The sequence below is a fragment of the Rana temporaria genome, chromosome 11 (genome assembly GCF_905171775.1).
Source record: "Rana temporaria chromosome 11, aRanTem1.1, whole genome shotgun sequence".
Classification (NCBI taxonomy): domain Eukaryota; kingdom Metazoa; phylum Chordata; class Amphibia; order Anura; family Ranidae; genus Rana; species Rana temporaria.
The window spans coordinates 44960121-45094989 of NC_053499.1; the positions used below are offsets into that span (position 1 = coordinate 44960121).

Sequence of the window (134869 nt, forward strand, 5' to 3'; positions counted from 1 at the left end):
ACTAACACGAGCAAAGCCGTAACTAGCAAAAGCGGAACAGAGGGCGTCGCCATTGACTTTGGCCTTTCCCTTTATAGTGACGTCCAGGGCTGCTGTTAGAAATCATGGGGCCCCGTACAGACTACCTGACGGGGCCCCCTTTAATCCCGCCCTCAACCCCACCCCAGGCCCCTCCTCCCCACCTCTGCAGATTTCTCACCATTTACATATGCACACACAATCATTATGGCTTATCAGTACAGGGGGACAGAGACGGTTTAATTTTTTTTTTTTTTTTCAATTTTATTTTATTAACAAAAAATGTTTTCACTGTGTCTTTCATTTTTTTTATATCTCTTTTATTGCTATCAGAAGTAATGAACAACATCCCTAGTTATAGCATGGGGCAGTGACAGGTCCCCTTTATGGAGAGATCTGGCGTCTATTAGACCCCATATCTATCCTCTGGCCTCCAAAGCATCTGATCAAACCCAGATCGGTTTGATCAGTTGCTTGTTCAAGCCGGTAATTGCTCCTGGTTTCTGACAGCACACAGTGGGAGGAACTACATCAGTTCTACTCACTGTGTCCCAGGAACTTGATGCTGCTGCTCACAGGACCCGATTGCATTGGAGAGCCCAGCAAAGGTGGTGGCGTGATGGTGGTGGAACCCCCTTCCACTGACTGTAAAAGTAATCCAAGGGCTTTTTAACCAGTAAGATTACTTTTTACTGTGTGCAGAATCGCTGGAGCTAAAAAATTATATCTTGATCATCGCTGTAGCGATGATCAAGATATCACCCTTACAATCCAGCAATGTACCAGTACATCGCTGGACAGGAAGTGGTTAAATGCATGTGTAAAGCAACATCTCACTGCATCTTCACCAGCATTATGAAAATCACACAGGCAGCACACAGCATGTGTTCTGTCATGGATCTGTCAGTGTCAAATGGCTTTTGGGTTCTGACTTTGGCTGTACTGTGGGTTACAAACTTCAACCCAGTACAGCCATAACAAAGTAAGCACCCAACAGCAATATGACACTGTGACAGATCATCACAGAGCACATGCTGCCTCTGTAAGTATCATAATTCTAAATACACATAATGTAACATGCCATGCTGTGTGTAAGCCATACACAGTGAGGAGTCTATCCTCTGTGCTCCACTCACTGTGTGCTCTGCAGCCATGGTGCTCAGGTTCTTTCTCCCTTGTCAGCCTCATCTAAGTCTCGGCAGTCTGCACTCTGCACATGAGGAGTTGAGGACAGGAGGCGGAGTGCAGCATCGTATCACTCCACCAGGGAAGGTAGTGAGCAGCAGTGGCCGGGACTAATTAAAAAGCAGAGTAATGTGCTGTACAGTGTTATGTACATCCGCCCGAAATACAAGAAATAGTCCCACCACTGCACTCACATCCTGGGCCCCTCTGATGACCTGATGGGGCCCAGGAATGTGTAATTACAGCCCCTTCCCTTAGCAAGTAGTAGCGGGGGAAGGACTTGAAGTTTAGAAAGCTGTATTCTTTTTAATAGACAGAAATTAACTGTAAAGTTGTCCGGGCCCCCCTGTGGAGCTGCTGGGGTCCGGGCCCGGTACAACAGGGCTGCCTGTACTGCCCTATCAGCGGCCCTGGTGACGTCAAACGTGGATTACGTGCACGCGTTCTGGTCCGCCGGGAAATATGGTCCGCTGGTGTGTACAAGCCAGCGGGCCAAATGACAAAACAGCCTTGTACGCCGGAAACAGCCCGTCGGACATTTTCCAGGGAACATGTTTGGTCGTGAGTACCCGGCCTTAGGCTGCATTCACACCTAAGGCCCCATTCACACCTAGGCGTTTTTACGCCTGAAGCGCACTGCTCACAAACGCCAGAGGGGAGAATTAACATTATTCCCTATGGTGACTGTTCACACCTGAACGCCTGAACGCCCAAACGCCTGTCGCGCGAAGCTCAAACAAGTCCCGGACCTTTTTTTGTCGCGCGAATCGCGCGACAGCGGCGTTTGAGCGTTTTTTTTCCCCATAGAAAGTAATGGGAAACGCGCGTATTGAGCGTATCGCGCGACAACGGGCGTTTGCTATGGGCGTTTCGTCGCTTTAATCAATAGAACTTGTCGCCCATGCAGAAGATTAAAAAAAATCTACCAACATAGCAACAAGTGATGAAAAGATGATAATTTTTCCTATTGGCTAAAATAAGAAACGCCGAAGTACAAAAACGTCGCACGACGCTGTATGCAAACGCGCAAATAAGCATGAATACGCGCGAAAAAAAACGCCCGAAAAAACGACCGAACGCCCTACGCTCAGGTGTGAATGCAGCCTAAGCGTAGCTTGTTTGGTCGTTTTTTTGGGCGTTTTTTTCCGGTGTTTTGTCGCGCATTCATGCTTAATTGTGCGTTTGCATACAGCGGCGTCTGACGTTTTTGTACTTCGACGTTTTTTATTTTAGCCAATAGGATAAATTATCATCTTCTCATCACTTGTTGCTATGTTGGTAGATTTTATTTATCTTCTGCCTGGGTGAAATGTTCTATTGATTAAAGCGACAAAACGCGCGTAGCAAATGCTCGTTGTCGCGCTAGTCGCTTGAATCAAGCGTTTCCATTACTTTCTATGGGAAATACAAACGCTCAAAAAAGCCCAAAACGCTCGGTTCGCGCGAAAAGGTCCGGAACTTGTTTGAGCTTCAGGTGTTCGGCGTCAGGCGTTTTGGAGTGGAGATGTAAACCATCTCCATTGAGAATAATGTATTTTTTCCCCTCTAGCGTTTTGGAGCGTCGCGCTTCAGGCGACAAAACGCTCAGGTGTGAATGCAGCCTAAAACCCTGGTGCAGGGCAGATATACAGGCGGTGAGCCATTGTATTGTTTACATTATGTGTTTGCACTGTTTACATTTGCGGAAAAAAAAACTGCTTTTGTGTGCCTGAACTTTCTAAACTCCTCGACATCTTTGTAACGTGGTATTACTTTTCCCTATATAGTTTAATAAAAAACATATTTTTACATAAAGTTTTTTGCAAACACATAATGGCATTGTGAATGTTGGATATACAGTGCAGAAATTAATTTTCACCTGTAGTCCTGTGTTCTCACAGAATAAATCTTCCAGGTGTTATGCTAACACTAAGAAAGTATTCTTCTATAGACATTTGTTAACCTTTTTAATAAAACATTTGAAGAAACTCATAATTTCCTTGTTCATTGGCAAAAGAATATGGCACATAATATACTGTCCTGGTGATTGCATTGAGCTTCACTGTAAGTGATATTACCTCCCCAAAAGCAGTAACCACCCTACTCTTATGCCGCGTACACGCGATCGGACATTCCATAAAAAAATTTCCGACGGAATTGTGGTTCAAGCTTGTGTTGCATGCACACGGTCACACAAATGTTGTCGGAAATTCCGAACGCCAAGAACGCGGTCACGTACAACACTACGATGAGCCGAGAAAAGTTCAATGATTCCGAGAATGCGTCGAATTGATTCCGCGCATACGTAGGATTTTTGTGCGTCTAAATTGCATACAGATGGAAAAATTGAGAACCAGCTCTCAAACATTTGTTGTCTGAAATTCCGACAGCAAATGTCCGATGGAACATACACACGGTCAGATTTTCCGAAAACAAGCTCACATAGAACAATTGTTGTCAGAAATTCTGACCGTGTGTACACAGCATTAAAAGCTGAATTATAAAAAAATACACCAATGAATGCAGCCTAGTTTTCATTAATACAAATTTTTTTTTGTTCAATTCAAGCAGGGTAAGTATCTGAATTTGGCTTGGTATCAACCTTCCAATCCCTTTATAGCAGAGCTTAGACTAGGGGAAAGAGAAGTTGCAAAGGCGACAGTCAGATATTCTGTGATGCAAGGAGCATACTGAGAGGATGATACAGCAGAGTGCTAGAGGCAACCTCATCCACATACTGCTTCTCTTTTCAATGTCCAGTTCCAGAGTAGGGGCAAGGGGAGGTGTTAAGTAAAAATGTAAAGCCGCGTACACACGATCCAGTTTTCTGACAAGAATTGTGTGATGGCAGGATGTCATCGGATAATCCGAACAATTTGTATGCTCCATCGGAAAATTGTTGTCAGATTTTCCAACTACAAATGTTGGATAGCATGCTTTCAAAGTTTCTGATAACAGATGTGTGATGTCGGATTATACGATCGTGTGTGTGTACACAAGTCTGTTGGAAAACAATCCAAAGTACACGCATGCTTAGAAGCAATACTAACCATAACACAACATTAGCAGAAGTTGCCCAAAGGGTGGCGCTATGGAGCAGAAAAAACATGTAGTTTCGTGTTTGTTGGCCAATAATTCTTTGCCGTTTGTATGTGGTACAAGTTCACGTCCAACACCCTTTGGACAAAAATCAGAGGCTTTGTCCAATGGAAATCCGATCATGTGTACAAGGCTTAAAGGGGTTTTAAAGGTTCGTGTTTTTTCCATGCATCCTATGCATTAAGGTGAAAAAACACCTCGCTGTCATGGGCCCCCCAGCCCCCCCGTTTTACTTACCTGAGCCCATTCACCTGCTGTGCGTGTCCCCCGGCGTCCTCTTCTCCACAAAGTCTGGCTGTTGTTAGGATAGATTGATAGCAGTGCAGCCATTGGCTCCCGCTGCTGTCAATCACATCCAATGACACGGCCCCTGGGTCATACACTTGGCATCTATGGACGCCAAGTGTATGACACGGGAGCACGCGCCTGCAAGCTAACCCTCCTCGGGAAAGAGCTTCCCAGAGGGGGTTAGCTTTAGCGGGGAGGAGCCGAGAACAGGAGGATCGGGCCCACTCTGTGCAAAACGAACTGCACAGTGGAGGTAAGTATGACATGTTTGTTATTTTTAGGCCCCGTACACACGACCGGATCTGTCCGCTGGGATTTATCTGCGGATCAGTTCCAGCAGATAGATCCGGTCGTGTGTAGGGCCTAGCGGACATTTCCCAGCGGATAAAAATCCAGCCGACGGATTCCCAGCGGATAAAAATTTCTTAGCATGCTAAGAAATCTATCCGCTGGAATCCAGTCCCTCGGACTAATCCGGTCGTCTGTGCAGACTCACCGGATAAGTCCGCCCGATCCCCATCCCTCGCATGCGTCGAAGTGATTCGACGCATGCGTGGAAGTACTTACCTTCCAGGGTCGCGCATGTTTTCCGCAGGGATTTTGATCTGATGGTGTGTACAAGCCATCAGATCAAAATCCGGAGGAGGAATGTCCGCTGGAAACGGTCCGACGGACCGTTTCCAGCGGATATCCTCTCGTCTGTACGAGGCCTTAAAAATCGAACCTATACAACCCCTTTAACCAGTTGAGACCCGCGCTATGGTCGAAAGACGTCCACAGCGCGGCTCTCAACTGCCGGGTGGACGTCCCTGGACGTCCTGCTGTTGTTGTTCCCCGTGCGCGCCGCTGGGGGCGCGCAGCGGGGAAACAACGTGCCCGGCGCATCGCTCGGGAGCCGATGCGAGTGCCTGGCGGCCGCGATGTCCGCCAGACACTCGCGATCGTCGGTAAACACAGCCGGTAACACAGCAGGACGTGGAGCTCTGTGTGTAAACACAGAGCTCCACGTGCTGTGAGGGAGAGAGGAGACCGATGCTGTGTCTCTTTACATAGGGACACAGCATCGGTCACCTCCCCCAGTCACCCCCCTCCCCCCACACAGTAAGAACACAATGAGGGAATACATTTAACCCCTTCCTCACCCCCTAGTGTTAACCCCTTCACTGCCAGTCACATTTATACAGTAATTAGTGCATTTTTATAGCACTGATCGCTGTATAAATGTTAATGGTCCCAAAATTGTGTCAAAAGTGTCCGATACGTCCGTCGCAATATCGCAGCCCTGACAAAAAAATCGCAAATCGCCGTCATTACAAAAAAAAAAAAACATAAATCTATCCCACATTTCGTAGGCACTATAACTTTTGCGCAAACCAGTCGCTTATTGCGATTATTTTTTTTTTTTTACAAAAATACGTCGAAAAATACGTATCGGCCTTAACTGAGAAAAAAAAAAGTTTTTTTTTAAAAAATTGGGATATTTATTATAGCAACAAGTAAAAAAAAATATATATTTTTTTAAATTGTCGCTATTTTTTTGTTTATAGCGCAAAAAATAAAAACCGCAGAGGTGATCAAATACCACCAAAATAAAGCTCTATTTGTGGGGAAAAAAGGACGCCAATTTTGTTCGGGAGCCACGTCGCACGACCGCGCAATTGTCAGTTAAAGCGACGCAGTGCCGGAAGCTGAAATTTCGCCTGGGCACGAAGGGGGTTTATGTGCCCAGTAAGCAAGTGGTTAAGTCTCCAGCTCTACCAGGCAGAGTTGTGCTGTGTCACAAAATCTTAGAACTGGTTGGGTAGAAATACAAATACTTTGACAGGTATGTTTAACTGTTTTCTCAGAGTTCAGCATTAGAAGTTGTCTGCCTGTGCATTTTTAGCACTCATGGCCATATACGTCTTTGTAAGGTCTATGAAGGAGTAAAACATGGAGAACGTCAGGATGTGGCTCTTCATTTCACATGCACAAGCAAAATCTGTAAGGTCTATGACCCATCCAGGATCACCATCCTTTTTCTGACCTCATTGAGGCTCTTCACATGCACAAGCAATATCTGTAGGGTCTATGAAGGAGTAATGCCCCGTACACACGATCGGAGTTTCCGATGAAAAAAGCCAGACGGAATTTTTTCATCGGATATTCCGACCGTGTGTGGGCCCCATCTGACTTTTTTCGTTGGAGTTTCGAAATAGAACATGTTTTATTTTATTTTTCGAAATTCCGATCGTCTGTGTGGAACTCCGACAGGGAAAAAAACATGCATGCTCAGAATCAATCAACGCATGCTCGGAAGCATTGAACTTCATTTTTCTTGGCTCGTCGTAGTGTTTTACGTCACCGCGTTTTGGACGGTCAGAATTTGGTCTGACAGTGTGTATGCAAGACAGCTTGAACGGAATTCCAACAGAAGATTCCATCGGATTTTACCCCATCGGAAATACTGATCATGTGTACAGGGCATAAGACAGAGAATGCCAGGATTCCCTCATCCCCATCTAGGATCACCATTCTTTTTCCAACATCACTTCAGGTCACTTTAAATGCACTTTAAGTGTACCTTTCCTTATGATATAATGCTTCCCACTGAGACCTAGGCATTCCCAAGATGTTCATCAGAGGCCACAATCTTCGACAATTTTTCTGCCCACATTGCAGCTCTCCTTTGCTTACAGTCATTTCCTTCCTGCTCTTAGTGTGTTTTTCCTAAAAGCTATGAATGATTTTCTAGTAAACGTGTCATTGTATAAGACCTTTCAAAATCACGGAAGATTAGAGTTCTGATTCTCCATTCCCCTACCCACCCCAACTGTCTCTGTTACCGCAGTGCTCCTGCCTACCCTTCAGATGTCAGGGGACTTTCTGTCTGTTGACTGTTATACAAGTCTGTTTCTGAGCTAGGATCTAGGTTTAATAGAATAATGTAAGGATTCTGGTCTCAATTCCCACATGCATCAACCAGAAACAGACAATCTAATCAATACCATATTATGCACTGATCTCATCAAACTATGGTGCATATTTATTAAGCAGTTAAAGCTGAATTAAACTCATTAACTCGGAACTAAACGATGGTGTCAGTGATCCTGCTAGTCATGGGTGCTTCCATCTTTTCCCAATCCTCCTTCCAGGTTCGATCTGTTCTTGAATGGCCAGGCAACGATGATGTTACTTATGTAGCGCTACCCCCGGAGGAGCCGCTGGTTAGATTTGGGATCGGCGTGATTATGTTACCTCTATGATGTGTCTAGGCATGAGGATGATGAGAGTAGTGATGGAATGTCCAGACAACAGGGTGACGTTTTCAATTTAACACGACCAACAATGAACTTGAGGTAGAGAGGATAGGTTGGTGAAAGGAGAGAATTTGGCATCACAGCAGCCTCCGCCGTGCATCTCCTCCCTCCTACTCCTAGGCCAATAGGATCGCTTCTTTTGGCCAATTGGGTGACGGTTTATCAGGACTCATTGACCGAGAGGAGAATCAGGAAGACAATAGCAAATATTCATTCGTTATTGCCACACAACTGGGTGGGCTCACTGCTCCCCGGCCGAGCCCACCTTTTTTTGAAGCCTATTACAGCTAGAGCCTAGAGCCTCCAGCTCTAATCACTTCCTTAAAAAAAAAAACATTGGAATCCATGCGTCCGGTCTCCTGCATGTAGATTAGGGGGTCGAACGCATGCATTATGGGTTGCCAATGCAGCTTACCAATGTCACCAGACATTTCTACGGCCGCCTCTCTGGTGACATTTCTGCTGTATTTATTCAGGTCATTGAAAAGATGTTAGTACAGTGATCTCCCCACTGAACTATTGGGTTCTGATAAGTGGACTGCCACCCCCCCTTCCCCGCCAGAACACACCAGTTAGCACTCACAGCCATTGGCTGCCAGCACTGATCGGATGCAGACCGGCTGCTCGTCTTCCAGCATGCTCGTTTGACAGAAGCTAGTCGTAAAATCTGTGTCTGTCAAACAAGGACCTGTACACACAACCGAATGTCGGCCAGTTTCTATGATACCGGTGGATTTCGAACGATATTCGGCCTGTGTGCACTGGGCTTTAGGCTAGTGCCAATTGGACCTTTTTTTGTTCAGCCAAAAAAAAAAAATGAACGGAAGCGAGGTGGATGGCAGAATCCTCCCTGCTCACAGCAGAGACTCCTTTGCTGTCAGAATACACTAATCAGTGCTGCAGTTGCTGATCAATTGAACATTTTCCAGCATTCCCATTCGATGGAAGTTAATTGCTAAATCGAATTCTATTGAGCGGGAATGGACATAGATGGATTGAAATTCGGACAGTTCCTACTGGATCGTGTGAATTTTGATCCATCTATGGCAGTGGTTCTCAACTCCTGTCCTCAGGACCCACTAAAATAAGGTGACCAGATTTTTTAAACGTAACCGCGCTTTGCTAGAGCTTTTGGAAGTTTTTTTTCATCACAAAAAACGACCATCTGTACGCGGCATAAGATTTAAATGATCTTAAATGACCTTTAGCTCGTATTTTTAATAACCCTGATTTTCCTCCCGGAATGCGATCTGAGGAGTTTCAATGGTGGTTGGATAAGGGGCTGTATCGGATAGGACAATATTTTACCCCTAGTGGTCCTATTTCCCTTTCTTTCTGTGTTCACACCCTGAAACTACCTGAATCGGAGAAGGCCCACTTTCAGCAGATTTCACAATTCCTGCATGCCATTTGGAAATCAAAACCTCTACCCCCTAATTTTACATCATATGAAATCTGGTGCGGCCAAGCCATGGAGCGGAGAGGTGGTATTTCGGCAATCTATGCGGCCCTCACTCATCCATCAACCAAAACACCCTATATGGAGGCCTGGGAGGCTGACTTCCGTATGGATATTAGCCAAGAATCCTGGCATAAAGCATTCTTTAGATCATTCCGGGGTATACAGGGAACGTCCTTGATGGAGGCTAGTGTTAAAGTCATTACTAGATGGTATCTCACACCCTCCAGATTAGCGGTCATGTACCTAGGTGGAAACCCGAATTGCTTTAGGGGTTGTCAGCTGAGAGGCACTATGGCTCATATATGGTGGGAGTGCCCTAGGATTCGCTCCTTCTGGAGAATCATCTTCAACATGATATTCACAGTGACAGGGACCCGGATTCCTAGGTCTCCAGAGGTAGCTCTCCTGAATGCCCATATCCCTCTACTGGCCAAACCTACTCAAAAATTAATGCACTTTATTCTGCTTGGTGCCAAAATAGCCATTGCAAAATCCTGGAAGCAACCCAAGCCGATGGTATCGGTTGCTAAGCAAAAAATTTCATGGGTCATGACCCAAGAAAAGTTATCCAGCATTCTGGATGATTCTTTTGAGATGTTTCTTGAGACCTGGGGACCTTGGGCTGACTATATCGGTGTTCCTCTGGCACCCGTTTAAGTCACAGCTTGACTGCCGCCTAGCCCTATGTTAGACATGCTATATCCCCTCCCTTCCCTGACCTCTTTCCCTCTTCTTCTATCTATTTCCTAATCTATTACCTTTATGTGACTTTCCCTTTGGTACTAGATCCTCTTGTTTTCTTTTTTTTTTAACCAAGCGATCTTTATAGGATTACGGTCGATGATACTGACACTTTAATGTCTTGTTAGACTTCTCTATTTATAGCAAATGTTGTAGGGGGAATTTCATAGTGGGTTTTTCGCATCCCGCTGCACTCCACTCGCCCGCACTAGTGAGAGTGGTGCGGGGGGGGATGGCGAGGAACGGGGGTCGGGGACCTTTCCCTTAGCACAGCAGGATCCCATACGGGGTGCTGAGGGTCTGGTCTCCGCGTTGCCCTCGAATCCGAGCCACAGTTTACTTAGAATGACCTTCTTGGGTCATGAGGATAGTTAATTTTACTTCTTTATTTAGCCTACCAGACAGTCACTACTTATTCTGTTTTTTCCTCAAAGAATTATTTTATTTAATTGTATTAAACATTACAAGATTTATTAGCATTCGGCTATGTGATGATTCTAGGTGCCATATCTATTTTTGAAAAGTATATATGATGACTGTATTCCTATATGAAATATTTAATAAAAACTTATTGAAAGTAAAAAAGATTTAAATGATCATCTTTATGATATTGTAAGTGGCATCTTACCAGTGGCGGCTGGTGGTATATTTTTTTTGGGGGGGGGCAGCAGCGATTCTCTTCCCCTGCATCACCTCGGCCTTGGCATTACAGCAGCCTCCGCCGTGCATCTTCTCCCTCCTACTCCTAGGCCAATAGGATCAGATTTTTTAAATGAAATCCGGGGACATATTTTTTTTCTTACTAGTAATGGCGACAATCAGCGACTCTCTGCTCGTCGACTCACAGCCTGCCAAGTCTTACTCTCTGGGCCCCGGCTACTACTGGGTGGGGAGCAGAGGAAGATCACTCCGCCAAGGAAGGCAAGGAGATAAGCAGGCAGGCGGCTGGCCGGGACTTGAGCCAAGGCAGAAGAACATACGAGCGGAGCTGAATGGGCATGCACCCGAACAAGCACATGATTAACAGAAAGGGGCACAGATAATGGAAAAAAATACACCCCCCTAAGCTAGTAGAAGTGGCGGAGTGGGGTGTAATTTAGAATATTTTTTTTTAACTCTGCACTGACTGTCTTTGAAATTGCCCCAGCCCTTGTTCAAATCCAATCTGGGGACAAAACTGGGGACAGACTTGGTCCGGGGACAGTGTCCTCAATCTGGGGACTGTCCCTGGAAACCGGGGATGTCCGGTCACCCTACACTAACAGGCCAGGTTTGCAAGATAACTGAAATACATCACAGGTGATATAATTTGCTGCTCAGTATTCTAGTCTGCATCTCCCCAAGGTAATACTTAAAATGTGGCCTGTTTGTGGGTCCTGAGGACAGGAGTTGAGAACCACTGATCTATGGCCATCTTAAACCACAATGGCTGTGCCTCCAAGCACAATATATGTACTGTATATATAAAACAGTATATATAACAGTTCCATATCCTCTTCAGGAAGACCACCCCCTACTGTGCCCTGGACTAATCAAATATTTCTGCTGGAATTACTACCGTTTCCTTGATATTTCCTGTCTCTCTTCTATTTATACACAGTCTCAGGTCATGGTTATGACATCTGCATAAAATACTTTCCTCTGTTTCTCTTGAACATCTCCCAGTCCAGTTCCTCCCTGCTGAGCAGGAACCAAGATTCAGCTCGTACCACACATAGGGAGCAATTCTTCAATTCTTCTTCGCTTATACAGTATATACTTAGCACTCTTTTTAAATGTGCATTTGAGCCGCAGATCTCCTGGGAGGGTGCATTGTAAGACAAGCATACTTCTTGTATAATAAATAATGTTGCTGGCCAGTTGTTGTTCTCAGCAGCACTGTGCTGGACATGATGTGAACAGACTGCTGAAAGGGCTGCCATGTATACAGCACAGGATCCACTATTTTAGAAATAACTTACCAAGACATTTGGAGGCTGAGCTGCTGTTCCTTTGCATACCAGACACATTAGATGACATTAGGATGCAGAAACGCATCTGGCATCTGTGAAATAAAAAAAAATACAGGTTGGCCGTGCCGCTAAATTCTCTCCTAGGCGGAGGAGATCTCCATGAGACAGCAGAAATAATGGTACGGCATTGTCAGACACAAACATGCTGCAACTCACAAGTGATAGGGTTAGAACTAGGGTTGTCCCGATACCACTTTTTTAGGACTGAGTACCGATACTTTTTTTTCAAGTACTCGCCGATACCGAATACCAATACTTTTTTTTAAATGTGTCCCCAAATGCAGCCATGTCCCCCCACAAATGCAGCCATGTCCCCCCACAAATGCAGCCATGTCCCCCCACAAATGCAGCCATGTCCCCCCACATATGCAGCCATGTCCCCCCACATATGCAGCCATGTCCCCCCCATATCCAGCCATGTCCCCCCCCATATGCAGCCATGTCCCCCCATATCCAGCTATGTCCCCCCATATCCAGCTATGTCCCCCCCATATGCAGCCATGTCCCCCCCATATGCAGCCATGTCCCCCCATATGCAGCCATGTCCCCCCATTATCCAGCCATGTCTCCTCCATATCCAGCTATGTCTCCCCCCATATCCAGCCATGTCCCCCCCCCATGCAGCCATGTCCCCCCATATCCAGCCATGTCTCCCCCCATATCCAGCCATGTCTCCCCCCATGCAGCCATGTCTCCCCCCATGCAGCCATGTCTCCCCCCATGCAGCCATGTCTCCCCCCCATATCCAGCCATGTCCTCCTTTCCTGCATCCCGCCGCATCCCCGCTGCCGCCGACTGGTTAATACGCGCAGGGAACATTACACAGCTTTCATTTGAATAGCTGTAATGATTCGCGCCGGGCTGCGTATAGACACTCCCCCTCGCTCGGGATTGGACAGTTCACCTGAGCAAGGGGGAGTGTCTATACGCGGCGTGGCGCGAATCATTAAAGCTATTCAAATGAAAGCTGTAATGTTCCCCGCCCGTATTACCCAGTCGGCGGTAGCGGGGATGCGGCGGGATGCGGCGTAACGGTGGCGGGATGCGGCGTAACGGCGGCGGGGGGGATGGGTGCAAGTATTCTATTTCGGTATCGGGGGTATTTGCGGGAGTACAAGTACTCCCGCAAATACTCGGAATCGGTCCCGATACCGATACTAGTATTGGTATCGGGACAACCCTAGTTAGAACCTCTGCCAATTTTTTACTGCCCTAAACAAATTAGGTCCATATACATTTGGGCCCAATTTTCATGCTTTTGGCTCTGTATGCCACCAGAATAAAATTTAATTGAAACAAGTCAAATGAATTTGAAGTGCAGACTTTTCACAAATGAATATAATCATAAACAAAATGTTCATTTTTAATATTTTGTTGAGAATCCTTTACTGGAAATGACTGCCTGAAGTCTGGAACTTATTGACGTTACCAAAGACTGGTTTTCCTCCTTTCTGATGCTTTGCCAGGCTCAAACTGCAGCTGTCTTCAGTTGTTCTTTCTTTAGAGCCCTTTCAAACTGGGGCGGTGGGGGCGGTAGCGGTAAAGCGCTGCTAGTTTTAGCGGCACTTTAACACTGTGTAACGGTCACCACCGTTTACGACCTTCCATCCCATCCACGACAGCTCATCTGACACACAGACAAATCAGCAGGCATCCCATTTTCCTGGAATCAAGACGAGACACAGCTCTGTACTTGTTCCAAATGTAATGACTATTTTTAATGGTTTCTTCTCAGTCTTATATACAGTACAACCATGTGACAGTATTCAAAGGGACAATGAGATCTCCACCCCCCCCTAATCTCACACTAAGGCTTATTACTAAACATTCTAGAGGTGTCGGCGCCGGCCTATAATTATCATCATCTCATCACTGCACATTCCTTCATTAACAGCATAACAAACAAAACACCATCACACACTGAGTTCCCTAGGCAGACGTTCTGTCTCCGACAAGTACATTCCACACATAAACAGTATTTAGCATACATAATTAGAGGTCTGGGAGCAGACCTGGATTAACATCTTTACACAAGGACAATGAAATGTCTTCCAGGCCCTGACTCAATTAGCATGTCACTAGTCAGGGCTAATCCTAGAATGAGTCACCACATTGAATAGCCAACAACTTGTGATATCTCAAGAAATCCTGCAAACATGATTTATTATTAATGTCCCATCTCATGTAATACATGAATTATGATTAGCCACCCTATGCCCAAAAGGGGCACAGGGTGAACTTAGACCCAAGAGATCTTAGGGCCGCTGGCACAGGAGTATCCCCCATCCTCACAAAGTCTCTGGGGATCACGGGTCATCCTGTTACACACTGTTATAGCGGCGCTTTGGCACTGCTATTCAGGTGGGAGCAGGGTGCTTTTAACCCCCTAAAAGGGGTTTAAAAGGATTGAAAGCACCCATGTAGGGCTGCTGCCGAAGCACTTTGCAAGCTCTTCAGCAGCACTACCCATGCATTCCAATGGGCAGGGGCAGTGGAGGAGCGGTGTATGCTTGCAAACCGCCCCAAAGATGCTGCTTGCAGGACTTTTTCTAACTTCCTGCAAGCGCACCGCCCCAGTGTGAAAGCACGTTGTTTTTTTCCACTGGGACTGCAGACGAGGCATTTTTCAGGCGCTTTACAGGTGCTATTTTTAGCGCTAAAGCACCTGAAAAATGTCCCAGTGTGAAAGGGGTCTAAGTTTTGACTTCAGCATGAGAAATGCATGCTCAATTGGGTTGAGATCAGGTGATTGACTTGGCCATTGCAGAATATTCCACTTCTTTTCCTTCAAAAGCTCCTGGGTTGCTTTTGCAGTGTGTTTTGGATCATTGTCCATCTGAACTGTGAAGCGCCGTCCAATCAACAATCAATGACAGTATCTAAAAACACTGCAGAATTAATCCGACTGCTTCTGTGTTCTGTCACATCATAAATAAACACCAATGACCCAGTGCCACTGGAAGCCATGCATGTCCATGTCATCACACTGCCTCCACCATGTTTTACAGATAATGTTGTGTGCTTTGGATCATTCATGAGCTGTTCCAAGCCTTCTATGCAGTTTTTTTTTCCTGTCATTCTTGTACAGATTAATCTTACATACAAATCATAGGGGGGGACGTGAGGGGGGAGCAAAGATTCTCTTTAAAGCTGTCCATCAGTGGAGGTGCGTCCATAGAGGGCGCCGGAGCGCCGCCATCCTCTCGCACCGCCACTGTATACACTACATAGATTCATGCATTGCATGAATCTATGTATTGCCGCTGCCGCCGACTATTTAGATGGCCGGCCCCCTGGCGAGCCCCGGCCATCTGAATAACGACAGCTGGTTGGCTGTGAAAGTGCCTATCAGAGCCAGCGGCTTACAGATACTCATCCCATCTCAGCCAATCAGGTTCACCGGTTCTTGTTACCGGTAACCTGATTGGCTGAAGCGTCATCAAGGGCGGGAGAAGACATCGAGGGACGGTAGAAGCAGGATGGCTGACCCCAGAAAGGTAAGTGCCAGGCGGGGGGGGGGGGAATTTAACAGGGCACAGTGGCAGCATTTTACAGGGAACAGTAGCAAAAATTGATGGGCACAGTGGCGACAATTGATGGGCACAGTGGCTACAATTGATGGGCATGGTGGCAAAAATTGATGGGCACAGTGGCGACAATTGCTGGGCACAGTGGCGACAATTGATGGCACAGTGGTGACAATTGATGGGCACAGTGATGAAAATTGCTGGGCACAGTGGCGACAATTGATGGCACAGTGGTGACAATTGCTGGGCACAGTGGCTACAATTGATGGGCACAGTAGCGACACAATTGATGGGCATAGTGGCTACAATTGCTGGGCACAGTGGCGACAATTGATGGGCACAGTGGCTACAATTGCTGGGCACAGTGACGACAATTGCTGGGCACAGTGGCGACAATTGATGGGCACAGTGGCTACAATTGATGGGCACAGTGGCGACAATTGCTGGGCACAGTGGTGACAATTGATGGGCACAGTGGCAACAATTGATGGGCACAGTGGTGACAATTGCTGGGCACAGTGGTGACAATTGATGGCACAGTGGCTGCGTTTGATGGCATGGCATAGTGGTGACAATTGCTGGGCACAGTGGTGACAATTGATGGCACAGTGGTAACAATTGATGACACAGTGGTAACAATTGATGGCACAGTGGCTCCGTTTGATAGCATGGCACAGTGGCTCCGTTTTATGGCACAGTGGCTGCGTTTGGCATGGCACAGTGGTGACAATTGATGGGCACAGTGGTGACAATTGATGGCACAGTGGCGACAATTGATGGCACAGTGGTGACAATGGGCACAGTGGCGACAATTGATGGCACAGGGGCTGCGTTTGATGGCATGGCACAGTGGTGACAATTGATGGGCACAGTGGCGATAAATGATGGCACAGTGGCTGCGTTTGATGGCATGGCACAGTGGTTGCATTTGATGGCATGGCACAGTGGCGACAATTGATGGCACTGTGGTGAGAATTGATGGCACAGTGGCTGCATTTGATGGGCACAGTGGCTGCCTTTGATGGGCACAGTGGTTACAATTGATGGGCACAGTAGCTGCGTTTGATGGGCACAGTGAGGCTGCAATTGTTTTTTTTCTTTTCGCTTGTTTGCGCCCCCTCCAAAAAATTTGGAGCACCAGCCGCCACTGCTGTCCATGATCTAAATTCTGGTGGTCCAGCACAAAACTGTCAAATTTCGATGAGTGTATGAGCTCCTCCACACGACAGAAGATGATTGTTTACTGGACTGTCAAATGGACATGGAACATTTTCCCAGATCAGCCACTACAACCAATCAGCTGCAGACACTGATCAGTGCATTCTGACAATGGCGGGTGCTACTGTCAGAATACAATGTCTCCGCGGGAGGGATTCCTCCATCCACCTCCTTTGTGACACCTTTAAGTAGGAAATGTGATGGTGTCACCCCCATCCACGACAGCGCAAGGATCCGCACACCGACACTGACTACATCATTTACAGGGCCCACTGCCAGCCTAAAACTAGCCTGCCCAGGACACTGTGACAGGCTAGACAGGAGAGAGCACAAAGAGGGGGGGGGTCATCACCTGGTGTTTTCACCACACCCTAGGTGACACCAACGCTAGTGACGAATCTGTTTATGTTTTTTTAATTCAGCTTAACGAAAAAAGACTGATGCCGCGTACACACGACCGTTTTTCATGATGTGAAAATTTTTTTTTTTTTTTATAATGTCATTAAAAACGGTCGTGTGTGGGCTCCAGACCATTTTTCATGACGTGAAAAATGGGCATTAAAAATTTAGAACCTGCTCTATTTTTTCGCGTCATTTTTCACGTTGTCGTTTTTCACGTCGTAAAAAATGGTCGTGTATAGGCTTTAACGACGTGAAAAAAACACGCATGCTCAGAAGCAAGTAATGAGACGGGAGCGCTTGTTCTGGTAAAACTAGCGTTCGTAGTGGAGATAGCACATTCGTTACGCTGTAACAGACTGAAAAGCACGAAGACTGAAAAGCGCGAATCGTCTCTCACCAAATTTTTACTAACACAAAATCAGCAAAAGCAGCCCCAAGGGTGGCGCCATCCGAATGGAACTTCCCCTTTATAGTGCCGTCAATCGTGTTGTACGTCACCGTGCTTTGCTCAAGCATTTTTTTTCACGATCGTGTGTAGGCAAGCAAGGCTTAACAAGAATCGGGTTGAAAAAAACTTTGTTTTTTCTAGACCATTAAAAATGGTCGTGTGTATGCGGCATAAGGCTGGTCACAGAGGGATCTTTTTGTTTTCTTCATTCAGCCCAAAAAAAAGGAACAAATTCCTTCATCCACACAATTGAGTCCTCCATCCACACATTGAAACATTTAGCTGGATTCATGTAGGGCGGCGCATCTTTCAGGCGGCGTAGCGTATCATATTTACGCTACGCCGCCTTAAGTCAGAGAGGCAAGTGCTGTATTCACAAAACACTTGCCTCCTAAGTTACGGCAGCGTAGCGTAAATGGGGCTGGCGTAAGCGCGCCTAATTCAAAAAAGGATGGGGGGGCGTGTTTTATGTAAATGATTGGTGACCCGACGTGATTGACGTTTTTTACGAACGGCACATGCGCCGTCCGTGTACATATTCCAGTGTGCATTGCTCCAAAGTACGCCGCAAGGACGTATTGGTTTCGACGTGAACGTAAATTACGTCCAGCCCCATTCACGGACGACTTACGCAAACAACGTAAAATTTTCAAATTTCGACGCGGGAACGATGGCCATACTTAACACTGACTAGTTCAGCTATTTGTTCGACTAACTTTACGCCGGAAAAAGCCGTGCGTAAACGTTGTAAAAAAAATGCGCCGGGCGCACGTACGTTTCTGAATCGGCGTATCTAGTCATTTGCATATTCTACGCCGAACTAAACGGAAGCGCCACCTAGCGGCCAGCGTAAATATTGCACCCTAAGATACGACGGCGTAGGAGACTTACGCCGCTCGTATCTTAGCCTAATTTAAGCGTATCTGGTTTCCAGAATACGCTTAAATTTGCGACAGGCGTAGATTTAGAGTTACGACGGCGTACCTACTGATATGCCGGCGTAACTTTCTGTGAATCTACCTAATTGTATTCAAACAGTGGTACTCTACACTGCCAGAATACATGATCACTGGCTGCAGCTGCTGTTCGAGAACATTTATCAAAAAGCCCGTCCAACAAGTCGATCGTTAGATTGACTTCTGTCAAGCAGGAGCGGCCACACATGGATTGAAGTTTGATTGACTCCTGCTGACCTAGACAGATTTTGATGCATCTATGGGTAGCTTAACCACTTCAGCTCCGGAAGGTTTTACCCCCTTCCTGACCAGGCCATTTTTTGTGATACGCCACTGCGTTGCTTTAACTGACAATTGTGCGGTCAAGCAAAGCTGTACCCAAATAAAATTGATGTTCTTTTTTCACACGAATGGAGCTTTTTTTGATGATATCTGATCACCTCTGTGGTTATTATTTTTTGCGTTATAAACAAAAAATAGTGACAATTTTTAAAACATTTTTTTTTTTACTTTCTGCTATAAAATAGATCCAATAAAAAAATCGAATTTCTTCATCAATTTCGGCCAATAAGCGTCCTAATAAGTCCCCAAACCCCAATAAGCGTATATTGATTGGTTTGCACAAAATTTATAGCGTCTACAAACAATGGGATATTTTTATAGAATTTTTATTTATTTATTTATTTTTACTAGCCATGGCGACAATCAGTAATTTTTAGCAGGACAGCGATATTGCAGCGAACAAATCGGACACTCACTGACACTTTTTGGGGACCAGTGACATTATTACAGTGATCAGTGCTTAAGAAAAAAAGCACTATCACTCTACTAATGTCAGGGAATAGGTTAACATCAGGGGCGATCAAAAGGTTGACTGCGTCCCTTGGGGGTGCTTTCTAACTGTGCGGGGTGTGCTTTGACTGGGGGAAAATGGAGATCCGAGTTTCTGCTTAGCAGAAACACAAGTAGACGGATTCATAGAGACTTACGCCGTCGAAAGTCCGAATGAGCCCCGTTGTATCTTTAAGCGTATTCTCAAACTGAGATACGCTTCACTGTTGCTTAGATACGACCGACGTAAGTCTCCTACGCCGTCGTATCTTATTTGCATATTTACGCTGGCCGCTAGGGGCGTGTACGTGGATTTACGCGTCGAATATGTAAATGAGCAAGATACGCCGATTCACGAACGTACGTACGCACGCCTGTCGCAGTAAGATACGCCGTTTACGTAAGACATACGCCGGCGTAAAGATAAACCACCAAAAAGATGGCGCAGCCCATGCAAGGTATGGACGACGGAACAGCCGTCGTATTATACGTAGTTTGCGTAAGCATACGTGAATGGGGCTGGGCGTAGGTGACGTTCACATCGAAAGCAATGAGTATTTGCGACGTGATTCTGAGCATGCGCCGTCTCAACGGCCCTCATTTACATGGGGTCATGGGTACTTTACATGGAGCACGCCCACTACCTGCCTATTTTGAATTAGGCGGGGTTAGGCCGGGCCATTTGCGCTACGCCGACGTAACTTAGGGAGCAAGTGCTTTGTGAATACTGGCCTTGCCTCTCTATTTTACGTCGGCGTAGCTCAAATGAGCTGCGCTACGCCTGCTTAAACATACGCCGATGTATGTGAATCTGGCTAAAGATCTCCATTTTCCCCTCTGGCGGAACAGCGATCTGCCTTGTTTAAATAGGCGGACCACAGTTCTGAATGATTAGCGGATCCCGCCGCACCCACTGATTGGCTCCTGCTGTGTATAATCACAGCGGGAGCAGGGTTCCAGCGGTGCGTGCGCCACAAAGCTGTAGAAAAAAGTCAAGTACAGGTACGTGATTTTGAGCTTATAGGCCACCCTGCCGCAGTATATGTACATGGGGCGGTCCTTAAATAGTTAAAAATGTATGGCCAGTACAGAAACTGAACGGAAGCTCCATGTTAAGCTGGTCATGCACTAGTAGATGTGCAGTAGACTAGTAGATTTGGAACGAATGTTTGTTTATAGCGCAAAAAATAAAAAAATGTTGCTTGGAAGTACTTCAAAAAGTATTTGCTCTTGAGCCCTGCTTCACACTGATGCGATGCTGGAAACGCATAAGATTTGCTGTGTTTCCACGCATTGCATCGCACCGCAGAACAATCGCTTTATGTTTATGCGATCTGCTGAAGGTGTCAAAAAAAGTTAAACTCAGGTCGCAGAATGCAGTGCATTTGCCTGAATCGGATTGGATGGGTGTGAACACCCACGTGATCCGATTCCAGTGTGGCAAAAAAAAGGGTCCTGCACCTTTTTGTCCTTATGCTGTGCAATACAAAATGAATGGCTCAAATCGCACCGCACAGACTTTGCATGTAATTTGCACAGGAACACAGTGCGATAACTGTGCTTGTCCTATGCGATGTGCTGAATTACACAAGCGTGAACCCAGGCTTAAGCATATGTTTACCTTTTGGAACATGTAACAACTCCCCCCCCCCTCCGAGACAGTGAGCGGGGGGATATTTTCCCTGCGCCTGTTGTCACTATTCGAAAATGACACGCCTGTGAGCGGTTCCACCCACACGCGGGTGTCCTTCATTCACAGTTTCCTATAAATCAACAAACTAAAACTATACCTCCCAACTTTTTGAGATGGGATTGAGGGACAGCTATCAGCAAAAGTATGTAGGCATAGGACACACCCCCTGCCACACCCCCTCAAAGGAGAATTATACAAAAATATTAGTTAAATCCACAAGCGCTTTTTTTTAACCACTTCCCGCCCAGTCAATGGACAATTGAGGTCCGGGAAGTGGTTATGAAATCTATTGACGTCCTGCAGAATTTCATGCCGGCGAGTGCCCGTTGGGTGATCCTGCATCTCCGATCTGGGTAAAGAGCCTCCGGCAGAGGCTCTTTACCACGTGATCAGCTGTGTCCAATCACGGCTGATCACGATGTAAACAGAAAGAGCCGTTGATGAGTTGTAGAGGAGAGCCGATCGGTGGCTCTCCTGACAGGGGGGGTTCGCACTGATTGTTTATCAGCGCAGCCCCCCCTCGGATGCCCACACTGGACCACCAGGGAAGCCCACACTGGACCACCAGGGAAGGGCAGTAAAAAAAAAGAGAATAGATGCCAATCAGTGCCCACAAATGGGCACTGACTGGCAACATGGGCACAAGTGATGCCCAGCAATGCCATCAGTGCCACATCTCAGTGTCCATCAGACCACCTCTCAGTGCCCATCCATGCCCAGTGCCCACCTATCAGTGCCCATCTGTGCCACTCTCCTATTCTCTATAGAGGGGACTTAGTGTGGAGACATGACACTGTGTACTGGTCCCTCTGCCCCCCTCCTCTTCTCTATAGAGGGGACTTAGTGTGGAGACATGACACTGTGTACTGATCCCTCTGCTCTCCTCTTCTCTATAGAGGGGACTTAGTGTGGAGACATGACACTGTGTACTGGTCCCTCTGCCCCCCTCCTCTATAGAGGGTCTTAGTGTGGAGACATGACACTGTGTACCGGTCCCTCTGCCCCCCTCCTCTTATCTATAGAGGGACTTAGTGTGGAGACATGACACTGTGTACTGGTCCCTCTGCCCCCCTCCTCTTCTCTATAGAGGGGACTTAGTGTGTAGACATGACACTGTGTACCGGTCCCTCTGCCCCCCTCCTCTTCTCTATAGAGGGACTTAGTGTGGAGACATGACACTGTGTACTGGTCCCTCTGCCCCCCTCCTCTTCTCTATAGAGGGGACTTAGTGTGGAGACATGACACTGTGTACTGATCCCTCTGCTCTCCTCTTCTCTATAGAGGGGACTTAGTGTGGAGACATGACACTGTGTACTGGTCCCTCTGCCCCCCTCCTCTATAGAGGGTCTTAGTGTGGAGACATGACACTGTGTACCGGTCCCTCTGCCCCCCTCCTCTTATCTATAGAGGGACTTAGTGTGGAGACATGACACTGTGTACTGGTCCCTCTGCCCCCCTCCTCTTCTCTATAGAGGGGACTTAGTGTGTAGACATGACACTGTGTACCGGTCCCTCTGCCCCCCTCCTCTTCTCTATAGAGGGACTTAGTGTGGAGACATGACACTGTGTACCGGTCCCTCTGCCCCCCTCCTCTTCTCTATAGAGAGACTTAGTGTGGAGACATGACACTGTGTACCGGTCCCTCTGCCCCCCTCCTCTATAGAGGGGACTTAGTGTGGAGACATGACACTGTGTTCTGGTCCCTCTGCCCCCCTCCTCTTCTCTATAGAGGGGACTTAGTGTGGAGACATGACACTGTGTACTGGTCCCTCTGCCCCCCTCCTCTATAGAGGGGACTTAGTGTGGAGACATGACACTGTGTACTGGTCCCTCTGCCCCCCTCCCCTCCTCTATAGAGGGGACTTAGTGTGCAGACATGACACTGTGTACCGGTCCCTCTGCCCCCCTCCTCTTCTCTATAGAGGGGACTTAGTGTGGAGACATGACACTGTGTACCGGTCCCTCTGCCCCCCTCCTCTATAGAGGGGACTTAGTGTGGAGACATGACACTATGTACCAGTCCCTCTGCTCCCCTCTTCTCTATAGAGGGGACTTGGTGTGGAGACATGACACTGTGTACCGGTCCCTCTGCCCCCCTCCTCTTCTCTATAGAGGGGACTTAGTGTGGAGACATGACACTGTGTACTGGTCCCTCTGCCCCCCTCCTCTTCTCTATAGAGGGACTTAGTGTGGAGACATGACACTATGTACCAGTCCCTCTGCTCCCCTCTTCTCTATAGAGGGGACTTAGTGTGGAGACATGACACTGTGTACCGGTCCCTCTGCCCCCTCCTCTTCTCTATAGAGGGACTTAGTGTGGAGACATGACACTATGTACCAGTCCCTCTGCTCCCCTCTTCTCTATAGAGGGGACTTAGTGTGGAGACATGACACTGTGTACCGGTCCCTCTGCCCCCACTCATCTATAGAGGGACTTAGTGTGGAGACATGACACTGTGTACTGGTCCCTCTGCCCCCCTCCTCTTCTCTATAGAGGGACTTAGTGTGGAGACATGACACTGTGTACCGGTCCCTCTTCCCTCCTCCTCTTCTCTATAGAGGGGACTTAGTGTGGAGACATGACACTGTGTACCGGTCCCTCTTCCCTCCTCCTCTTCTCTATAGAGGGACTTAGTGTGGAGACATGACACTGTGTACTGGTCCCTCTGCCCCCCTCCTCTATAGAGGGGACTTAGTGTGGAGACATGACACTGTGTACCGGTCCCTCTGCCCCCTCCTCTTCTCTATAGAGGGACTTAGTGTGGAGACATGACACTGTGTACCGGTCCCTCTGCCCCCTCCTCTTCTCTATAGAGGGATTTAGTGTGGAGACATGACACTGTGTACCGGTCCCTCTGCCCCCTCCTCTTCTCTATAGAGGGACTTAGTGTGGAGACATGACACTGTGTACCGGTCCCTCTGCCCCCTCCTCTTATCTATAGAGGGGACTTAGTGTGGAGACATGACACTGTGTACCGGTCCCTCTGCCCCCCTCCTCTTCTCTATAGAGGGGACTTAGTGTGGAGACCAGTGATGTATTATGGCCTAGGCCGACAAGGCCCAGGCCTAGGGCGGGACTTTGCAGGGGGCGGCAAAATCCCATCCCACCCTGCCCCCCTGTGCTCATCCCACCCTGCCCCCCCGTCCTTATCCCACCCTGCCCCCCTGTCCTTATCCCACCCTGCCCCCCTGTCCTCATCCCACCCTGCCCCCCTGTCCTCATCCCACCCTGCCCCCCTGTCCTCATCCCACCCTGTCCTCATCCCTTGAAAATGACAGGGCGGGTCTTAAAAAGGAAGGGGTGCGTCATATATAAAGTAGGTGGTGCGCGAGTTTCACCAGGCCTAGGGTGGCACAAAACCTAAATACACCCCTGGTGGAGACATGACACTGTGTACCGGTCCCTCTGCCCCCTCCTCTTCTCTATAGAGGGACTTAGTGTGGAGACATGACACTGTGTACCGGTCCCTCTGCCCCCCTCCTCTCCTCTATAGAGGGACTTAGTGTGGAGACATGACACTGTGTTCTGGTCCCTCTGCCCCCCTCCGATTCTCTATAGAGGGGACTTAGTGTGGAGACATGACACTGTGTACAGGTCCCTCTGCCCCCCTCCTCTATAGAGGGGACTTAGTGTGTAGACATGACACTGTGTACTGGTCCCTCTTCTCCCCTCCTCTTCTCTATAGAGGGGACTTAGTGTGGAGACATGACACTGTGTACTGGTCCCTCTGCCCCCCTCCTCTTCTCTATAGAGGGGACTTAGTGTGGAGACATGACACTGTGTACTGGTCCCTCTGCTCCCCTCTTCTCTATAGAGGGGACTTAGTGTGGAGACATGACACTGTGTACCGGTCCCTTTGCTCCCCTCCTCTTCTCTATAGAGGGGACTTAGTGTGGAGACATGACACTGTGTACTGGTCCCTCTGCTCCCCTCTTCTCTATAGAGGGGACTTAGTGTGGAGACATGACACTGTGTACCGGTCCCTCTGCCCCTCCTCTTCTCTATAAAGGGGACTTAGTGTGGAGACATGACACTGTGTACCGGTCCCTTTGCTCCCCTCCTCTTCTCTATAGAGGGACTTAGTGTGGAGACATGACACTGTGTACTGGTCCCTCTGCCCCCCTCCTCTTCTCTATAGAGGGGACTTAGTGTGGAGACATGACACTGTGTATCGGTCCCTTTGCCCCCCTCCTCTTCTCTATAGAGGGGACTTAGTGTGGAGACATGACACTGTGTACTGGTCCCTCTGCCCCCCTCCTCTATAGAGGGGACTTAGTGTGGAGACATGACACTGTGTACTGGTCCCTCTGCCCCCCTCCTCTTCTCTATAGAAGGACTTAGTGTGAAGACATGACACTGTGTACCGGTCCCTCTGCCCCCCTCCTCTTCTTTATAGAGGGGACTTAGTGTGGAGACATGACACTGTGTACCGGTCCCTTTGCTCCCCTCCTCTTCTCTATAGAGGGGACTTAGTGTGGAGACATGACACTGTGTACCGGTCCCTCTGCCCCCCTCCTCTCCTCTATAGAGGGACTTAGTGTGGAGACATGACACTGTGTACCGGTCCCTCTGCCCCCCTCCTCTCCTCTATAGAGGGGACTTAGTGTGGAGACATGACACTGTGTACTGGTCCCTCTGCCCCCCTCCTCTTCTCTATAGAGGGGACTTAGTGTGGAGACATGACACTGTGTACTGGTCCCTCTGCCCCCCTCCTCTATAGAGGGGACTTAGTGTGGAGACATGACACTGTGTACAGGTCCCTCTGCCCCCCTCCTCTTCTCTATAGAGGGGACTTAGTTTGGAGACATGACACTGTGTACTGGTCCCTCTGCCCCCCCCCCTCCTCTATAGAGGGACTTAGTGTGGAGACATGACACTGTGTACCGGTCCCTCTGCCCCCCTCCTCTTCTCTATAGAGGGACTTAGTGTGGAGACATGACACTGTGTACCGGTCCCTCTGCTCCCCTCCTCTTCTCTATAGAGGGGACTTAGTGTGAAGACATGACACTGTGTACCGGTTACTCTGCCCCCCTCCTCTTCTCTATAGAAGGACTTAGTGTGGAGACATGACACTGTGTACTGGTCCCTCTGCCCCCCTCCTCTATAGAGGGGACTTAGTGTGGAGACATGACACTGTGTACCGGTCCCTCTGTCCCCCTCCTCTTCTCTATAGAGGGGACTTAGTGTGGAGACATGACACTGTGTACCGGTCCCTTTGCTCCCCTCCTCTTCTCTATAGAGGGACTTAGTGTGGAGACATGACACTGTGTACTGGTCCCTATTCTCCCCTCCTCTTCTCTATAGAGGGACTTAGTGTGGAGACAAGACACTGTGTACTGGTCCCTCTGCCCCCCTCCTCTCCTCTATAGAGGGGACTTAGTGTGGAGACATGACACTGTGTACTGGTCCCTCTGCCCCCCTCCTCTTCTCTATAGAGGGGACTTAGTGTGGAGACATGACACTGTGTACCGGTCCCTCTGCCCCCCTCCTCTTCTCTATAGAGGGGACTTAGTGTGGAGACATGACACTGTGTACTGGTCCCTCTGCCCCCCTCCTCTTCTCTATAGAGGGACTTAGTGTGGAGACATGACACTGTGTACTGGTCCCTCTGCCCCCCTCCTCTATAGAGGGGACTTAGTGTGGAGACATGACACTGTGTACTGGTCCCTCTGCCCCCCTCCTCTTCTCTATAGAGGGACTTAGTGTGGAGACATGACACTGTGTACTGGTCCCTCTTCTCCCCTCCTCTATAGAGGGACTTAGTGTGGAGACATGACACTGTGTACTGGTCCCTCTTCTCCCCTCCTCTATAGAGGGACTTAGTGTGGAGACATGACACTGTGTACCGGTCCCTCTGCCCCCTCCTCTTATCTATAGAGGGACTTAGTGTGGAGACATGACACTGTGTAGCGGTCCCTCTGCCCCCCTCCTCTTCTCTATAGAGGGACTTAGTGTGGAGACATGACACTGTGTACTGGTCCCTCTGCCCCCTCCTCTTATCTATAGAGGGGACTTAGTGTGGAGACATGACACTGTGTACTGGTCCCTCTGCCCCCCTCCTCTTCTCTATAGAAGGACTTGGTGTGGAGACATGACACTGTGTACTGGTCCCTCTGCCCCCCTCCTCTTCTCTATAGAGAGACTTAGTGTGGAGACATGACACTGTGTACTGGTCCCTCTGCCCCCCTCCTCTTCTCTATAGAGGGGACTTAGTGTGGAGACATGACACTGTGTACTGGTCCCTCTGCTCCCCTCCTCTTCTCTATAGAGGGGTCTTAGTGTGGAGACATGACACTGTGAACCGGTCCCTCTGCCCCCCTCCTCTTCTCTATAGAAGGACTTGGTGTGTAGACATGACACTGTGTACTGGTCCCTCTGCTCCCCTCCTCTTCTCTATAGAGGGACTTAGTGTGGAGACATGACACTGTGTACTGGTCCCTCTGCTCCCCTCCTCTTCTCTATAGAGGGGTCTTAGTGTGGAGACATGACACTGTGTACTGGTCCCTCTGCTCCCCTCCTCTTCTCTATAGAAGGACTTGGTGTGTAGACATGACACTGTGTACTGGTCCCTCTGCTCCCCTCCTCTTCTCTATAGAGGGGACTTAGTGTGTAGACATGACACTGTGTACTGGTCCCTCTGCTCCCCTCCTCTTCTCTATAGAGGGACTTAGTGTGGAGACATGACACTGTGTACCGGTCCCTCTGCCCCCCTCCTCTTCTCTATAGAGGGTCTTAGTGTGGAGACATGACACTGTGTACCGGTCCCTCCTCTTCTCTATAGAGCAGTGGTTCTCAACCTGGGGGTCGGGACCCCCTCGGGGGTCGAATGATGATTTGCCAGGGGTCGCCAAATCCTGGGCTGTTCCTGAAGCCCGCACCGCTCTCTCCCAGACTTTTTCTGCCGCACAGCTGGGCTGTTCCTGGAGCCTGCGGCCGCCCAATCAGCCTCTTCACAGCCACCCATTGAGTTCATGGCAAGGCTGGGGGGCAGACACTAGAGGTCAGCTGACTGGTGGGGAATGTGAAGTGGGAGGGGCTGAAGGAGACCCCATCTCCTGATTTTAGCATAGGTGTCACGGCTACGAGACAGAGCAAAGCCGGAGACACAGTGAGTAACATTACCTGTGATTATAGTTGTCATTAAAAATCCCCACTACCGTTCTCAGATCAGTAGATGATCTTCATCAGGAGCACCTAAGTTTGCTGACCAGAACTCCCCCCAGCACTGCCACTCAACCCCCCCAATAAGAAGTAAGAGAAGGAATAGAGAATACATGGAAGGGAGAGGAAAAAGGGGGAGGCACAAAGAAAAAAGGAGAGAAAGAATAAGAGAAAGAACAAGAAAACAACCCACGCTACGAAACAAATTTTACTGTTAGGGGTCCCCACAACTTGGGAAATGTTATCCAGGGGTCACGGCACTAGAAGGTTGAGAACCACTGCTATAGAGGGTCTTAGTGTGGAGACATGACACTGTGTACTGGTCCCTCTGCCCCCCTCCTCTTCTCTATAGAGGGGACTTAGTGTGGAGACATGACACTGTGTACTGGTCCCTCTGCCCCCCTCCTCTTCTCTATAGAGGGACTTAGTGTGGAGACATGACACTGTGTACCGGTCCCTCTGCCCCCCTCCTCTATAGAGGGACTTAGTGTGGAGACATGACACTGTGTACTGGTCCCTCTGCCCCCCCCCTCTATAGAGGGACTTAGTGTGGAGACATGACACTGTGTACTGGTCCCTCTGCCCCCCCCCCCTCTATAGAGGGACTTAGTGTGGAGACATGACACTGTGTACTGGTCCCTCTGCCCCCCCCCCCTCTATAGAGGGACTTAGTGTGGAGACATGACACTGTGTACTGGTCCCTCTGCCCCCCCCCCTCTATAGAGGGACTTAGTGTGGAGACATGACACTGTGTACTGGTCCCTCTGCCCCCCCCCCCTCTATAGAGGGACTTAGTGTGGAGACATGACACTGTGTACTGGTCCCTCTGCCCCCCTCCTCTATAGAGGGGACTTAGTGTGGAGACATGACACTGTGGACTGGTCCCTCTGCCCCCTCCTCTTCTCTATAGAGGGACTTAGTGTGGAGACATGACACTGTGTACCGGTCCCTCTGCCCCCCTCCTCTTCTCTATAGAGAGACTTAGTGTGGAGACATGACACTGTGTACCGGTCCCTCTGCCCCCCTCCTCTTCTCTATAGAGGGGTCTTAGTGTGGAGACATGACACTGTGTACTGGTCCCTCTGCCCCCCTCCTCTTCTCTATAGAGGGGACTTAGTGTGGAGACATGACACTGTGTACTGGTCCCTCTGCTCCCCTCCTCTTCTCTATAGAAGGACTTGGTGTGTAGACATGACACTGTGTACTGGTCCCTCTGCTCCCCTCCTCTTCTCTATAGAGGGGACTTAGTGTGTAGACATGACACTGTGTACTGGTCCCTCTGCTCCCCTCCTCTTCTCTATAGAGGGACTTAGTGTGGAGACATGACACTGTGTACCGGTCCCTCTGCCCCCCTCCTCTTCTCTATAGAGGGTCTTAGTGTGGAGACATGACACTGTGTACCGGTCCCTCCTCTTCTCTATAGAGCAGTGGTTCTCAACCTGGGGGTCGGGACCCCCTCGGGGGTCGAATGATGATTTGCCAGGGGTCGCCAAATCCTGGGCTGTTCCTGAAGCCCGCACCGCTCTCTCCCAGACTTTTTCTGCCGCACAGCTGGGCTGTTCCTGGAGCCTGCGGCCGCCCAATCAGCCTCTTCACAGCCACCCATTGAGTTCATGGCAAGGCTGGGGGGCAGACACTAGAGGTCAGCTGACTGGTGGGGAATGTGAAGTGGGAGGGGCTGAAGGAGACCCCATCTCCTGATTTTAGCATAGGTGTCACGGCTACGAGACAGAGCAAAGCCGGAGACACAGTGAGTAACATTACCTGTGATTATAGTTGTCATTAAAAATCCCCACTACCGTTCTCAGATCAGTAGATGATCTTCATCAGGAGCACCTAAGTTTGCTGACCAGAACTCCCCCCAGCACTGCCACTCAACCCCCCCAATAAGAAGTAAGAGAAGGAATAGAGAATACATGGAAGGGAGAGGAAAAAGGGGGAGGCACAAAGAAAAAAGGAGAGAAAGAATAAGAGAAAGAACAAGAAAACAACCCACGCTACGAAACAAATTTTACTGTTAGGGGTCCCCACAACTTGGGAAATGTTATCCAGGGGTCACGGCACTAGAAGGTTGAGAACCACTGCTATAGAGGGTCTTAGTGTGGAGACATGACACTGTGTACTGGTCCCTCTGCCCCCCTCCTCTTCTCTATAGAGGGGACTTAGTGTGGAGACATGACACTGTGTACCGGTCCCTCTGCCCCCCTCCTCTATAGAGGGACTTAGTGTGGAGACATGACACTGTGTACTGGTCCCTCTGCCCCCCTCCTCTTCTCTATAGAGGGTCTTAGTGTGGAGACATGACACTGTGTACCGGTCCCTCTGCCCCCCTCCTCTTCTCTATAGAGGGGACTTAGTGTGGAGACATGACACTGTGTACTGGTCCCTCTGCCCCCCTCCTCTTCTCTATAGAGGGGTCTTAGTGTGGAGACATGACACTGTGTACCGGTCCCTCTGCCCCCCTCCTCTTCTCTATAGAGGGGACTTAGTGTGGAGACATGACACTGTGTACCGGTCCCTCTGCTCCCCTCCTCTTCTCTATAGAGGGACTTAGTGTGGAGACATGACACTGTGTACCGGTCCCTCTGCCCCCCTCCTCTTCTCTATAGAGGGTCTTAGTGTGGAGACATGACACTGTGTACCGGTCCCTCTGCCCCCCTCCTCTTCTCTATAGAGGGGACTTAGTGTGGAGACATGACACTGTGTACCGGTCCCTCTGCCCCCCTCCTCTTCTCTATAGAGGGGACTTAGTGTGGAGACATGACACTGTGTACCGGTTACTCTGCCCCCCTCCTCTTCTCTATAGAGGGGACTTAGTGTGGAGACATGACACTGTGTACTGGTCCCTCTGCCCCCCCCCCCCCCCATGCACCTCTCTGGGAAGTTTTGGACCCCCCTCCTCCCCTCCCCCAGTGTTGCAGACCTCCTCACATGCAAGAAACCTCTCCCCCTCACACCCAGGTCACATGACACACTCTGCCCCCTCTTATCATTGCAGGGACCCCCGTCCTCATACAGCCCAGCAGGCGAGGAGTAGAGGGCGGGGCAGTGGGCGGTGCCCGGCCTGTGTTCTTCCCCTCCTCCTCCTCCTCTCTTCTCACTCATCTCTCCTCCGATCTGCAGAATAACGGAGCTCAGCCGCCGCCATGGGGGTGGAAGGATGCACCAAATGTATCAAATACATGCTCTTCATCTTCAACTTCATCTTCTGGGTGAGTCCGGACCGATCACATTGGGGGGGGGGGGGGGGGGGTGGGGGCCCCTCTGTATGGGGGATACAGGATGGGGGTCCCTCCATGGTGTAATCAGTGTTCTATGATGTACAGGGAGGGGGAGGGGGAGGATGCGGCGCCCGATCATCATATATCAGTCCGATCATCACACAGATCACACAATGTCTACAGAGGAGAACAACAACAACATCATGCGGGGGCCGCACGTGGGGGAGACCGGGGATGTGTGGTCAGATCGGGGCTGTGTATGGTCAGATCGGGCTGTGTATGGTCAGATCGGGCTGTGTATGGTCAGATATGGACTGTTTTTCCAAATTGGGGCTGTGTATGATAAGATCTGAGCTGTTCTGTGGTGTCTAATGGGGTGTGTGTGGGCAGATTGAGGCTGTGATGTTAGATCGATTCTGTGTGTGGACAGATCTGGCAGTGTGGGGGGAGATCGGGCTGTGTATGGACAAATCAGGGCTGTGTGTTGTTAGATCGGTGCTGTGTTGTCAGATCGGTGCTGTGTGTGGACAGATCAGGGCTGTGTGTGGTCAGATCTGTGCTGTGTTGTCAGATTGGGGCTGTATGTGGACAGATTGGGGCTGTGTGTAGATAGATTGGGGCTGTGCTGTAAGATTGGCGCTGTGTGTGTGGTCAGATTGGCACTGTGTGTGGTCAGATCTGTGCTGTGTTGTCAGATTGGCACTGTGTGTGGTCAGATCTGTGATGTGTTGTCAGATTGGCACTGTGTGTGGTCAGATCTGTGCTGTGTGGACTAATGCCCCGTACACACGACCGGTTTTCCCATTGGAAAAACTGCGATGAGAGCTTTTCGTTGGGAATCCCGACCGTGTGTATGCTCCATTGCAGTTTTTCCGACAGGAAAACTGCCGGGAAAAAGAAAGAGAGCAGGATCTCTTTTTTCCCGTCAGGAAAAAATCCTAGCGGGAAAACCGTTCATCTGTATGCTTTTCTGGCGGGAATAAAACTTTAACAATTTGACGCATGCTCGGAAGCATAGAACTGAAATTTGACGGCTCGTTGTAGTCTTTTGCCCCACCGCGTTCTTGGCAGTCAAAAGTTCACCGGACTTTTGTGGGACCGTGTGTATGCAAGGCAGGCTTGAGAGGAATTCCATCGGGAAAACCATCGTTTTTTTTTCCCAATGGGAAAACCGCTTGTGTGTACGGGGCATAAGCCCCAGTCCTGCACATTGGTGCTGGTCTTCTGGGGATAGATGTTGGCATCACTCTGGCTAGACTGTATGGGGCTCATTCCCCTCTGCATTGTTCTGTATATAGACGATGGTTCTCTATAATCCCACCACCAGCCGCTATACATGGACGGCATGGGTCATTTTGTCAAAATCGCGGGCATAATTATCTGGGAGATGGAACACAATGATCACATGTGCCTCACCAGCAACAATTTTCTCCAACACAGAAGAGCTCTGCACCAGCTATAAAGGGAATTAGAGAGTAAAGTCAGGTCGCCATCCTGGCTGTGTAAATTTCAGTTCTAGATGGTCGAAAAACACAAATCCTTTCACAGGTAAAACATATCCCTTAAATGTATATAGAGCTCAGCAGCTCAGCCGGACATTTTTTGTTACAGTTTTGGGTAGAGTGGGGAAGCGTTAGAGCCTCTGGGGTAGATCCACAAAGAAATTACGCTGGCGTAATTTCAAAATTCCCGCGTCGTATATTTGTTTTGAATCCTCAAAACAAGATACGACGGCATCTCGGCTAGATCCGACAGGCGTACGTCTTCGTACGCCGTCGGATCTAAGATGCAATTTTTCCGCGGCCGCTAGGTGGCGTTCCCGTCGCAATCCGTGTCGAGTATGCAAATGAGCTATTTACGGCGATCCACGAACGTACGTCGGCCCGCCGCTTTTTTTTCCGTCGTTTGCGTTCGGCTTTTTCCGGCGTATAGTTAAAGCTGCTATACTGAGGCGTACTCAATGTTAAGTATGGCCGTCCTTCCCGCGTACAATTTTGATTTTTTTTACGTCGTTTGCGTAAGTCATTCTCGAATAGGAATTTGCGTAGAATGACGTCACCGTCATAAGCATTGGCGGGTTCCGGTTTAATTTCGAGCATGCGCACTGGGATACCCCCAGGGACGGCGCATGCGCAGTTCCAAAAAAAACGTCGTTTACTTTGGGTCACGATGTATTAACATAAAACACGCCCCCATTAGATCCATTTGAATTCCGCGCCATTACGCCGCAAGAGATACACTACGCCGCCGTAACTTATGGCGCGGATTCGTTGAGGATTCAAACTAAAAAATATTAGCTACGGCGGTGTAGCGTATCTTAAATACGCTGCGCCCGGCGCAGATGTCTGTGGATCTGCCCCACTGTCTATCATTTATTTAAATCAGCATTACGCTGCCCTTAATCACATTAGTTGCATCATTCAACTAATAATGCTTAACAAAATAAACATAAAAATAATAAAAGTGCCACAAGTCAAAAAAAATTGATAAATGTAAAAAGTCCCAATAGTCCAATCAAGTGAGTATAAATGACTGTGACTTCCTAATGGTGCTTCAACTCCACCAAGATAATCCAAAACAATTGTGATCCACCACCAGCCAAGTGACCGCTCACCTCAAATAAAGACCCTAAACAATTATAGGTTCCACCAATACTTCTGGTTTCGATTCCATCAGAATTGATGTCAACCAGCTCCGCCCGATGTGTTACGCCACTAGACACGTGACTTCCTCAATTATAGGTCATAAGTGCTCAAATCATCCTCCATGCATACTCACGTCCATGCATCTGAAGGCGATGTCCCACTGTGACGTGTGTATCTCTTTAAAAGGCCTGAAGATAGCCACTTGGCCGCCTCCATATAAATCTCAAGCAAAAGAAAGGGCCCCAAATAGTGTAGTATCTTTAATTTAATTCCGTGAAAAAAAGATATGCACTAACATTAGGTAAAGAGTTAAATAGACTCATACATTCTATAAACAAAGCAGTGTTCTGCCGAAACTTCCGGTTTTGATTCCACCAAAAGAGACGTCACCCAGCTCCGCCCAAAATGTTGCGTCAGTAAACATGATTTCCTGACCTAATTAGAATCTTTTTGGATGTTTCTCACATTGTTTTAATTTTTGGCACTTTGATTATTAACCCCCCTGGCGGTATTCCCGGGTCTGGCTCGGGGTAGGATTTCAGAACCAAAAGCGGTAACCCCGAACCAGACTCGGGATCGCCTCACAGTGTCCACATGCAGGGAATTACTTACCTTGTCCCTGGATCCTGCGATGCCTCCCCGCTGTGTGATCGAGCGGTGTCCTCCTCGCTCTATTCACAGTGCCGAGTGCTGCCGAGCTCCGTTCCCTGCGACGTTACGACGCACAGGGCGGAGATCGGTGCCAAATTAAAAAAAGTAAATAAACACAATACATACAGTATACTGTAATCTTATAGATTACAGTACTGTATGAAAAAAATACACCCCCCTTGTCCCTAGTGGTCTGCCCTGTGTCCTGCATGCAGTTTTATATAATAAAAACTGTTCTTTCTGCCTGCAAACTGGAGATAGCAACCAAAAGTGTCCCTTTACATCAAAAGTGGGTTTAAACCAGCTAGAAAAACAGCGATAATAAATAAGAATCACTTGCAGAATTGAGCGATAGCGATTTGTGGGGAAATTTGTCATCAAAAAATTAAAAGTAATAATTTTTATAATTTTATATTTTGTTATAATTATTTTTATTTATTTATTATATTATAATTTATGATTTTGTGTTTCAAATTTTATTACACACGGAATGTCTACTAGACTCTTGGTTGGACAGATTTAAGTGAGTTATTCCTAAGAATTACAGGCCTACAGTACAAAACGCCAAATTTCCTTGCATAATAATGGTACCGCTTTCAGCACCTAAAATCTGAACTAATCATACCGCCAGGGAGGTTAATATGTATATTTTGTTAAACATTAACCAGTTGAATGATGCAATTAATGTGATCAAGAGCAGCGAAGCTGATTTAAACACACTTATAAACCAATTTTAAATATGTTTGTGATTTTTATGGTGCTAGACAATACGGATCCTTCAAAAGGTTTTCCACATTTTTATTAACTATTCATTTAAATTTACATTAAAAAGTACAATTTTACATCACAAATACTGTAGGAATTCTAATGTCTCTTTCCATCATAAAGGCTACACTATTGTTTTCCTCAACATGTTTTGCCGACAATGGCTTCATCAGGAGAGTTATTGCCAAATTAGTATAATTTCAAAAACATCACATTTTCCATCTCATCAATGTGAAGGGTCTGTGTCCTCACAATCCTGTGGTGGTGGTTGAATGGCCATGGGAGAGGCAATAAGACCTCAGTATCTGCTGTATTAACAATCAGAGGGTTCCAGGTTCAGCTCTGCACATAGATCCCAGCATACAGCTTGCATGGTTTAGAGTAGCACATATTCATATGCAGGCTGGTATGCTGGTTACTCCATTGGATCAGGCAACCGATACTTTGGGTTTCGATTTCACCAAAAGTGACGTTGATTGGCTCCGTCCAACATGTTGCGTCACTAGATAACTGACTTCCTGATTTCATTAGACTATTGGGACTCTTTTTTGACATGTATTACATTTTATTGATTTGTGGCACTTTGATTATTAATATGTGTGTTAAACATAACTAGTTAAATGATGCAATTAATGGGATCAAGGGCAGCGTAACACTGATTTAAACACATATTGCTGTTTTTATGTGGGAACACATTGGCCCGGATTCACATACATTGGCGCATATTTATGCCGGCGTAGCGTATCAAATATACGCTACACCGACGTAGCGCAGAGAGGCAAGCACCGAATTCACAAAGCACTTGCCTCCCAAACTGCGCTGGGTTCCCCCGGCGTAGGTGGAAGTGGGCGTGAGCCATGCTAATGAGGCGTGACCCCATGCAAATGATGGGCCGAGTGCCATACAAGTACTTAAAACGAACGGCGCATGCGCCGTCCCGTGGACATATCCCAGTGCACATGCTCAGAATCACGTCGGAACTACTCCCTAAGATACGACGGATCACTGCCTATGACGTGAACGTAACCTACGCCCAGCCCTATTCACGTACTACGTAAACGACGTAAAATACGACGGCTGTGTTCCCTGGTCCATACCTTAGCATGAGTTGCGCCTCATATATGGGGAATAACTTTACGCCAGACGTACACCTTACGCAAACCGCGTATATAATGCGCCGGGCGCAAGTACGTTCGTGAATCGACGTATCTCCCTCATTTCCATATTTGAATAGGAAATCAATGGGAGCGCCACTTGCGGCCAGCGTAACTATGCGCCCACGATACGCCGGCGTAGGAAAGTTACGTCGGTCGGATGAAGCCTATTTTCAGGCGTATCTCAGTTTATGGGCACGGCGCATAGATACGACGGCGCATATTTACACTTACGCGGCGTATCCCGAGATACGTCGGCGTAAATGCTTTGTGAATCCGGGCCATTAAGTCTATTATTGATTTGTTCATTTATATGGCCTATTCTCATCATTAGTTGTTTGCTTTGTTTACTTTAATTGTTTAATTCACTTCAGTTGTTGTATTGGGGCAAAGGCAGTGTATGAGTGGTTTTTGTTTTACCTTTGTCCATTGTTGATTACTGTGTCCTAGCTGAGGAACTTCGCCCTCCTGTTGGTTTTGTGACCATTGTCATCGAGACAGAAAGAGGAAATTCAGATACTTTGGACTAGTTTACACTACTGTTGCTCTATGAAGAGCGGTCCATTTTCAGATTGCTCCTCAGAGAGCGTTTGGCAGGCGACGAGGAGGCATTGTATCGCCTCCTCGCCGCTTGTTTTAACCTTGAAAATGCCACACAACCTCCCTGCAACTGCGTTCCTTGTGCACAGGTGCTGGCCGATTAAAGGTCAGCCTCGTTCACTTGAATAGGTCACGATTTGTGGACAGAGATGCCAAACGCGTCAGAAGACTTAATTTCTGCCTCCGCCACAAAACTCTGTGACATGTGTACCACTGCCTTTCCAGCTAAGGAAAGGGAGCAGTTAAGTGGCGGTAAAAACATGACAGAACCACATGGCTTTACCACACTGTATATTGTCATCAAAGCAAGCAATATTTCCCAATTTCTCTCACAACTTTCAAAGATGGGAATTCTATTCTTTGTTGTGTCTCCAGGACATGAAATAAAAGGAAACTTCTTCCCATGGGAACAAATGGCAAACAATTCCTTGATGGGGGTTTAACCTTTCCCTAATGTATCTAAAAGTTAGAATTAGAAGCTTGTGATCCAGTAAACAAACAGGCCTTGCCCTAATAGGGTGACAATGCTAAGTGCCCATCACTGAAATCACTGCAGCCCTGTCACCCTGCTCATTACTGTAGTCGCAAAGGACTGTTGCATTATCATGCACCTTGAGAAGGAGGGTTGCCTGTGTTGTCACAGGGTTTAGTAGTGGCCCATGGGCCAGCGAGAGGAACCACAGTGCACAGCGGGGGGGAAACAAGCAACCCGAAACACCCAGAAGTGTGTCAGATGCAGTGGCGGGCCGCGCACGGGCACCACCACCCCATCCATGCATCAGTCTCCCTGATCTACATGCAGGGCGCCGGACCATGGATTCCATTCGGGGGATGTTTTAGAGCTAGAGGCTTTAATAAGCTTCAAAAAAGGATGGGCTCAGAGCCCACCACCAAGTTGTGCGACAATAGTGAATGAATATTCACTATTGCCCCACTGACCCTTCTCCTGGCTAATCATTAGGCGGGTCCTGAGACCCGTCACCTGATCGGCTGAAAGGACAGGTGATCCTATTGGACACCGAGGAGGAGGGGAAAAACTCACGGCGGAAGCCGCCGTGATGCTGAGGAGAGGAGACTTGATAGAAGCCGCTGTGGGGAATCCCGCTGACAGTTGATGACTCATCCATTGTTAAGGACCTGGCGGCCAGCTCCCTGACCCACTCCTTAACCAGGTAATCGCTGTATGTTAAGGGCGCCTGCGGCCTCCACTTCCAAAAAAAACACCTGCTAAACGCTGGACACCGGAGTTTAGTGGAGTTTAGGAACTGTCAACCCGTGGTTGCAGGAGAAAAAAAATCACATCATCTATGGCTAGCTAGTGACATTGAGCAGTGGTGGCCTCATTGGTTATTAGGCTGCATTCACACCTCGGCGTATATACGCCTGAAGCGCGACGCTCGTGCCGCTGGAGGGGCGAATTTCCATTGCTCTCTATGAGATGGTTCACGCCGAAACGCCGTACGCCTGCCGCCTGAAAACAAGTGCCAGACCCTTTTTTTCAGATTATTTGTGAAAAAAAAAAAAAGTTAAACAAATCGCGGCAAAATACGCCGCGTACGCGGCGTTACAGTGTGAATGCAGCCTTAGGATGCAGGCGGTCGAATGTGTATCAGACGGTGTCAGTATGACGTTGACTGATTTGGGGGGTACAATGCCTGGAGATGGGCTGCCAAGGGGTGCACAAATGAAGAAAGGTTGAGAAATGTTCTTCCAGACGAACTGCTGGTAACGTTTTGGTAGACGAGACTATTCGGGCGTGTCTTTCACCTCATATAATACAGACGGCTGTTCTTAACAAGTGAGAGCGGTGGTATGACATCATGGAATGGCATCGCTGTGGAATGTATAGCGTTTGGAGGGATACACAGAACACTGACACCTGTTTTCATCTGGAAGAGGCGAGGCCAGGACATGAAGTACTGCTGATTTGTACTCATTCATTCATTTCTTGGCAGACAGAAAGGCATGCTGGATTTTGTAGTTTTATAGTTATAAATGAACCAGTTGATGAATTGGGAATCTAGGGAATCCTGTAAAATGAATTTCTTCTGAATAAATGTGCTCTGCAGAGTTGTCCACTGTGCTTGCAGTTCCTGAATCCAGACGATGAAAGATTTATAACGAGTGATTCAGTGTAGATTGGATACCGTAAAGAGTCACGGTCTGCCAGTAAAAATACACTTGGCCAGGTTCATCCAGATTGTGAATTGATTTACTAACCTGTGTTTAATAAATTTGATCCCTTTCACACGGGCTTTCCGGTCAGGTCAGTTTTTCAGGCGGACCTGATTGGACGCTCCATTCAGCCCTATGGAGTGGCGGATGTCAGCGGTGACATGTCCGCTGACATCCGCCGATATCTGATCCTGTGCATGAAATCCAGACAGATGTAGCTGCTGACTTTTAATAAACATAAAACAGGGGTGGAACCCTGCTTTAAAAAAAGAAACACAGGCCCGGATTCACGTAGTTTGGCGCATTATTACGGCGGCGTAGCGTATCGTATTTACGATACGCCGCCATGTACATATCCCAGTGTGCATTGCTCCAAAGTACGCCGTAAGGACGTATTGGTTTCGACGTGAACGTAAATTACGTCCAGCCCCATTCACGGACGACTTACGCAAACGACGTAAAATTTTCAAATTTCGACACGGGAACGACGGCCATACTTAACATTGGCTACGCCACCTAGGGGGCAGGTTTATCTTTACGCGGCGTATCTCTTACGGAAACGGCGTATCTTTACTGCGACGGGCAAGCGTACGTTCGTGAATCGGCGTATCTAGTAATTTACATATTCTATGCCGAAATCAACGGAAGCGCCACCTAGCGGCCAGCGGAAAAATTGCACCCTAAGATACGACGGCGCAGGCCGTCGTATCTTAGCTAGGTTTAAGTGTATCTCAGTTTGAGCATACACTTAAACAGGCTTAGATTCCGAGTTACGTTGGCGTATCTACTGATACGCCGGCGTAACTCTTTGTGAATCTGGCCCACAATGTTTAAAAAATTTGAAAAATGAATTAAAAATGATTTAAACATTTTTTTTAACATTCTGTCACCAGTCAGTGTCCCTGATCACCACCACATATGATGACACCGTACTGAAATGGTGACAGTATGTAAAAAGAAATGTGAAAAAATTATACATTTTCAAATACATACACCATAGTTTGTAGACACTACAAATTTCACACAAACCAATTAATATGCACTTACTGTATTTTTTTTTTAATATATAGCAGAATACATTTTCACCTACATTTATGAAGAAATGTGATTTTATTTGATATGTTTTATAACAGAAATTAGAAAAGATTGGGTTTTTTAAAAACATTTTCTGTCTTTTTATCGTTTATCTATAAAAAAAAAATAGTGGTGGTCAAATACCACAAAAAGAAATGTCTACTTGTGGGAAAAAAAATGATATAAATTTAATTTGTGTATTGTTGCATGACCATACAATTGCCAGTTAAAGTAGCGCAGTTCAGAATAGCAAAAAAAATGATCTGGTCATAAAGAGGGTAAAACCTTCCGAAGGTTGTGGTTAAAATGACATTTAAATATAATAGAATTACTGTCAGGATCACTAGGTGATACAACTATACTACAGGGAGGACTGCTGTGCTAATAATAGTGACAGACCACATCATAAATGTAATTTTGTATTTTGCGTATAGTTTCACTTTAATGTTACATGGCCGCACTGTGAAAGGGAACCAGGAGATGTTGTTTTTTGTGAAGGATGTGTAACTCTATAAAAAGGTAGCTATTTGCTTATTGTAATGGTGGGAATTTACTTAAGTGATAAACAGAGTTTCCTGCTTTGCTGGGAGGAGGAAATTACTGTAGTAAAGGAATATACATCACATCTGCAAGGTCTAGATGGGCTGTTCTACCACAAATGTCTGTTTTTCTTGATCCTTACATTCACATAGACAAAAGTCACACTACTTCTCATTTTTTTTGTTATCCCAATAGCAATAGACAAGTGCTATTCAACTATTTCCTTTCATGTGGGACTCCAGACAAATATTTTTTTGTTGCTGAACTGTCGGGATTTTAGTGCTGTGTCTCCATTGGAGAAATTTCCCTTTACTCCCTGTTCCTGAGTTTGCAGTATAAAGATGGTGTAGGTTCTCGCCTTTACCGACTCCACCCAATGCTTTAAAAATGGGTTGGGATGGAAATTTATTGTAACTATGGAAATATGTATGAACCCTTAGGCCCCGTACACACGAGAGGATTTATCCGCGGATACGGTCCACCGGACCGTTTCCGCGGATAAATCCTCTGGAGGATTTGCGAGGATTTTGATCCGATGGAGTGTACTCACCATCGGATCAAAATCCGCGCCGAAATCCCATCGCGATGACGTGTCGCACCGTCGCCGCGATGATGACGCGGCGACGTGCGCGACGCTGTCATATAAGGAATTCCACGCATGCTTCGAATCATTACGACGCATTCGGGGGATTCATTCGTACGGATTGATCCGGTGAGTCTGTACAGACCAGCGGATCAATCCATTGGGATGGATTCAAGCGGATAGATTTGAAAGCATGTCTTCAAATTTTTATCCGCTGGAAATCCATCCCAGGGGATAAAAATACGCGGAAACAGATCCGCTGGATTGTACACACCAGGGGATCTATCCGCTGGAGCCGGTCCGCGGATCAATTCCAGCGGATGGATCCTCTCGTGTGTACGGGGCCTTATGCTAACTCATCTGTGAATGTGGGTGAGTCTAGATGTTTTAATATATACCGTATATATAAAAATGGAGGTCTGTTTTGCTCTTTTGCCTACAACTCTCGGGGCCAGATTCACAAAGTGATACGCCGTCGTATCTCTGAGATCCGACGGTCGGATCTATGCGACTGATTCATAAGAATCAGTTACGCATAGATCTCCCTTAGATCCGACTGGTGTAAGTGACTTACACCGTTGGATCTTAGGCTGCAATATCCCGCCGGCCGCTAGGTGTCGCTTCGTTTTTTTACGCGAGGAATATGCAAATTCTGATTTCCGCCGATTCAGAAACGAACGCCCGCCCGTCGCTTTTTTTTTTACATCGTTTGCGTTCGGCTTTTTCCGGCGGATAGTTACCCCTGCTATATGAGGGGTAGCTAATGTTAAGTATGGCCGTCGTTCCCGCGCCGAGTTTCAAATTTTTACGTTGTTTGCGGAAGTCGGTCGGGAATACGGATGGCCGGAATTTACGTTGCCGCCGAAAACAATGACGTCCTAGCGACGTCATTTGGAGCATGCGCACTGGGAAATATCGCCGGCGGCGCATGCGCAGTTAAATCGGTGCGGGAACGCGCCTGATTTAAATTGTACACTCCCCCTAGCCGCGGAATTGGAATTCCGCCATGGGAGTTACGATCCGCCGGCACAAGTTTGGAGGTAAGTGCTTTGTGAATACTGCACTAGCCTCGCAAAAGTGCGCCGGCGGATCATAAATCACATAGATTACGCGGATCTAAAGATCCGCTAATCTATGTGAATCTGGCCCTCTGTATTTAACCTGGAGCTAACCTAGGTGGATGACATCATGCCCCCACCCATGTGACAGTGTTTGGGTCTAGGGCAGCCTTTCTTAACCTTTATACCCTTGAGGAAACCTCAAATGAATTTTCAGGTTGCAGAAAACCCTTACTAAAACCAATTTAGTGGGGAAAATGTCCTTACGTTGGTGGCCAAATGGAAGAATGTACTTTACATTGGTGACCAGATGGAAGAATGCCCCTTACATTGGTGACCAGATGGAAGAATGCCCCTTACATTGGTGACCAGATGGAAGAATGCCCCTTGAATTGGTGACCAGATGGAAGAATGCCCCTTACATTGGTGGCGAGATGGAAGAATGCCCCTTACATTGGTGGCCAGATGAAAGAATGCCCCTTACATTGGTGGCCAGATGGAAGAATGCCCCTTACATTAGTGGCCAGATGGAAGAATGCCCCTTACATTAGTGGCCAGATGGAAGAATGCCCCTTACATTGGTAGCCAGGTGAAAGAATGCCCCCTACATTGGTGACCAGATGAAAGAATGCCCCCTACATTGGTGACCAGATGAAAGAATGCCCCCTACATTGGTGACCAGATGAAAGAATGCCCCTTTCTATTGGTGACCAGATGGAAGAATGCCCCCTACATTGGTGACCAGATGAAAGAATGCCCCCTACATTGGTGACCAGATGGAAGAATGCCCCTTTCCATTGGTGACCAGATGGAAGAATGCCCCTTACATTGGTGGCCAGACGAAAGAATGCCCCTTACATTGGTGGCCAGACGAAAGAATGCCCCTTACATTGGTGACCAGATGGAAGAATGCCCCTTACATTGGTGACCAGATGGAAGAATGCCCCCTACATTGGTGACCAGATGGAAGAATGCCCCCTACATTGGTGACCAGATGGAAGAATGCCCCTTTCCCTTGGTGACCAGATGGAAGAATGCCCCTTCCATTGGTGACCAGATGGAAGAATGCCCCTTCCATTGGTGACCAGATGGAAGAATGCCCATTACATTGGTTACCAGATGAAAGAATTATTTTTATATTGGTGGCTAGATGAAAGAATGCCCCCTTACATTTGTGGTCAGACTGCCACCCTTATAGACAGCTAAAAAGATGATGCTGTCATGTCACTGGCTACGCCAAGTGGTGTTGGCTCTGGACCTATGCAGGAACCATCAAATGAGAGGTCAATCAACAACAGCTCAAGGAACCCTACCAACTTCTGGAGAAACCCTAGGGTTCCACGGAACCCTGGTTGAGAATTGCTGGTCTAGGAATGGGCCATTCAGACCCAAGTGCTGTTACATATTCCCCCATAACAGGCTGCTGCCATTGCTGACCTCTCCCTCTGAAAACTTCAGTTCTCTGGTTGTCATGCAAGAGCTTTTGTATTTTCGGTGACCATGGAAATGTGTTCACATTAGGAGCCCTGACCTCACTCTGACTTTCCTTATCTCATACATGTTCTTGGTCGCTGTCTCAGGAAGTACTGAAGGCAAAGACAGCAATTGGCACGTTCACAAGGAGGTCAGCTATGGGCTATGGCAGCTCCCATATTTTTACCAGTACAAGGAGGGTATCATGGATTCTGTTTTAATCTGCCCGCTGTATAAAAGGAAAACACTGCTAAATGCTATTTACATCTTATAACACCCCTTGTTTTCAGAAAAACTGCTTTCTACGAATATAGGAAACATTAACACTGGCTTTTTAGGGTTCATTGAAACAGTGTATTTCACTGTGTAAGGGGCTGGCAGCAGCAAGATCCTGCATTTTCTAGTTGTTTGTACTCCTGTATTGTTTACAAGTGTCCATGTGCCCTGTTGGCAACCACCACATGTAATTATCAACAATATGCAGTCAAGGGCACAGTAGATAGGCCCCTGCTTCCTGGCATCCTTGGTTACTAGGACACAGGTGGCTCCTGCCAATTAGTATCCTCGGTTGCTAGGATGCAGGGAATTTAAGTGTCCTTAATTGCTAGGCTGCATGTACAGCCCAGTGTCCTTAGTTGCCATGACACAGATGACTTCTGTTGCCTAGCATCCTTGGTTACTAGGACTCAGGTGGTCATTCATGGCCAACATGTAAACATCAATAGTGTGCAATTAGTGGCTGCAGCACTGCTGACTACACATTATTGATATTTGTATGTTAGCCAGCAGCAACCAATACAACCAATAGGCTAAAAGAGAAGTATGGGCCTTTAAAAAAAAAATAATAATTTGGAATCATACCTTCTTACCTGCCCTCCCTAGGCTTTAAGGCTGAGAACCGATCGGTGAAAGACTGCCGGTCGCTTGGTTCTCTGTGCTCCATGAGCAGGCCCGGATTTACTCCCTTTGTAGCCCCAAGGCCGGGTCCTTCAATGCCGCCCCCGCCTGCGCAGTACAGGGGGGACATTATCCGCCGGGGGACTTTTTCGGCAGGACACTGAGAAGCGGGAGGGGGTGCTGCTGCCGAATATGACATTGAGAGGCGGGGGGTGCTGCTGCTGAAAATTACATTGAGAGTCGGGGGGGTGCTGCTGCCGAATATGACATTGAGAACCATCTCACCTCCTCTTCCCTCTGTTTTCTCTCCTCTCACCATCCGTGACATGACCTGGGGGGACTCCCGAAATAAAATTGTCCTCTCCTCTCAGCTGCAATGCCGCCCCTGCACCCACTGCCACCCCGAGGCCTGGCCTTGTTGGCCTTGTCTGGAATCCGGCCCTGTCCATGAGAAGAGAGCTGTTAACTGTCATTCACTGACTCTTTTCTCTCCCCCCCCCCCTCACTCCCCTCACTAGAGCCCTGGGCTGTGGAGGGGGCATGGGATGCTGGCTTAGGCTCTCTTTGGCTCACAGAGAGGCTGAGCCGGGTGACGGTCAAGGCACGTGGGCGGATCCCGACCATATGGTCAAGATCTTTCCCAAAGCCTAGATCCGCTCTGTGACTTCAGCCGACAGGCCACAGGATGCAGCATTTTTAATAAGCTGTTAAGGCCATTGTTTCTATTCGGCCTATCCTGCTTAGTATGTCATGGATCTCAGTGGTAGGGGGTGACCACAAGGTAGCCCTCCTGACACTTTTGTTATACCACAGTTGGCACAAAAACCCCAGATTATTCTGCTTGCCTGGTTTAAAAGATTGGCTTTTTTTCCACATTTAGGCCCCGTAAACACGACCGGATCTGTCCGCTGGGATTTATCCGCGGATCAGTTCCAGCAGACAAATCCGGTCGTGTGTACGGCCTAGCGGACATTTTTCGGCGGGCATTTGTCCAGCCGACTGTTTTCAAGCGGATAAAAATTTCTTAGCATGCTAAGAAATCTATCCTCTGGAAACCTGTCCGTCGGACTTATCCGGTCGTCTGTACAGACTCACCGGATAAGTTCGACCGATCCCCATCCCTCGCATGCGTCGAAGTGATTCGACGCATGCGTCAAAGTATTTACCTTCCAGGGTCGCCGCGTCATCGTCGCGGCAACGGCGCGGCCACGTCACCGCGTATGTTTTCCGCGGGGATTTTGATCTGATGGTGTGTACAGCCATCAGATCAATATCCGGGGCAGAAATGTCCGAGTGAAACGGTCCGGTGGACCGTTTTCATCGGATATCCGCTCGTGTGTACAGGGCCTAACAGCCTCCCAGCTCTAGAAACGTGGATACAATTGTTAATAAGCTAGATTTTTAGCTATATAAACAGTTCTGCAATTAATATCACACAATGTTAATTATATGAAGTTTTAATTCGTCACTGTCTAGTAATGATTATTTTTCGCAGAGCCTTCCAACTTTTGCCCCAGCTAAGTGGCCACACTGAAAAAAACAAGCAGTAGAGTTCAAACTTAGTATGCAGCAAGAATTTATAAGGAAGCAGTAGTCTATTAGGCAAGAACATATTTCAATATGATTTAAAGTGTAAGTAAAGCTTGATATAAAAAAATAATAAAAATTCACCCTGCAAGGCAATGTCATAATGTGCTAGTATTCATATTACTATAGCTGGGTTTTGCTCTATTATGGTTTTGTTATTGCAATAAAGATAGAGAATTGTAGGTAAAACACTAGAAGGAGATCTCAGTCGTTCAGTGTAGTCAATGGGGTAGTAATACAGCCACATAGGGAGTGCATTGTTTTCAAGGAGTCCGCTGACTTATTGTGTTGCATTGTGTTGCAAAGCAGAAACACAAGCAGGAAACAGAACCTAGGTTTGTAATAAGAAAATATGGCTGTCATTATGTACAGTACATGTAAAATTCCAAACTATAGATGGAAACAGGTTTTTATACCTACTGGATATCTAAAACAAACCTGGGCCAAATACACTTTATTTCACTCTATATGCAGACATCAGGAAGGGCTTTGTAGACATTTGGAATGCTTGCTAGCAGTGATGTAACTATAGCCATTGCAGCCCATGGCACTGTCATGAGGCCTGATGTTGGGAAGGGCGTGCGCTCCACGCCTTGGTCTCTGTGCGGTTCAGCGGCAAGGGATTTGCGCCCAACCTGAGTTTACTCAGAAGCCTCTACGCGACCTAATGAAGTGCCCATATTAGGTCAATGATGTCACAAGCGTCGCTGCCCCTTCGTGTACATCAGCTATATGAATATCTTCCATCTGGCCACCAATGTAAGGGGCATTCTTCCATCTGCTCACCAATGGAAGGGGCATTCTTCCATCTGGTCACCAATGGAAGGGGCATTCTTCCATCTGGTCACCAATGGAAGGGGCATTCTTCCATCTGGTCACCAATGTAGGGGGTATTCTTTCATCTGGTCACCAACCTGAGTTTACTCAGAAGCCTCTACGCGACCTAATGAAGTGCCCATATTAGGTCAATGATGTCACAAGCGTCCCTGCCCCTTCGTGTACATCAGCTATATGAAAAGGAAGCAGCTCATTGGCAGCAATGTTGCAGCTCATTGGCAGCCTTGATAGCTAACCCAAGATTAAAGCGGAGTTCCGCCCAAAACAAAATAATTAAAAGTCAGCAGCTACAAATACTGCAGCTGCTGACTTTTAAAAAAGGAAACTTACCTGTCCAGGACACCCACAATGTGGGCACCCTCGGCTCTCGGGTGTTGCCGCCGCCATCTTCGGTAAGGGAATCAGGAAGTGAAGACTTGCGGCTTCACTTCCTGGTTCCCTACTGCACATGCACGAGTTGCGCTGCGCGATCCCACTGGTCTCTGCTGTCTTCTGGGACCTGTGTGTCTCCACAAAGACAGCGGGGGGGGGGGGAGAGTAGGCGCCGGACGTGGCGTAGGTCACCACAGATACACAGGTATCTCTGACACCCCCCTCCGAACAGTGGAAAATGTGACAGCGGAGGGGGAGGAGGATTCCAAAAAGTGGAAATTCCATTTTTGGGTGGAACTCCGCTTTAAACCCAAGCTCGTCACTGCTAGGGAGGTTGACTGATGTCTCCATTCAGGAAGACCTGACAGCAGATGTACAGGATCGTGCAAGTAGCTCATGCACCTTTTTGAGCTTTGAGGCTGGGTTCACACATATGCAAATTGGATGCAGGTTTCTCGTGAAAGGAGAGTGTCCGCTATCAATGGAGCCGGTTCGCACAACGCATGGGTAGCCGCGATCCACACCTAAAAAGGTCCCTGTGTGTCTTTGGTTCTGATTCAAGTGCGAATTCTGGGAAAAATTCAACCTGATTCAGTAAACAGGGATGCATCTGACCCCATGCTGTGAGCCATGGCCGCAGCATGTGAACATATGCTGTGCTAACTGCGCTTTTTCCGAACATGTGTATTTGTGCAAAGAAAAAAAAAACCACGTCTGCTTGCCATTAACAATGAATGGCATTGCAAACAAACATGACACACATTTTTTGCACATTCCGTAAAAGCCTGCAAAATTAGGCAAATTTACATGCATTTACGAATCGCTATAAAGTGAAAGTGAATGCAGCCTTAGAGCTTCTGGTCATCCCGGGCAGCACTGATATTAACCCTGTATGTCTCACATCATTTTCTTGAAGCTGAAAAATCCCAGAGTATCTTCTCAACTAAAAACAATGATATTTGAGGTTTGTAATTCTGAAAAACTACAGCTTAGCTCTGCATTAGGTTAGATATTGTGCACATGAGCACTTATAATTATGTATTCATTAAATTAAACTAATATAACTAATAAACCAAAATGTTTATCACTTAGGGCCAGATTCTCGTAGAATCCGCGGCGGCGTAGCGTAAGCCATTTACACTACGCCGCCACAAATTACTGGAGCAAGTGCCGTATTCTCCAAGCACTTGCTCCGTAATTTGCGGAGGCGTAGTGTAAATGGCCCGGCGTAAGGCCGCGTAATTCAAAGGGGGCGGCTTGTATTTAAATTAAGCGCGCCCCCGCGCCGATCGCACTGCACATGCGCCGGGCATAAAAATAGCCCAGTGCGCATGCTCCAGCTCACAACGGAAAACGTCAATGACGCCGACGTGAGCGTCATTGACGTAAAGTCCTATTCGCGAACGAGTTAGGAAAACGACAGAAAAAGACGACGCTGACCCAACGCCATACTTAACATGGCATACGACGGACCTTCGTAAACTTGCCCCTCATATAGCAGGGGCAAGTTTACGCTTACGGAAACGTCGTAAATTTACTGCGTCAACCGCACGTACGTTCGGGAATTCGCGTAAATAGCTAATTTGCATAGACGACGGGGAAAACGACGTCGGCGACACCTAGCGGCGGGAAAAAAAATTGCATCTAAGATCTGACAGCGTAAGAGCCTTACGCCTGTCAGATCTAATGGATATCTATGCGTAACTGATTCTAAGAATCAGTCGCATAGATACGACGGCCCAGATTAGGACTTACGACGGCGCAAATGGCGTTGCGCCATCGTAAGCCCTTTGAGAATCTGGGCCTTACTGTCTAGGGCAGGGGTGTCAAACCCATATTCATAGTGGGCTGCATCAGCATTATGATTGCCCTCAAAAGGGGCAGTTGGATCTGTAAGATTGGATGTCCAGCACATCAACTCCCCTTACATTAGATGTCAAGAGCCACCCCAACATCAGAAGTTGAGCCCCCCACTCTCCCTTACATCACAGTGCACCCCCCTTGCCTTTTGCTGCTGCTGGGAAAAAAGCTGGATGCATTGCTTTCAAGCAATGCATCCATCAATGCATTGCTTGAAAGCAGAAAGTAAGATTCTGGAGGAGGTCTGGAGGTGCGAGGGCAACATGAAATGGCCTGGAGGGCCTGATTCGGCCCGCGGGCCTTGTGATTGACACCTATGGTCTAGGGTGATAAAAGGTTGGGAGGGCTGCCTATCCTTAATTTAGACATACTTTGTGGTTACACTATGGTCCCACAAACCACCTGAACCCCCACGCCCCCCCCCCCGCGGGTGGTACTCACGCGGTCAGGCTCTGTGTTGGCGCTGATGCATAGCACTGAGAGATCGGTCCGATGATGGCGCCCATTTCCCGGATCTCCCCATACATCCTCCCCAGCCAATACGGTCGCTAATGTTAATTTGCTATTGTCACACAGCTGGGAGGGCTCAGGGTGCAGTACTCTGCGCCACAAGCCCACCCTTTCTTTAAGCCAATTAGAGCCTCAGGCTCTAATCACATGCTTCAAAAAATAAAAATAAACATTGGAATCCATGGGTCCGGCACCCTGCATGTAGATTGGGGGCAGAGCGCATGGATTAGGGGGGCGGCACCCCTAATGGAAAGGTCGCCACTGGTTGAAGGGGGGGCTTCAGGATTTTGGTGTTCATTATTAGATATCACATGGAGGGGGTGCATGTTTCAGGAGAGGCCGCTCGGTGGCAAAGTCAGATCCCACTCCATTGTCTCTGGCTGGTAATAGAAATCAGAACTGTTGGGTAAATCTGTATATATATTGCCATAAATTGCCAGTGTGTGACCTACTTTTTTTTTTTACTTTTGTATGATTTATATCACCTGCTATAATGTCCTTTGGATTACCTATTTCCCGGTTTCCATATGTGGGCATGTGGTTAATACTGTAATACTTCATACTGTAAAACACTGTTCATCTTCTGAACAATAAGCAAACTCTTTCCAATACCGGAGAATGGTACGGCTTGCCGTCTTTCATTCTGGTCCAGATCATGCAGCTGTATCAAGCATGAGACATAGAAAAGCGTATTTCCATTAATGACTCTCTCTTCTTCAATTTCATTAACATTCTAAATGTCCCACTGACCATTTCCCCAGTAACCCTGACACTCGTTTCTGCTTGAATTCTGTAATATTTAAAGGAGAACTTGAACAAGCATTTCACTTTCTATCTAAAGTGGTCACATAATACAGCCCTCAAAATTTCCACTCGCCTACTAGCATTTGGCGAGTGGATTTAAGCTGGGGGCGAGTGATGACAGGGCTGCATGACCAATCTCCCTCCAATCTGTGCCTACACTTAGAGTCCCGATGAGATTGGCGGCCGAAGAGGAAAGGTGCATGCTCGGGAAAAGTAGTCTGTTGAGCCGCGCACAGCAGAGCAGTACACAGGTGCTCTCCTTACAATTCTCATTAAGCCATGGGACCTAACAGTATGACCTCTCTGAGCCTGCCCCCTCCCCCGTGCCCTGACCAATGTAGCTGGCGAGCAGAAAGTAATGAGTGAGGTGGAGGATTGCCAAAATTACCACTCTGGTGCAGCGCTCACTGAAAGTTGCCCTGACATGAGAGCGGCAGCCTTCCAGTTTGTGCAGTTTTCTTCTCCTTGTGCTCTATGTAAGTGTCCAACAGTTTAGCCTGAGCACTGTGAGCAGACTGGTCTCAATGTGTGCTGTGCGCTGTCAGTGTGCGCTGTGCTATGGTGTCAATGGCTGTGCAGTTGTGTGGATCTCAGCGCTGGATTGTACTCCCTCCCGCTGTGCTGCAGATCCTCTCCTCTCTGCCAGCCTGATTAAAAGGGGGAAGTGGGGACATGCAAGCATGGAGCCGCACACACAGGCTCCTGATGATGAGATGAATGGGAGAAAGAGAGAGAGGATGGATGGGAGTTGCAGAGGAGACAGCAAGAGAATGGGGAAGAGACCCAGTTCTAGTGCCCTGTCCCTCTGGTCTGCCCCCAGTGCCCTGTCCCTCTGGTCTGCCCCCAGTTCCCTGTCCCTCTGGTCTGCCCCCAGTGCCCTGTCCCTCTGGTCTGCCCCCAGTGCCCTGTCCCATTTTGTTAAAGTTGTTCTTGGTAATATTGAATTTTGTAACTTGATTCTGCATAAAACATTGTCATTCCATGAGATAATCTACGAGGGCGTGTTTACGGGTGCAATTAGGCGCAGGGCAGTGTATGAATTAGGTGGGGCAACTGGTGGCGAGTAACTCTTGCGGCCTGGCTAGTAGCTCAGGACTTGACATTTTGTCATAATATATGCCAAAACAAGTACAGTAAAACCTTGGATTGCGAGCAGAATTTGTTCCAGAAACATGCTTGTAATCCAAAGCACTTGTATATCAAAGCAAATTTCTCCATAAGAAATAATGGAAACTCAAATGATTTGTTCCACAACCATCATCATCATCCTATTCACTCAGGATTGGCTTTGGCTGTGTCATGGGTTAAATCAGCCTTTCTAACTAGTCTTAAAAATGATCGCCTGTGTCAGCCAGCGGCAGCTGCAGGGGAGAGAAAATAAGCGCTTGATAACCATTGGGAATGCCTAGGAGCGGTGTTGTCACCCATAGGCTCCCATGACCCATCCATTGCTGGCAGTCCCTTCTGTACCCAGCAAGTGCTGCTGGCTGACACAAGGGAGCTGGATCACGTGACCGGACCAGAACAGACAGAAAATGGGTAAGGCCCAGATTCACAAAGCACTTACGCCAACGTATCTCGAGATACGCCGCGTAAATGTAACTATGCGCCGTCGTATCTGTGCGCCGTGCCCACAATCTGAGATACGCCTAAAAATAGCCTTCCTACGACCGACGTAACTTGCCTACGCCGTCGTATCGTGGGCGCATATTTACGCTGGGCGCATTTGCCTCTCCCATTGATTTTCTATGCACATATGCAAATGAGGGAGATACGCCGATTCACAAACGTAGTTGTGCCAGGCGCATAATATACGCATTTTGCATAAGTCTGAAGGCCGGCGTAAAGTTATTTCCCATATATGAGGCGCAACTCATGCTAAGGTATGGACCAGGGAACACAGCCGTCGTATTTTACGTAGTACGTGAATAGGGCTAGGCGTAGGTTACGTTCACGTCGTAGGCAGCGATTCGACGTATTTTAGGCAGATGTTTTGACGTGATTCTGAGCATACGCACTGGGATGCGGCCACAGGACGGCGCATGCGCCGTTCGTTTTAAGTACTTCTATGACGCTTGGTCCATCATTTGCATGGGGTCACGCCTCATTAGCATGGCTCACGCCCACTTCCACCTACGCTGGCTTACACCGAGGAAACCCAGCGTAGATTTGAGAGCGATTGGAAGCAAGTGCTTTGTGAATACTGTGCTTGCCTCTCTGCGCTGCGTCGGCGTAGCGTATATTCGATACGCTACGGCGGCATAAATATGCGCCGATGTATGTGAATCTGGGCCTAAGTATACATCTTTCTGACACGGGCTAGTCATATGTTAGGAGTGGGGAGGGGGCATTTTTAGGACTAGTTAAGTTTAGCCTGGAATTCTACTTTAAAATGTTTTCCCCAAAGACACTCCAAAAAAAAAATTTAAGAGCTAGTAAACCGTAAGTGGTAAAATAAAAAAATTCCCGCAAGGCAATGTAATTATGCGCTAGTATGCATCGCATACTAGCACATTATGAGAGACTTACCTTAGAATGAGCCTTCCAGCACAGCAATGTCACTGCTGAGAGGGCTGACATCTTGCCCCAGTCTTCTGCATACACTACCTCTGGCTACATGAGTGGCCGGGGGGGGGGGGGTGATGTCTCTCCCACGCATGCTCATGGGAGCTGCTATTTACAGCATGGGCTCTGAAGGTCTGGAACTGTAAGATGGACTGTCAGAACGCATGCTCTGGTGGTTGCATTGGCTACATGCACACTAAATATCTCCTAAACTCTGCAAGTTTAGGAGATATTCACTGTACCTACAGGTAAGCCTCATTATAAGCTTAGAATATAAACAAAAAAGTCAGTGCTGCTACCCTTACATCACATAGAAAGCAAGGTTCCCGAGTGCTCGATCCACAGTCATTGGCTGAGTAGAGTAATGAAGAAAAGATGATCCGCACTCCGGTCGTTGCTCTTAAAAAATTGTAGTGTTTATTAACCACTTAACCCCCGGACCATTTTGCAGCTAAATGCCCAGGCCAGGTTTTGCGATTCGACACTGCGTCGCTTTAACAGACAATTGCGCGGTCGTGCGACGTGGCTCCCAAACAAAATTGGCATCCTTTTTTCCCCACAAATAGAGCTTTCTTTTGGTGGTATTTGATCACCTCTGCGGTTTTAATTTTTTGCGCTATAAACAAAAATAGAGCGACAATTTTGAAAAAAATTCAATATTTTTTACTTTTTGCTATAATAAATATCCCCCAAAAACATATATAAAAAAAAATGTTTTCCTCAGTTTAGGCCGATATGTATTTTTCTACCTATTTTTGGTAAAAAAAAATCGCAATAAGCGTTTATCGATTGGTTTGCGCAAAATGTATAGCGTTTACAAAATAGGGGATAGTTTTATTGCATTTTTATAAAAAAAAATTTTTACTACTATTGGCGACGATCAGCGATTTTTTTTGTGACTGCGACATTATGGCGGACACTTCGGACAATTTTGACACATTTTTGGGACCATTGTCATTTTCACAGCAAAAAATGCATTTAAATTGCATTCTTTATTGTGAAAATGACAGTTGCAGTTTGGGAGTTAAACACAGGGGGCGCTGTAGGAGTTAGTGTTCACTTTGTGTGTGTTTACAACTGTAGGGGGGTGTGGCTGTAGGTCTGACGTCATCGATCGAGTCTCCCTATATAAGGGATCACTCGATCGATACGCCGCCACAGTGAAGCACAGGGAAGCCGTGTTTACATACGCCTCTCACCGTGCTTCAGCTCCGGGGAGCGATCGCGACGGAGCGGCTATAAACGAATAGCCGCGCCGTCGTCCCGGATCGCTCCCCGAGGGGATCCGACCGCCGCACGCAGCGGAGGGGGTCCCGATCGGACCCCCCACCCGCTAGAAGGCAAGGATGTATATATACGCCCTTCTGCCTGTCCGTGCCATTGTGCGGACGTAAATAGTCGTGCGGCGGGCGTTAAGGGGTTAACAAGCCACAGTGGACAAACGCAAATAGGAATGGTTGACGCGTTTCAGCCTATAAGGCCTTAATCATAACCACCTTATTATAAGCTTAACTGTTGGTACAAGTGGTGTAACAGAGTTTACTACCACTTTTAGATCTCATGGAGACCTTACTAAATCCAATTTGTTGGGTTTCAAAGGTAAAAATGCCCCTTACATTGGTGGATAGTAGTAGAAGAATGAAAGTCTTGTTGTGGTCAGACTGCCACCCTTACAGACAGCTAAAAAGATAAATGATGCCAGTTGGCTTTCCCAAGTGTCGTTGGTCTTGGATCCATGCAAGTACCAATAAAGGGGAAGTCAATCCGCCGTGGCTCAAGGAAAGGAACTTCTAGAAAATTCTGGAGGAACTCTAATGCCGCGTACAGACGATTGGAAATTCCGACAAGAAAACCGTGGATTTTTTTTCATACAGAATTATGGCTGAAACTCGTGTTGCATACACACGGTCACACAAATGTTGTCGGAAATTCTGACCGTCAAGAACGCGATGACGTACAACACTACGACGAGCCGAATAAAATGAAGTTCAATGATTCTGAGCATGTGTAGTATTGATTCTGAGCATGCGTAGGATTTTTGCGCATCGGAATTACATACAGACAATCGGAATTTCCGACAAGAACTTTTCCCGTCTGAAAATTTGAGAACCAGCTCTCAAATTCCGACAGATGGGACCTACACACGGTCGGAATTTTCGACCAAAAGCTCACATCAAACTTTTCTTGTGGGAAATTCCGATCGTGTGTAAGGTTCCACAAAACCCTGATTAAAATGGCTGCTTTCACCTATTTGTTTTCTTATCTTTGATGTAGAGCGCCTTGTAACATGTTGGAGCTTTATAAATACAGAGAAATAATTATTCCAATTAATTTTGGTAGCATAAAGGGAGAGTCCTATTCTTTGCTGAATGCAGCAAAAAACGAAGCTCCTTTCATACATATTTATGCGCGGGATCTTAAATGCTTTTCTCATTATAGGTAGTTGAAAGGCAGCTGCCTTGCATTGTGTAGACGTTTAGTGTCATGAATACAGAGCATCTTGGTCTGCCAGTTCCCTTTCTTTTTTTTTTCTAGTGGATTCCTAATGTCTACTCAGCATTCCTGTCTACACATTTTTTGTGTTTGTTGGGGGCCGCACCCTTCCGTTTCCAGCTGCTAGGGTCTCTATCGAATGCATTCCTCCAATCACAGCTTGGTCTTTTTATAGGCACTGTCAAGACGCTGAGATTAAAACTTTTTCTGCCACCAGTTTGGTTCTGTAAGCTTTGCCCTTGGCAGGAAAGTTATGCAGAACGGCTGCCAGGAGGACCTGCTTTACAATGTTGGCTTAGGCGTTTAAATGGAGATGCAGCAGATTAATATTCTGCAGCAAAAAGTGCTTCCTAATGTTTTTACTGATATATTAGAGCCAATTTAGTCATAAACCAAGACCTCAGGTTATGTTATGTCATCCATATTTATCCACATTATATACCGTATCAGGGTTTGACAAATTTGCTTGGAATCTAGGAAGCCAGCTAAAAAAGTTAGGAGCCAGAAAACGTGCCTCGTCCCGACGAGCTTGCGCGCAGAAGCGAACACATACGCGAGCAGCGCCCGCATATGTAAACGGTGTTCAAACCACACATGTGAGGTATCGCCGCGATTGGTAGAGCGAGAGCAATAATTCTAGCCCTAGACCTCCTCTGTAACTCAAAACAAGCAACCTGTAGATTTTTTTAAACGTCGCCTATGAAGATTTTAAAGGGTAAAAGTTTGTCGGCATTCCACGAGCGGACGCAATTTTGAAACGTGACATGTTGGGTATCAATTTACTCGGCGTAACATTATCTTTCATAATATTAAAAAAAAATGGGGATAACTTTACTGTTGTCTTATTTTTTAATTAAAAAAAGTGTAATTTTTTCCCAAAAAAGTGTGCTTGTAAGACCGCTGCGCAAATACGGCATGACAGAAAGTATTGCAACGATCGCCATTTTATTCTCTAGGGTGTTAGGATAAAAAATATATATAATGTTTGGGGGTTCTAATTAGAGGTCGACCGATATGGGTTTTTCTCTGGCCGATGCCGATGCCGATATTTAGAAATCGGGGCAGCCGATGGCCGATATATGAGGCCGATTTTTGCGGCCGATATTTTGGGCCGATTTTTGGATTGGGATGCATTGTGGAGGAGGATGGATGGTGCTGGGCGTGGGTGGGAGATGCGTTGTGGAGGGGGAAAGATGGTGCTGGCTGTGCCTGGGGGATGCATTGTGGAGGGGGGTGGATGAATGGTGCTGGGCGTGGGTGGGGGATGCGTTGTGGAGGGGGATGGATGGTGCTGGGCGTGGGTGGGAGATGCGTTGTGGAGGGGGAAAGATGGTGCTGGCTGTGCGTGGGGGATGCATTGTGGAGGGGGATGGATGAATGGTGCTGGGTGTGGGTGGGGGATGTGTTGTGGAGGGGGATAGATGGATGGTGCTGGCGGTGGATGTGTTGTGAAGGGGGATGGATGGATGCAGCTGGCCGTGGGTGGGGGATGCATTGTGAAGGGGGATGGATGGATGCAGCTGGCCGTGGGTGGGGGATGTATTGTGAAGGGGGATGGATGGATGCAGCTGGCCGTGGGTGGGGGATGCATTGTGAAGGGGGATGGATGGATGGATGGAGCTGGCCGTGGGTGGGGGATGTATTGTGAAGGGGGATGGATGGATGCAGCTGGCCGTGGGTGGGGGATGTATTGTGAAGGGGGATGGATGGATGAAGCTGGCCGTGGGTGGGGGATGCATTGTGAAGGGGGATGGATGGATGCAGCTGGCCGTGGGTGGGGGATGCATTGTGAAGGGGGATGGATGGATGCAGCTGGCCGTGGGATGCATTGTGAAGGGGGATGGATGGATGCAGCTGGCCGTGGGTGGGGGATGTATTGTGAAGGGGGATGGATGGATGCAGTTGGCCGTGGGTGGGGGAGGCATTGTGAAGGGGGATGGATGGATGGATGGAGCTGGCCGTGGGTGGGGGATGTATTGTGAAGGGGGATGGATGGATGAAGCTGGCCGTGGGTGGGGGATGCATTGTGAAGGGGGATGGATGCAGCTGGCCGTGGGTGGGGGATGCATTGTGAAGGGGGATGGATGGATGGAGCTGGCCGTGGGTGGGGGATGCATTGTGAAGGGGGATGGATGGATGGAGCTGGCCGTGGGTGGGGGATGCATTGTGAAGGGGGATGGATGGATGGATGGAGCTGGCCGTGGGTGGGGGATGCATTGTGAAGGGGGATGGATGGATGCAGCTGGCCGTGGGATGCATTGTGAAGGGGGATGGATGGATGGAGCTGGCCGTGGGTGGGGGATGTATTGTGAAGGGGGATGGATGGATGAAGCTGGCCGTGGGTGGTGGATGCATTGTGAAGGGGGATGGATGGATGCAGCTGGCCGTGGGTGGGGGATGTATTGTGAAGGGGGATGGATGGATGGATGGAGCTGGCCGTGGGTGGGGGATGCATTGTGGAGGGGGGTGGATGGATGGAGCTGGCCGTGGGTGGGGGATGCATTGTGGAGGGGGGTGGATGGATGGAGCTGGCCGTGGGTGGGGGATGCATTGTGAAGGGGGATGGATGGATGGAGCTGGCCGTGGGTGGGGGATGCATTGTGAAGGGGGATGGATGGATGGAGCTGGCCGTGGGTGGGAGATGCTTTGTAGAGGGGGGTGGATGGATGCAGCTGGCCGTGGGTGGGGATGGATATATATAAAATTAGTGTGTATACAGGAGAGGGGTGTGCTCTAACATGTACACACTGTTCTCTCCAGCACTGTCCATTGGATGACACCTGTGAGCTCCCACGTGAGTTGGAGTACTATGTACAATCACTAGAGAGCCGAGGCACCTATCAGAGATGATAGGAATACTGTACATTACCCCAGTCTCCAGCAGCACGAGAAATGAATCCTTCAGCCACGCTGCTGGTAGCCTGCGCGCCGGCCCCTCCCCCCCTTACCTCGGCGGGCTGTAGCAGAAAGCAAACTTGTCACAAGCCTGAGCAGCTTGCAGTAGTTGTCTGCGCGAAGAGATCACAAAAGCTTCCTGCATGCTGGGACGGTGGCGGGATTACTGAACATGGGCTCTAGGCTACGGCTCCAGCCGTAGCCTAGAGCCCATGTTCAGTAATCCCGCCAACGTCCCAGCATGCAGGAAGCTTTTGTGATCTCTTTGCGCAGACAACTTGTACTGCAGCTGCTCGGGCTTGTGACAAGTTTGCTTTCTGCTACAGCCCGCCGAGGTAAGGGGGGGCGGGGCCGGCGCGCAGGCTACCAGCAGCGTGGCTGAAGGATTCATTTCTCGTGCTGCTGTAGGTGGAGCGAGGTTTTAGCGCGTCAGCCGAAAATCGGCCGATTTTTTTACAATAATCGGCCGATGCCGATTTCTTAAAAACGGCCAAATATCGGCCGATATATCGGCCGACCGATATATCGGTCGACCTCTAGTTCTAATTAGAGGGAAGAAGATGGCAGTGAAAATAGTGAAAAATTACATTAGAATTGCTGTTTAACTTGTAATGCTTAACTTGTAATACCAAGGGCCACCACCAGATGGTGCCAGCTTACACATCTGGTGGTAATAACTTGTAATACCAACGGCTCACTAACAGATGGCGCCAGCTTTTTTTTTTTGCCCCCCTTCCAAGCCAAGTCGCCAGGACCCTATTTCTAGTCGCCATGGCGACCTGGCGCCCGGGATTTGACGAGCCCTGCCAAGTTTCGGGTCCAGGGGACCTACGGCGGGCCGGTACCGGGTCCCCAAAGTTACCCGAGAAATTACCGTTTAACATGGGAGTCTATGGAAGGGGTACCCGACTTTGAAAAATCGGTGCTCCCCGGCCGTAGGTCCCCTAGACAATAAACTTTGTAGAGGAAGAGTGGGACTACTGTATTTGTGTGCCAAGTTTGGGGTCCAGGGGACCTACAGCTGGCCGGTACCGAGTCCCCAAAGCCCGGGAGATCAGGCGCAAAAAGGTGACTCGAGTATAAGCCGAGGGGGGCATTTTCATCACCAAAAAATGTGCTGAAAATCTCGGCTTATACTCGAGTATATATGGTATCTATTCTATTTTCTTCCTCTGTTGTCCCAGCACACACTTACTAATATATATATATATATATATATATATATATATATATATATATATATATATTAGGGGTGCAACGGATCAAAAAACTCACGGATCGGATCGATCCTCGGATCAGGAGTCACGGATCGGATCATTTTCGGATCAGCAAAAAAAAAAAAACACAAATCTTGTTACACCCACCAGAGTTTTAGATTTCACAGTTATTCTCAACACAAAACGGAGCTTATGTGCTTAAATACAGTGTTTGGAAATCCGACGGACTGTTTATTGCTAATGTGACATTAGCAGGATCTAGTTAAGGAGTTCTGTCCTCCTCTCTGCTGCCGACTGGGGGCAGGGACAAAAGAGGCTTTGCAGCTTCAGGACAGGTGCAAGAGCCACATAAGATGGTCTGGCAGGCCGCATTCAGCCAACTGGCCTTGTGTTTGGCACATGTGGTCTATGGGCAGGCTGGTTGTACTCAAGTCGATCCATCAATCGACTTGAGTACAACCAGCCTGTCTTTTTTCTCTTCCGTTCTTGGACGGACACAGCCTTCTTTGACATTAGGGTTATGCTTCTTCCTACCAGGAGATGCATAACTCTAATGTCAAAGAAGGCTGTGTCCGTCTATGAACTCAGAGAAATGGATTTTACGGTGAGTACAAAAATCCTATTTTGTCCTTGCAATCAATGGCAGTGATCATTGTATTCTGATGGCAAGGAAACCTCTCGCTGTCAGAATACAAAAGCTCAGAGAAAGGGCTTCCCCCATCAACACTGGCTTTGTTGATGGGGGAATTGAACAATTAAAAAAAAATGCATAAGGTATGGCTTGCCTCCTATTTCTTTTCAGGTCATTCTACAGTCACTTCTTGTAGCTGAGCCAGCTTTCTATGCAAATGTGTTTTTAAACTTCTGGAGTAACCATTTTCTGTTGGATTATACGCTGCTAAACATAATGCAAACTCATTTGCTAAGAGTATTAGTCCTCTGGGCCCCCCTAATGATAATACTTACCAGGTATGCAGATCACAAATTAGGAATGTGAACGATTCTTCTAGCTAATAAAGAGATAATAGTGATCCCTCCAGTGGTGCAAAGACTGTGGAGAGAGGTTTTATTGAATCGGGGTCAGATGTAGTTGCTATTAATATGGTCTGGTAGGAGAAATTACAGAAAGTTAAAAGTTTGGCCATTACTCTGAACCAAAATCTAAGGCCCTGTACACACGAGCGGATATCCGATGAAAACGGTCCGCCGGACCGTTTCCATCGGACATTTCTGCTCCGGATTTTGATCTGATGGCTGTACACACCATCGGATCAAAATCCCCGCGGAAAACATACGTGGCCGCGCCACGACGATGACGCGGCGACGTGCGCGACCCTGGAAGGTAAATACTTCCACGCATGCGTCGAATCACTCCGACGCATGCAAGGGATGGGGATCGGTTGAACTTATCCGGTGAGTCTGTACAGACGACCGGATAAGTCCGACGGACAGGTTTCCAGCGGATAGATTTCTCAGCATGCTAAGAAATTTTTATCCGCTGGAAACCGGTCGGCTGGACAAATGTCCGCCGAAAAATGTCCGCTAGGCCGTACACACGACCGGATTTGTCTGCTGGAACTGATCCACGGATAAATCCCAGCGTACAGATCCGGTCGTGTGTACGGGGCCTGATAGGTTGGAAACAACTTCACTTCTCATCCTGACCCAAACGTTTTCCAACCTGCTCACCAGTGTTATTTTTGGCAGAAAATTTCGATTTAGTTTTAGTCTTATGCCGCGTACACAGGATCGTTTTTCGGCTTGTAAAAAACAAAGTTTTTTTAAAAATGTAATTTAACATGATGGTATGTGGGCTTCACAGCATTTTTCTGGTTCTGAAAAACGGCAAAAAATTTTTTTTTAACGTACTCTATTTTTTAACAACGTTTTAAACAATGTCGTTTTTCGAGTTGTAAAAAACGGTCGTGTGTGGGCTTTAACGACGTGAAAAACCAGCGCATGCTCAGAAGCAAGTTATGAGACGGGAGCGCTCGTTCTGGTAAAACTACCATTCATAATGGAGTAAGCACATTCATCACGCTGTAACAGACAGAAAAGTGCGAATCGTCTTTTACAAACACACAATCAGCAAAAGCAGCCCCAAGGGTGGCGCCATCCGAATGGAACTTCCCCTTTATAGTGCCGTCGTGTTGTACATCACCGCGCTTTGCTAGAGCATTTTTTTTTCACGATCGTGTGTAGGCAACATTGTTTTAATGATGAAGTTGAAAAAAACTTTGGGCCAGATTCACAAAAGAGATACGACGGCGTATCTCCTGATACGCCGTCGTATCTCTGTGATCCGCCCGTCCTAACTATGCAGCTGATTCATAGAATCAGTTACGCATAGTTAGCCCTAAGATCTGACAGGTGTAATTGACTTACACCGTTGGATCTTAGGATGCAATTCTAGGCCGGCCGCTGGGTGGCGAGGCCATTGCGGTCGGCGTAGAATATGCAAATGACTAGTTACGCCGATTCACGAACGTCCGCGCTGCCCGTCGATCTAAATTTACGTTGTTTCCGTTGAGATACGTGTCGTAAAGTTAGGGCTGCCTCCTAGTTGTTCTAAGCAATGTTAAGTATCCCGCGTCGAAATTTAAAAAATCACGTCGTTTGCGTAAGTCGTCCATGAATGGCGCTGGACGCCATTTACGTTAACGTCTAAACAAATGATGTCCGTGCGACGTCATTTAGCGCAATGCACGTCGGGTAATTTTCCCAACGGAGCATGCACAGTACGTTCGGGGCGGGAACGCGCCTAATTTAAAGGGTGCCCGCCCCATTTGAATTAGGCGGGCTTGCGCCGAGCGCATTTACGTTACACCGCCGCAAGTTTACAGGTAAGAGCTTTGTGAATCAGGCACTTACGCTGTAAAACTGCGGCGGTGTAACGTAAATGGGATACGTTACGCCACCGCTGCGCAACGTAATTCTTTCTGAATCTGGCCCTTTGTTTTTTCTAGAGGCTGAAAAACTTCGTTTTTTACAAGCCGAAAAATGATCGTGTGTATGCGGCATTAGTCTTAGGACTAAAATGTAATTTTAGTTTTAGTCCCATTTTAGTCTTCTGCATTTGTTTTAGTTTTAGTTGTATTTAGTCGACTTAATCTCCAGCACATTTAAAATAATTTTAGTCGATTAAAACAAATTTTATTCATCTCAAATCTAAATGTTGTAGTTAAATTGTAATGCATTATTTAAGCATTTCTCTACAATTTCCAAACTCATTATATACTGCTGGAAAAAAATATAATATTTTATTATTTATGGTATTGATGTATGAACATGCACTACAGATCAGTGTTCATTTTGACATCAAATTTCAATTTGGTTTTAGTCTCATCACTTTATGTGATGGAAAAAAACGGCATTTTCTGTGAAGTAAAAAACAACGTTTTTGAAACTTCGATTTTCAAAAACGACGTTGCCTACACACCATCGTTTTTTCACAATGCTCTAGCAAAGCGCGGTTACGTTCACCACTTTTTTCCATTGAAGCTCGCTTCATAACTAGCTTCTGAGCATGCGTGGGTTTAAAAATGTTGTTTTAAACGTTGTTTTTTGCTACACACGGTCAATTTTTGTGAAACAAAAAACGACGTTTTGAAAAACAACACAAAAAATTGAAGCATGCTTCAATTTTTTTGTCGTTTTTCACAAGACATAAAACAACGTTTTCCCCCACACACGGTCATTTTAATTGACGTTTTTCAAAACGTCGTTTTTTTTCATCACATAAAGTGATGGTGTGTATGCGGCATTAGACTTTTGACTAAAATGGCATTTTAGTTTTAGTCATATTTGAGTCATCTCGATAGTTTTAGTCGTATTTTAGTTGACTAAAATGGTATTAAAGGAACACTAAAGTCAAAATTTCTATTTTTTTAAAATAACAAACATGTTATATCTACCTCCACTGTGCAGCTCGTTTTGCACAGGGTGTCCCCGATCCGTGTCTTCTGGGGTCCCTCGGCGGCTGTCTCAGCTCCTCCTCGCAAAAGCTTTCTACCTTCATGCGAGCGAGCTCGCATGGTGGAAAGCTTTTGCGAATGCGTTCCTGTGATACAGCGGCTCCGACCCCCAGCGCGCCACATCATCCGATGTGATTGACAGCAGCGCCAGCCAATGGCTGCGCTGCTATCAATCCGCCTAGCCTAGCCAATCAACGGCCAGGCTGGGAAACAAAGAACATCATATGAACGTGCCCGGGAATTTCAAACGGTCAGGTAAGTAAAACGGGGGTTCGGGGGGGCCGGTACCATCGGATGTTTTTTCACCTTAATGCATAGGATGCATTAAGGTGAAAAAACATTTACCTTTACAACCCCTTTAAAGTGGAGGTTCACTCTAAAAACAATTTTTTTACATTAAAAGTACAATAGTAAAGACATTTCATTTTGGCCTTTTTTTTTTTTTTTTGCTCTGTACTTACCTTTATATCCGGATTTTGTCCAGGGCTTCCGCGTTCTGATGACTCCGGGACTGGGCGTTCCTATCCCAGCCTCAGGGTTCCGATGACTGCGGGACTGGGCGTTCCTATCCTCCCATTCGATGATTGACGTCTTGTGAAACAGGTGACCTGTCGCACAAGGTGCGTCACCAGATTTCCAGAAATACCCGAGCTAAGAGTCGGCACTATATGGCGCCTGCGCCCGCCGTGTAGAGCTGACTGCGCAGGCGCCGTATAGTGCCGACTCGCAGCTCGGCTCTTTCCCGACGTCTGGTGACGCGCGTTGTGCGACAGGTCACCTGTTTCACAAGACGTCAATCATCGAACGGAAGGATAGGAACGCCCAGTCACGCAGTCATCGGAACCCAGAAGCCCTGGACAACATCAGGATATAAAGGTATGTACCGAGAAAAAATAAAAAAAAATTGTCCTTAGTATGCTGGATCTGCTAGATGCAATTAAAAAAAAAAATGTACCCCCACTTTAAGTTAGTCGACTAAAAAGTTTAAGTCGGTTTAGTCGACTAAATTAACACTGCTGCTCACCCTAACCATAATCTTCCCAGCCTTACTTCTCACGTGAACTTTAATTATCTCAACATTATCATTTACGTGCTCTTTAACCTTCACCCTGATCCATATTATTTCCAGCCTCACTCTTATCCTGACCAGTAATCCCGCCCAACCTCACGTTCAACCCGACCCATAATCTTCTCAACCACCCTGAGCCATAACATTTACATTCATACTGACTCATAATTTGCCAAGTGCTCATCCTGACCTATTAGCTTCCTAGACTCACTGCCCATCCAGACCCATAATCTTCCCAGCCTTTGTACCTACTTCTGTCTATAATCTTTACAACTTGACCACTTGCCTTCACTCATAATCCAGTGTTAATTTTAACATCAAATTTCAATTCAGTTTTAGTCATATGCCGCGTACACACAATTGGAAATTCCGACAAGAAAACCATGGATTTTTTTCTGACGGAATGTTGGTTCAAACTTGTGTTGCATACACACGGTCACACAAATGTGGTCAGAATTCGGTGACGTACAACACTACGACCAGCCGAAAAAATGAAGTTCAATGATTCTGAGAATGCATAAGATTTTTGCACATCGGAATTGCGTAAAGACAATCGAATTCCTGAGAAGAACTTTTCCCGTCGGAAAATTTAAGAACCAGCTCTCAAATTTTTGCTGTCGGACATTCCGACACAAAAATTTCGATGGGGTCCTACACATTGTCGAAATTTCCGACCAAAAGCTCACATCGAACATTTCTTGTGATTTCGAGCTTGCGTGTTTTTTTTTGCGTGTCAAAATTGCATACAGATGATCATAATTTCCGTCAAGAACTTGGCATGTTCTCCCTATACTTGCATGGGTTTCCTTCCAGTACTCCGGCTTCCTCACACGCTCCAAGGAATTGCTGGTAGGTTAATTTTCTCCAGTCCAAAATTGTACCTGACATTATATTTTACTGAGCGCACCCAAAATGGCTGCATCAGCATCTACACCAACAGCTGATAAAAGCGCTTTACGTCCCCAAGGAGAAAAGTGCTATAAATTTATAAGTAATTAAAAGAAAAGAGATAAATATGAGGTCAGTGAGATGATAGGACCATGAGGATCAGGAGCCACATAGACTCTTCTCACTTTGCCCATTTTAATTTTGAACCAAGCTGTTGTTAGCTTTAGTGTTTGTCATATTTCCTGGATACCCTTAGTGCCGGTTCACACAGGGGCAACCCGACTTACAGCGCGACTTTGCAAGGCAACTTCAGCGCGACGTCAGCGTGACTTGGAGCAACTTACAACGCGACTTAAAGTTGCCTCCAGGACAGGCGACTTTGGCTGTGGCCAATCACAGAATAATCAGCTCTGTAGGAGGGAGGGGTTTGCCTGAGTAATTTTCTCTTCCTGTAAAGTTTCTTCAGTTAAGACGGAGATCCGACTTTGGAGGCGACTTCCATTGAAATCTATGGGTACAAGTTTCCTAGAAGTCGCCTTGAAGTAGTACAGGAACTTTTTCTGAAGTCGGAGCGACTTCACTAGAGTACATTAAGACGGCGCTCATTCATTTCAATTGAATTTCTCATGTTGCACGACTTGGAGCGACACAAGTCGGATCCCAAGTTAGCAGTACGTCGATTAACTTCCTGTTTTGATTTGAGACATTCACGCAATGACTAATATTTCTGTGAGAGACAATGTACTTCCTATGCGGCAGTGCGTGACATTGTTTAGATGTTGGTGTGATTGCCATAAATCATTATCAAATCATTTGTGACTCAGATACTGGGCCATGTATGGAAGCCAACAAAAACTTTAAAAAGACTCCAGATTTTCTTTCATGAAACTTTAAGTGTAAACCGCACATACTGAGATTTCAGGCCGGGAAGCCTTCTTTGCTTGTGACACAGTTGTGGCATTACAGGCATTAATTACATGCGCTTGAAATCATTGATGGCGTTGGCAAGTCTAGCGATCAAAGTCAAATGCTATTTCTTCTCAAAGCCGATAAAATAAAACCTTGTGTTGGCTTTCCCAAGTGATCTATAAATATGCACACTGCTTGTCACTAAGAACATACAAATCCCCTGTCACTCTGTGCCAGAGAATAGGATCAGGTGTGGGCGCTAAGCCACTGAGCTTATATATACATTGTTTTCGTTGTCAGGTATGAATTGTTTTTACAGTTCAATGTGAAGGACTAATTGTGAACTGTCATAACATATGCAAATAAGGAGGGTTATTTACTCAAAATTTATAGGATCACGTCCTCACTTCAGACAGTTATGCCGCGTACACACGATCGGTCAAACCGATGAGAACGGTCTGATGGACCGTTTTCATCGGACCAAACCGATCGTGTGTGGGCCCCATCGGTTATTTATCCATAGGTTAAAAAAAGCAATCTTGTTTTAAAAAGCTATGCATGCTCAGAATCAAGTCGACGCATGCTTGGAAGCATTGAACTTCGTTTTCTTCAGCACGTTGTTGTGTTTTACGTCACCGCGTTCTGACACGATCGTTTTTTTAACCGATGGTGTGTAGGCGCGACGGACCATCAGTCAGCTTCATCGGTTAACCGATGAAAACGGTCCATCAGACCGTTTTCATCGGATGGACCGATCGTGTATACAGGGCATTAAAGTTGAGCTCTTGGCAAGCAGCCTAATGCACAGCTAAAATGAATATTTATGCATTTACCTGCCAAAGTATTTGGAATTGTATTCAGCCAGTCTTGTGATTCAGGCACTCCTGCTACACAGCATAGCCAAGCTGGTGACCAGTCGTTACCTCTTTTCCAGTTAGGCAGTACAGCTTGGTCACTAACATGACTCAAAAATGTAAATAAGAAGAAAAAAGCAGAACACCATTAAAGGGTTTAGCCAGCTGTGACAGACCACCTGGCACCCAGCCTGGGTTCCTCTGCCAAAATACAGCTTCCTCCACTTTGGAACCAGGAACCAGGTTTTATAGCTAAGCATTTCACCCAAGAACCAGTCACCAATAGCTTAGGTGCAAACTGGAACTCTTTATGGAAAACTCACCCAGAATTTATACCATACAAAATAAGAGCTTGATCACATTATCCTAAACAATGCAAACTGTAAACAGTAATATAAGTACATTATATGAACAACTAACATAAACATTAAGCTAATCAACGTCTAGCAACTAACAGCTAACAGTTATCTATTTAAACAGTAAGCTAATTAACAACTAGTCACCGAAACCATATGTGACTCAGGTCAGTGCCCACTCAGACAGTTTGGCACAAGTTTTTAAGAAGACCCAGGGCTGTCCAAATATCATTAACCAGCTTTCTTTTCACATCCATCTTCTCAATGAGTTTCAAGTTGGCAGAGACCATCATGGCTTCCTTGACTGTTAAATGCAGCAATGTGATCTTACAATAAATAACAGGACATCTTCCTGAATGTTTGTAGCTCCCTCAAAGTCCAGGGCCCATAGTCAGTAGGCAAGAGGCTACCCTGCAGTCCCCTCCAAAATCCCCTGTCCCAGTTGGGTCTGTCACACCGTCCATACATGCATCCAAAATTAGGTGGTTCAGCAGGAACCGACCAAACTTTGTTCCATTCCCCCATCAAGACTGATTGTGTTGATGAGAGAATCAAGCTATTTTCTTTCCTGCAACCCATGCAGGAAAGAAAATCTAGTAATTTATGGGCTGCCTGCGCAGATAAAGTGCATCTATAGATAAAAACTGCAGCTTTGACCAAAGTTAAATAATACCCTTGCTATAGGTGTAGACCAGGGGTGGCCAACCAGTGGCCCGGTGGCCACATGTGGCCCGCAGAGCTCTCTGATGTGGCCCGCGACCTCCTACTCTGGAATGGCGGCTTGGCAAGCCCAGATCGCAGGTTGCCGACCTGCCATACTGCAACATCAGTGTTGTGAATGAAGCTGGTGGTAGAGGAAGAAAGCAGCTGCGGAACAGAGCCCCATAAGCCGATGCGTCCTCTACAGCGCCGGCTTTTGCCACAGGCAGAGTCTAAGGCAAAGTTCAGCTTACCCGCAGGTTAGACACAGGTGCACTACGCTGCACCCGCGGTGTGGGTAAACCGCAGCACATCAGTGAGAAAGCAGTCTTGGGCCCTTTTCACACGATCAGCCCGACCAAATGGGACCCTCAATTCACCTCTACAGAGCGACAGATGTCCGTTTACACCCACCTACCTCCAATCCGAAAAACAGAAGGAAATTTGTCCCCTTCCATCTGGGCGGATCGGAGAACCAATAGAGTAGCCGTGACCTGTCATCCACCCGCTCTGCTCATTGTGGCCAACTACTGGTTACCAAGTTGCTTAAGTGGCCCTCGTTCTTCAAAAGGTTGGGCACCCCTGGTGTAAGCTATTTACATACCTTATAAGGCCTGACTGGAAAACAGGCTTCATGAGGTACATAAATGGCCTACACCTATAGTAAGAGCATTATTCAACTTTGGCCAAAGCTGCATAGTTTGTTATGTGTAGAAGTCCCTTATCTGCATAGGAAGTTTTTTTTGGTAAAGGTGAACTATGCCTTTAGGCTCCATTCACACCTCCGCGACAACGGCGTACGCGGTGTATTTTGCCGCCAGTGTGAAACTTTTTTTTTTTTTTTTTTTCAAATTCTTCCCATTGCTGTCAATGGGAGAACGCCAATGTCGCCTGAAAAAAAGGGTCCGGGACTTTTTTTCAGGCGACAGGCATACGGCGTCTATGAGATGTGAACCATCTCCATAGACAGCAATAAGAATTCCCCCCTCTAGCGGCACAAGCGTCCGGCGTCGGGCGTTTTGTCGCATAGATGTGAATGGAGCCTCAAGGTCATCATACGCCCCTCCTATAAGTATATTCACTCTGTGTGACTGACCACACTAAGTAAAGCAGTACTATCCCTCTTGTAGTATAAGTACTACAGTGCAAGGGTTTAGAAGAGGCTGATCTCCGGGCAGATTCAGGTAGCTATATGATAACTAAGCCCAAGAACAAACATTTTTTATTGCAGCTTACAGTCCTGAGATGTGCTGGCTGCATTAATCTCTTCCACTAGCACTTTTTTTTCCCACACTAAGAACCTGTTTCAGCAAACACCCGCTGAACTTGCCAGAATTGCAGTTCTTGTCACTTCCTGTGAGCTGCACAGAAGAAAAGCTTCCTTCCTAGTTCCTAGCTATCTTTTGTAAACTTGTAAATTGTCCTGCCACCATGTCATGGAGATGAAAAGATATGGACACATTTGTAGTCTATATCAAGAGCGCAGCCTAGGAAGACCAGCACTGCTCCCTCCATAGATCAGTGAAGGAGGAACGTAGCCACCCAGACACAGGAAGTGTGTGATTTGCAGGGTTACCAGCTGAAAATAAAGGAAAATACACTTGACAACAAAGACTAATAAGCTGTAATATATTACATTATTGGTTTGGGGTTTAGGTGTTGTGACGGATCCTACGACACTCAGTCTGACCATCAGAGAGGCCAGATATTATAGCTGCATTGAATACAAGGCTAGTCGGTAATAGCTTGTATGAATCTTGAATGCTTTATTGGATAGGATACAGGCTTTTTATACACTTTTTAACACAAGGGGTTAACGAGGTAGTGCAGACTCATGGCTACTTCCCCCCTCCCCTCTAGCAACAACTTACCTGACAATGATATAATTAACATGTTAATGGGGTTGTAAAGGTGAAATAAAATGCATTACGCATGTGTGCTATGGAGCTCTTCCCAGCTCCATGAAAATCAATTTGGAAAAGTCCTTAGCCGCACATCACTACAAATACCCACATCTAAAAAGTGAAAACAGTCTCAGGCCCCGTACACACGTCCGAGAAAGTCGACGGGCAAAACACATCGTTTTGCTCGTCGAGTTCCCTGTGAAGCCGCCGAGGATCTCGGCGAGCCAACTTTCCTCATTGAACAACGAGGAAATAGAGAACATGTTCTTTATTTGGCCCGACGAGATCCTCGTCGGCTTCCTCGGCCAAAAGTGTACACATGGCCGGGTTTCTCGGCAGAATACGGCTCCCATCGAGTTTCTGGCTGAATTCTGCCGAGAAACTCGGTCGTGTGTATGGGGCCTTAGCCCGAACTTAGGCCACCCCCAACGCTGGGCTGTTTTCACTTTTCTCATATAGGTTTTTGTAGTGGTGCGCGGCTAAGAACTTTTCATCTTGTCCTATGTTGCTAGGTGCTTTCTAATCTTTGAAGTCCAGCTTGCCCGCTCTTCTGCCGTGGTCGATCCGACGACAGCTAAAAAGGAGACAGCTGCTGCACAACAGCAGCTTATCTTGGCTGTGAGCTCTTTCTCAAGAACCACAAGTACTTTGTCCCAAACAGAACTGTAAAAAAATTATAATGATAGATTTTCTTTAAAGTCTATGCATAGCCAAAGCATTTTTTCCCCAGATAAAGTAGGGGAAGGATCGGAATTCCTATCGTGTTTGTGTCTCTGTTAGGAAGATTCACCCTCCCTCTGTTTTTTCTTGTCACCAAGATAGAAAGTGAGGAGAAATCAAAAATGTTATCATTGTCACCATAACAAGGGGTCAGGTAAGTAAACGATTGGGGGGGGGGGGGGGCGCTAATCCGCAGATGTTTTTTCACCTTAATGCATAGAATGCATTAAGTTGAAAAAACTTTTACCTTTACAACCCCTTTAAATTTGTAGAGATTTTCTCTTGCTTCCTGTTCCATCTCTGGGACAGGAACTATAAAGAAATCTCCCCAATGAGACACAGACAACAAAAACATAATAAAATAACCTGTAACGGAACGTCCCACACTCCGCTTGAGTGCTTCTGTCATATACCGCTTCCTATCAGTCTGGATATAGATATCAGATATTCCAGCTGCCCTCAAGCACACAACGAGACGAGACTTGTTTGTCTGCTGAACATGGAGTGTTTAATAGAACCAAGAATACAATCTTATATACAGTTAAAAAGGAGGTAACCAGAACATAAATTAACATGATCTAACTAACTAATCATTTACCCAGACTAGGTGACTCGTAGATATGACCTTTCATGGTAGACATCACGTGTCCTCGCTCACCTGCTATACAATACACATTATCATAAGTGTAAACACGGGACATCTTCACACAATAGCAGGGTCAATTGGCACAGAGAACAGACAGGTGGCTGGAGGTGAAGGCATTAGCATCTCCTTACACTGTATGTCCCAACAGTATGAATCAGTCACTCTAATATGGCATATACGGGGTCCCCAGGCATACAGCTCACAAAGAGCACCGTTCCCCCAAGTGCCAGGGCCCATGATCGCAAGGCAAGAGGCTAGCATTCAGTCCCCTCCAAAAGTCTCTGTCCCGGGTGAGTCTGTCACATAACCCTTTCCTACTTTATTAAAAAAATATTTATTTATTAAAGTAAACTTATCACAAACCTTGGCAGTATAAATTGAATGCCCACCCACAGGCAGGAGTCCAGCCAAAAACATCACGTTATGTCATCATCCCATGGATATTGGTACTATTATTAGCAGAAAGGAAGTGGAGGGTAAGACATTGTCTAGTAAGAGGCGTCACAAAACTTTGTAGATCTAATAATATTCAGGGACTATAATCCCCGTAGTATAATATTGTGATTTTAATCATCACTGTTTCTAAGGGGAAGAGAATGATTCACTTGTGCCGTACACAAAGGAAGGGATAACTTTCCTATGAAAAACATACAGGCCGCCTTTACTGATTTCTCATGTCGTAAATGCTAGTCTCCTGGCCGATAGGCTAACCCACGGACTTAGACCTCATTTACACTAGCTTTGCTGTCTGAGGAGTGGTCCATGTTCAGACTGCTCTTTGGTAAGTATTTGACAATTGGTGAGGAGGCATTGTATTGCTTCCTCACTGCCTGTTTTAACCCCAAATGCCGGACTACCATGCCGGGCTGTTGCTGCTCGGCTCCAATCATTGAATGGGTCATGTTCAGTGGGCAGTAGTGTCCACCGAGCATGACAGGGGTTATAATTCCTGTTGCAGCCACGAGGAAAAGCATCACGGCCACGGCATGTGTACACCTCAGTTGCTGCTTTTCCAGCTAAAGGGGGAGCAGTCGAGGGGCGGTAAAAACACTTCATTGCCTATGGCCTTACCAGTTTCTAAACCAACCTCCATAGAGGCTCTGAATCGAAATTGCTCTGGTTCTTCACTTGTAAGCTTGCCCCTGATGAGTCAAAATCTACGGCTGCTACCCCCAACTTAAGTGAGACCGTTTAATTTCTTATTGATGCAGTGCCCACCACTCTGGAACCTTAGGCCCCATGCACACGAGAAGCAAATGCAAACACATGTAAACTCAAGTTTTCAAAGGCAAAAAGCGGTGTTTAAAACGCCTGTTTTTTCCACGAATTTCACAGCGTTTTGCCGCGTTTAGCTGAGTTTTACCACGTTTGCGGCTATCAGCGTTTATAAAAAAGACATTGTAGACCCTCCCAAAGCTTTGAAACGCAAAAACTTTTGCGTCTGAACCCAAAATTTTGCTTCTGAAAAAACGAGCCTAAACCCAACTGCTTTAAAACGCAAAAAAACGTGAATGTGTGCATGGACACATAGGATAACATTAAATGTGTTATGGGGCAGTTGAAAAAAATGCCCAAATGCCTCTGAACTCGAGTTTACCAGCGTCTCGTGTGCATGGGGCCTTAGGCCTCGTACACACGGCCGAGGAACTCGACGTGCAAAAACACATCGAGTTCCTCGGCCAGTTCAGCACTGAAGCCGCCGAGGAGCTCGGCGGGGCGAGAGCTCCCATAGAACAACGAGGAAATAGAGAACATGTTCTCTATTTCCTCGCCGAGCTCCTCGTCGGCTTCCTCGGCCGAAAGTGTACACACGGCCGGGTTTCTCGGCGGAATTCAGCCAGAAACTCGGTCGGAAGCTGAATTCTGCCGAGGAAACTGGTCGTGTGTACGGGGCCTAAGACTCTGCTTGATGCTTCTGTCAGTGCTGTTCAAGTCTCAACCCTTTCATTGCCAGAGTATTTTTTTCACACATAAAAAAAAAAAATTTAGGCCTAAAGATTAGACATATGCGTTCCCGTTCGTAACGAATGGATTTTCGTACAAATTTGTTAGTATTCGTACATTCGTATCAATTCGAAAATCCGAAAAGCTGAAAGAACCAAAATACAAAAATTACGGAATTATGAATAAGCAAAATAACGAACAAGCGAAACTACGAACGTATGATTGGACAATCTTACTAAAATACGAAACACCGAAAAAGCAAAAGAACGAAAATGACATCTATAACGAACGATTTGCATTCCGTATTTTAATTCGTATGTTCGTATTTTCATTTGTGTGTTTTGTAAATCCGTTTCTTTGTCTGTTCGTAAATTTGTGTACTTGTATCGTTCTTTCGAAAGGGCACTGGGCAGTGTAGTTAGTGAGTGATTACTTAAAGCGGAGGTTCACCCTAAAAAACAAGTTTCTACCATGCCATCCAGCATACTAACGTGAGCTACAGTATGCCTTTATTTTATTTTTTTGCGCCGTACTCAGTTTAATGCGTTAGTTTCGTTTCAGACTCCCCGCGGGGAGTAGGCGTTCCTATGAAGAGGGGAACATGATTGACGGCCGGCTATGGCGCGTCACGCTTCCCGAAAATAGCAGGAGTAGGACTCGGCGCTATACGGCGCCTGCGCACAGACTAGGAGCTGACTGTGCAGGCGCCGTGAAGAGCCAAGTCCTATTTCGGCTATTTTCGGGAAGCGTGACGCGCCATAGCCGGCCGTCAATCATGTTCCCCTCTTAATAGGACCGCCTACTCCCCGCGGGGAGTCTGAAACTTAACTAATGGATTAAACTATGAGTACGGCGCAAAATAAATAAATAAAGGCATACTGTAGCTCACGCTAGTATGCTGGATGGTATGGTAGACAAAAATATATTTTTTTTTTAGGGTGAACCCCCGCTTTAATATCTTAGCCAATCAGCTTATCTCTTTTGTGCTGAGTCACACGATCGGACTTCAAACAAACCTTTCCGTGGATTTTTGTCTGAAGGGAGTTGGCCAGACTTTTGAAACAGAAAAACTTTGTCCGATAGAGCGTACACACGGTCAGATTTTTTGTAAAACGCTCATTTTGACGTTTGTTGGCAAAAAGTCCGACCGTGTGTACGGGGCTTAAGAGAAAGTATATCTTAATATGGATTAGCCGCGTGTTGCTATGTACGGTATTTGCGAAAGTACAAAATTACGAATCCATTAAACTGAAATTATTATCTAACAAAATTACAAATTTCGAATCAACGAAAATAAATTAGACAGAATTACGAATCATTCAGTATAAACGAAAATTAAACTGTTACGAAAATACGAACGGGTCAGAATAGGAAAACTTGCGTCTTACGAAATACGAACGGGTCCGAATAGGAAAACTTGAGTCATACGAAATTACGAATCTACGGAACGAGACAAAAAAATACGAAAATTTTTGTTGTGCACATGTCTACTAAAGATTACATAAAATTAAAACCCTCAAAACATTATATAGTTGCGCTCATAAGTTTACATGCCCTGGCAGAATTTTTGATTTCGTGGCCATTTTTCAGAGAATATGAATGATAACACAAAAACTTTTCTTTCACTCATGGTTAGTGTTTGGCTGAAGCCATTTATAATCAATCAACTGTGTTTAATCTTTTGAAATCATAATCGCAACAGAAACTACCCAACTGATCCTGATCAAAAGTTTACATACCCCAGTTCTTAATACTATGTATTGCCCCCTTTCATCACTGACAGTTTGAAGTCTTTTGTGGTATTTGTGGATGAGGCTCTTTTTCTTCTCAGATGGTAAAGCTGCCCATTCCTCTTGGCAAAAAGCCTCCAAGTCTTGAGCTGTCTTGCATGAACAGCACGTTTGAGATCTCCCCAGAGTGGCTCAATGATATTGAGGTCAGGAGACTGAGATGTCCACTCCAGAACCTTCACTTTATTCTGCTGTAGCCAATGACAGGTCGACTTGGCCTTGTGTTCTGGATCATTTTCATGTTGGAATGTCCAAGTACGTCCCAGTCGCAGCTTCCTGGCTGATGAATGTAAATGTTCCTCCAGTATTTTTTAATAACATACTGCATTCATCTTGCCATCAATTTTGACCAAATTTCCTGTGCCTTTGTAGCTCACACATCCCCAAAACATCAGCGATCCACCTCCGTGTTTCACAGTAGGAACGGTGTACCTTTCATTATAGGTCTTGTTGACTCTTCTCCAAATGTAGGGTTTATGGTTGTGGCCAAAAAGCTAAATTTTGGTCTCATCACTCCAAATGACTTTGTACCCGAAGGTTTGAGGCTTGTCTCTGTGCTGTTTGGCCTATTGGGATGATGATGATTTTTTGATGACAGGTTCTCTTTGAAGAGACATCCAGGGTCTAAAAGGCTCCTTCTATCTCACCTGAGCTCCACAGGTGAGATATAAGGTGGTGATGCTGATTGCACTGCATTACATTCTTTGCCATCCATGATGTCTGGGGACAGTGACAGGCGGACTCGGAAGTGACTTCAAACACACCGCTTTTGGGTCAACAAGAAGGGGAAGAGAGCGAAAGGGTGAGATGCCGTTACTAGGGGGGGGCGTAAGGGTAATCAGGTGCCAGTCTGCATGTCAGATTTACACACAATTGCGGTGGCTGCAGCAATGTGTGTAAACCCCCGCTGTCAGGTCCGTACAACGTATGGACCTGCCAGCTAAATAAATAAAGCTCCTAAGGCTGCAAAGACATTCTCTTTGCACCTGCTTTTCTAACGTATTCTCTGTGGAGATTGGAAACACCCAGATAAGTTGTTTCCTCACCCCAAGTGCTGAAAAGTCCCAGGACTTCCTTCTTGCCTAAGGACTTGGACTTCCTTGTTGAGGCCCAGGAAATCCTTCTTGCCTAAGGACTTGGACTTCCATGTTGAGGCCCAGGACTTCCTTCTTGATTAAGGGCTTGGACTTCCTTGTTGAGGCCCAGCACTTCCTTCTTGCCTAAGGACTTGGACTTCCTTGTTGAGGCCCAGGACTTCCTTCTTGCCTAAGGGCTTGGACTTCCTTGTTGAGGCCCAGGACTTCCTTCTTGCCTAAGGACTTGGACTTCCTTGTTGAGGCCCAGAACTTCCTTCTTGCCTAAGGACTTGGACTTCCTTGTTGAGGCCCAGGACTTCCTTCTTGCCTAAGGACTTGAACTTCCTTGTTGAGGCCCAGGACTTCCTTCTTGCCTAAGGACTTGGACTTCCTTGTTGAGGCCCAGGACTTCCTTGTTGCCTAAGGACTTGGACTTCCTTGTTGAGGCCCAGGACTTCCTTCTTGCCTAAGGACTTGGACTTCCTTGTTGAGGCCCAGCACTTCCTTCTTGCCTAAGGACTTGGACTTCCTTGTTGAGGCCCAGGACTTCCTTCTTGCTTCAGGTAGTTTCACCCTTTACCTTAGGCAGGCCATCCTTCTTCCATGCCTCTGTTCATGTGATTCGGCCTGTGAGATCCTATCTTTCAGCTACTGCTTCTCTCAGGAAAAGCGTCTGGACTTTGTATGGTGTCTGGCAGGGGAGCCGGATTGAGAAATTGTACAGAGTTTTGGCAGGTAAAACAGTTCACACATATGTAAACTAAAACAAGAAATGCAAAATTGGTTTCCCAGTCTAATTGAATAACCAGCATATGGAGAAAAACGACGTAACATAAAAATGCTAAATGACTAGAACACTCTCTACATCAACATAGATTCATTTTAATCCTTATGCTGCTAGCATTAATAAATAGTAAGGAAAGTATATAATATTTCCTTGTTTTAAACTTTTTTTTTTTTTTGCATTTCTTCAATTACTTCCTGGTTTCCATGCCTAGGCAAATGATGTCATACATCCCAGGAGTCTTCAGGAGGAGAGGAGGGGTTTTCTCAGCTAAGCACAACTTTGTGTCTGCATGAATGAGCTAAGGGCAAATGGATTCCAGGAAGTAAAAATTACATGAATCACCTGCCCTTACTCAAGATGGCCACAGACAGAAATGCTAAAGGGGGGGTTCAACACACTGTGATTATATACAGTGGGGGCTGAGCAGCAGGTACCACGGACTCGATGTCCGCCAGCACCCGCCGATCCTTTGGTACACAGGTAGAGCGGCATTCTGCCTATGTAAACAAGGTAGATTGCCATTCTGTCATTAGGGAAGATCCTAATCCTGTGTTCACATGTATACATGTCTTCCCCTAGTGTAAGCACCCCTAATAGTACACAGAAACATTGGCTAGGAACATAGTTAACCCTTTGATCGCCCCTGATGTTAAGCCCTTCCCAGCCAGTGTCATTAGTACAGTGACAGTGCATTTTTTTCCCGCACTGATCGCAGTATTAGTATCACTGGTCAGCTAGTGTCAGAATTTTCGCCACAATATTGCAATCCTGCTATACGTCAATGATCGCCAGCCATTACTAGTAAAAAAATAAATAATATCCCGTAGTTTATAGATGCTATAACTTTTGCACAAGCCAATCAATATACGTTTATTGGGATTTTTTTCAACAAAAATATGTAGCAGAATATATACTGGCCTAAACTAATAAAATGTGTTTTTTTATTTATATAGGATGTTTTATAGCAGAAAGTAAAAGAGAGCGTGGTATAAACTATTGTTTTTTCCTTTTAAGATTTAGGCTATTGAGCCTCACTACAGGCTGCTCCACGTTTTATCATTTGTATTATACACAATTTGTTTTTAGGTTGATCCAGAGTGTGCAGGTTGAGGGCTACTGTCCCAATCCTTTTTTTCTAGAAAGTAAAAAAAAATATTAGCCGGATTCAGGAAAGTTACGACGGGCGTATCAGTAGATACGCCGTCGTAACCCCGAATCAGCGCGGTTGTATATTTAAGCGTATGCTCAAACTGAGATACGCTTAAATATTGCTAAGATACGACCGGCGTAAGTCTCCTACGCCATTGTATCTTACCTGTCTATTTACGCTGGCCGCTAGGGGCGTCTACGCTGATTTACGCCTAGAATATGTAAATCAGCTAGATACGCCTATTCACGAACATACGCCCGGCCGTCGCAGTAAAGATATGCCGTTTACGTAAGGGGTTTTCAGGCCTAAAGTTATTCCACCAAAAAGATGGCGCAGCCAATGTTACGTATGGACGTCGGACCCGCGTCAAATTTTTACATTTTTACGTCGTTTGCGTAAGTCGTCCGTGAATGGGGCTGGGCGTAAGTTACGTTCACGTCGAAAGCAAGGCGTATTTGAGATGTGATACTGAGCATGCGCTGTACGATCGGCGCTTCATTTACATGTATGGTAATGAATCGTCAATTCATTACCGTACAACACGCCCCCTACCTGCCTATTTTGAATTAGGCGGGGTTACGCCGGGACATTTACGCTACGCCGCCGTAACTTAGGACGCAAGTGCTTTGTGAATACAGCACTTGCCTCTCTAATTTACGGCGGCGTAGCGTATATGCTATACGCTACGCCTGCCTAACATTGCGCCCGCCTACGTGAATCTGGCTATATGTTTTTTTTTTCTTCTAAATTGACAGCCTTTCTTTGTCTATAGCGGAAAAAAAATTTAAACGCAGAGGCGATCAAATACCACCAAAATAAATCTCTATTTGTGGGGAAAAAAAGGACATCAGTATAGTGTTGCAGGACCATGCAATTGTCAGTTAAAGTAACACAGCGCTGCATCGCAAAAAATGGCCTGGTTAGGAAGGGGGGTAAATCCTCCAGGAGAGAAAAGTGGTTGGCTACCGCTTTAACTGCTATCACTTCACAGCTCTTTCTTTGGAGTACAGAACACCTCCAGACTTTTCTATGGTGATGAGAAGAGGGGGAGATGTTCTGTAGTCCTAACACTTCCTGTCCTATGACGAGATTGCTGCTACTCTATAGACAAGAGTACTTGATTTTAGTGGTGAATGTTGTCATCATAGGACAGGAAGATTGTTACCAGCAGGATCATCAGGTGAAAATAGTGTAAAAAAAAAGCCTGAACAAGAACCCAACCACTCTATAAGGACTGATAAACTGCAATAAGTCATTTTTTTGTTCTTGCTTCTTGATACGCTTTAAACTTATTTTCCATACTGAAGAACAATAGAGTTGTTACTAAAGGCAAATAGACTGTGCACTCTGCAAGTGCAGTTGCTCCAGAGCTTAGTAAATGAGGTAAGGCTTCACTTTACAAAGAGTACCCAATCACATGCAAGGAAAATAAAAAAAAAATGCAATTTTGCTTGCACATAATTGGATGATGGAAGTCGACAGAAGTTTTGCTTACTGTATTTATCGGCGTACACTGCGCATTTTTTTGCCCTGAAAATCAGGGCAAAATCGTGGGTGCGCGATATATGCCGATACCCGCTTCCCGCGCTTTGTTCGAACCACTGCGCCGACATATACCGAGCGCAGTATAGTCGGGCAGGCTCAGGTCCTCTCGCGGTCAAGTCCTGTGCGTCCTGTACGTCCTTTACGCGAGAGGAGCCGAGCCTGCCCGACTATTCTGCGCTCGGTATATGTCAGCGCAGTGGTTCGAACACAGCATGGGAAGCGGGGATCGAGCAGGGATGGCCGCAGAAGGACGCCGGACCGGACGAGGCCGCCGATGGACGATGGGCAGGACGCAATAGACGATGGGCAAGACACCGACGAGGGGCATCCAAACTGTAAGTATTTTTTTTTTTCAGGAATCTTCCTTCAAGTTCGGGGGTGCGCGCTATACGCCGGGGCGCGTTATAGCCCGATAAATACGGTATTTACTAAGCTGTGGAGAAACTGCACTTGCAGAGTGCAACTGCATTTTCCAAAGTGCACAGTTACCCCCCCCCCCCCCCCCCCCCATAGGGGTTGATTTACTAAAGACAAATAGACTGTGCACTTTGCAACTTTGCAGTTGCTCCAAAACGTAGTAATTGAGCAGAAGCTCCGCTGACTTCCATCATCCAATCATGTGCAATCATATAAAAAATGCAGTCATTTTTATTTTCCTTGCATGTGATTGGGTATTCTTTGCCTCATTTACTAAGTTCTGGAGCAACTTGCTGCGTGCAACTGCATTTTTTGATAACTACAGAAGATTGATTATAATAATAATCTGATGCTGCACTGGAGTTATATGACCAGTTTCTACATATACATACATGTTGCTGATCATATATGTTGCCGATCATACAATTTCTTGTAACCATTTTGTAGGAACAGCAAGCTAGAGACCTCATACTGCTCAGTGTGCATTTGTGCATGGCAATGAAATTACCAGCACAATCCAATTATCTGTTATTTTGTGGTTTAGATACTTTGGATACGCATCATTGTGTTCTTAAATAGACCATACTACAGACAAGCACACTTCCTTTTTGATGCTGAATACATTCTGGGTCAGCTAATCGCTTCTACATTAAGCTATACTTACAAGCAGGGACGTTGATAGGGGGGGACCACCAGTCCTCCTGTAGGGGGCCTGGGCACACAGGAGGGCCCAAACAGCAGGAGGAATTAGTGTGATTTGGCAGAGGGGCAGTAGGATGCCCTGTGCAGCTCTCTGCAGCAGCTGAAAGCCAATTTCTCCCCCTCCTGCCGGCTTTCAGCTGCTGCATGGAGAGACACTGACACAGGGCATCACTCCTGTAATTGTTCCCCCGACACTGATTCTCCTCGCTGTTCTGCCTGCTTCTGATACCCCCCATGTGCCCCCTTGGCACTGTGAATATAATTTTTTTTTATGTAAACAAACAAATAAAAAAGGGCTAATTCACACAGGTTCTCTGTTACGTTTGTGTCCACTAATAATGATTTTAGTGTATTTTTTTTTTTAAATATGGTCTTGATATCCTGAGAGGGCCCTGCCATGTAGGCTGTACGGGGCCCCGTGATTTCTAACAGCGGCCCTGCTTACAAGACACAACTTTCATTCTTTTCGTACTGTGGTTATGGTCTGGCTCATGACATAGACTTGTCCATATTGTTTTAGTCTACACTTAGGCTGCATTCACACCTAGGCGTACAAAATTGCGGCGTTATGTCCCGCTAATTGCGGCGTTTTGTACCGCGATTTGCAGCGACAAAACGCCGCAGTTGTGAATGCAGCCTCACCCCCTCTATGGAGATGGTTCACATCTCCTATGCCGAAAGCCGCCTGAAAAAAAGGTCTGGGACTTTTTTTCAGGCGTACGGCGTTCGGCGTGGAGATGTGAACCATCTCCATAGAGGGCAATGTGTTTTTATCCCTCCAGCGTCTCGGGGCTGCTGTGGCGTCACACTACAGGCGACAAAACGCCTAGGTGTGAATGGGGGCTTAGGCTGCATTCACACCTAGGAGTACAAAATCGCGGTGTTTTGTCCCGCGAATTGTGGCGACAAATTGCGGCGTTTTGTACCACGATTTGCGGCGACAAAACGCTGCGATTGTGAATGCAGCCTCACCCCCTCTATGGAGATGGTTCACATCTCCTACGCCGAAAGCCGCCTGAAAAAAAGGTCCGGGACTTTTTTTCAGGCGTACGGCGTTCGGCGTGGAGATGTGAACCATCTCCATAGAGGGCATTGTGTTTTCATCCCTCCAGCGTCTCGGGGCTGCTGCGGCGTCACACTACAGGCGACAAAACGCCTAGGTGTGAATGGTGGCTTATAGGAGTAGAGGGCTTGTTTATACTTGTGTCATCCTCTGAAGAGCGATCCATGGTTGATTATTATTCAGAGGTCTTTGACAGGAGGTGTTATTTCACCATCTGTTTTATTCCTGTAAAGCCTACACCACTGCCGATGCCTGTGATGCCCTTCACCAGCGCTGGCGTCTTCCCCCCCGGATTATTTGACCATTGCGCAATGATGTATGCATGCGCAGCCCAGTGTACATTCTACAGAGGATTGCAAACAGAATATTTGTATTTTATTGCATGTCTGTTCTGCAATAAAGAATCTGCCTGTTCACAAAAAAAAAAAATTGAACTTCACGTCCGCTTTAAGCCCTTCCATACAGGGCATTTTCATCTCCTTCCTGTCCAGACCAATTTTTCGTTTTCAGCGCTGTCGCACTTTGAAGGACAATTGCGCGGTCATGCAACACTGTACCCAAATGAAATCTTTATGTTTTTTTCCCCCCACAAACAGCTTTCATTTGGTGGTATCTGATCACCTCTGTGTTTTTTTTTTTTGCGCTATAAACAAAAGAAGAGCGACAATTTTGAAAACAAAAACAAAATATTTTTTACTTTTTAATTTAATAAATATCACAATTAAAAAAAAAAAAAAAATCTCAGTCTAGGCCGATACGTATTCTTCTACATATTTTTGGTAAAAAAAGAAATCGCAATAAGCGTATATTGATTTGTTTGCGCAAAAGTTATTGCGTCTACAAAATAGGGGATAGATTTATGGCATTTTTATTTATTTTTGTACTAGTAATGGCGGCGATCTGTGATTTTTATTGTAATCGTCACATTGCGACGAACGAATCGGACACTTTTGACAAGTTTTTGGGACCATTCACATTTATACAGCGAACAGTGCTATAAAACTGCAGTGATTACTGTGTAAATGTGACTGGCAGGGAAGGGGTTAACACTGGGGGACGATCAAGGGGTTAAATATGTTCGCTGGGAGTGATTCTAACTGTAGGGGGAGGGGACTCACAAGGGGAGGAGTCCGATGTGTGTTCCTCTGTACTGGGAACACACTCTGGTCTCCTCTCCTCTGACAGGACCGTGGATCTGTGTGTTTACGAGGCTTTCAGGTTTCTCGTCTGGAAATCTAGCCAGAATCTCCACGATAAAAGTAGAGATCCTGCTCTCTATTTTCTCGTCGAGATTCTTGTCGGCCTGTTTCCCGACGCGAAATCGAGAGTGTGTATACTTACCTGTCGCCGTGGAAACCCGTGCATGCTCAAAATGACTGCGACGCATGCGCAGTAGCTTCCCCGGCATAGGTAGGGTGCAGCAAGATGGCGGCGACGGCATCGAATGTGATGAGCGCATGCTCGTCGTACGCGATGATGTCACCGCGTTCTTGCCTTTCAAGAGGACTGCGGTTCTTTTGAAAGGTCTGTGTGTACACTCGAGCGGCAAGAGATTCTTGACAAGAATCTCGTTGGGAAAAACAACGTTTTTTTCCTGCCGAAATTCTTGCCCGTGTGTAGGCCTTAGTCCATAGGGTTCAATATTGAGTTGGTCCACCCTTTCCAGCTATAACAGCCTCAACTCTTTTGGGAAGGCTGTCCACAAGGTTTAGGAGTGTGTCTATGGCAAAGCACCCACCCCCCATGTTGAGGGCATGTGGCCTGGTACGGTTCAGGGGGGGTACGGACCTGGCGTGCTCGTATAAGGGTCTGGTATGGATTTTGGGGGGAACCCCAAGCCGTTTTTTTGGCATGGGGTTTCCCCTTAAAATCCGTACGAGACCGAAGGGCCTTGTATGCTCATGAAGGGGGAACCCATGCCGTTTAAAAAAGAAATGACATGGAGTACCCCCTAATTATTGGGAGATAAAAGTCACATCCCTGGTCATTGAAATCGTAGGGCAAAGTCGGATCCACGGTCGTATGACTGTCTTGTCAAAATCACGGCGGCGAAATTGCAGAAAAATCGCGCGACTTTGGTGTGAAAGGGGCCTAATGCATAAAAAAATGAAAATTCTGAAAATTAACAAATGTAACAACTTCCTCCTTCGAGTATTGCTGCCATAAATATGTGGTAATGACATAGCATTGATAATGAATGCCTTGTGATAGTCGCCATCTATATTAGTAGCCAGCGGCACGCTATTAGTATGATAACCAAAGTTGTCAGCATTGTCTGGCTAGCTCTGGTACAGGATGGTCTTCATTTACTAACAAGTTATTATTTATATGCTGTGCGGTGCAATTAATATACTAGGATGTCTTTCTGTTCCCTCGAATCCCCTGGTTTTGACACTTCTGCTCTTCCTGTTTTCTCAAGTCCTTTCCTGTGTTTTTGTTACATGTACTAAGAATTTTAGCTGTAAAGTGGTTCAGCCAAAAGGTGCTTGTGATACAATGATTTCAGATCTCAGCCATTTGTAATCATTTTTTTATTTATTTATTTTTTATAGAAGTTCTACTTTTATAAAAAAAATAATAGATCGTTCCTCAGAGAGGCAGAACGGGGATCTGTCTATGTAAACAAAGCAGATCCTCGTTCTGTCAGGGAAGTAGAGAGAGATCGTCTGTTCCTAGTGATCAGGAGCAGCGATCTCTCTGTACTCCCAGTCAGTCCACTCCCCCCACAGTCAGAAAGCACCTCCCTAGGACACACTAATACCCTTAATCGCCCCCTAAAGTGAAATTTTTTTTAACATTAGATTGAGCCTAATTAAGGGGAGCAGAAACGGGTATTTTTTTTTTAAATCAATGCCGTACTTACCGTTTTCGAGATAGATGTTCTCCCGCCACTTCCGGATATGGTCTTCGGACTGGGCATTCCTATTTGATTGACAGCCTTCCGACGGTCGCATACACCAGTCACGCGTCACCAGTTGCCGAAAGAAGCCGAACGTCGGTGCGGCTGTATACGGCGCCTGCGCACCGACGTTCGGCTACTTTCGGAGAATCGTGACACGCTGTATGCGACGGTCGGAAGGCTCTCAATGAAATTGGATTGCCCAGTCCCGCAGACCATACCTGGAAGCGGCGGGAGAACATCTATCTCGAAAACGGTAAGTACTGCATTGATTTAAAAAAAAAAAAATACCCGTTTCTGCTCCCCTTAAATAGCCTCAATCTAATGTTAAAAAATTATTTTTGGGGGTGAACCTCCACTTTAACCCCTTCCCTGCCAGTGTCATTTATACAGTGATCAGTGCATTTTTTTTTTAGCTCTGATCGCTGTAATGTCACTGGCCCCAAAAGGTGTCAAAAGTGTCCGATCTGTCCGCCGCAATGTCACAGTCCCGCTATAAATCGCTGATCACCGCCATTACTAGTAAAAAATATATATATAATATAAATGGCATAAATCTATCCCCTATTTTGTGGACGCTATAACTTTATCGCAAACCAATCAGTATATGCTTATTATGATTTTTAATATTTTTTTTACCAAAAATATATAGATTACATATTTGCCTAAACCAGTGGTAGGCAACCTTAAAGAGGTGGAGGTCTACCTGAACAACACGGGAGAAGTCAAAGATCATCGGGCACAATGCCGCCTCCTCACACCTGATTTAAACCGCTAATTGCAGGACTACCTTGTCGCAAATGCGTGAATTGCACAGCAATCATGTGTTTAAATCTGGTGTTGACATGGCAACATGTCACCCCCCTCAACACCTATCAGCACACTCTCGGATCGCTTTTCAGAGGAGCAGCACTTGTTTCTTTAGGTTTGTTTCTGCATTGGAGTGATCCCCTTTCCTATTCCGACTCAAAATAAAATCAGTGCATATGTGCTACAGGCAAAAAACACGCAAGTTATGTGTTGGTGTGCTGCAGTGCCAGTCATTCCTGCAATTTGCCAATGCATGTGCATTTCAGCACCACAACACATGGTGCTGCACCACCCTACCATTAGTGCTCCACGATTAATCGTTAAAAAAACGCAATCTCGATTCAATCCCCCCTCACGATCTTAATCCGTCATTTCCACGATTCTTTTATGTAACAAGTGCAGAGCCGTTCTCTGCTCACAGCTGTCCAAAAAAACAAGTTTATCAACATTGCTCAGTGTTAAGAGATGAAAGGAAACATTGTTACATTTAGTTCTTTTAGGTCAGTTTAAGACTAAACCTTTTGCTGACACGTGTTGCCTACAAGTTAAAATCAGTATTTTCTGCTAGAAAATTTCTTAGGACCCCAAAACATTATACAGTAAAATCTCAGATTGCGATTAATACGGTTTACGAGTGTTTCACAATGCGAGGTGTTGTTTTTTTTTTTTATTCGAATTGCGAGCGTTATCTCGCAGGGCGAGCAGGATTCAAGCCTCTGGGGTGTTCAGTACCGCATGTGGCCAGAGGTGTGGTGACGCTCAGACGCTCGGTTCCCAAGTGTTTCTGAGTATCTCCGACACCCCCACCTCTGGCCACATGTGGTACTGCATACACTAGCAGTGACACTGGAACAAATCATCTGAGTTTCCATTGATTTCTATGGGGAAACTTGCTTTGATATAAGAGTGCTCTGGATTACAAGCATGCTTCCGGAACAAATTACGCTCGTATTCCAAGGTACTACTGTATATATATTTTTTTGCAGAGTCCCTAGAGAATAAAATGGCGGTTGTTGCAGTATTTGTATTTTCACTGCGCAAATACAGTCATACTGTATTTGCGCAGTGTTCTTTCAAGCTCAATTTTTGGGAAAAAAATACACTTCAATGAATAAAAAAAAAAACGAAACAGTAAAGTTAGCCCGATTTTTTTTTTAGTATAATGTAAACGAAAATCGTGATCTTTATTCTAAGCAAAAAAATCGTGATCTTTATTCTAAGATAAAAAAAAATGATTCGTGCAGCTCTACCTACCATGCATTGTGATGCTCTGTGTTACAAAAATAAATAAAAATAAAGTATTTTTATTTTATTTATTTTTTTATATAAAAGAAAAAAGAATGATTTGCTTTTCTTTATTCTATTTATTTTTTATTATTATTATTATTATTATTATTATTATTATTATTATTATTATTATTATTTAAGAAATCTGGCTTCATTTTTGTTTTGTTTTTATTATTTAAAAATAAAAAATAAATTTCTTTTAAAATTTTATTTAAAAAAAAACATTTTTTTATTTTATTTTATTTTTTTTATTGTGTGATTTATGACATAACTTAATAAAGCTTGTTTACATTCACATAATGCTTAGCCGGAGTTCTTTAAAAAAAAAATAGTCCCTTGTTGATGGCACATATTGTATTATCAGAGTTGTCCTTTTGGTTTCTGGCAGCAAACATCATGCTGGATATTATAGCAGAAAATAGAGTTCTGTTCTAAATCAAGATGAAGCCCGTCCCCGGGGGTTATAGTGCTCTGATCTGTTGCTTCCTGATTTTTAGTCCTCTAGAAAAGGCTCCTTCTGTCTGACCCCCGTGCCCTTATCTTCCTGCGAAGTATGACCCTGCATTTCTTAACTTCTTAAAAACACATTCACATGGAGCTTCCTTCCTTCGGAAAGAGGATCTGAGTCAGTAAAACAGAACGCTGCCCCTCCTGACCCTAAACAGAGAGGTTACGGCTCCCTCTGTCACCCCACAGCCCACCACACTACCCAATAGTGACATTTTACCAGTAAAGTATATATATATATATATATATATATATATATATATATATATATATATATCATAGGCGTGCGCACAGGGTGTGCCAGATGTGCCTGGGCACACCCTAATCACCCTGTGTGGTGCAGATTGCATCAAAATATACTGTGTTAAACATGCAGTAACGCACAGAAAAATACAGCATTAAATGGCACATAACACACCAAAATATACAACGTTAAACGTGCACTATTGCACAAAAATATGCTGCATTAAACGTGCAGTAACACACTGGGATATACTGCGTTAAACATGCAATAACACACAGAAATAGACCCCTGATATTTCACCAAAGCTCCCTAATGGGGCTCCTAAAATAAAATAAATATATAATAAAAATAAAAAACTTCTAACACTGTCCACTGCCCTACTGACACCAATCTCTGCCCTACTGACACCGTCCACCGCTCTGCTGACACCATCAGTATACTGTATATACACATGCAAATATGTTTGAGCTTTGGGGTGCACACCCTAATGCAATAGGCTGCGCACACCTATGATATATATATATATATATATATATATATATATATATATAAATATATATATAAAAATAATGTGCAAAGTGCAGTAATTCCTCTTAACCAATCAGATTTAATTTTTTTGCAGTCCGATCAGTAAAATACATTTTCTATCTAAGATGACAGATGTATTATCTGGGCATTGTTGGTCAGATCTGGTGGCAGTCCCATGTTTTTGGTGCCAGGCAGATGCCCACCAGACCACTTGCAAGGTGGTGCTGACAAGGCCACCCGCGACTAATTTGAGTCATATATGGATAGCCATCTGTCTGATCATTTGGCCAATTCCATTCTGTTTTACTATAGTATCTCAACAGTTGCAGGACACGCACGTGGCCCGGATTCAGATAGAATTGTCTATCTATCGGCGGGCGTAACGTATCGCAGATACGGTACGCCGCCGTAACTTAGGGCGCAAGTTCCGTATGCAGAAAGAACTTGCGCCCTTAGTTACGGCGGCGTAACGTATGTGTGTCGGCGTAAGCCCGCCTAATTCAAATGGGGATGATGTGGGCGTGTTTTATTTAAATTCACTGTGACCCCACGTATTTGACGTATTTTACGAACGGAGCATGCGCCGTTCATGAAAAAATCCCAGTGCGCATGCTCGAAATTACGCCGCAAGTCGTCATTGCTTTAGACGTGAACGTAACTTACGTGCAGCCCTATTCGCGAACGACTTACGCAAACGATGTAAAATTTTCAAAACTCGACGCGGGAATGACGTCCATACTTTACATTGGATACGCCTCATATAGCAGGGGTAACTTTACGCCGAAAAAAGCCTTACGTAAACGACGTAAAAAAATGCCGGCCGGACGTACGTTTCTGAATCGGCGTATCTACCTAATTGGCATATTCATTGCGCCACCTAGCGTAAATATGCAGCCTAAGATAAGACTGTGTAAGACACTTACGTCGGTCGGATCTTAGGGAAATCTATGCGTAACTGATTCTCTGAATCAGTCGCATAGTTACGACCACGCACAATCAGAGATACGACGGCGTATCAGGAGATACGCCGTCGTATCTCCTTTCTGAATCTGGCCCAGTGGGTATAGAAAACAATCACCCACCTTAAAATAATCACATTTTGTTGCTTTTCAGCATGAAACGAAGACAGACACAGTTTTTGTTTATCCAGCTGCATTTGCTTATAACATACAAGTGATAGATATAACACCAACAGATCCAAAAAAAAAAAATCAAAAACAGAATCACTGAGTTGGAAAAAGGATCACCCCCGTATGTCAGTATTTTGTTGGACCACATTTTGCTTTAAGTGCGAAACAACATACCTGTACGTTGCTTTGTCTTACGGGCCTGGGGCGTGGCAGGAGCCAATCACTGGGTCAATAGCCACCAGCCTTTGCTGGAGAGACAGAACAGTAGTCTGCCTATGTAAACAAGGCAGACCGTCGTTCTTTCACAGAGGCAGAAAGATCTTGTGTTCCTGCTTATCAGGAACACAGATGTCTCTCTTCTTCCAGTCAGTCTATCCCCCACACAGTTAGAAATCACTCCCAAGGAGCACACTTAACCCTTTGATCGCCCCTGATGTGAACCCCTTATTTGCCAGTGTCATTTATACAGTTATAGCTAGATTCAAATAGACCGCCGCATCTTTGCGGCGGCGTAGCGTATCGTATTTACACTACACCGCCGTAAGTTAGCTAGGCAAGTACTGTATTAACAAAGTACTTGCCTGCTAAGTTACGGCGGCGTATCGTGAATAGGCCGGCGTAAGCGCGCCAAATTCAAATGAGGATGTGGGGGGCGTGTTTTATGTAGATTAACTGTGACCCGACGTGATTGACGTTTTTTACGAACGGCGCATGCGCCGTCCGTGTACATATCCCAGTGTGCAAACTTAGGTCGGCGCAGATTCCGAGTTAGGTCGGCGTATCTACTAATACGCCGGCCTAACTCTTTCTGAATCTAGCTATTAGAGGACATTTCTTTCAGCTCAGATCACAGTATTGTTGTCACTGGTCCCCAAAAAGTGTCACTTAGGGGTTTATGTACTAAAGGCAAATAGACTGTGCACTCTGCAAGAGCAGTTGTTCCAGAGCTTAGTAAATGAGCAAAAGCTCTGCTGACTTCAATTCAGAAAAAATGCATTTTCTTTTATTTTCCTTGCACGTGATTGGGTACTTTTTGCAAAATGAAGCTTTACCTCATCTACTAAGTTCTGGAGCAACTGCACTTGCAGAGTGCAACTTTACTATTTGCCTTTATCGTCCGATTTGTCCACCGTAATGTAACAGTCCCGCTAAAAATCACTGGTCATCACTATTACTAGTAATAAATAAATACATGAAAATGCCATGAAAATATCCCATAGTTTGTAGACGCTATAAATTTTGCGCAATGCAATCAATATATGCTCATTGGGATTTTTTTTACCAAAAATATGTAGTAGAATATATATATTGGCCTGAATTGATGCATAAATTAAAAAATTTACATATTTTTGTTGGTTTTTTGTTTTATCAGAAAGTAAAAAAATATATACCGTATTTATCGGGGTATACCGCGCGCTGGCGTATAACGCGCACCCCAACCTTAGAAAGGTAGTTTAAGGAAAAAAAGAAAACTTACATTTTTGCCCTGCGTCCATCGGCAGCCTTGTCCGGCGTCCGTCTGCGGCCTTGCGCGGGGTCCATCCAGCCTTGTGGATGTCCGTCTGCGGCTTCCTTGCGCGGGGTCCGTCCAGCCTTGTGGGTGTCCGTCTGCGGCTTTGGAGGTGTCCGTCTGCGGCCTCCATCCAGGTGTCCGTCCAGCGTGTCTGTCTGCGAGTCCATCCGCACCTTGCCCGGGGTTGCAGCGGTGTTTGTTTTTGGATTTGGCGCCGAGAGGAGCCGGATTTCCTGTGTGTTCGGCTCCTCTCGGCTTCTCTTGGCTCCTCTCGCGTGGCTGCGGGCGGGGCCGAGCCTACCCGAGTGCGCAGTACGCTCGGCCCTAGGCTGCGGCGGGCGGAGCCGAGCAGTACACTCGGCTCTAGGCTCAGAGACAGCGGGGATCGGCGTATATCGCGCACCTGCTATTTCCCCCTGATTTTAAGGGGTAAAAAGTGCGCGGTATACGCCAATAAATACAGTATATATAATTTTTTTTTTTTCAAAACTGTCTGTATTTGTTTTTGTTTATAGCGCAAAAAATAAAAACCTCAAAGGTGATCAAATACCACCAAAACAAAGCTATATTGGTGGGGAAAAAGTGGTTAATTACAGCCTTTAGTCTGTTGGGATATGTCTCTACTAACTTTGCACATCTAGATTTTGGTGGTCACTTGAGACTAAAATGAAATTATTTGGCCTGACGCCTGTAAACGTTGTCTGATGCCGCGTACACACAGGGTCGTTTTTCGGTATGAAAAAAAAAACGACGTTTTTAAAAACGTCATTTAAAATCATCGTATGTGGGCTTCACATCGTTTTTCGGCTTCTGAATGTCGTTTTTCGGGTTGTAAAAAATGATCGTGTGTGGGCTAAAACGACGTTTTAAACCCGAGCATGCCCAGAAGCAAGTTATGAGATGGGAGCGCTCGTTCTGGTAAAACTACCGTTCATAATGGAGTAAGCACATTCATCACGCTGTAACAGACAAAAAAGCGCAAATCGTCTTTTACTAACACAAAATCAGCTAAAAGCAGCCCAAAGGCAAATAGAACTTCCCCTTCAGAGTGCCGTCGTACATGTTGTACGTCACCGCGCTTTGATCATAATTTTTCAAAAACGATGGTGTGTGGGCAACATCGTTTTTAATGATGAAGTTGGAAAAATTGCGTTTTTTGGACATGCTGAAAAACGTCGTTTTTTTTTCATGCCGAAAAACGACCGTGTGTACGCGGCATTATGTTTTTGATGAAAGATTTTACAGGTCAGATCGTGGTGAACTGTCAAGGCTCCTTAAGAGTCATCTGCCTCCCCCAAACTCTATTTGTATCAGTGTCAGTGTGAAGTATATACAATGGGTGAAGTAAGTGCATATTTGGCATGTGTATTTATTGGCCTCAGTGGATGGTGTCACTGAACGCGGTTTTGATGCGCTGTGATGGCGTTGTATTCAGGACAACATAGTGCTGCTGTCAGATAGATAAATGTTTTACCAACTCCGTTGTGTATGCCGTGCTTTATAAAGGCATTTCTAGCTCCTGATTACTGTCACACTACTTTATGTTCACTTCTTTCTTTTTTTAACCATTTATAAATTCTTCTTTAGTTGTCAGGCGGAGTGATCCTTGGAGTAGCGCTGTGGCTTCGACATGAGCCCAAGACTTCCAACCTCCTGATCCAGCAAATCGGGGACAAGCAGGTTCCAGCGACCTTTTACATTGGTGAGTGATTTTTTTTCCATCTTTCCATTAGGTGGCTGTCAAATTTCGCACCTTTTGGAACTTCAGACAAGTGTAAAAGCAACATTTGATGCGGTTGTGTATTCATTTAAAGCAGGGGTGGGCAACTGCGGCTCTCCAGCTGTTGAGGAACTACAAGTCCCATCATGCATCTGCCTGTGGGAGTCATGCTTGTAACTGTCAGCTTTGCAATGCCTCATGGGAAATGTAGTTCCACAGCAGCTGGCGAGCTGCAGTTGCCAACCTCTGATTTTGTTTTTGGTCACACTGAATCCCACTTCAAAATCGTGTGTCCTTCGCTTGAAGATGCACAATTTCAAAGTCGCATGTCAGTGTGACTTGGAAGACTGCTTCACTCACCAGCTCTTCTGGTTGCGACCAGTGCCTCTGTTCCAGGATCTCTTCACTCCTCCTGGCCCAGGCCCAAGGTCACCCCCCCTCCCCCAGACAGGGGAGCTCCCTGTAGGTCCGACAACCTCTACACTCTCTCACTCCAGCAGTTTCACCTGACAACCCCTCCCCAGCTGGGCTGACCCTGAGTATTTAAGGAGGCCTGCCCCCCCCCAATCCAAGTTGGGGATTGGTCAAGGCTCCTTAGAATACCCCAGGCAGCTCCACCTCTCTTTCCAGGATCTTCTGAAATGAGGAAGGTGTCAGTGATGCTACCTGTGAGTCACCCAGCCCTGCCCTGAGCCACTTAAAGCTCAGAATACAAACAAACAGGCCTAGCCACCAGCTAGGCCTAGCTAAATTCTTCTACTCTATAGAAAAATCTAACTTCTAGCACCTACCTAACTACACAAGTTGCACCTGAACTTGGAAAAAGTAGTGCAGGAACCAGTGGTGACTGGTACAAAATATTTCGGAGGGGGGGGGGGTGCAAACTAACGCCACATAAAGGTGCGCAGTGCTCTGCACCCCAAGCCCACCCTTTTTTAAGCCAATTTAAACTTTAGGCTCTAATCATGTGCTTAAAAAAAACACCCAATTGAAATCCATGCGTCCAGCGTCCTGTGTGGAAATTAGGGGCTGGGCACATGGATTAGGGGGGCGGCACATCTGCGCCCCGTTTGGATAGGCTGCCACTGACAGGAACTACTTTAAAAATCTGTGTGGCTCTGGAGGAGTTGGAGTCACGCAGATTTGACCATTTCCATTGCGAACAATTGGATGTGACTTGTCATGCGATTTGAAACTATCAAATTGCATGACAAGTAGCACTGGTGTGACAGGGAGATTAAAGTCGTTTTGAAACCCTTACATATACCCAGTGAAGTGACTGGCCTCAGGTTATACTCAGAGATTTAAAAGAAAAATCCTCCTACATAACTTGTACCTGTTTATCTGCTGTATTCTCTTTTCTGGGTCCATTCAAAGTCCAATTGTTTTTTATTTTTCCAATTTAATTTTTTTTTTTTTTTTAAACAAAAAACAAAGGAATACATTCCATAAACATCATACATCTCTATCTGTTAATTAATATGCCATAGTATATTTATACTACTACTGTTGTGTCTTTAATAACAACTTTCCCCCTGAAACCTTACTCATGATGCTTCAACTCAAAACCACTATTCCTTCATAGGCACCCAGCTAGACAACAACAATCCCCCCCATTCAAGACCCATACCGTGCCCTCAGAACTGGGGGGACTTTCAATCTATATTATATTCATGCTGTGTCCAAAAAAACTCTCTTCAGTTCAAATCCCCCCCCCCCCCAAAAAAAAGGGAAGAAAACCCCCCGGTGGAGACCTGAAGTTATACTTTGCAGAGCTCAAGCCCCTTTCACACAAGAACCGAGCTGAGGCTGTCAAATCACAGGCTCTGTGCTGGAGCTCCCTCCCCTGTCACCTGTTTTCTCTTTGTGTCAGGAAAACGTGTCAGAAGTAATTCATGCTGATAGCAGAGGAACAAAGCAGCAGACAGAAATTACACTTAGTGATCTGGATTGAGACAAGTACATACTATAGAGGGATATGCTTTGTTCATATTTCATGTCTGAGGTTTACAGACACTTTCAAGCTAAATTCAGATATATGACACCAATTTTCTGTAATCAGTGTAAGTACCTGAATTTGACTTGGTATCATCCTCTTGCTGTCCTCTGTACAGCAGAGCTCAGTCAGGGGTAGGAAGAAGTGGCACAAAGAGCCAATCTGTTGTGCTGCAGTGCAAGGAACATGTGGATAGCAAACGAGAGTGGAGAGACAAGCTCATCAGTCTTCTGCTTCCCCTTTCACTGTCCAGTCACAGGCTTGGTTGACAGGACAAGACCTATACATTTTATTTAAAGCGGAGTTCCACCCAAAAGTGGAACCTCTGCTTATTTGCTCACCCTCCCATTTGGCACCTTTTAGGGGGGAGCGGGTACCTGTTTTTGACCTCTTCTGGGAGACTGAGCTGCGGCGCCGTCCCTTGGAAGTTCGGCCCCCCTTCTTCTTTCCCCACCGCCGGGAAAGTTAGATATCGCAACGCACTTTGCACATGCAACAAAATCGGCTGGGGTGCCGACATCGCAGGAACCCTGGACAAGTAGGAGTCCTAATATTAAAAGTCAGCAGCTACAGTTTTTGTAGCTGCTGACTTTTGATTTTTTCGTGGGGGGGAGGGGGGTTGGAACTCCTCTTACTGCAGTAGCGGAAAATCTGGTCCTCTTTCCTGCCAGCCAAGGCTGCGCTGTACAGCAGAGTGGTGTAAATTTGAGGACTGTATGGTCATATATACAAATTCTTTGGCAGCTCTCATACTTGCATTTCACTGTTTGTCTTGAGTTTCCGCTCTGAGAAATAATTACATTAATATTTAAATATAACTAACATTAGTAACGAAACCTTTCTTGATACCGACTTCCTGTCATCCGTCTAAGGCCTCGTACACACGACCGAGTTTCTCGGCAAAAACCAGCAAGAAACTTGCTGGGATTTTTTTTTTGCCGAGGAAACCGGTTGTGTGTACATTTTTCAATGAGGAAACTGTCGAGGATCTCGTCAAGCCAAAAAGAGAGCATGTCTTCTTTTTCCTCGACGGGAATGGAGAAACTTGCCTTGTCGAGTTCCTCGACAGCCTAATAATGAACTTGACGAGGAAAACGATGTGTTTCGCCCGTCGAGTTCCTTGGTCGTGTGTACGAGGCTTGAGGGAAAGGCAGAGTGAGCCGTTTTGTTGACTTATGTGTATGCTGTGGCTCTTCTCATCCAGTGAGTAGACACGAAGGTGACAACGCTGTCTTCCTTTACGCTTTACAGAGAAAGTGGTGTCACCCTCCTGGCGGCACTGTCTGGCTCAGGTGTTGGAATCACAGAAATGTCAGATATACAAATCCTTCAGCACCACATGTGGCCCTTTAATACTTGCTTGTAGAGGGATAATTAATTTAGAAAGGGATATTAGCAGTAACCTCTATTAGCCTTGAGGAACATACAAGTCCCCAGTGGTGCTCAATATTTTGTAGGGGGGCAAACCAACAACACCACGGGAGATGGACGGGAAGACGGCGATCAATGACCCGTGCAGGAGACAAATGGACAGAGGCCTCCTTGGCAGATGACGGGGAATCCCACTCCAGGGCTGTTTCTTTTCCTCCCGGCCAAACAGGAAATGGGTCCTGAGACCCAATTGCCCAGGAGTCCTAAGACTCCCTAGCCAATCAGGTCTCAGGACTCACTCCCTGATTGGCCAGGAGGAGAATCAGTAAGACGACAGGGAATATTAATTCGCTATTGTCACACAACTGGGGGAACTCAGGGCGCAGTGCTCTGTCCCCCGAGCCCACCCTTTTTTTAAGCCAAATAGAGCCTCAGGGTCTAATCACGTGCTTCCAAAAAAAAAAAAACATAGTAGGAATCCATGCGTCCGACTCCCTGCATGTGGATTAGGGGTCAGGGTGCATGGATTAGGAGGGGCGGCGCCCCTGCTCCCTGTACTGGTCTCTATCATTTCCTCTAGTATGTCTGCAGTCTCTGACAATCATCTCTAGCATTACATACTGTATATGGAATATTATGTACAGCTCTTGGCAATGTTGGGGATCACAGCTGACAACTACTTGTTTAGCACGTAGGCAGGATGCCTGCAGAAGTATGGTTTTTAGTTAGTGGCTGGCCCAGGCTGGGGGGGGGGGGAAGGAGTTAATGTGTGGGCTGTGGTTCCTGAGGTTTTCGGATACAGCCTGCACACTGGTGATATAAATATGGGGGAGGCTGGGTTCAAAAAAATTAAAGGAACACTTTGAAAACATATCAGATCTCAACGGGCAAAAATCTCATGCTGGATATCTATACTGATATGGACTGGGTAATGTGTTAGGAATGCAACAACTCAAAATGGTCCTCAGTAGTTTGTATGGCCCCCAAGTGCTTGTATGCATAACTGACAACATCAGGGCATGCTCCTAATGAGCTGACGGATGGTGTCCTGGGGTATTTCCTCCCAGATCTGGACCAGAGCATCACTGAGCTCCTGAACAGACTGAGGTGCAACCTGGCGGCACCGGATGGACCGAAACATAATGTCTCAGAGGTGTTCTTTTGGATTTAGGTCAGGTGAGTGTGGGGGCCATTCAATGGTATCAATTTCTTCATCCTACGGGAATTGGCTGCATGCTCTCGCCACATGAGGCCGGGCATTGTCGTGCACCAAGAGGAACCCAGAGTAGGGTCTGACAATGGGTCTACGGATTTCATCCCAATACTTAATGGCAGTCAGGGTGCCATTTTGTAGCCTGTAGAGGTCTGTGCGTCCCTCCATGGATATGCCTCCCCAGACCATCACTGACCCGCCACCAAACCGATCATGCTGAACGATGTTACAGGCAGCATAAAGTTCTCCGCGGCTTCTCCAGACCCTTTCACGTCTGTCACATATGCTCAGAGTGAACCTGCTCTCATCTGTGAAAAACATGGGGCACCAGTGGCGGACCTGCCAATTGTGGTGTTCAATGGAAAATGCCAATCGAGCTCCACAGTGTCCGGCAATGAGCACAGAGCACACTAGAGGACGTCGGGCCCTCAGGCCACCCCCAAACTGTTTGTTTGGTCAGAGACATTCAAACCAGTGGCCTGCTGGAGGTCATTTTGTAGGGCTCTGGCAGTACTCATCTTGTTCCTTCTTGCACAAAGGAGCAGATACCGGTCCTGCTGATGGGTTAAGGACCTTCTACGGCTCTGTCCAGCTCTCCTAGAGTAACTGCCTGTCTCCTGGAATCTCCTCCATGCTCTTGAGACTGTGCTGGGAGACTCTGCAAACCTTCTGGTAATGACACGTATTGATATGCCATCCTGGAGGAGTTGGTCTGCCTGTGCAACCTTTATAGGGTCCAAGTATCGCCTCGTGCTACCAGTAGTGACACTGACCCTAGCCAAATGCAAAACTAGTGAAAAACAGTCAGAAAAGATGAGTAGGGAAAAAAATGTCGGACACCTCCACCTGAAAAAACATTCCTGTTTTGGAGGTCGTCTCATTGTTGCCCATCTACTGCACCTGTTGTTAATTTCAATTACCAGCAAAGCAGCTGAAACTAATTAACAACCCCCTCTGTATACACCCCTCCCCCTCTGCTACTTAACTGACCAGATCAACATCCCAGGACTTCTGATTCAAAAGTGTTCCTTTCATTTTTTTGAGCAGTGTATAAAAATAAAACACTTTGGACCAAAGGGGAGAAAAAAAGAGTTCATTGCTGGGGTTTCAATACATTTTAATGGAATCTCTCATAGGAGTGTGCTTAGCTGTGGTGCAGTGTAGCTTCTCATATGAACATCCTGAAGACTATGTGACTTGGGCCTTATTCACATTTTGCAGTACGGGCGCGGTCTTGCATAAAAATCCAGGCATTTTCCCAGGGACGGGGAGCTACAGGTGGCGTGTACCAGTGGCATATCTAGGGTATGGCAGCCATGGCAAGTGCCATGGGTGCCATATGAAGGGGGCGCTGTTGAGTGGCTGGGCAGCAATGCACTTACCAGGGTCTGAGTGTCTCTCCTTCCCTCCTCCCGAGCATAGGCAGGATCTCCTTTTCAGCACCTTTGCTGATGGACAATGGCAGTGCTATCCCTGCTGCGTTCAGCCACAGCCCTCCCCTGTTCTCCCAGGCTCTTCCATTCCATCTGGTCAGATTGGCAGTGCACAGAGAAGAAGGAGGAACATCAGTTTCTCCCTCTCCTCTGTGAAAACTGAGGCTTTAAGTGATGAAGATTTCATCACTTTCAGTATTGGTTCTGCATTTACCTGGCCTTGGAGGGCAGAGGAGGGATCAGGGGTCTAATAAACCCCAGATTTCTCCATACAGAGGATATATCACTACCCAAGGTATCACAAGGGATGATAAATATCACTAGTTTTGTTAGCTGTTTTTTTTTTTGTTAAGGTTATCTGAAGGATGGGTTTCAAATGTTTCAACAGGGGCGCAGTTTCAGTGCTTGCCATAGGCGCTGTTTTCACTAGATACCCCTTTGGCGTGTACAGCCGCCCATAGAGGTGAATGGCTGTATGAGCTTGCACTTATGTAAAGATTGATGCGTTTTTGCGTGTGATTGAGGTAGAGCTGCACGATTAATCGCGGAGAGAATCGCAATTTTGATTCTCCCCGCCCGCGATCTCCCCGTGGGATGACCCGTTATTCTTCTGTGTTCACCGCTGGTTCCACCTAACAAGCGTGGAACGCAAATGCCGCCGATATCGAAACCGACGTCAGCAGCCTGCGCTGCTGGATAGATGCCTGAGCTTCTCTCACAACAGTAGTTTATATCCATGCGCCACCCAGTGGTTGCCGGCGGTACTGCTTCTGATGTATTAAACCTTCTCACAGTTCTGTACAACTGTGTGTATCCATGCGCCACCCAATGGTTGCTGGCAGTACTGCTTCTGATGTATAAAAAAAGAGACCAGTGATATGTCTATAATGTTAAAGACCATATAACTCCTATGAAAAAATCAGAATCAAAGTTTGATTCTGCTTTTTTTATAGGAGTTATATGATCTTTAACATTATAGACATATCACTGGTCTCTTTTTTTATATATTCATATTTTCAGATAAATCACAGGTTTATTTATTAATTATTTTTTTGGGGGGGGGGGGTTCTGGCATTACATTTTTGAGAATCGTGATCTTTTGTCTAAGCAAAAGAATCGTGATTCTCATTTTGACCAGAATCGTGCAGCCCTAGATTGAGGTCATATACTGCAAAAAAATTTGTGGGAGCAACTGCGCTAATAGATATAAAGATGAACAAAATAATGCTCATAAATGATACACATGTGTAAACAAAATCAATGTAGATAAAGCTGCACCTTACTGTGAATATTGTACAGTAGTAACATAAAGAAGAAAAAACAAGATGCGCTATACAAAAAAAAAAAAAAAAAAAAATTATTGTAAAGGTCATGACATAGATCAGTGTCCATAGATGATCTAAAATGTGAAAAAGTCCTGATCCCCAGTGCAGTGAAGGAAACAGAAAAAACAGTCCATAAGTGTTGATCAAAGGCTGTGGTGACGATCCAATAGACAGAAAAACCTCCACCATAAATCAATATATCTGCTTACCAGATATCCAGCGGTCTCTTAATTAAAAGAAGACCCCAGAAGACGTGTGGGTAAACACTATGGTAGTTGGAATGTAGAAAGGCTGAATATCATGTACACCTCCGTCTCAAGCCAATGGATGGAAAATTGGGATCCCGATTACCATGGAAGACACATAAGGGCCACAATAGTGTAATAACGTAGGTAACATTTATTAAAAAGAAGAAAAAAACGCACTTACATATAAACGGTATAAATAGGCATGTCAAATTTGGAGCTCCGGCCAGAAGCCAACCAAAAAGACCCGTCCAAGTAGGTAGGGAAAGGTGCAATCAACGGGGGGTGATCCGATGCGACACTCGTTCCGCCCGACCGGTTTCGCGAAAACTCGCTTCCTCATGGGGCACGGGTGACACACCGAATCACCCCCCTTAAATAACAAAAAATAATGGCCACTGGGCGTCATCACACGCACGTGCACGCGCATGCGCGCACACAGGAAGCCATACAGGTCAAACCAAGCCTAGCTCTGGTCTGTCCTAGGCGCCAATGCGCCCGCGCTCCGCGGGACCCAGGGCTACATAAACACGGGATAATACCCGATCCGGACATCCAAGCCTTGGATAGGAAAATCACCAGCCGGATGCCACGAAAAAGTGAACATGACCCCAACGCCGCACCGTAACAATCGAGGTGACTTCCGCATCACATGACCGAGAGCGCCGACCTCACACGTCGGCGTGCACGTGTGTGTGATGACGCCCAGTGGCCATTATTTTTTGTTATTTAAGGGGGGTGATTCGGTGTGTCACCCGTGCCCCATGAGGAAGCGAGTTTTCGCGAAACCGGTCGGGCGGAACGAGTGTCGCATCGGATCACCCCCCGTTGATTGCACCTTTCCCTACCTACTTGGACGGTTCTTTTTGGTTGGCTTCCGGCCGGAGCTCCAAATTTGACATGCCTATTTATACCGTTTATATGTAAGTGCGTTTTTTTCTTCTTTTTAATAAATGTTACCTACGTTATTACACTATTGTGGCCCTTATGTGTCTTCCATGGTAATCGGGATCCCAATTTTCCATCCATTGGCTTGAGACGGAGGTGTACATGATATTCAGCCTTTCTACATTCCAACTACCATAGTGTTTACCCACACGCCTTCTGGGGTCTTCTTTTAATTAAGAGACCGCTGGATATCTGGTAAGCAGATATATTGATTTATGGTGGAGGTTTTTCTGTCTATTGGATCGTCACCACAGCCTTTGATCAACACTTATGGACTGTTTTTTCTGTTTCCTTCACTGCACTGGGGATCAGGACTTTTTCACGTTTTAGATCATCTATGGACACTGATCTACATATACTGCAAAAGGTCCATTACTTGTGCAAGTATTGGCATAAAAGCAAACAGTATAGCATGCCGCGAATTCCGTTACATCATCGCTGACATCTATTAAATTTTTTTTTCTAGGTATCTATATAATCATCGCAGTCGGTGCCGTCATGATGTTTGTAGGTTTCCTAGGATGTTATGGCGCCATTCAGGAATCGCAGTGTCTGTTGGGAACAGTAAGTTAATGTCAATGTGCCTCATATTAACAATTAAAGGTGCTTCATTGCAGGGTAGTAACAGTATACAGATTGACATAAAACAAAGCCGAATGCTTCAGCAATAGACAAAGAAACAATGCGCCCCATATTAAGTGATGGTGTTGCCGGGGAGAACAGACTCTCTCTGAGATTGCTCTGGCGCTGCAGCGTCTGCATTAATTTGTTTAATAAGTTTGGCATATTCCAGACACGGCCATCCACTTATTACCAGCCGGACGGAGAGTGCTCCAGCCAGAAAGGTGATAAATCCTCAGAGGTCTCAGACATGTACATACACCGTGTATAAATCCAGGGCAGCTCACTGGAGACTGAGAGGATGATTTGTATCTCTGATGTCAGCTTCTCTCCTCTCTGCTTAGTTATTAATCCACTTAATAGATCTGTGTGCTTTTTTTTATAAAGTGTACCTGTCATTTAAACACGCCAGTTAGCCATCATGTTAGTTTAAAGAGTATCCCTGAGTAAGTGCAATGTGAGCATAATGTGCTTTTTAAATCAGTCTGAACCACTTCTGGGACCTGTCTTTGGAGTGGAAGATTCTTCATACATTTCTATGGGGATTCAGCGCCGAGCCAGAGGAAGGTTCAGGCCAAATTATCATTCAGGCTCTGTAATTTACGAGAAGCGTGGGACATTGGGGGTTATTTACGAAAGACAAATCCACTTTGCACTACAAGTGCACTTGGAAATCTGAGGGGTAGATCTGAAATGAGGGGAAGCTCTGCTGATTTTATCATCCAATCACGTGCAAGCTAAAATGCAGTTTTTTTTTTTTCCTTGCATGTCCCCCTCGAATCTACACTGGGGTAGATTCAGGTACCGCTGCGCACTTCTTACGAAGGCGCAGCGTCCCGTTTTTTACCCTGCGCCTACGCAAATTATCTGCGCTACACTTCATTCATGAAGCAGTAGCCACGTAATTTGCGCGGGCGCTCCCTAAAAATGCCCGGCGTAATGCCCCGTACACACCATCACTTTATGTGATGAAAAAAAAACGACATTTTCTGTGAAGTAAAAAATGACGTTTTTGAAACTTCAATTTTCAAAGACGAAGTTGCCTACACACCATCGTTTTTCTCACAATGTTCTAGCAAAGCGAGGTTACGTTCCACCACGTTCTTCCATTGAAGCTCGCTTCATAAGTAGCTTCTGGGCATGCGCGGGTGAAAAAACGTCGTTTTAAACGACGTTTTTTGCTACACACGGTCAATTTCTGTGAATTAAAAGTTGACGTTTTGAAAAACGACACATAAAATTGAAGCATGCTTCAATTTTTTTTGGTCGTTTTTTAGAAGACATAAAACAACGTTTTCCCCCACACACGGTCAATTAAAGTGACGTTTTTAAAAACGTTGTTTTTTTTCATCACATAAAGTGATGGTGTGTACGGGGCATAAGGGCGCGTAATTTAAATGATCCCGTAGGGGGGCGTGAATCATTTAAATTAGGCGCGTTCCCGAGCCGAACGTAGTGCGCATGCTCCGTCGGGAAACTTTCCCGACGTGCATTGCGGCAAATGACGTCGCAAGGACGTCATTTGCTTCAAAGTGAACGTAAATGGCGTCCAGCGCCATTCACGATTCACTTACGCAAACGACGTGAAATTTAAAATTTGCGACGCAGGAACGACGGGTATACGTAGCATTGGCTGCCCCTGCTAATAGCAGGAGCAGCCTTACGCGGAACCCGACTAACGGAAACTACGTAAACTGCGTACGCAGGGCTCGCGTAGGGTTGTGAATCGGCGTTAGTATGCAATTTGCATACTATACGCTGACCGCTACGGGAACGCCCCCTAGCGGCAATCGCAAGAATGCAGCCTATGATACGACAGCATAAGAGCTTTATGCCAGTCATATCTTAGGCTGCAGTCGGCGTATCAAGCTCTCTGAATCAGGAGCACTCGATACGCCGGCGCAACTAAGCAATTGCGCTGCGTAACTATGGTTACGCAGACGCAATTGCTACCTGAATCTACCCCAGTGAATGCTTTTTCAGTGCACTTGTAGTGCAAAGTGGATTTGCCTTTAGTAAATCAACCCCATTGCAAGTAATTCTACATAATCTAATATTATTCTTCTAACCTACATATTGTATTTCCACAGTTTTTCGCTTGCTTAGTAATCCTATTCGCATGTGAAGTAGCTGCTGGTATCTGGGGTTTCGTAAACCGTGAGCAGGTAAGAGTAATGCTGTACTGAAAATAAATGTTCCCTGTTTAGTGTCAATCTGTTCTTGTACCATAAAGGTATTATTCATAAATAGTGGCAAGTCATACCGTAAGTGCAGAAATCCATTGCGACCAAGCAGAAATCATTTTGCGGTGGACCTCAGCTGAGTAAACAAGGGACGCTACTCCAGGTTGGTGTCCTCTGCACACACCCCACGCACCTTCCATCAGGGTGCTTACCCAGATCGTAGGCTGTGCTTAAAATAGAAAATATATCCAAAATGGTACACCTTCTTGCAAATTACGGCATATACAAGGCAGAAAACGACACAGTAGAAAAGTGAGTACCTCAAAGAAATGGGATTTTAAGGGCAATGAAAATAATATACAAAAATATATAGAAAAATATGTAATATTTAATTTACTTTACAAAAGTTGTTACAAAAAGAGAATATATATATTACAGGAACTATAGCAATTTGGTTTGCATGATATATAAACCATACACCTCCTAGATAAAAACATATACAAAAAAATAATAATGACAGTACATAAATACAAGAAAGATGTAATGAACCTCAAGAACCCAAAGGGGGTCAAGGGTAATGCAGAAAACTGTTTTGTTTAGACGCGTTTCGACTAGTGAGTTTACACTCGGTGTCTTCATCAGGAAAAAGACAGGAAAAGGACAGTGTTCAGGTGCATGCGTCTGTCATCTAAGCAAAAGAAAACAGATCCATTCCCCTCCTCCAACACGAACCCGCATTGGTCTCCCTCCACACATTGGTGGACGTCCACAGCAAAGGAAGCTCAGAGTGAATAAACAAGAGTTTATTCTACACAGATGCCATAAACACCAAGGGCCAGATTCATGTAGATCAGCGGATCTTTAGATCCGCTAGATCTACCTGGTTTACGATGCGCCGCCGCGAAAAAGCCCAGTGCGCATGCTCCAAATGACGTCGCGAGGACGTCATTGTTTGCGGCGGGTACGTCGATTGCGGCCATCGGTATTCCCGATCGCGTTACGCAAACGACGTAAAAAATTTAAAACTCGGCGCGGGAACGTCGGCCATACTTAACATTAGCTACCCCTCATAGAAGCAGGGGTAGCTATCCGCCGGAAAAAGCCGAACGCAAACGACGTAGAAAACGAGCGACGGGCGGGCGTACGGACGTAAATCGGCGGTTTTCCTCATTTGCATATGCGACGGGTAAAAAATAGCGACGACACCTAGCGGCCGGCGGGAGATTACAGCCTAAGATTCGACTGGTGTTAGTCACTTACACCAGTCGGATCTAAGGGAGATCTATGCGGAACTGATTCTTATGAATCAGTCGCATAGATCCGACCGTGGGATCTCACAGATCCGACCGTCGGGTCTCACAGATACGACGGCGGATCAGGAGATCCGCCGCCGTATCTATTGATGAATCTGGCCCCAAGAGATTTCCAAGAAAATTATCCCAGGAAAAGACTTATGCAGGATTGCAAAATATGTGCCAAATGACCATGAATTGGAAGGTCAGGCAGTAATGGCCAGGAGTAGCTGGACGGTCTGATAGCAGACCCATCCGCAACAGTGTCCAGGAATGAATGGCGCCATAGTCAGACGGATGCGGCTGACAGCAGGGGGTCCAGTGTGTCCCTGTTCACCGTTTCAGGGACAAATCAGACCTGAATGTTTGCCTGAATTCGGACCTGAAACAGAGACACAGACGCACAAGACTCCTGTGCAATTCGCTCCATTGAGAGCCAGTCACAATCTCCTGACACGCGATTTGGATGCGTAGAAACCCACATCCAATTTGCACTAGAGTGAACCCAGCCTAAAGCTCTGCTCAAACTGTTGGTGCTATATAAATCCTGTATAATAACATACCGCCCAACTTTTTGAGATGGGAATGAGGGACACCTATCAGCAAAAGTATGCAGGCATAGGACACACCCCTTGCCACGCCCCTTAAAGGAGAATTGTAAAAAAAAAAAAAAAAAAAACAAGATTGGTTAAACCCACAAGTGCTTTTTTTTACCACTACTTAAGGTAGATTTTTCTTTTCAATCTGCCGTACTGCACTGGGGGATGGAGAGGGAGAATCTGGTTGGTTTGGGAAATGCAGACTTTCAGAAACAGTTCAAACACTTTCATAAAATTAACCTATGTGATATCGCAGCTATAAATTCATAATTTTCTCCTCTTCAGGTGTCGAAGGAGATAAAACAGTTCTATGACGAAGCTTACGAGCAAGCGAAGAGTGGCAAGAAAGAAGAGAAAGAAAAGGCAAAATCTGTGGTCAAAGTCTTTCATGAGACGGTAAGGCATATTTCAAACACGTGGAACACGTGCTACAGTGATAGAATTATTGTACTGAGAGATATGGCCGCAGTCTAGAGCCCACAAAGAGTAAACTATAGACTGCTAGCCTTTAATAAACTACAAGTTCCATCATGCCACATAGTTTATGGGGTTCTCCTATTGATATTTAATGGAACCCTAACATGCAACCATGCAGGACACAATGCATCTGATCTTAACGCCCTACAAGACAGGGCTCGACAATACTTGGCTTGGAAGGGGGGGGGGGGGGGCAAAAAATTTTTTTTTTGTGAGCTGGTGGTGAGCCGTTGGTATTACAAGTTATTACCACCAGATGTGTAAGCTGGCGCCATCTGGTGGTGGCCGTTGGTATTACAAGTTAAGCATTACAAGTTAAACAGCAATTCTAATGTAATTTTTCACTATTTTCACGGCCATCTTCTTCCCTCTAATTAGAACCCCCAAACATTATATATATTTTTTATCCTAACACCCTAGAGAATAAAATGGCGATCGTTGCAATACTTTCTGTCACGCCGTAGTCTTACAAGCGCACTTTTTTTGGGAAAATTACACTTTTTTTTAATTAAAAAAATAAGACAACAGTAAAGTTATCCCCATTTTTTTTTAAATTATGAAAGATAATGTTACGCCGAGTAAATTGATACCTAACATGTCACGCTTCAAAATTACGTCCGCTCGTGGAATGGCAACAAACTTTTACCATTTAAAATCTTCATAGGCGACGTTTAAAAAATTCTACAGGTTGCATGTTTTGAGTTACAGAGGAGGTCTAGGGCTAGAATTATTGCTCTCGCTCTACCAATCGCGGGGATACCTCACATGTGTGGTTTGAACACCGTTTACATATGCGGGCGCTGCTCACGTATGTGTTCGCTTCTGCGCGCAAGCTCGTCGGGACGGGGCGCTTTTTCTGGCTCCTAACTTTTTTAGCTGGCTCCTAGATTCCAAGCAAATTTGTCAACCCCTGCTACAAGACATATACCTGAAAACACACATTCTTTGTTACAGTTTATTAGGATTTATAGTCCATCGAGAGGCACCGGAATTTGTCCATTAGGGTACACAGAAATTCATGGACTGTCGGCAGTATAGCCCAACAGTCTAAAATTCCTGTATCCCTTAAATAATACAAATGGTGTCTCCTCACTAACTGTCAGCCAAATCTTCTGCTCCCAGCCTACCCACACTGAATGTGTTGTAATGTACAAGGCATTCTCATTTAGAAACATTGGGGGTTATTTACTAAAGGCAAATCCACTTTGCACTACAAGTGCAAAGCGCACTTTGAAATTGCACTTGGAAGTGCAGTCTCTGTAGATCTGAGGGAGACATGCAAGGAAAATAAAAAACAGCATTTTAGCTTGCACATGATTGGATGATAAAATCAGCAGATTCAGATCTACCCCTCAGATATACAGCAACTTCACTTCCAAGTGCACTTGTAGTTTGCACGTGTAGTGTAGTTCAATTAGAAATATATAAAGTTACACTTGGGCGATGATTTATAAAGGAAAGTGCATGTACATTCGTTCTGTGTGACTGGGGCAAGAAAAAAAAAAAAAATTAAAAGGAGAAGTCCGGCCTGGGCTCATTTGGCTGGGCTTCTCCTATGAATCACAGGAGTGCAATTGCTTTTGCACTCCTGTGACCCCTTTTTAGCAGAGAGCTGTCTCTGCTGACGTCGCCAAGATCAGTCCATGCACCGCGTCATCGCAAATTCGGAAGTCTTGATCTGCCAGGTGCCTCTCAGTGAGCCTTTGAGACGGCCACTCCCCACCCCTCCACAGCACAGCGCTCCAACGAGCAAGGAGAAGCAGAGCAGGAGAGCTGCTGACTAACAGGATGGCAGTGACGTCAGCGGAGGGCGGACTTCAGACCACAGGAGTGCAAAACTAATTACACTCCTGTGACCCAGAGGAGAAGCCCAGACGAAAAAGCCCAGGCTGGACTTCTCCTTTAAATGTCATAGCAATTTATCGCATTTGTCCACTAGATGGAGCTAGGTATCATATGAATGTTCAGGCTAAAGCCTGGGGCTTCATGCAAAGAACCACAATGAAACAGTGGGACTTGCAGTGATCATATATGCCTTTCTTTTTAGTGTTTATGGGGCAGATCCTCAAAGAAATTACGCCGGCGTATCTGTTGATACGCCGCGTAATTTCAAATTTTGCGCCTCGTATCTTTGTTTTGGTATCCACCAAACAAGATACGACGGCATCTGTGTTAGATTCGACAGGCGTACGCCTTAAGACGCCGTCGGATCTAAGATGCAATTTTCCGGCGGCCGCTGGGTGCCGTTCACGTCGTAATCCGCGGCGAGTATGCAAATTAGCTATTTCCGACGATCCACAAACGTATGAGCGGCCGTCGCATTCTTTTATGTCGTTTCCGTTCGGCTTTTTCCGGCGTATAGTTAAAGCTGCTATCTGGTGGCGTACTCAATGTTAAGTATGGCCGTCGTTCCCGCGTATAATTTTGAAAATTTTTCTTTGTTTGCGTAAGTCGTCCGTGAATGGGGCTGGACGCCATTTACGTTCACGCCGAAAACAATGACGTCCTTGCGACATCATTTGGAGCAATGCACCCTGGGAGTTTTGACGGACGGGGCATGCGCAGTTCGTTCGGCGCGGGGACGCGCTTCATTTAAATGAAACACGCCCCCCTACTCGCCGCATTTGAATTCCGCGCCCTTACGCCGCGAGAGATACACTACGCCGCCGTAACTTACGGCGCAAATTCTTTCTGGATTCAAACCAAAGCCAGGTAAGTTACGGCGGCGTAGCGTATCTCAGATACGCTGCGCCGGTGCAGATCTTTGTGAATCTGCCCCATTGTCTTTGTGTTATTACCTTTTTGATTTTGGGATCTAAGAACAACTGCAAACTAAAAATAGGGATCCCAGTAAGTGTCTGTGATAATATTTAGAGTCTTGTGTTTGTTCTATGCTAATGTTTGTAGATATAGTTTTTTACTTTTATCCTGTTATTTTGGGGTAAATTTGACTAGCTGTCAATCTTTCTGTTCTCTTTCATCTTTTAGCTGCAGTGCTGTTCAGATGAGCTAAGTCTACCATTAATTGGGGGTGACAGTCTGTGTCCGGAAGGGGTAAAAAACGTGGTGAGTATACAGAACAGTGTTGCGACAGTACTTGGTATTTGTGATGGAAAACGTCTGTTTGACCAAAGTGTGTTTTATCAATAAAGCTGATCACAGTACTGAGTATGATGTTTACCTTCATTTCTTTCCTGCACTAGTACAATGACAGTTTGAATCGTTGCTATGGTCAACAGCTAAGATGCAAGTTTCCTTTACAGTAGTTTATACACAGGTCTGATTTTAAGTGGCTCATTTACTAAATGTATTTACCGTATTTGCCGGCGTGTAAGACGACTGGGCGTATAAGACGATCCCCTATTTTTCCAGGAAAAATGTTGGTTTTGGGATATACTCGCCATATAAGACTACCCCCTTCCTACTAGTCTTTCTGGAAGCTGAGGGGTAGCCGGAACAACCACTGACAGGAACAACCGCTGACAGAAACATGCTTTTTTCAGATCTCACTGTGCCATTACATTACATTACATGCCTCCACTGTGCCATTACATTACATGCCTCACTGTGCCATTACATGCCTCACTGTGCCATTACATGCCTCACTGTGCCATTACATTACCTGCCTCACTGTGCCATTACATTACATGCCTCACTGTGCCATTACATTACATGCCTCACTGTGCCATTACATTACATGCCTCCACTGTGCCATCACTTGCCTCCACTGTGCCATCACTTGCCTCCACTGTGCCATCACTTGCCTCCACTGTGCCATTACTTGCCCCCACTGTGCCATAGAGCTGCACGATTCTGGTCAAAATGAGAATTGCGATTCTTTTGCTTAGACTAAAGATCACGATTCTCTCAAAATTGATTGCCAGAAACCCCCCCCCCAATAAATAAACCTGTGATTTATTTGAAAATACGAATATATGAAAAACAGAGCAGTGATATGTCTATAATGTTAAAGACCATATAACTCCTTTGAAAAAAGCAGAATCAAACTTTGATTCTGCTTTTTTCATTGGAGTTATATGGTCTTTAACAATATAGACATATCACTGGTCTGTTTTTTATACATCAGAAGAAGTACCGCCGGCAACCACTGGGTGGCGCATGGATACACACAGTTGTACAGAACTGTGAGAAAGAAAAATACATCAGAAGCAGTACCGCCGGCAACCACTGGGTGGCGCATGGATACACACAGTTGTACAGAACTGTGAGAAAGAAAAATACATCAGAAGCAGTACCGCCGGCAACCACTGGGTGGCGCATGGATACACACAGTTGTACAGAACTGTGAGAAAGAAAAATACATCAGAAGCAGTACCGCCGGCAACCACTGGGTGGCGCATGGATACACACTAGAGTTGTATTGAACTGTGAGAGAAGCCCAGGCTGCTGACGTCTGTTCCGATATCGGCAGCATTTGCGTTCCACGCTGGTTACGTGGAATGGCGGTGACGCATAAGAATCGCGGGAGATCGCAGGCAGGGAGAATCGAGATCGCGATTAATCGTGCAGCTCTACTGTGCCATCACTTGCCTCCACTGTGCTATCACTTGCCCCCACTGTGCCATCACTTGCCCCCACTGTGCCGGCCAAGACGATCTCCCTACCTTATTTTTTTGCAGGTTCTGGCTTCCAGGCTGCGGGCATCCATGATTCAAAAGCCGCGCCTTCTCCTCAGACTGTTCCGTGATAGGCGGAACACATATTTTCCCAGCAGGGCCTCTGTTCAGTGTTCCGCCTATCACGGATGTCCTCTCGTCCGAGGATGAGAAGGCATCCGTGATTGGCGGAACACTGAATAGAGGCCCTATCACGGAACAGTCTGCGGAGGAGGCGCGGCTTTTAAATCATGGATGCCCGCAGGCTGACGGAGACTGTCATCGGCGTATAAGACGACCCCCGACTTTGGATGCATTTTTTTGCATCCAAAAGGTCATCTTATACGCCGGAAAATAGTCGTTGCAGAGTTGTCATCAAATTTGGGAATATAACACTTGGGTCATATGTTGTCCTCGAAGCTCACACACCTTTAGTCCCCTTTCACACCAGCAGACTGATCGGGTCCGCCTGTCCGTTTTTCAGGAAGACCCGATTGGACCACCTATCTATGGGGAGGCCCGCCTGCATCCGATCCGGTCCACCAAAAAAAAAAAGACAGATGGGGATTTAGTGGATCGGATTGGATGACCGTTAGATGAAAACAGATACAGTCCGGCTCCATCTGACCCCCTTATAGAGAACAGTGGGCTGTGTACTTGTCTGCTCTGCATCAGCAAAGCAGACGCAGACCTGTCATCAGCAGAGATCAGTTTACATGCTGGAGAAAACAGTGAGCTGACCATGTATGGCAGAATCGATATTGCATGTCTCTTCTACAATAAAGGGCCTGTCTGCTTGTTGTATGTGATGGAATTTTAGTTCTGCTTAAGCAGAGGGTATTATTTCAGTCTTTTGAAGTGTAAGAATAGAATGTATTTCATAAGTCTAGCTCTGCTTGGAAACTGAAGCTAACTGAGCAGCAGAGAAAGGTAGGAAGTATGTTGCTAAGTACTGTACCAACTAGCACCAAAACAGGAGGGGGAACACAGGAACATACAAAACGTATCAAGTGCAGTAACAACACATCCATTATGGGCAATCCTTAATATATACTGATTTTATATCGGAGAAAACACTTCTTTGAGGGAATCGGTCTGTTGATCTGTCTAATAATACATAGAAGCTAATACAAGTTGCTTTACATTTTCTCCTTCTTTTCTCCTTTGTTTTAGAATTGCCACGAGAGAATCGATGAACTGTTCCAGTCTAAGCTGCACTTGGTCGGGATTGCAGCTGCAGTGGTGGCTGTCATCATGGTAAGATAAGAGACTTTATTGTCTACATTAGAATCTTCTCAGCACTCAAAGCATCCTAATATAATCTGCTTCTAATATTTCAATAAAAAAAGTTTACATTCATTACAAATATATAAGAAAACTGCACATTTCATCAGGTCACTTACTACTGTAATATAAGGGAGAACCCAAACTGGCATATATGGCAAGAAATAACTAGAGCTAAAGCTTTCTTGGACTTCCGTAAAGTGGAGCTCCGCCCAAAAGGGGAAGCTCCGCTTGTTTACGCCCTCCCAAAAACCAGGTACCCGCTCCCACTTCCAGGTAAGATCGCCGCATTGTGATCACGGTGATCTGCAAACTTTCCAGCCAATAAAGTTTCTTTTGGTGGTATTTGATCACCTCTGCGATTTAAATTTTTTGCGCTATAAACAAAAAAAAAGCAACAATGTTGAAAAAAAAAACACAATATTTTTTACTTTTTGCTATAATAAATTACCCAAGTTAAAAAAAACTTTAGGCCGATATGTATTCTTCTGCATATTTTTTGGTAAAAAAGAAAAATCGCAATAACACGCCTTTCACACTGGGATGTTTTTGAGTGCACACCGCTCCTACCCATTGAAGTGAATGGGCAGCTCGGCTGACCTGCCTGTAAAGCGCCTCTGCAGCGGCGCTTGGTGAGTGGTTTTAACCCTTTTTTGGCCACTGGCGCGTTTTAAAAGCCGATGCGAGTGCCTGGCGGCCGTGATGTCCGCCAGACACTCGCGATCGGCGGCTACAGGGACAAGACGTGGAGCTCTGTGTGTAAACACACAGATCCTCGTCCTGTCAGGGGAGAGAGAAGACCGATCTGTGTCCCTTGTACATAGGGACATAGATCGGTCACCTCCCCCAGTCACCCCCCCTCCACCTACAGTTAGAACACAATTTAGGGTACACATTTAACCCCTTCCTCACCCCCTAGTGTTAACCCCTTCAATGCCAGTCACATTTATACAGTAATTAGTGCATATTTATAGCACTGATCGCTGTATAAATGTGAATGGCGCCAAAAATGTGTCAAAAGTGTCCGATGTGTCCCCCGTAATGTCGCAGTCACGAAAAAAAATGCTGATCGCCGCCATTAGTAGTAAAAAAAAATAATAAAAAATAATAATAATTATGTCCCCTATTTTGTAAGCGCAATAACTTTTGCGCAAACCAGACGCTTCTTGCGATTTTTTTTTTTCCCCAAAAAATATGTAGAAGAATACGTATCGCCTAGACTGAGAAAAAAAATGTTTTTTAAAAAAAATTGGGCTATTTATTATAGCAACAAGTAAAAAATATTGTTGTTTTTTTTCAAAATTGTCGCTCTATTTTTGTTTATAGCGCAAAAAATAAAAACCGCAGAGGAGATCAAATACCACCAAAAGAAAGCTCTATTTGTGGGGAAAAAAGGACGTCAATTTTGTTTGGGAGCCACGTCGCACGACCGCGCAATTGTCAGTTAAAATAACGCAGTGCCAGAAGCTGAAATTTCACCTGGTCAGGAAGGGGTATATGTGCCCAGTAAGGAAGTGGTTAAAGCGATTGTAAAGTTTTTTTATTTTTTTAATAACAAACATGTTATACTTACCTCCTCTGTGCAAGAGAATGGCCCTGATCCTCCTTTTCTGGGGTCCCCCATGATGCTCCTCTTCATTGAGTGCCCCCGCAGAGAGCCGCTTTCATTGTCCATTGACAGAGACAGCCATTGTTGGCTGTTAGCACAACACACTGGGAGGTTTCAATGGCCCAACAATGTGTTAATCTCCGTCTTCACCTCACTTGAACCAGAGCTTAAGGAGTCAGTTCTGTTCCATCATCCAGAGCCAAAAGGATTAACTGGCAGAGGGTGATCAGGGTTTACACACGCAACATTTCAGGGTTTTTCCCAGTCTGAAAGTCAGAAAACATAACGGAGACTTGTAATTTGCAGATATATGTTTTATTTCAAGTGGGAAAAAATGAGAACAGGGAGAAGTTTAACTGCAGAAAAGAGACTTTTTTTGGAGGTCCTGCCATGTGTACAAACCCATTCAGCTGCCTTTACAAGGGGTGGTAAAACCGTGGTTCAGCCCAACTACAAGTGTAAAGAAAAAAAGCCTTCATTTCATCCAGGCTGTCCAAAAAGTTGGTGTATGACTAAAGCTTCGCACACGCGATCGGATTATCCGACGGGAATTGTGTGATGACAGGCTGCTGTCAGAAAATCCGACCCTTTGTACACGCCATCGGACAATTGTTGTCGGATTTTCCGCAGACAAATGTGGGATAGCATGCTTTAAAATTTTACGCAAATGTGTGTTGTCGGATTTTCCAATCGTGCAGAAGGTGCCCCAAGGCTGGCCCTAAAGTGCTGAGAAACCACATCGTTTTGTGTTTGTTGGCCGACAATTCTTTGCTGTTTGTATGCATACCAAGTTCCTGGCCAAAGCCCTTCGGACAAAAGTCTTGAGCTTTGTCCGTGGAAAATCCGATCGTGTGTACCAGGCTTTAAATGACTCAACCCCATACAGAAGTTTCTCAGTATAGGGCACATCAGATGAAGAAAAGCAACCCAGTGGAAAGCTAAATATTGCTCCTAGTCCTAGAATAGAAAAACGTTTGTAGAGGCACCCAAAGGCTTCTATATTGATGGATTAAAGGTCTTCAATAAATGACTCCAGCCAAAAAAAAAAATTTATTCTAGAGACTAGGGAATAGCAAATGCCACTGACAAGTTGAATAAGAATTGGAGAGCCACCTAGTGGCCAAATTGGGAGGTGACGGTGGCTGTGCACTAAACTAATGGCAATCCAGCACCCTGAACATAAAAAGAAAAGAAAGCGGAGAGATCGATGTTAGTACATCGATCTCTCCGCTGTGTTCTCATAGGGGGACTGTCTCCCTGCCAGAACACACCAGTAAGTTTGGACGATGCCGATCGACTGCTGGTTTAACAGCATGCTTGTTCAGCAGAAGCCAGTCGTGAGATCGGTTTCTATAGGACAAGCAGCTGCACACATGGGCCAAAGTCGGTCGGTTTCTACTGTAACAGCTGATTTCAGCCCATGTACAGGGGTGTACATTCCAACGTGGAATACCTGTGGAGTAATAACCATAGGTGACACTGGGAAATAAGTAGTCATCCATAGGCAGCAGTGCAGTGGGAAACATCAAAGAGGAGGTAATTAATTTAACCTCTTCCCGCCCGCACGGCGGGTTTTTACGGCCACATTGTGGCTCTGAATTGCCGGGAGGCCGCACCGCCCGCCGCGTCAGTCAGGTGCTGATGCGCGTGCCTGGCGGGCGCGATGTCCGCGATCGGCGGTCACGGAGACAGAGACGTGGAGCTCTGTGTGTAAACACAGAGCTCCACGTCCTGTCAGGGAGAGGAGACTGATAGTGTGTCCCTTGTACATAGGGACACAGCATCGGTCACCTCCCCCAGTCACCCCCCACAGTAAGAATCACTAATTAGGGAATACATTAACCCCTTCCTCGCCCCCTAGTGTTAACCCCTTCCCTGCCAGTCACATTTATACAGTAATCAGTGCATATTTATATCATTGTTCGCTGTATAAAATGTGAATGGTCCCAAAGGTGTTCGATGTGTCCGCCGCAATATCGCAGTCCTGACAAAAATCGCAGATCGCCGCCATTAATAGTAAAAAAATAAATAAAAATGTCATGATTCTATCCCCTATTTTGTAGACGCTATAACGTTTGCGCAAACCAATCACTATACGCTTATCGCGATTTTTAATTTTACCAAAAATATGTAGAAGAATACGTATCGGACTAAACTGAGAAAAATTATTATTTTTTTTTATTGGATATTTATTATAGCAAAAAGTAAAAAATGTAGTTTTTTTTTTAAATTGTCGCTCTATTTTTGTTTATAGCGCAAAAAATAAAAACCACAGAGGTGATCTCATACCACCAAAAGAAAGCTCTATTTGTGGGGAAAAAAGGACATCAATTTTGTTTGGGAACCACGTCGCACGACCGCGCAATTGTCATTCAAAGCGTGACAGTGCTGAAAGCTGAAATTTCACCTGGGCAGGAAGGGAGTATATGTGCCCAGTAAGCAAGTGGTTAATAAATAAAAAGTCTGGGCCCGATACATTTTTTTTTTTTTTTAATCCAGCTTTACTTTTTACATTGAGGGCTAACAGATTCTCTTAATATCCTTTTTTTTATAACTGCCTTCCGTTTCCTGCCCCATTCTTCGGATAAATTGCAGTAAAATATCCAAACTGTAGCCTTCAGTATCACTTTAAGTGTAAGCAGCTCAGGGGGAGGGGTAAATATTGATCTGTGGGGGGCAAATTAGAGGTTTTTAGTTTAAAAAAGAGTTCCCTGCTGTTCTCTGCTACATGATATACACTATATTACCAAAAGTATTGGGACGCCTGCCTTTACACGCACATGAACTTTAATGGTGTCCCAGTCAAAAGGCCCGTACACACGGTCTGACTTTTTGACAACAAACTTCAAAATGAGCAGTTTAAAAAAAAAAAAAAAAATCTGACTGTGTGTACGCTCCATCGGACAAACTTTTTCGGTTTTCATCGGACAAAAGTTCGCTCTGCAAACAGACAAGCTTTCCGGCAACAAAAGTCTGATGGTGCAAAGTCCTGCCGTGTGTACAGAAATCCATCGGACTTTAGTCCAAATTACAAACACGCAATGCAAAAGATCGGACAATACAGAAGTTGACCAAAGGGTGGCGGTAAAGAGCTGAAACACCACGTGATTTGGGGAAAGTTGACTGAAAAAGTCCTGCCGTGTGTAAGCAGAACAAGTTCACGGCCAATGCCCTTTGAACAAAAATCCACAGAAACGTTTGTTTGAAGTCCGATCGTGTGTACGAGGCTTTAGTCTGTAGGGTTCAATATTGAGTTGGCCCCCCCATTGCAGCTATACTAGCTTCAACTCTTCTGGGAAGGCCTTCCATAAGGTTTAGGAGTGTGTCTATGGGAATGTATGACCATTCTTCCAGAAGTACATTTGTGAGGTCAGGCACTGATGTGGACGAGAAGGCCTGGCAGTCTTCGCTCTAATTCATCCCAAAGGTGTTCTATTGGGATGAGGTTAGGACTCTGTGCAGTCCAGTCACGTTCCCCCACTGCAAACTCATCCATGTGTGGGCCTTGCTTTGTGCACTGGAGCCAATTAATGTTGGAACAGGAAGGGGCCGTCCCCAAACTGTTCCCACAAAGTTGGGAGCATGAACTAGTCCAAAATGTCTTGGTATGCTGATGCCCTAAGAGTTCCCTTCACTGGCACTAAGGGGCCAATCCCAACCCCTGAAAAACAACCCCACACCATAATCCCCTCCACCAAATGATTTGGACCAGTGCACAAAGCAAGGTCCATAAAGACATGGATGAGAGAGTTTGGGGTGGAGGAACTTGACTGACCTGACCTTTCACGATTTCATGCTTGTGAGCCTGGAGAAGAGATGTGGGGTCTTATTGACCCCGCCTCTCTCCATAAAGAGGACCTGTCACACACTATTCCTATTACAAGGGATGTTTACATTCCTTATAATAGGAATAAAAGTGATCCAAAAAAAAAAAAGTGGAAAAATACAAAAATGAAGTAAAATAAAAATTAAATTAAATTTTATTTTTTTTAAAACGTCCTTGTACCCAGTAGCTCGCGCTCAGAAGCGAACATGCATGAAAGTCCCGCCCACATATGTAAACGCTGTTCAAACCCCACATGTGAGGTATCGTCGCGTGTGTTAGAGTGTGTGCACCAATTCTAGCACTAGACCTCCTCTGTAACTCGAAAATAGTAACCTGTAAAAAAAAATTAAGCGTTGCCTATGGAGATTTTTAAGTACAGAAGTTTGGCGCCATTTCATGAGTGTGCGCAATTTTAAAGCGTGACATGCTAGGTATCTATTTACTCGGCGTAACATTATCTTTCACATTATACAAAAAAATTGGGCTAACTTTACTGTTTTGTTGTTTTTTTTAATTCATGAAACCGTTTTTGTTTTTTTCCAAAAAAAGCCATTAAAAATTATTGTGCAAATACCGTGTGAGAAAAAAAGTTGCAATGATCGCCATTTTATTCCCTAGGGTGTCTGCTAAAAAAATAATATATATAATATTTGGGGGTTCTGATTAATTTTCTAGCAAAAAAAAAATAGATTTTTACATGAAGGAGCCAAAATAGGCGCGGTGGACAAGTGGTTAAAGTTGCCATGTAAAAGCAAGTGTCCCAATACTTTTGGTAATATAGGGCCAGATTCACAGCTGAAATACGCCAGAGTATCTACTGATACGCCGGCGTATTTTCAAATTACCCGCGTCGTATCTTTAGTTTGAATCCTCAAACCAAGATACAACGGCTTCTGGCTTTGTTCCGACAGGCGTACGGCTTCGTACGCCTTCGGATCGTAGGTGTAATACTTCGGCGCCCGCTGGGTGGAGATTGCATCGTTTTCTGCGTCGGGTATGCTAATTAGCTGTTTACGGCGATCCACGAAGGTACGCGCGTTCGTCGCATTCTCTTACGTCGTCGCTAGTCAGCTTTTCCCGGCGTATAGTTACGGCTGCTATTTCTTGGCTTATATTTAGACTTGCCATGTTAAAGTTCCCGCGTCAAATTTTTAAAAAAAAAAATTTGTGTGTAAGTCGTTCGTGAATAGGAAAAGAACGTAACGCACAACGCCGTTCAAAAAATGACGTCGGTGCGACGTCATTTCGCGCAAAGCACGGCGGGAAATTTCAAAACGGAGCATGCGCAGTACGTTCGGCGCGGGAATTAAAATGATGCACCCCCAATTTGAATTAGGCGGGCTTGCGCCGGACGGATTTACGCTACGCTGCCGCAAGTTTACAGGCAAGTGCTTTGTGAATCAAGCACTTGCCCGTAAAACTTTCGGCGGTGTAACGTAAATGTGATACGTTACGCCGCCGCGGATTTACGCAATTCTACCTGAATCTGGCCCATAGTGTATATCTAGTGTTTATGTTGAATTTTTAATTCCTTTTTGTTTTTCTCTCATTAATTCTTTTGTCTTCTTTCCATTCTCTTTAGATTATTGAGATGATCTTCAGTATGGTTCTTTGCTGTGGAATTCGGATCTACTCTGTGTACTAAAGACTGTGCTTTCTACATTGTGTAAATAATTGCACACCTTCTATTCCCTTTCCTCCCATCCCCATTCATGTCTTTTTATTAACACGTGTTCCCTGCTCTGATGGAGCCTGTGCTGAGGTTTACAAACTCAGAACAAACACTAAAAGTTTGCTTCTGTCCACCCTGGAAATTGCAGCAACAAGGCACTCCTGAAGTTCTGACCCTGTAGATCAGGGGTCTTAAACTGACAGCCCTCCAGCTGTTGTGATACTACAAGTCCCATCATGCCTCTGCCTGTGGGAGTCATGCTTGTAACGTTCAGCCTTGCAATGCCTCATGGGACTTGTAGTTTGGATGGATACCAGTTTGAGACCCCTGCTGTAGAATGTTTGTGGGACTCTCACTCCTAGTACTGCCTTTGTGTGACACCGATGTCATGCTGTCACTGCCACATATAAAGGGTCCTGTGGAGTTGACTTACCTGCCATGTGCAGTGACTAACGAGCCAACTTTTGCTGCCAGTTCCCATCTCAGGCCACTCCTGTGTAAAATATATTGTGATCCTGCTATTGGGGGCAAGGACCAACCCCAACAGCTCCCCCCCTTCCCTGCACGATCCCCCCCACAATCTGCCATTAGAAAAATAAATATATATATAAACATGTATAAAGATTCTCATTAAAATTCTTTACAGGGGCTTTTTTCACCCCGACACCAAATGTGTTTACTCTGCTTATTTCCATTTCGAGGAAATGTGTCGCGTGTGTAGATAAAGTCTAGCTATGACTAAGCACTAGTGTTAGTGCGAAACGCGTCAGCAGTTGGGTTTTATTTTACAATAAAGGCTACAATTTGTTCATTGTGCGGCTGTCCAGAGACAATCTTCGTTCCTGCTTTGTAGATAAAGTCGCATGGCAGCCAGACACTCTTCGTGGACACACACCAACTTTCCATATCTGAGCATCGCAAAGCAAAATGCTACGTCATTCATTTGTAATATTCAAAGCCAACTCCCCCATCCATCTACTGAATGTCTCCATGCTTTACTTTGTTGAAAAGTCACTTTGAAAAACACCCCACTAAGATTTGTGCCCGTGGCCACCTTGAGAAAGGGCAATGATTCATGTAGCATTTACTTCCTGGAATCCATCTGCCCTTAGCTCAGGTATGCAAACAGGAAATCGTGTGCTTAGCTGAGAAAGCCCTCCTCCACTACTTAAGACTCCTAGCATATATGACACTATGGGCCAGATTCACATACAAATACGTTACGCTGCGGCGGCGTAACGTATCCCATTTACGTTACCCCGCCGCAAGTTTACAGCGTAAGTGCCTGATTCACAAAGCACTTACCTGTAAACTTGCGGCGGTGTAGAGTAAATCCGCTCGGCGCAAGCCCGCCTAATTCAAATGGGGCAGGCACCATTTAAATTAGGCGCGTTCCCGCGCCGAACGTACTGCGCATGCTCCGTCCGTAAAATTACCCGACGTGCATTGCGTTAAATGACGTCACAAGGACGTCATTGGTTTCAACGTTTACGTAAATGGCGTCCAGCGCCATTCACGGACGACATACGCAAACGACGTGAAATTTTTAATTTCGACGCGGGAACGACGGCCATACTTAACATTGGTTACACCACCTAGAGGGCATGCTTAGTTTTACGCGACGCATCTCTACGGAAACGACGTAAATTTAGATCGACGGGCAAAGCGGAAGTTCGTGAATCGGCGTAACTAGTCATTTGCATATTCTACGCCGACCGCAATGGAATCGCCACCTGGCGGCCGGCCTAGAATTGCAGCCTAAGATCCGACGGTGTAACACAGTTACACCTGTCGGATCTTAGGGCTATCTATGCGTAACCTGATTCGATGAATCAGGCGCATAGATACGACAACCGTATCTCAGAGATACGCCGTCGTATCTCTTTTGTGAATCTGGCCCAAACTGCCTAGGAATGGAAACCAGAAGCATACTTTTTGAGATGGAAATGAGGGACACCTATCAGCAAAAGTATGCAGGCATAGGACACACCCCTTGCCACGCCCCTTAAAGGAGAATTGTACAAAAAAAACAGTGCCTTTTTTACCACTATTATTCCTTTTATATTGGCTTTTGGAATTTACAAATGCAGCAGCTTAGAAATCAGATGAAAGGTTTAGCACTGGGAAACACTTTTTTTAAGATAAAAAGTACATTTTATATACATCTTTATAGATCAGACCAAAATGAGGGACAAATGAGGAGGAATGAAGGACAGAGGGACATTCTTCCAAATCAGGGACAGATCTTTTTTTTTTTTTTTAAACACGCAAATATGATGTACTTTCCTGTCCATGTATTAAAGTGTTACTAAACCCAGGACCCTGCATTTACTATATCTGGTCTCCCACAGTACACAGAACAAGGAAATGTAATGATTTTAGTAAATATACAGTCAGGTCCATAAATATTGGGACATCGACACAATTCTAGTATTTTCGACTCTATACACCACCACAATGGATTTGAAATAAAACAAACAAGATGTGCTTTAAGTGCAGACCCGCGGTCCAACTCACGGGGATGGCGGCAGGGTAGCGAGCTGGACCACACGGACAGGCATTTAAAGGGGACGTACAGATACGTTGATATGCCTGTCTTTGCCATTCTGCTGACGTATATGTGCAGGAGGCGGACCTTAAGCGGTTAAACCTTTTTTCCACACTGAAGAACAATGGAGTTGTTACTAAAGGCAAATAGCCTGTGCAAGTTGCTCCAGAGCTTAGTAAATGAGCCGACGTATGTTTCGTTGGATTACGTCTTCAGGGGGCGCCCCCTGGAGATGTAATCCAACGAAACATACGTCAGCGGCGGTACCTGGTCACGTGTCTGCCCACGCCTTCTCCGGCGCTTTAGGAACTAGCAGGGTCGGTGGAACGCACGCCGCCTACGAGGCTGAGCCTAGGGACACCACAAAGCGATTTGTTATACGTCTGCAGCCCCAGTGCCGGGAGCCACATTTTAATGTAAGGAGCCACTTGGCATTTTTTATATTAATTTTAAATAAACAGTATTATGCTATGGGCTTTTTCTCTGTTTGTTCATACATCTTACCTGGACTCCGGGAGTGAGGCAATAGAAAACTTTCCAGTAATCCAACATGTGTACAGGCACAATCCTGTCAATGCTATATTTGACTTTCTTTTTCAGTAAAGAAGTCAAATATTTGTGGTAAGCGCATTTTATATCTGAGCACTTTTGGGTGAAGACAGATTTTTTGAATGTATGGTGGAGGATCACTAACATCACCTTAAGCAAGATATACGGATTCATCATTGGATTCCACACTGATATTGGGACTTTATTTTATTATTTTTCTAGTGATCACTGTTAATATTGCATCACTAGTTTATGTATTACTATCACCTGTGTGTATTCGTTTTATATATTGGTAATTTTATTGGTAATAATTAATTAATTAAGACATCTATAGTATATACCACTATAGTTAGCGCCCTCCACAAACACTTTTTACACTTATAGGGAGTAAGGGCTTGTTTATACTTGTGTCATCCTCTGAAGAGCGATCCATGGTTGATGGTTGATTATTATTCAGAGGTCTTTGACAGGAGGTGTTATTTCACCATCTGTTTTATTCCTGGAAAGCCTACACCACTGCCGACGCCTGTGATGTCCTTTACCAGCGATAGCGTCTCCCCCCCCCCCCCCCGGATTATTTGACCATTGCGCAATGATGTATGCATGCGCAGCCCAGTGTACATTCTACAGAGAATTGCAAACAGAATGATATTTGTATTTTATTGCATGTCTGTTCTGCAATAAAGAATCTGCCTGTTCACAAAAAAATGTTTTCAACTTTACTTACGCTTTAACCGCTTCAATACCGAGCATTTTCATCCCCTTCCTGCCCAGACCAATTTTTAGTTTTTTGCGTGGTCATGCAACACTGTACCCAAATTAAATCTTTTTTTCCCCACAAACAGAGCTTTCGTTTGATGGTTTTTGATCACCTCTGCGGTTTTTATTTTTTGCGCTATAAACAAAAGAAAAAAAAATAATATTTTTTACTTTTTGATTTATAAATATCACAATTTAAAAAAAAAAAACATATTCAAGCAAGGTGGCGTTATACCAATATGAATTTTGCGATAAGTGTGGAAAGTTGTTGGCTAGTTCTCTAAATCCATATCAGACATCTACTTTTATTTCAAAGCTTCAGGGTACAAATGGTGAAATAATATCCTCACCTTCTTTAATTAGGCAAACATTTAGTGATTTCTACCAGTCTTTATATAATATACCCCCAAACCAATTTTCAAGCCAACTTGACAATGAAGAGGATAAAGTAACATCCTATATAGCAGACACTTCGATACCTACTTTGGCGGAAAATATAGTAGAAGAACTGGAAACCGTAATCACTGAAGAAGAGGTTGCTAAGGCTATTGTTAATACCCCGGGAGGTAAAAGTCCAGGTCCCGATGGCTTTACGCCAAAATTTTATAAACATTTCTCCTCTTATTACTCCCTTTCTAACCAGGGTATTTAATTCTATAGCGAATGGATCTACGTTTTCGAAACAAACGATGGAAGCACATATTTCACTCATCCCGAAACCAGATAGAGATCTCTCGTTGTGCGCGAATTTCAGACCTATATCTCTAATTGGGGTAGATGTAAAAATATTTTCAAAAATTTTAACAGGCCATCTACAACCACTGCTGCCTCAATTAATCCATTTAGATCAGGTTGGCTTCGTCAGTGGTCGAGAGGCAAGAGACAATACGCTTAAAGCCCTCCTACTGCCGGATTATGCCCGCACCCAAGAGATTCCTCTATGTCTATTAACAGTCGATGCCGAAAAGGCGTTTGACCGGGTTAGTTGGAAGTTTTTAAGAGCGTCCCTTTTACAGATTGGCATGGGTCCCTGTATGATAGCAAGGATTATGTCTCTATATCAATCGCCTTCGGCTAGAGTTAGGGTGAACGGATCGTTGTCCCCCGCTTTTCAAATCTCCAATGGAACACGTCAGGGATGCCCTCTTTCGCCATTATTATACGTTATAATAATGGAACACCTTGCAAATGCACTGCGACAAAACGAAAATATAACGGGCATTCAAGTAGGCCCCTTACATGAAAAAATTGCCTTATTTGCAGATGATTTATTATTATTTGTAACAAAACCAGACATCTCTATTCCATCTATACTTTTAGAATTCCAGAGATTTAGCGAAGTTAGCAATTTTAAAGTTAACTGTAACAAATCAGAACTTCTCAATATATCTGTCCCGCAAGCAAAAATGAAGCGAATATCAAAGAACTTTTCATTTAAGATTTGTACGGAGTCGATTCGATACTTAGGGATCAGTATTTCAGCGACACCAGTACAACTATACTCCCTACATTTTCTCCCGATGCTCAATAAAATTCAAACGACTCTGACATCTTATGCACTTAAACGCCTTTCTTGGTTTGGTAGAATTAATACCCTTAAGATGGATATACTTCCTCGCCTTCTATACCTGTTCCAAACAATCCCAATCCATCTTCCGGCGGTGTTTTTTTCGTAAAATTCACGGCTATTTTCTAAGTTTATCTGGAATTCAGTCCAGTCAAGAATTAGTTTTGGTACACTATCTCTTCCAAAAAATAAAGTTGGAGTGGGGGTACCGGATGTTTCGATATACCACAAAGCAGCTATACTAGCACGTATTACTGACTGGTTTCACCACTCCGCCTCGAAGCAATGGGTCCAATTGGAAGGTGACATGAATCCTATAGATTTATGTGCCCTTCCATGGACCTCGCCCATTCTTCGAAAGGGCCACTCAATACCAGTAGATCTTACTAGACAAACATTGTATATATGGGACCAATTGTTACCTATATATAAAATATCAAAACAATTGAGCCCTATGACCCCTTTTTTTGGAACGCCGGATTTTTTTCCAGCCCTACACTCAACCAAGTTCGGGCTGTGGTACAAACAAGACCATAGAAGAATTGTTCAAGTCCTCCAGTCAGACTCAATATCATTGGTAGATTTTCCATCGACCAAGACCCCCCAGAACCCTGCACAGTGGTTACAGAGACATCAAGCCTTATGCTATATACGATCGATTCCTTCAAAACAGGATTTCTATGCTGAACCAACTGCATTTGAAGCTTTGCTGCTGCAAGAAGATCCATTATCACACTCAATTTCTATATTATACTCCATCCTTTTGCTCTCAATTCATCCAGACCTCCCCCCGTTCACGCGGAAGTGGGAGAAAGAACCTCAAGAGAATATTGCTATACCCGACTGGCAAAAAAGTTTTATTTTAACTCATAAAACCTCAATAGATACAAGATCACAAGAAAAGGCGTATAAGCTGGTGAGTAGATGGTATAGGTGCCCTTCTACAATGCATCAAATCAATCAAGATATACCTGATATCTGTTGGCGTTGCCTGGAGGCAAAAGGTAGCATGTTACATGTCTGGTGGGAGTGCCCCCCGGGGAGATGGTTCTGGGAACAAATTTTTGATTTATATGGAAAATTGGAGGATACAGTAATTTGTGCATCACCCAGAGTGGCTCTCCTAAACATGAACCCAGGTCCCATAAAAAAGGCAAGAGAGGAGGTGCTGGGACACTTCATAGCAGCAGCTAGAGTAGTTATTCCTCGATATTGGAAGACAAGGTCAGTACCTTCCCTGGGGGAATGGGCAAAGGAACTGGATCATTCTAGAGACGTGAAATGCCTACTGGCACGGGAAATGGGAAGGGAAGAGCAGTCCTCCCATATCTGGTCTGTATGCACCGAGTTTCGAAAATCAGATGATTTCCCAATATGGGTTAAACGGAATCACACCGACGAGTAGCTATGGTGGGGAGATCAATACCGATTGGTTATAATTCCCCTCTTCTTTCCCCTCTATGTTCCCCATTTATTATTTAATTTTTTTTTTTTTATTATTTATTAAAAAAAAAAATTTTTCCTTCTCCTTATTTCTCTTTTTTTTCTTCCTATGTTTGTTTGTTCGAGGCTTCAGTTAAGACAGTATATACTATGTATCTGTATGTTTTGTCGATACGATTATAGCTAGGGTTGTCCAGATACCGATACCAGTATCGGTATCGGGACCGATACCGAGTATTTGCGCTAGTACTCGTACTCGCGCAAATACTCCCGATACCAAAATAGAATACTTTTTTTTTTTTTTTTTGTGACATCGAACGCAAATTGGATGGCACCATTGGATGGCACTGATAGGTGGCACTGGCATTGACTGAATGGCACTCATAAATGGATGGCACTCATAGGTGGCACTGGCATTGATTGGGTGGCACTGATGAGATGCACTAATAAGCTGCCTCCCTGCACTGATGCACTAATGGGCACTGATCTGCACTGATAGGTGGCACTGGCTAGCTGCACTTTTGGGCACTGGCACCGATGAGCTGCACTGACAGTGATCACTCCTTCAATGATATGTAGTTTTCCAGTACCGTATGCTAAAAAACAGCCCCACACCATGATGTACCAGTTCTTCATAATTCTAAAGAAAATATCTTTGGTCTGTATTGTGGTTTGAAAACGGTCACATGACATTAAAAAAAAGTATCGGTATTCGGTATCGGCGACTACTTGAAAAAAAGTATCGGTACTTGTACTCGGTCCTAAAAAAGTGGTATCGGGACAACCCTAATTATAGCACAATTGTATGTATATCTGGGCACGGGTAAAAATTCAATAAAACTCAGATTGATAACAAAAAAAAATATGTTTTTCCTCAGTTTAGGCCAATATGTATTCTTCTACATATTTGTGGTAACAAAAATCGCAATAAGCGTATATTGATTGGTTTGCCAAAACTGCCATTCAGGGACATAAAACCTCACCCCCCATTTTTATTTGCCGACTTTTGGGGCAGGGGCGTATGAAATCAGCCCGTGTGGAAGATCAAAAGTGGGCCCTAGGCATCAAGAAGAACAACAATATGTCGCACAAAGCACGTCGTGTTGAACGTGTCTTAAATTGCACTAAATATTGGCTTAAAGTGGGTGTTATTAAAGAGAGTCTGAGATGACTTATATAGTGCAGAATGTGGTAATGTTAAATAGGGAATGCTGAGTGTATGGCGGGGGGTAGTATGTACAGTAGAGGAGTGCAGAGTGTATGGCCGGGGGTAGTATGTACAGGAGAGGAGTGCAGAGTAGGGTTGTCCCGATACCACTTTTTTAGGACCGAGTACAAGTACCGATACTTTTTTTCAAGTAGTCGCCGATACCGAATACCGATACTTTTTTTTAATGTCATGTGACCGTTTTCAAACCACAATACAGACCAAAGATATTTTCTTTAGAATTATGAAGAACTGGTACATCATGGTGTGGGGCTGTTTTTTAGCATACGGTACTGGAAAACTACATATCATTGAAGGAGTGATCACTGTCAGTGCAGCTCATCGGTGCCAGTGCCCAAAAGTGCAGCTAGCCAGTGCCACCTATCAGTGCAGATCAGTGCCCATTAGTGCATCAGTGCAGGGAGGCAGCTTATTAGTGCATCTCATCAGTGCCACCCAATCAATGCCAGTGCCACCTATCAGTGCCATCCATTTATGAGTGCCATTCAATCAATGCCAGTGCCACCTATCAGTGCCATCCAATGGTGCCATCCAATTTGTGTTCGATGTCACAAAAAAAAAAAAAAAAAAGTATTCTATTTTGGTATCGGGAGTATTTGCGCGAGTACGAGTACTAGTGCAAATACTCGGTATCGGTCCCGATACCGATACTGGTATCGGTATCTGGACAACCCTAGTGCAGAGTAAGGATGAGCTCTGGCGTGTTCGCACACTCCATGTGCAGAGCCCGCCAGGAAGTCTGCACGGCGCTGCGCTAATCACAGCCAGGGAGACATTGTCCCGATGCTCGGCTGCAGAGATCGGGAAATGTCTCGTTGGCTGATTAGCGCAGTGCCGTGCAGACTTCCTGGTGGGCTTTGCATGTGTACTATGCGAACACGCCAAAGCTCATCCCTAGTGCAGAGTGTATGGCGGGGGGTAGTATGTACAGGAGAGGAGTGCAGATTGTATGGCGGGACACGTGGGCACCCTTGTCCTCTTCCTCCTCCATCCCGTGTCGTTCTCCTCCATCCCGTGTCGTCGTCCTCTTCCTCCTTTATCCAGTGTTGTCCTCTTCCTCCTCCATCCCGTGTTGTCCTCCTCTTCCTCCATCCCGTGTCGTCCTCCTCTTCCTCCTCCATCCCGTGTCATCCTCTTCCTCCATCCCGTGTCCTCTTCCTCCATCCCGAGTCCTCTTCCTATATCCCATGTGCTCTTCCTCCATCCCGTGTCCTCCTCCATCCCGTGTCGTCCTCCTCCACCATCCCGTGTCGTCCTCCTCCATCCCATGTTGTCCTCCTCCTCCATCCCGTGTCGTCCTCCTCCTCCATCCCGTGTTGTCCTCCTCATCCTCCTCCATCCCGTGTCGTCGTCCTCCTCCTCCATTCCGTGTCGTCGTCCTCCTCCATCCCCTGTCGTCGTCTACCTCCTCCATCCCGTGTTGTCGTCCTCCTCCATCCCGTGTCGTTGTCCTCCTCCTCCTCCATCCCGTGTCGTCGTTGTCCTCCTTCTCCATCCCGTGTCGTCGTCCTCCTCCTCCATCCTGTGTCTTCGTCCTCCATCCCGTGTCGTCATCCTCCTCCATCCCGTGTCGTCGTCCTCCTCCTCCTCCATCCCGTGTCGTCCTCCTCCATCCCGTGTCGTCGTCCTCCTCCATCCCGTTTCGTCGTCCTCCTCCTCCTCCTCCTCCATCCAGTGTCGTCGTCCTCCTCCATCCCGTGTCGTCCCCCTCCTCCTCCTCCATCCCATGTCATCGTCCTCCTCCTCCATCCCATGATGTCCTTTAGGGGGCAAAATTATGGCAAGTTGAAGTAGAAAATACCCCAGCGTGAGAAGGAGTACACAATACCTCAGGCTTGGTGGTCAGTGGGAGTAAAAAATTTTAAATAGCGACCGTGGTCAGTAGTAGAAAAAATAGTGCCCCATCGTTGGTATTAGTGGGATTAATAGTGCCCCATTGTGTATATCAGTGGACGGAAATAATGCCACATCATTGATATTAGTGGCAGGAATAATGCACCATCGTTGGTGTACAATAAGTAGGAGGAAAAATGCCCTATCGTTGGTGTCAGTGAGAGAAATAATGCTCCACTGTTGGTGTCAGTGAAAGGAAAGGTGCCTCATTGTTGGTGTCAGTAGAAGGAATAATGCATCAAGGGACAGAAAAAGGCAAGCGTCTACCCACTGCTTTAGAGGCCGTATTATCTCTGGCACACACACCTACATATTTGGTGGGACTGCCCCGTAGCTTAATTTATTTAGCTACGAGGCAAATATATTTAACATAATTTCCACCCCTTTTGGATGATAATCATTCCTCTGATCCTGCCGTGGCTCTCCTTGAATTGATAATAAAGCTTTGTTTTAAAAATGAATAAAAATAACAAACATGTCATACTTACCTCCACTGTGCAGCTTGTTTTGCACAGAGTGGCCCTTAACATCCTCTTGCGGCTCCTCCCCGCATTATATAACCCCCTATGAGAAGCGCTCTCCCGAGGCCGAGGGGGTTACCTTGCGGGCGCGTTCCTGAGTCATTCATTAGGCGTCCATAGACACTGAGTGTATGACTCGGCCCCGCCCCCTGCGTCATTGGATTTGATTGACAGCAGCGGGAGCCAATGGCTGCACTGCTATGGGAGAGAAGGATGGCAGGGACGCGCCAAGGAGATGAAGGGGCTCAGGTATGTAAAACGGGGGGTGGCGGTGACTGGCAGGTGTTTTTTCACCTTAACCGCTTCAGCCCCCGAACATTTTGCTGGTCAATGTCCGGGCCACTTTTTGCGATTCGGCAACGCGTCGCTTTAACTGACAATTGCGCGGTCATGCGACGTGGCTCCCAAACAAAATTTGCATCCTTTTTTTCCCACAAATAGAGCTTTCTTTGGGTGGTATTTGATCACCTCTGCGGTTTTTATTTTTTGCGCTATAAACAAAAATAGAGCGTCAACTTTGAAAAAAAATGAATATTTTTTACTTTTTGCTATAATAAATATCCCCCAAAAATATATAAAAAAAACATATTTTTTCCTCAGTTTAGGCCGATACGTATTCTACATATTTTTGGTAAAAAAAATCACAATAAGCGTTTATTGATTGGTTTGCGCAAAAGTTATAACGTCTACAAAATAGGGGATAGTTTTATGGCATTTTTATTAATATTTTTTTTTAATAGTAATGGCGGCAATCTGCGATTTTTATCGGTACTGCGACCTTATGGCGGACACATCAGACACTTTTGACACATTTTTGGGACCATTGGCATTTTTATAGCGATCAGTGCTATAAAAATGCATTGATTACTGTAAAAATAGGATTTTTGTACTCACCGTAAAATCCATTTCTCTGAGTTCATAGACGGACACAGCCTTCTTTGACATTAGGGTTATGCTTCTTCCTACCAGGAGAGTTTAGGCAGAATTTAACAGCACTTAAAGTGTTAAAACCTTTCCTTCGTGCCGCTCCTCCCAGGGGGCGTGGCTCCCCCAGGCATAACCCACACCCTGCTCTAGGAGCCTCAGTCCGTAACAAGCAGTACAAACCAAGGAGGGGTGGGTGCTGTGTCCGTCTATGAACTCAGAGAAATGGATTTTACGGTGAGTACAAAAATCCTATTTTCTCTTCCGTTCATAGATGGACACAGCCTTCTTTGACATTAGGGACGTCCCCAAGCAGTGTCAAAAAAATTAAAGGGGTGGGAAAATAACACAGCAAACCAGGTTACACCCCAAACAAAAACCGGAGTTGCTCAACGGAGAAACTCCAAACATAAACTGCCGCCGTAACACCTGCGGCTGAAGGAGGCATCAGAAGATGCACACACATCCACCTTTGTAAAACTTTGAAAAAAGCGTGGATCGACAACCAGGATGCATCCTAACACCGCTGTAACACAGAGGCATGATGCCGGAAAGCCCAAGAGGCCCCGATCGCCCTGGTCGAATGCGCCATAACCCGAAAGGGGGGCGCACGCCCCTTTAGGGCATAGGCCTGAAGCACAATCCGTCTGAACCACCTAGGAACGGTGGCCGATGAGACTGCCAGGCCCTCTTGTAGGGCCAGCCACCGACACGAACAGTGAATCTGACTTCCGGAACGGAACCGTAACATAAAAGTACACTCGTAGGGCCCGAACCACATCCAGAGGATGCAAAGTGGCCTCCTCCTGGCATTTCGGCCGAGGACATAAGGATGGAAGAACAATTTCCCCATCAATGTGAAAAGCCGAAATGACCTTAGGGAGAAAAAACGGCTGCGGCCGCAGCACCACCTCATCCTTACGGATGACCAAGTAGGGAGCCTTGCAAGACAAGGCCGCCAGATCAGACAGACACTCGTCTGATCGAGGTAATCGCTACCAGAAATAAAATCACCTTTTGTGACAATAAACAAAAAACCTCCCGAATGTCCTCAAAGGGAGCATCCCGAAGCACCTGAAAGGACTAAATTCAAGTCCCATGGGGGTAATGGAGGGCGCACCGGAGGGGCCACCTGCCAGACCCCCTGACCCAACGTACGCACCCAGGAAAGCGACGCCAAGGGTCGTTGCAAGTAAAAACAGCCAGAAATCGGGCTCCTAACCGTACTTAAGGCGAGAGCCCAAACCACTCCCTGCTGTAAAGACAGCAGAACCCTGTACACCACGTATGTACGAGGGTGCCATTTCATCTCCTCACACACAGAGATGCAGGCCTTCCACGTATGATGGTAAATCCTACATGAGGTAGACTTCCGTGCACGCAGCACGGTAGAGACCACCGAGCCCAATAGGCCTCGGTCCTTCAGCCCCTGGCTCTCAAAAGCCACGCCGCTAAAGCCGGTGGCTGTGAGACAGGGTGGAAGATCGGACCCTGTAACAGAAGATCAACTCCCAGGGGAAGACGCTAGGGGGCGTCTGCCAACAGACGCACCAGGTCCGCGTACCAGGAGCAGCGCGGCCAATCTGGGGTGATCAGGATTGTTGGAATCCCTTCGGCTTCCACTCTGCGCAGCAGGCGAGGAAAAAGCTTCCGAGGAGGGAAGGTGTAAATTAGGCGATAGCGACCCCAAGGAGCCACCAACGCGCCTGACGCGTGCGCCCACGGGTCCTTAAACCTGGCCACGAACCGTGGCACCTACCGATAGAGACGGGACGCTAGAAGGTCCACGTCCGGAGTGCCCCACTTTCGGCACAGACCTGCGGGTGGAGAGACCACTCTCCTTGGCCCAGTGTAGTGCGACTTAGGAGGTTGGCTAGCCAATTCCGTACTCCCGGAATGTACCCGGCCGATAGAGCCGGAACGGACCCTTCAGCCCACCGAAAGGATGTGCGCGACCCCCGTTGCTGCAACAGAACTCTGTGTGCCTCCCTGATGATCAACCTACGCCACGGCCATGGCGTCATCGGACAGGATCCTGACCTGTCGGCCCTGTGGATCCAGAGACCACCTGGCAAGGCAAAGCTTGATTGCTCGGAGCTCCAGAACTTTGATCAGTAGGCAGGACTCCACCTGAGTCCAGTGCCCCTGGGCTAACTGGGTGCCCCAAGCGCCCCTTTCCCAACCAGAGAGGCTGGCATCCGCTGTGACCACTGTCCAGTGGCCTGCAGAAAAACGACTTTCCGGCCCGAAGCACCGGAAACGCCAGCCACCACACCAGGGGAGACATGATCAGATGACTCAATTGAATCTGGTAATCCAGAGATGACGGAAGCTAGTCCCATCGTGACAGCAATTCCCTCCGTAGTACCCTGGCATGGAATTGGACATACGGAACCGCCTCGAAAGAGGCCACCAACGGACCCAGAACCTTCCTGCAGAATCGCAGAGACGACCATTTTTGGGTCGGCAACTGCTGCACAGCAGATAGCAGAGTCTGAAGTTTTTCCGTTAGGAGAAAAACACTCCCGCCCCGGCGGAATCCAGGACTAGTCCCAGGTATTCCAGTCCCTGAGACGGAATCAACCCTGATTTCAGGACAATCCAGAAACCAGCCGGACTCTCGGAGTGCCTGACACGCGATAGACACGGCTCCACCAATGCAGAGCTCGAAGAAGCTCGTAGAAGAATGTTGTCCAGACATCCCATGATAACAACCCCCGCTGTCACAGCCGGGCCAGTATCGGGACGAGCACCTTGGCGAAAACCCGCCGAAAAGGAAGGACACCAATTGAAAATGGTCCCCCCCGACCGCAAAGCACAGAATCTCTGGTGCTTTGAGGATATGCGAACATGCAGGTACACGTTCATGACATCCAAGGATGCCAGAAAATCCCCCTGATGGAGTGCCGCTATTACCAAGTGAATCGACACCACCTGAAAGTTTGCACCTTGACAAAACAAACGAGGGACTTGAGGCCCAGGATTGACCGGGCCCCATCCTCCGTGGGGACACAAACAGAATGGAGTAAAACCCCTGAGACCATTCCAACGAGGGAACTGGCACAATCACTCCCCTGACCAGAAGATCCTGGACAGCCCCTGACAGAGCCAACCGGCGAACCGGAGGAGGCCAGAAGCCGGAGGGAAAAAACCTGTTTGGCAGACAAGAGAGAAACTCAATCTTGTACCCCAAGGAAACCACTTTGCAACCCCAACAGTCGGAGAGGAGAGACCTCCACCGAGCCACGAATGTGCGAAGCCAGTCTCCCACCCGAGACACGGGCGGGAGCAGACCTTCAG

The 134869-nt window shown here is 46.0% G+C and overlaps 1 protein-coding gene across 1 annotated transcript; it reads left to right on the plus strand.

Annotated features, from left to right (window-relative positions):
* Positions 1 to 31400: 31400 nt before the first annotated feature.
* Positions 31401 to 120131, plus strand: CD81 (CD81 molecule). The gene is made up of 8 exons (XM_040328477.1): positions 31401 to 31532; positions 93295 to 93409; positions 102425 to 102522; positions 104670 to 104744; positions 106939 to 107049; positions 110119 to 110196; positions 112920 to 113003; positions 120048 to 120131. Exons 1-8 carry the CDS (start codon positions 31467 to 31469, stop codon positions 120108 to 120110), a joined length of 690 nt encoding a protein of 229 aa, XP_040184411.1. The 5' UTR covers positions 31401 to 31466; the 3' UTR covers positions 120111 to 120131.
* The last annotated feature ends 14738 nt before the right edge of the window (positions 120132 to 134869 follow it).

What these genes read in the sequence shown, in the direction of transcription:
- CD81 (XM_040328477.1), top strand. Translation starts at nt 31,467, where the DNA reads ATGGGGGTGGAAGGATGCACCAAATGTATCAAATACATGCTCTTCATC. An exon ending in CGCAGTGTCTGTTGGGAACA is followed by an intron (nt 102,523 to 104,669) that starts GTAAGTTAATGT and finishes GTATTTCCACAG; the next exon opens with TTTTTCGCTTGCTTAGTAAT. An exon ending in CGGAAGGGGTAAAAAACGTG is followed by an intron (nt 110,197 to 112,919) that starts GTGAGTATACAG and finishes CCTTTGTTTTAG; the next exon opens with AATTGCCACGAGAGAATCGA.